At 42.1% G+C, this 144,179-nt stretch overlaps 3 protein-coding genes across 5 annotated transcripts; all 3 read left to right on the top strand.

Annotated features, from left to right (window-relative positions):
• The first annotated feature begins 21,500 nt into the window (after positions 1-21,500).
• Positions 21,501-108,817, top strand: trim62.1 (tripartite motif containing 62, tandem duplicate 1). The gene is made up of 5 exons (XM_088617616.1): positions 21,501-23,058; positions 82,854-82,949; positions 95,128-95,384; positions 97,453-97,568; positions 104,865-108,817. The coding sequence occupies exons 1-5, from the start codon at positions 22,651-22,653 to the stop codon at positions 105,413-105,415; spliced, it is 1,428 nt and encodes a 475-aa protein (XP_088473742.1). The 5' UTR covers positions 21,501-22,650; the 3' UTR covers positions 105,416-108,817.
• Positions 108,818-118,545: 9,728 nt separating this feature from the next.
• LOC148641900 (vimentin-like) lies at positions 118,546-125,769 on the top strand. 3 transcript variants are annotated; one of them, XM_088617619.1, is made up of 9 exons: positions 118,550-119,190; positions 119,782-119,842; positions 121,321-121,416; positions 121,672-121,833; positions 122,230-122,355; positions 122,781-123,001; positions 123,260-123,303; positions 124,745-124,827; positions 125,491-125,769. In XM_088617619.1, exons 1-9 carry the CDS (start codon positions 118,664-118,666, stop codon positions 125,530-125,532), a joined length of 1,362 nt encoding a protein of 453 aa, XP_088473745.1. In that variant the 5' UTR covers positions 118,550-118,663; the 3' UTR covers positions 125,533-125,769. The 3 variants fall into 3 exon arrangements, with proteins under 3 accessions (XP_088473743.1, XP_088473744.1, XP_088473745.1); XM_088617617.1 differs by lacking the exons at positions 124,745-124,827; positions 125,491-125,769 and adding an exon at positions 124,104-124,270 and having other exon boundaries at positions 118,546-119,190; XM_088617618.1 differs by lacking the exons at positions 124,745-124,827; positions 125,491-125,769 and adding an exon at positions 124,107-124,270 and having other exon boundaries at positions 118,546-119,190.
• An 8,105-nt stretch (positions 125,770-133,874) lies between these two features.
• LOC148641901 (vimentin-like) lies at positions 133,875-141,669 on the top strand. The gene is made up of 9 exons (XM_088617075.1): positions 133,875-134,525; positions 135,118-135,178; positions 136,733-136,828; positions 137,084-137,245; positions 137,642-137,767; positions 138,193-138,413; positions 139,136-139,179; positions 140,618-140,700; positions 141,359-141,669. The coding sequence occupies exons 1-9, from the start codon at positions 133,999-134,001 to the stop codon at positions 141,398-141,400; spliced, it is 1,362 nt and encodes a 453-aa protein (XP_088473201.1). The 5' UTR covers positions 133,875-133,998; the 3' UTR covers positions 141,401-141,669.
• Positions 141,670-144,179: the final 2,510 nt, after the last annotated feature.

The following is a 144,179-nucleotide window of genomic DNA, read 5'->3' on the forward strand; positions in this document are numbered from 1 at the left end:
TGAATCTTGTTGTTAGATACAGTCTGACATTTCCTTAAGATGAATTGTACAGGTGCATTTCCTGGCCGAAATATTCGGAGTTTCCCAATAAGAACATAATTAAATTCAAAATGTATTAACCCCAGGGGGCCGTTGGGTTTTATGGCGGGGTCGAACGTAACAAAACAACAAAAAAAGACATCGTCAACAAAGAATTCAACACAATGCTGCTTCATGAAATAAGATTTATTTAACATCGTTTGAGAAGGAGATTGTAGAGGAATAAAATACTTCTTGAGTTTGTTACTGTTACACCTAAGGGCAGAGAGGGAATTTATACCTGAAGGAAGCATAACACCTGAAAGTTTATTTCTTCTTTCTACTTTTTAGAGAGCACTAATCTGTACATCTTTCTTAGAAAATAGTCAATTGCATGCCCTGGGGTCAATCCCTGGGGTGCTGTCTGTTTTGTTCTCTCCATGTTTGCATGGGTTTCCTCCAGGTGCTCCCCCAGTCCAAAAGCATACTGTACATCTATGATAACTTGCCTCAAAACTGGGAAAACTGACCCTGATGTGAGTCTGAGTGCATCTGTCTGCCCGGAGATGGACTAGTGTCTCATCCAGGGTGTGTCCTACCTTGCACTCATTGCTTGCTAAAACAGGCTCTGTCTTCCCCAGGGCACTGTATTGGATAAAGGGGCTAGAAAAGGATGGATGGAGGGATAGTCTCTTCACAGCAGCAGCACCTGCAGAGTGAGGAAAAAAAGATTAAGTTGAGTGTAGGGAATGAAAACCACTGAGAGCAGTCCAGAACCAGGACTGTCCACCCCAGTGCTAGGCCCTCCAGGAAGTGAGCCTGGCACCCTGCTTTAGAGTTTAATTCCTTCTCTTTTATAAAAAACAATTGAAATTGGACAATGAAGAATGGCCAATGGGGTGGAATAAAATACGATTCCTTTCCTTTTCCACTTTCTGAAGTATCACATTTTACTAATTTCAAACAATTGTTCTTTTTTTTAAAGGCAAAGCAGAAAAAATCTCCTATTGGCTGTTGAATCCAGTATTTATCTGTCTGTTTAAGCCTTTGGCAGCAATGTGCTTTCATAAAAAAAACTTACATTTGCAGTGTGTTGTTCTGTTTCTGAACTGCTGACATACTTCAAAACAAAAGGAAAACACACCACTTATAAACTTACTTCTCGACAAGCAAGACTTGAGAAGCAGTGCTTATCTGGCAAATTGTCATTTTCTTTTCCTTATGGCACTGAAGCACCTTCAGAAAGGAACAGCAAGAGAGGTGTGTCTTATAACCTGGAGCTGCAAGCAAAACTGTTCGAACAAAAGACAAAAATCGCAAACAAGAATTTTTCCTCCATTTTCAAACTGCTTTATCCAATCCAGGGTCACAAGGGGAGCCAGAGAATAACCTGGCAAAAAACAGGCAAATGGCAGGATACACTCTGGATGGAACACCAGTCCATCCCAGGACACACACCTAGACACAAGCACATAAGCTCACAGGGCAAATTTTCCCAGAAGCTAATTAACCTACCAGCCTTTGGACTGTGTGTGGAAACAGGAGCACCCAAAGGAAACCCATGTAAACATGAGAACAACATACAAACTCCTCACAGACTGTACCCCAAGTCTGGAATTGATCCCAGGGCCTCCTCTCTCCGAGGCAGCTATGCTAACAACTGTGCCATGGTGCAGCCCCAGTTCTCTCATGTTTCTTTTAACTGACACATTGCATTTTTGTTGACAGTGCAGACCACAACCTGGTAACCCTGAAAAATGCCTTTTGGTGCCTCTCAGTCACACCCCTTTGCTACTCTCATTGCTAGAAGCTCGTGTTGACTGGCCGTCTAGTCTGTCCCCTGTGCACTGTTCAATAAGCACCACCCTCTCTACGGTCCTCCTGCTGTTGTATATTCACTGCTTACCCACATTGTTTCAGTCCATCCTGCGTTTTAAATGGAGAAAAACCTTCTGTTGGACCGGTGACCCATCCAGATGTAGTCCGTCTGCTTGAAGCAAGATGTAATTGCATCTAAATGAGCCAGAAAATAGCTATTTTCTTTTGTTGTCAATATACTTTGCTGAGCTAGACAGCACTGGACCACAAGTAACCATGAAGTGCAGTTAACATCTGTTGTGGGATATAGCAGCACTCTCCCGTTTTCAGGTTCAGTAAAGACCGGTTCCCCAGTCCTGGTCCTGGAGGGCTGGTGTGTCTGTGGGTTGTTAGTTCAGTTTGGCTTTTTAGCAGCTTCAATTAGTTCAACTATTGGTTTAATCTGGCCAGTATAGAAGCTTCTCCCAGCTCTTTAAGTGCTGCTGCTTAACAGAGATCTGGAAAAACTGCCGATCGACCGCCCCCAGGATCAGGAAGGCGTGAAAGAACTATCATAAATTTACCTCGGTAAACTTTCATAAATGAGCCACAATAAATGGCAAAAAGTGAATCCCACAATCTGACAGCACTGGAGTCAGTATCATAACTGAGCAGGCTTCCCAGCCCACAGTTACAGCAGCCCTGTTCAAGCAGTGACTCACTTTACATTCAGCCTGCCTAAACTTCCCTTAAACAAGACAAAATCAACTTTCTGAGCCACCACAGTTTTAAATTATTCTTGAAGTAATTAGATGCTTGAAATGAAGTGCTTTTATACAGAAGTTTTCTACTGTAAAAGAATTGGACAAATTTTACTGGGATAACTTGGACATCAAGGTCACCATAAGAGCTTTTGTGTACTTTTTGTGTACTGCCAGCCTGTCTTTGTCATTTTAGAGACACACGTTCCAGTTATCAGTATTCCCTTTTCAAATATGGAAAACCCTCTGCACAGAGGGGAATTTTTACAATAAAACAGCTATATTTTGTAATTCACAGGAGCTGTGGCATCTAGGATACGTGAATAATAATACGTTTGATTTTTTATAATGCCTTTCAAAGTATTTTTTCTTCGATTAAAGTGCTTTATGGGAAAAGTAAAAAAACAGTCAGATGAAAACAGCAATAAAGATACTGCAGGAGATGAAATTATCACAAAGAAACACAACACCAGGGTTTAGAAACAATTTTTCTTCAGAATGTCTTCAGCAGTGGTTGAGCAGACACAGACGCAAATTAAATGAAAGCTTTTTTAGTCTGAATTTCAATACAATCAGAGTAGATGAATCTGTGATTTTCAGGGGTGAAAGAAAGCGACAAAAACTGAGGCCATGTACCATAAACAGGGGCTTTTTCTGGTCTGGTATATTATGTTTACTGTATATATGATATACAGTAAGCTGATAAATAGACTTATAATCTGAGATACTGTATGTAATTTGAACTCCTGAATAACCCTCCGTAAAGGTCATTGTCCAGACAACAGGTAATTGTACCCTAAAGTCCAGACATTGCTGTTTCAGTGCTGGTTTAGGCCAATAGCTAGATGTGACTGGGACTCGCCAAAGGGCAGTGCTAGTGTTGGAGTCTGTAGTTAGCCTCGGTTCGTTCAGGTACCACCGATTCGTGTGGCCAGACCCACGTGAGTCTGAAGTGTTGACCATGAGTTCTGCAATCATCTGGTGGTTTTTAATGCTGTCAGACTGGCAGTTTCAAATGGGGTGGCAGCACATTTCACAGGATGCATGTTGTCTGTTTCCTGTGCTAACCCAGAGTCTGTAGCTTTCCTTCGTACCTTTTGAAACAAATCTGGTGAATTAAAATGAAGGGGCATTATAATTTTTAAGTTGAAATAAAATTGCAATGCTGCAAAAGCACAATATACTTACTGTATATGCTTTGCGGTTGTTTTTATAATGCCTTAACCTCACCGAAATTAAAAAAGAAAATGCAATTGGAAGCTGAAAATGAGGCCTCTTTGGCAATTTCATTCTAAACAGAAACACAACTGTCAAGTTCCGAGAAGTAGAGATACCTGGGCTAACTCTGCCAAACATAATGTGTGGGAGTTTTGTGCAACTGAATTTGTTTCTGACATTTACTCTTCAGGTACTTAAACATCACTCAGGCCTTGAGCAAAAGCACTGCTGAAAAACCCCGTATCAAAATTAAAAAAGCAGCAGTGTTTTTTTCATAATGTATATTTATGAGCTAAACTCAATCTTTCTTGGATGGAGAGTATTGAAAAAGGACAAGCCCTTTAACATAAATCCTTTGGAATTTCCTTCCAGTACTCAGATAACAGGGAAGAGTGGCAGCTTAGCAATTTCTTTCACATGCCTGTAGCATACCCAATGTGAATTCCCTCCTTTAACTCACGATTTTAAGATCCTGACGCTATTTTTGCCAAAATCAGTTCTTTCAGGGTCTCTCTGTAGTCTAGGGCAAACAGACAACAGCACAAAATGTAGACAACAGGAACAATAAATATGTTGTGGAAAAATAAATAAATATGTTGTAGTGGGACCCCCCAAAAATGGTAGACTATGTAAAAACTGCATAGTGCAGATGTATATTAAGGCACTGCAGTTAGCTGTTGAGAATGAGATAGAAGCTGTTGTTGAGTCTAGTGGTCTTTGTATAGACTTTAATAGAGCGGTACTGCTTGCCAGAGGGTAGGGGGGAGAACAGTTTGTGGCCGGGATGGCTGGGATAGATAGATAATACTTTATTAATCCCGTAGGGAAATTGATGGATCCTGAATGATGGATCGGGCTTTATTGCGACAGCGGATGGTGTGGATCTCACCGATTGATGGTAAATTGTGTCCTATAATCCTCTGTGCTGTTGCCACAACCCTGTGTAGTGCGTCTCTGTCATGTGTGGTAGTACTGCTGTACCACACAGTGATGCCACTAGCGAGGACACTGTCTATGGTGCTGCGGTAAAAGTTCATAAGGAACTGTTTTCCCAAACTGCATTTCTTTACGCACGGCAGAAAGCGCAGGCGCTGTTGTGTCTTTTTCAGATTCGCTACAGTGTTGTGAGTCCAAGCCAGGTCGGTGGAGATGTATAGGCCGAGGAGCCTGAAGCAGCTGACAGTTTCCACTGATGTGCCCTCGATGCCGATTGGTGGTGTGACTCCCTCTGGGTCTCCCGAACTCCACAATGAGTTCTTCTGTCTTGTTGACATTCAAAGCCAGATTGTTGTCAAGGCACTATCTTGTAAGACACTCCACCTCTCTCCTGTATGAGGACTCATCATTGTTGTTAATCAGCCCAACAATAGTGATATCATCTGCAAACTTAATGATGTGGTTGCTGTTGTACAGTCGGAGGTGAACAAGGAATATAGCCTAGGACTGAGACAACAGCCTTATGGAGCTCCAGTGTTTAGGATTCCTGTAGAGGAGATATTTTTGCCAATTTTCACCACCTGAGGTCTGCCCATCAGGAAATCCAGTATCCAGTTACAGATACATGATTCATAAACCCAGATTCCTGAGTTCTGGGCCCACTTGGCAGGAACAATTGTGTTGAAGGCTGAGCTGTAATCAATAAACAGCATCCTAACATAGGTACCCTGTCTGTCTGAATGATCTAGGCCAATGTGAAGTGCTAGAGATATGACATTATCAACTGACCTATTAGGGCGGTAAGCAAACTAAAGTGGGTCAAAGGAGTCTGGGATTTATGTAGGACAGTACTAGTCTTTCCTGGCACTTCATGACCACTGCAGTGAGAGCCACTGGGCGGTAATCATTCAAGCAAGTTACCTTGGTCTTCTTGGGCACAGTTGGGGTTTTTTTAAGCACTGTGGTACAACCGACAGGGACAGAGAGAGGTTAACAATGTCTGTATACATGGGAGATAGCCGGTTTGCACAGGTTTTAAGGACACGAGGGGAGACACCATCTGGGCTGACTGATTTGCAGGTTTTCACTCTCTTAAAGGCTCCAAGCACCTCATGGTTAGAGAGCTGTAACACAAAGTCCCCCGGTTTACAGCCTTGATAGTGGGCTCGGTTGTCTGAGCCTCAAAATGGGAGTAGAAGGTGCTCATCTGGTACAGATGCTTCATTGGAGGAAGAGTTGTTCAGAGAAGCAATTCCAAATACGCTATTTTGTTTGATAGCATCGCAGATACAACAGTGACCTTGTACAGCACAAACCCCAGTTTCTACATGCAGATCACCTTTATCTCTGCTGCTTGCTTTTGAAGCTCCTGTGGCTCTGGGTGGCTTCAATATGCTGCATTGAGCTGAGGTACAGTAACAATTGTTTTCACATTCTTAAGAAAATCAAGGAACAACTGCTGAGGCTTAATGCCAAAAATGCCTGTTACATTATTTGCCAGTCAAAAAGTTAAAAATAACACGCATAAGCCTTTTTTTTGTTGAAATAATATTTTAATTCAGTGCTTTTAACCTACTGATTTACCGTTGTAGTATTAAATATTTTACATGCTGGTATGTACTGTGTAATTATTTGTTCACTGTATTATTAACTCTTGCTCCCTGCTCTCTGTTTCTGTTGTGCTTTACTGCAAAGCATAAATGTAACGAACGAAGAGCTTTATCCCAGACTCCCGTTTGACTGAATGCAGACAGGCTTCATCCCCCAGGAGGGTTGAGCACTATAGTCCTGACATCTCTGGTTTGACTATGGGCTATGTTACGAAGCAGCTGTTACTGGGCTTCCCCAATAGTATGCTGTTTGTTGCATGCCCCTGGAGCGGTAGGGGTGCAAGTCAACCGAGATGTCTGTGTCTTAAACAGAACCTCCTCTGGCTTTCTGGAAACGGTGTGTAGAATAGTGCTCAAGAGTCACGTCATCCCTCCAGCCAGCTGTCATTCTACCTTGGGGCTCGGTGGGTCTGTCTGAAAGGAAGAAAAACATCTCAACAGTTACAGAAAAAGGTGAAGGCATCTTCATCCTTCTGCTTCAAGGGTTTAATTAAAAGTTAAACTGAAGGCCATCCCATATTGTTGGTTGCAAGTCGATGTATGAGGGGGTCTTCTTTAGACTTTTTGTTACATTCTTGTTATGTGTGGTTGCCTTAAAGGACATGTGTCCTGGAGAGAGTGAAAAGCACAAAGATTGAAGCAATGCATTTGTGCCGTGGAACGGTTCTTGGTTTTGAAATGTACTTCATTACTTTGAACCTATTAAAATGCCTTAATAGCACGTCGAGATTGACTTCGACTAATTTTCTATGGCATGTGCTGGCTGGGAATTGAGTGACGATGAGTCATGGCAACTCTCTGGCTGTGAAAGGTGCCTGTGGGGAGAGAGGCGTAGATTGATCACACAGCACTGCGGCTCAAAGTGTGCCTTGGTTTTAGCAGGAGCTAGGGGGTAAAAGAAAGTCTGCAGAGGCCTGAAATTAAGAGAAGAGCTCCATCTGTTTAGTTCTCTTCCATTGTAGTTGACAGACCCCCTGGCAATGGAGCTGGGAAAGCTCCTTTAAATGTGAGGGAAGAGACCAATATCTTTGAGGCAACACATGTTTTACAATATTCAGCTCCTTTTGGAAGATTTTGGTTTCCAGTGGGCCAAGAAACCTAAACCAATCCATCACTGGGAAAGCAGGGCTGATCAGGTATGGCCTGTGATCCAACTCCACTCCTGGAAAGCACATGGAGATGAGCACATCCGGACACTTAAACCAAATTATGTTGGAGATGCCATTGTGGTGTAAATACCAAACCTCTGGGTAATGTCTGTGGCCTGTATCTGGCATAGGATCAATGTGTCAGATGTTGCTGTTTTCAGATCTGCACTGTGCTGTCCTTGGTTGCGTTACATATTTTAATTTCTTGCATATGTAGAATTCTTTCCTTCTCAAAGGATCTCAATGTGTTCACCTGTAGGAGGGAAGCACTTCATCCACTACTCACAAGGATGACAGCCTGGCAGTCGTTCTGCACCAACTGCCCAGTACTGTATCTCCGATTGATTAAGTTAGTAATTGCATTATTTGTTAAGTTAAGAGGGGACTTTAAGGAGGCCAGATAGTGTAAGACAAAACTGGAAATCAGCCATAATAATGGGGATAACACCCCTGCTTTTACAGATAGGAACTTTAATGACCAGATATGACCTAATACTCAAGATACAGCTATTGTTTTGGAGGAGGTGACCTTGGACCCCTAGAGGTTTCTTTTCTCCTTACAGAGGAGTTTTTGGTTCCTCTCCTCTGTTGTCTTCTGGCTTTTTCTCTTTCTGTATTGTAACATCATGTACTGTCACACTGCTTTGTTAAGTGCCTTGGGGCAACCTTGTTGTGAAAGGAGCTGTATTAAATAAATTGATTGAATTGAAATTGAAGATCTCAGTTTGATATCCCATCACAGGGGCAGCATCCCCTACAGTGCAGTGCCTCCTGTCACCACACTAGGACATTGCTTTGGAAATGCTGGTCCAGAGGGAAGTGTGCTGCCTACTGGTCCCCCAACACCACTTACTGCAAGAGCGTGCTAGGTTTTCCCCAGAGGCCTCGCGTCTCAGAGCTGAACAGGCCCAGCATTGCCTAAGTGAGGTCTCTCAAGATCAGGCCAGAAAGTGCTAACACTACTGTCAGAATTTGTCTCTGACAAGGCCATCTATTTTAATGTGGCTAAACTCTGAGTAAAAAAGCACATCTTTATGGTGTTTAAACCTCCAGAAAGCCTCTCTTTGAGCTTATTTCTACAAAAGTACAGTACATATACCTGAAACTTTCTGTTGGTGTTGTTGTATTCACATGTAACCATGTAGGTAGAAGAAATGCAGTTAGGGAGCTGTGTCAGCAGTTTATTCCATGCTGAAAAGCCTGTGGAGCCTTCTTCAGGTGTATAATCATGTAATGAAACCTTATAGAGTTTATAAAAGAAGCTAAGAAGAAAGGTTGCATTCTAATCTCACACATTTGTTCTCACCTATGTACTGTATATAAGTCTTGCACCCAGGACTTCCTCCTATGTATGTGTCTCCCATTCTCCCCTCCGACTCAATCTACACCCTCGCAGCAGCTCCCTAGCTCATTCCTCCCAATAGTGCAGTGGAGGGTTTGAGCAGACTCATCCTCAGGGCTGGGCTGTCATTCCCTCAGCTAGGCGAGTCACACCAAACACTTTAACCATACAGTAGGATCTAATTGAACCACTGAAATCAGTGTTGATGAGCACAACAGCTTTGTGGGATTAAGAAAGGAAGAACGGTGGGTTCTGAGCAGCCCAGCCCACAGAGGCTCCGATTCGGAACAGAGGCTGAGCCCTGTGGTCCAGGCACTGCTGGTGCAAATCTGGGCTGTGCCCTGAGCAGGATTCCCAAAGGGCAGTGCGTGGAAACTGTGCAACCATCAATGCTGGGTAGACTCTGTAAGCAAACTAAAGTTAAGTTTGTGCTTTGCAACAGTGAATCCTGGGTTTTGCCAAGTGTGAAGGTGCTTCTCTGTCTTCTCCCTTTCCCCATTATTTGAATTCATTTGAATTATTTTGAAATTTGCCGAGAAACAAGTTATTATCACAAAGAGTGTAAACTGAAGGCAGACTGTAAGTGGCACGTTATAAACTGCCTTGTTTGCTTGTTTCATAATCGGTGTCGAAAAACACAGCAGTAAGACCACGTCTTTGTTTGTTTTCATCTCCACAAAGGACTGAGTTACTGGGTTTGCATGCAATTTTAAAATGCAGGCTCTGAGAACCCAGTTATTACTGGGTGCACGCTGCTCCTCTGAGTCAGAATGAAATTGTTGTCGGGGCATAAATAATTAAATCATGACATCTTCCAAGTGTGTTAGGCATGAAGTGACTTTGAGATCATTACTTTCCAACACACGCACAGCAGCATCCTACTTAAACGTGCCCAGAGACGGTGTCTGTGTCTGGAAAGATGGTGATTACAGTGTCTGTTGGGCAAACCAGTCTCTTAACATCTAATTTCAACATGCATTTAACCCTCCCTCTCCCAGTTTTGCTGTGTCTCCAGCTGAACATTGCACTTTCAGTCTGTCTGAGACATGCAGGATTACTCCTAGCTAATGCAAATGTCAGAAATTAAGAGACATTAAAAACTAAAGGAAATGTAAGGAGTTTAAAACGTGCATGTGTTATTAATATATTATAATTGAATATAGTATATACTTAAAATGTTTTGCACATTAATCAAAACATTCCCATTCCTTGTTTTTCAGTCCTCAATTCACTGGGGCATAATTTCCATTGTTCTCTTGGTTTCTTAGCTTAATTGATGAATTTGCTGTCCTTCAGGCTGGTTTTGGAAATAATGTTGTTATTCCCATATAAAGTTCAGCAATATTTGCCGAAGGTCTGCTGTCCTGAACAAAAAATAGTCCCCTCCCACTGAAGACCTTTTCTGCTGGTCTCTGAGTTTGTGGCACTGTTTGTAGTAAGACTTACAAGAGTTAATCTTGTTCATGTTATATTCAGTATTAAACTGTTTTCTTTCTTCCAATTTTCTTGTAATGGCAGGTGAGCCTTGGAAGACTGTACTTGCAGCCGACCTGCCACTAGAGGCAGTCAAAGGCCCCTTTATCTTTTGTAAATAGACACACTGGGTGGTAATTAGTTAATCAGTTATTTTATTGGTGGTGTTTAATGTTATTCCACACGCATTGTTTGGGTATATCATGGGCTTTCACAGGATTAGTGGTGGTTTGGCTTTGATTTCAGTTAGGGAAGGCTGTTATAGAGTCTGTTTGTTAAGACGTATGGCCAGAGCTCTGCAGTAAAGTCACCTGCACTGTCCAGTATTGCCATTGTGAATTTTTGTTCAGATCTTTGGAGCCACCTTGTAGAACTCTGTCACAATTGTTTTCTTGAAGTCCTAATGAGAAAGGAAGCACAGTCGTTTTTTACCCTGGCTTTGATTCCTGTGGACCTGGGTCCTGGGTCCTGGAGTGCCTTCTTTGTCAGATGTTCTGGTTTCCTCTACCTCCCAGACACATACTGGCTATTTCCATTGTTGTGCTGAAATTCCAGTTTTTATGACCCATGAGCTGTGGTTCAGCAGGGTGGTTCAGTTCCCAAGCCACCCAAATATGTTAGGATCATATATTTTTCCCGTCAATTTGTAGTTTTTTTGTAGTATGTTGACTTCACTGTATGCAGCTTAATTGCCTTGATAGGACTTGTGTTTGTCTATGAGAAATGTCTGGAGGTTATTTATCAGTGATTACTTAATACATTTGAATAAATGAACTGTTTAAAAATAGACTGATACTTGATAAAGATGAATTAAAAACAGTTACAGTAATGATGATGCCGAAATGGAAAAGGAATGTTAAGTATTTATATAGTTCTGACAGATCCTCGCCACAAAAGAAAATCAGTACTTTTGAATGCAAAGCATGTTTGTGAATGGACTGCTTTGAAACCTCAACACTTTAATCTCCTTTAAAATGCTGCTTTGTGAGAGATTAGAAAACCTATTTTTAAAAACGTATATGCTTGGTGGCTGAACAATTGTCCTATCATAAATATTTTAGCAACATGCAATTATTGTACCATGTGCAATTGATTTAAAAAGCAGGCTAAAGGAAAAGATCAATGTTTCTTTAGATTACCAGATTCTCATAGAACCATACTGTATAACATCTTGCCTTTTCTGTTGGTTTGCAAACATTGATGAATTATACACAGTACATTCAATCTTTACAGTGTTTTTCATTTTAATTTAAGGTCATTATCCAAACTTGTAGAATTTTCACATTTCCAGTATACTACTTTTAGAGTAGACATTCAAGTCTACCTAAAAATGTTTGCTGGATCTATTATTCAATATACACAAGTTCTTCCATGTGTTTAATCTACTTGAGCTGTCCTTTCCCTGGAAGCACTTTAGGACTAGGGGGGTTAACATCCCTAAATTTTCCTCCAATTCTTCCTTCAGGAATCCCACAAGAAAGATCCTCATAGAGGAATTCTACAGGACACTTTCAAGAATCCACAATTCTGCAGGATGTATGTATTTTATAGGATTTTTGTAGGGATTATACTGGAAGGCTTTATAATAAATATAATTATGATATAGTAGTTTGTTGCATTTGTATAAAACCTATCCTTCACAGATCCTAAACTGCTTTGCATATAAGAGGGTATTCGCTTCATTCACCAGTGAAGTGTAGCACCGTCTGGGCGATGTACAGCACTCGTTCCATCCTGTCAGGAAGACCTCAAGAAAAATACTGCATTACCAGTGCTTTGAAAGAGACACTTGGATGTTATACCAGGAAACGTATGACACAGCGGGAAAATGGAAAGAGCCACATTTGTTGGACAGTCTAAGCAATCCTTCTTTGTTTTTGAAGAGTGACTAGAGCTGGCAGAGGTAGCCGAACAGGACAGGGACTTCAAAGCCAGTTGGAGATTGCCAAGGAGGATTCTTGAGCAAGGGCTGATGAACTTTGCTGAACAGGATAAGCACCAGCAGACCAGCTGATCTGAGGCTGAAGGCTGAGCACAGATAACAGGGCAGAGAGGCTTCGCAGCCAAGCCCAGCTGGTCAGCAGGAGGTTCGGCACAACACCCCTGGTCCAGTGTTCAGCTGGGCTGAAGTGGCAGTGGGTGACAGTGTGGTGCCAGCTGGCAGCATTGATTGAGAACCAGACTGATATTCTGAGTGAGTTCAGGCAGGTTGTCCTTCTCTAAAGTGGGCTTGTTGTGCTGCAAGTACTACCCTAAGCAGAAGGAGACTCAATGACAGAGCACTGGATCATAGGCAGATCGAGGTTTAAATATCCGTGACTTACCTGTTAAGAGAAGGCAGGTAGCTGGGACAAGTGGCCCGAATGAATCCTCATGCCACCTGATGGTTACTGTGGAGACTGAGGGCTGCAAACTAAGGCTCACCTGGCTGTATCAGAAACACAAGGCAATTGCACCAGAGGTGGACAGAAGAAACATTCCAAAAATATGAGAAAGGCAAGCAAGAAGAAATGCAGCAATATCAATCCCTAGAAGTTGTACAGAGACTCAGAGGGAGGAAGATTGTCTTCTCTAATTTCACCACTTTGAGTTAAGTTAGCAAAGTTAGAGTGTCAAAATGAAATCAAACCACTGCAAATCTGGAGACAGGTAAAAATACACCAATTATTATTTTCTTTGATAACTGTTTTGTTTAATATGTTGTACAAGCCATTCATTTAACAAAGTAAGAGAAAATGATCTCAAATGTAAATGATTTGAATCACAAAACAAATGCACTGCTGGATTACTGTAAATGCCAGATTCATTTACTCTAGTGCCCAGGAGATTGTTCAATGTTTCAGGTTAAGGATGTCAAACATCTTTACAAGAACTGCCAACTCTGAGTTTCTGATATGAACTACTTTCCTCTAAACCTCAAAAATGAGTTGCTGACACAAGGTTTGAGGTTAAACAAATCAGTTTTATATGGCACTTTCAAAGAGAAAATACTTGTACTTGCTGTACACAATGGAAAAGCACTCCCCTAAACTTAACTTAATTCACCTTGTCCAATTTTTAAGGCTGATGAGGTGGACGTTCGTTCTTGATTTTTTTGGTTTGTAATACTTTATCTGAGGGGCTTGTGTGAATGTAGTGTTGTCTCAATTTACTGTATCAGGTGATGTCTTACAGGGATTGAAATTTCAACTCATATTGTACTTTACTCCCCCCTTATTATTTGTTTTGCTTTTCTCACATGTCAGTGTTTTACCATTTCATTTGGGTATTTTCATAATTAGTGAAACTCAAGGGACTACGTGATTAGGGATCAGAATGAGCTTGGCTTTTTGTTGGTATTGAAATTCCCTCCTGCCTGTTTCCATATCGCCCTGTTTATGTCTGTGGGTGTGTGAGCTCTCAGGGTCTGCTTTCAGCACAGCTACACTCTTGATTTCTGTGCGTAGGAGTGTGTGTTATTTCTGGTCCAATTCATCAGGGCTTATGCCATCACTGAAGCAATCATAATGTATCCCAACACATTTGTCAGTATGTCATTTTGAGGTGGTTGTCTTATACTTGGGTTTTCTCTTGATGGTATGGTTGATATGCGTGGATTTTCATTATTCCATATCTTTCTTTCTCAGTGGTACAGTGACTTGCTGTACTATGATGACTCAATCTCAGATGAGACGTAAGATGAGACAAATGCTTGTATTTAAGGAAGTCTGTAATTCTTTTGCTTATGCTGTCTATCCACACTCATGATAGCTGATTGTATTTTGAAGCCTTTGGGGTTCTGGGGGAGAATACACAGTAGGGACTTTTGGTTACAAATGCACACAAAAACATCTTGGTATCATTATATATATTTGAATTGATTTTTCCATTCTCACTATGAATTAAACTGATTTAAAGTTCCTGGCTTGCTGTACAAGCATCTATGCACTTTACCACAGAAAGAGTGAGCTCCAGAGCTAATTATCATGACAATACCAGAAGAAATCTGACTAGAATGCTCCAATTACCAAACAATATCATTGATTAATTACGGTACATGTGCAAAGTACTGAGATCAGTAATTCTAGAAAGGCTGAAGTCCCTAAAAAAAGCATTCCTCTGGGAACATCAAGCTTTATTCAGAAATGACCCCAGCAACACACAACACCTCCTGCTCTTGAGGTAAGAGCAACAAGACAGGAAGGATGGGAAGAATATTCAACTTTTAGTATTTCAATGACTTTCAGAAGGCATTTGATACGAGAAAGCATGTCATATTTGCAGCATTGAAATCATATAGCGTACAGGCAAAGTGGATCAGTATTCTATAAATCAAAAACAGATGCAAACAAAAAAGCAGCAGAGTTTGTCCTTTCTATTCTACATCGTGTTTTCCCTGTTGCCCTGTTGCCCTTCTCCAGTCTCTTCCTGGATTATACTGTCTGCATAGGGTCCTAAACTATGCACTGCACTGGAGTCAGGACCGGCTCCCATTACAACCTGTACTTATTCGCTTGTACATCACATTACATTCCATTATTATGGAGACTAGTGAGCGGGAAGGGCCACATCACATCGCAATTTGTGGGAACTCTTCCGTGAGCCCATGGAAGAAACCAAGGGTTTGTGACAACATAGCAACGTACAATACTTTTACGAAGTATTTCGCAGTTAATTTGACATTTGTCAATATTTTCTATACCGTCAATGAATTTGTTTTGTTACTGAGATTTAATAACTGGTCAGAGAAACTGGGACTGCAGTTCCCCTTTCAATGTGTCCTCAGTGATGAAGTGCAGTGCTGCGTCTGGTGTTCAAGGAGGTAAAGCCCCCTTGGTGGAACAGCATGACATCCGCCTGCAGTGCACTGGGAGAGACACTTAACTGAACACAGGAATCTTCTCTATAGTTTACTGTGGTCAGCTCAATGAGCTTTGTGCTCATCTTGCGGCTGTGTTACAGAGTCCCTGATATCCCTCCTCCACTCGTGTTACTCTGTCTCCATTGTTGTGCCGGCATACAGGAGCTGCTGCTTCCCCTGTGTATCATCGGCCTCACCCTCCCATGACACCATTAACTCTATCAAGAGGACAAAGAGGGCTGAAATGGACCACAGCTTAATATCAGGATGTAGGGTAGCTGTACAAAGCTTGGGTGGGAAAATAAGGTCTCCCTGCATCTTCCAATCTCTAGCTACTTTAAATTGTCCCAAACGCCACGTCTGTCAGCTTTTCTTGATGCTTGATACCTTGCCACCTGTAAGATTAACCTCAGTGTAGCTGGACAGTAACATGAAGATACAGTATGGTTACAGTATGTAAGATACAGTATGTGGTTCTCCTCTTCCCAGGTGTTCAGATTCTGCCATGATAGAAAAATATCTTATGTGGACCTGATGAGGATGCTGATCCTTCTTCGTTCCATTAACCACAGGTCCTGCCAACACATCTCACCCTGTTCCACCCTTTCCCATCTTGGCCATTCTCCGTGGTTTGCCTGAGACACCAACATGTCATGCTTCTCCTGTTTTTGCCCTCCTCTGACTGTGATCTTTTGCCCTCTGACCCCTTATAGCTGTCAGACTGGAAATCACTCTACCATAGACATCTTACCTTACAATCACTCTGCTGTAGAGACCTTGCCCTACATTTGCTCTACTGTAGAGGTCTTACCTTACAATCACTCTACTGTAGAGGGCTGCCTTCACATCTTCCAGCTCTTCCTTTGTCATCTAGTTTGTTCCAGTTCTCAGCACTGAGTCTTCCTGACACGTTCAGAATAATACTCCTGCATTGTCAATATCCATTTAAATTTTGGAGCACTTAATTTCCTGTGTTTAGAGATGAGTCTGGCAGTTACAATATTCAGTTTCCATCAGTAAGCACTCGACTAAAGAAACTTGGAGCTCCCAGACACTTTCAGATGTATGCACTGACAAGTGCTTTCATTTTCTCTGCTGCTGATAGAACAACTTCATACAGTCAGGAGCCAGACTGAAAGCACTAGACCTTAGGTTAACCGAGCAAGATACTCTTCTGTACGACATATTTCCTCTCCTGCTCTTGGAGTGGACCTTTTGTCTTCTGATTTTCATTACAGCTGAACTTAGTTCGGCTCATCAAGCTCTTATTTTCTCTTGTATTTTAAAGACTGTTTCAGTTCTTAAATAGTAGAATACGATTTGAAATTCGCATCAAACATGTGGTAAATGCTGGGTTTCAGCTTACCTCTCACTTACTTTTCTGTTTCTGTGATTTGCTGTATGGACCCGAAGGGTAAATTCAATCACTAACAATGCTTAATGTCATTTCCACCTGGGTCTGCACATCGGTAACTGATTGATAAACGAGGCGCTTAGAAAGCTGTAGGGGAGCAACAATTTTAAATAGAATTCTTCTCACTATGTTTCTGGGAAATTATGCAACTGAAAGTGATTATTTCTGAGACTAAATCCTGGGTGCAGAAAATAAAGATCAATCGGGTGGTTTAATTAAGGGCTGAATAAGCTAAATTATGAAGGAAAGGTGGAAGGAAGACACTGAAATAGCCACCGCGGGCTTAGGAAACCTAATTGGATTAAATGTTCTACCTGTTGTCTGATGCCTCCCACATGGACTGTGTCTTACCATGTCTTATACCATCTTAAAAGACAGGTAGCACTGACATGTTGGGAATAGTTTCGCCATCAATTTAAACCTTGTAACTGTTTTTCCTTTGAGGACAGAAATTTGTCTGGATTTAGAAGAATTTGCATTTCATTCTTGCCCATTTAATGTTATCTGCTAGATAGCTAGCAGTCTGTGCACTCTGTTGTGGGTGTGGAGGTTATGTAATCCATGAACTGTAAGTGGAAGAAGTTGTGTGCCAGGAATTGGGCATTCACTTCCCACTACTCATTTTGGTGTGCTAATTATATCTTTCAATGCCATGGTGAAAGCCAGTGGAGAAATAGCACATCCTGCCATTATTATCAGGACTATTTAGTAACCTCTTGGTTATGTCAGTGCCTGGTCAGTACCTGGATGTGAGACCTCCTGGGAAAAACTAAGGTTGCTGCTGGAAGAGGTGTTAGTGGGGCCAGTAGGGGGCGCTCACCCTGCAGTCTGTGTGGGTCCCAATGTCCCTGTATAGTGATGGGGACACTATACCGTAAAAAGGCGCCTTCCTTCAGATGAGACATAAACTGAAGTCCTGACTCTCTGTGCTGTCTTTTAAAATCCCAGGGTGTTTCTTGAAAAGACTACCCCAGCATCCTGGCCAAATTTCCCCCCTGGCCTTTACTAATCGTGGCCTCCTAATAATCCCAATTTCTGAACTGGCTTCATCATTCTGTTCTCCTCTCCACTGATAGCAGGTGTGTGGTGAACGTACTGGCACAATTTGGCTGCTGTCGCATCATCCAGGTGGGGCTGCACACTGGTGGTGGATGGGGGGATCCCCATTACCTGTAAAGCGCTTTGAGAGGAGTGTCCAGATAAGCACTATATAAGTGTAAGCAATTATTTTTATTATGTGTTCCATACCTTTCAAGCTTGTTATCACTCTGGTCTCTACAGGAGCTGTTTCTAGAACAATGGTTTCCCATCCTCGGTCCTTCAGGTTTTGTAGATGTATTAAAACAGTCACTAAAGATTGTTAACAAAAAGAGATCAGAATAACACATAAATGACCTTGTGTCATACAGGACCAAGACTGTAGAGGTCCCTTTCATCGTAACAAGTACTGCAGACCATTGGATTGTTATTCTAGTTATACTCTTCAGTCTTTTATACAAATTCAATTAAAATTACTGAGCTCTACCTGAGGAGCACAACTTTATTTATTAAGGTACATAACTATACCTGGCGTTCTGAGCGAGGGTAGTATTGTGCAGCTGTTCTCTCAGGAAGAGCTGGGCCAAGCTGCACCACTTCCGAAAGAGGATTCAATGACTTTCACTCAGAAACGTGTTTTTGACTCTTTAAAGTAAAAGAGCGATGAAGCAAAAACACCAGATCTGCTGCACTGTAATGTACACACAAGTCTGCACTGATCTGCGGATCTAGCTGTTGAAAATATTTTGACCAAGCTCGATTTAGAAACGTACAGTTCTTTACATGCAGAAGCAGAGCAGTTTTTTTTTCTGCAGTGAGAGCCCACAGGTGGTTAGTGTGTCATTTCCATTCAAGCTGAACCTGTTTAAACAGTTCTGACTGCACACAATGGCTCTGCACAAAACGAGCAGAAACAAACAGGAATATCTTGTGGGTGTGCCACTTTCCAGACAAGAGATTGCTGGAGCCTGCAGGAGTGAGATTCAAATACAGTTTAATCCACTGGCAATCAGCCTTGTTGCTACTTTTTCTGACGCTGCTGTTTTATGAAAAAGGAACCTGAAAGATGCAAGACTCCTGTTTGCACGCTTCTGCCTCATGATTAATATACATCCAAAAATCTAAGAATGAAAAAAAAAATGATTTTAACAACACCTAAGACATGCAGTGCCGCTGAAAAATCTCAGCTGGAAACCAGATTTCAGAGAATGGTGTGAACAGACTGTGTCACAGAAAATAAAAGGATTTGTATTCCTGCATAGACGGTGCATAAACATATCCGAAATAAAACATTATAATGAAGTAGAAATGTAACAAATGGCATTACAGTTCCTCAGCATGGTCCCTTTCAAAAGATGTCCCATTTTGTGGAAATCACAAAATATACCAGCTTTAAAATTAGCATCTCAAAGTGCTTTACAGTATGTGTTAAAAAGAAAAAAGCAGCCTAAACAAAGGAAAAAAAGTTATAAGGCTAGTAAAGTACAGTAAAAAAATAAGATCATATAAGAAACACAAGCTGTAAGAAGTGCAGCAGAAGATGCACGATCATTAGAGATTGGATACAGTCATTAAACAAAAGCCTTTGTGAAAAGAAAGTTTTGGAGTCTAGATTTAAATACATTCAGGGTAGGTAACTCTATGATTTCCTTGGAAATAGAATTCCAGAGCTTTGGGGGTGCAACAAGAGATGTCCCTGTCACCCACAGAATGTAGACAAGTTTGGGGGACAAATAGGAGACCCAGAGTCAGACAAGGTCTTTGTCTTTATACAACTCTGTGCCGGTATTGTTTTAAAAGTTCCTTGATCTTCATAAGAAAATCTTTGCCTAAAATTAACTACAGTACCTGAAAGAGGAACCTTACTGAAATAAGCATATTTAATCTTATGAACGTCTTGTATTGCATACAGAGGCCACTCATTACTATGTGGCTTGTTAAAGTAATTTTGTGTACCTAAATTACTTTTGCCACAGCAAAGGGTTTCTGTAATTATAATTTTTCATTTTTCTTTCACATTAATTATCTGTTTACTCGTTTTGCTTTAAACATGAAAAGTATGCTGTTAATATAACAAATATTATTTCGTACTTCAAAATATCATGACTGCAGGCTTTAAAGCAACAAAATGTGAAAACTGTACAAGGATCTGAATACTTTTTCAAGATATTATATACTACATTTAAAATAAAAAAGGTATTTAATTTTTTACAGATAACAAACATGAATAAATATACTGCATTCACACAATTGTACAGCCTATCTCTATGATCAATAGTTAAAATGTCAGCAAATCAATAACACAGATCACTAATTCCTCAAACTGTCAGATGCCTAAGCAGTGATCCAACTTATTTTCATTCCAAAGACACTACAAAGTACAGGCTAATGATGTCAAAGAAGATATAAGATCTACAGAAGATGGCTGTAACATTTGATTTTGCTATTCAGGCAAGACCAATTACACAAGAGAAGACATACAACTGCAAAATGCCAGAGAGGAAAAATATTTCTAAAAGCTCAAATTTTGGCTCTTATAGAAGGAATATAAACACCCAGATGAGACACTAAGCACTGGCATAATTCTTTCTGCAGAAGTGGGAGTGCCAGTTCATTAGAGAACTGATCAACTGTGCCAGAGCAAACGTGGCACCAAGATTTGTGATTTTTGTGAGCTCGGAGAAAAGACATTTCATTGCCACCAACTACTGCTGCACGCTGTATTGTTGTGCATTTGATAAATAAACTTTGATTTGATTTGATGGGTGCTACCAAGACGCAAGTCTCTTCGTCAGACACTGCACAGGTCTTGGCAGTACAGTGAGCAGGGATGGGGAGCTTGCCTGATGAGGTCCAGACAGCAGGGTCTGATGAATCTGAGGGTTTGAGCTACAGTACAGCCATGTGGAGTAATACCACAGTCCAGGAGGCAGGAGTGGCTCAAAGGCAGCAGGTGTGTGTACTGGGGAGGTGTGAAAGGGTTGGACATTGTAGGTTTTTCTACACGCTGAGCTCACTCAGGTTCAGTCCAGTGCTACAGTGCTAACACAAAGCCTCCAACCTTACAGCAGAAAACAATCAAGTCCCAGGACCTGAATGGAGAATGCAGCATGAACCCTCTTGATAAGGCTGCACAGTAAAATATCTTATCTCTCAAAAGAGGAATTTCTGCCAGTTTCTGACATAGTGCGCAAACCATTAGTGTGCCTCAAGTTTATAACCAGCCCGTACGCATTTACTGGATAAATGAACCACAGGCTTCTCTTGCGTGGCGATCTTTTCACGCAGCTCTAAAAACCCTACAAGTGTTTCACACTTCCTAGTGCCATAGCTATGTAAACATTTAAAAACTCAACATTTGTTCTTTTTTCATTTTAATGCAAAATACATACTTATAACCGTACAGGTTAGGCTTGCTAACCAGGAGAAAAATGTGCAAGCCGAGAGAGCTGTTCCATGAAAAGCAACACTCACACAGGCAAGCTCGAAAAACTAGACTTCGTGTATCATTAGGAAATCGGCAAAAACTACCAACGTGCTCTGTGCTGCGATAACATTACAGCCGAGACTAATTACTGCCGTCACCTTTACCAATCAGCTGTTCTTCACAGGGATAAGCTGAAGCACCGACCCTCTCCACACAGAACAATGAGGAAGTCTGCGCGCATCCACCGCCGTGCGGCGGGGGGACACCGCCACACGACTTCGCTCCTATCGGCGACTGGGGCGCTGGAAACATAAACCAATCCGGACAAATGAATAAAATGGCCTAACCAAGCGCCCATGTGTAAAAGTAGCCGCGACACTCGGTTGTTTTTCGGAGGCAACCCCACAGATCCCCCCCCCCACCCCCCATGGTGCGCGCAGGTGACGGATTGGTTTGTCCCAGCGCTCCGCTCCTGCTCCTTCCTGGATTGAGGGAGACACTGGGAACTGGGCTTCGGAGGTGGAGGGACACCGGGGAAGACGGAGAGAGGAGGGGGGAAATATTGCGGATCCAGAGTTCACAAAAAGCGGAAAAACTAAGGCAGCGACGCCGTGTCCGGCTCGGTAATCCCGCGAGTTTGGGCGAAGACGAGCTGAAGTCGTTCAGCGGCGCACGAAGCCCAAGGTTTAGCAGAGGGACGGTTGCGGGGTCTGTGTAGGAAGACGGGTTAGCTCGCCAGATAGCTCCCGGAGGTGGGTGTTCAGGAGAGCCGAGCAGGAGCCCATCTGCATCTAGCGATTTGAATTGGGGATCTGGAGGAAAAGACGCCGGTTTTAAGGTGAAGTAACGGACACATAAGAGTTTCTGAGAAGCCCGAGCTTGTGTCTGCAGAGACGTACGGGCACGGCGAGGATTAAAAAAAAAACAGCGAAGCGAGTGAGAAAGCACCTCTGTGGGAGTCGGTAATTAGGTGCTTCCGCTGGATAAGTTAAAGAAAATTACTGTAATTCTGAACGGGGATGCTGCTGATCTTACACAGCCGAGCGACCCCGCGTCATTATTAAAGCAGATCATAAAGTTTCCGTACTGACACCGAGCGCCGTGGGGTTTTTTTGTAATCCGAGGAAAGGGCATTGTTTTATTGTTAGGCGAAGATAAAAGGAAGGGTTGTTAAACAGCTCTGATAAAAAAAAAACGTGACAGCTTTGGTGCCGTTTTATAGATGGGCTTTCAGAAGAAGTCTAAATAGCAGGCTTTGCCTGGAGTTCCGCTTTGTGTTTAAAGGTAGTGCAACTGCTATCTGTTGTCTAAACAAGATTGCAGATTGTCGTCTGTTCACAGTGCCAGGTTGGGCGATACCGTGTGCGCCGCGGAGTGCTGTGTTTCACGTTTTCTTAGGATTTATTAATTAACCCTTGTGAAGTATTTATTTATTTACTTACTTACTTCACCTGCGACGGCAAGTGCCCGCAAAAAACATTCACGTCGCGTTTGTGTCGTCTCTGTTGCCCTAGTCGACACTCCCCGGGGGGTTTAGGGGCTCCGCACCGTGCACCTCGGACCCAGTGCCCAGCCGTACAGTGGAGTGATTTCGTTTAAATGCCTCAGCTTTAAAAGTGTGCTTGCAAATGGCTTGCAGTCTGAAGGACGAGCTTCTGTGCTCCATCTGCCTGAGTATTTACCAAGACCCCGTCAGCTTCGGGTGCGAGCACTACTTCTGCAGGAAGTGCATCACGGAGCATTGGAGCAGACAGGAGCCCCACGGAGCCCGGGACTGTCCGGAGTGCCGCCGCACCTTCGCCGACCCGCTCCTGTCCCCCAGCCTCAAGCTCTCCAACATCGTGGAGAGGTACTCCGCCTTCCCGCTCGACGCCATCCTCAATGCCCAGAGAAACTCGTACCCCTGCAACGACCACGAGAAGGTCAAGCTCTTCTGCCTCAGTGACAAGACGCTGGTCTGCTTCTTCTGCGACGAGCCGGCTGTCCACGAGCAGCACCAGGTCACCACCATCGACGAGGCGTTCGAAGAAATCCAGGTACGTGCCCTCTTCTGCTGTCACCTGCGATGTCAAACTCGCCCATGGGCGCGAAACAAGACCTGATAGCTTCACTGAGGTGACTGTTGAGGTCAGGGGTTTGTTTTACGTTTTGAAAGCCTGCCCTTTTAGAACGTGGTATGCTTTTTAAAACGACTGTTTCTGGTTTTCTATAACTGTTGAGAACCCCCTGTTACAAGAGGAGCTGAGTTGTTCTCAAAGCGTTCTGTCAGGAGACACCAAAAGAGAGATGAAAAGGTTGGTGTATATGTCCCTCATTCACAAATTTGTTCTCCCGGATTTGGCAGACCTTGATAGCCGCACAGCTGCGCGAGACCTAGTTTGGGGTTTCCCAGCTGTGCTGTCATGTGGCAAAGTTGTATTACATCTCTCACAGCCCCACAAGTGCCTCAGCCAAGTGCTGATTAGGAGGGCAAGGGAAGGAACGCCATCTCCACTTGTGCTTGTCAGCAGCGTTCTCCCTTGTGTGAGGGGCCAGCGACTCTGGGCTGCGGTGCAGTGTTGCTGGCTGTGGTTTAGGCTGAGGTGTGCAGGGTTTTTGGGGCGACAAGGGAAAATACCATCTAGAGAAGACAAGGCAGTCCACTGTGTGCCACAAAGGTGACGGACTCAGTTCCTCAGAGCACTGCTGGTCCTCCTCGTTTTCAGTACCAGCTGGAGACCTGCTGATTTTAATTATTGGCTAAGCAGCACAGTGTTTGAAAGCAGACAGTTGAAAGACGGGCTTTATTGAGTGTAGATCACCTATGAAACATTTTTGTGACTTTTCTGTCGTGAAGTTATTTTTCCAGTTAATCAAACACGTCATTTAAGGAAGAGAGTGTTTACCTGGGACAGCAGCCAGGAGATCCTAGAACTCTAGTAGAACTAGTATCTGTCGCACCTAGTGAATCAGATTCCTTTTTCAGACGTCAGTATTTCTCAAGAGGTGTAAGAAAGATTAAAAATAGCAGCCACTGGGCCAGTGTAGGTTGGTAACAGCTAATTTATCCAAGAATCTCTTTCCTTTTCTTGAAGGAAGCCAGGGTATCAGTTCCAAAAACACGGCTGGGCATCTTGTTCCACGCTCCCGCCACCTATTGTGTAAAGGATTTGCCTTCTGTTCTCGGTTATAAATGCACCTCTGATTCCAGCTTTTGGGTTCCAGTTGGCCAAAACTGTACACGGTATTCTTCACGGGGGTCTTACCATGCACTGCACAACTTCAAATATGACATTCCATGATATCAATGCCATTTTCATACTGATCCGTGAGCTGAAAGAGAAGTGCCTCTCCCTGTCTCTGCCCCGGGGATCAGGGCAGCAGGTGGATTGCAGAGAGAGTGAACTGCCCAGTTGGCACAGCTCTCCAGTTGTGGTGAGGTCTGCTTCTCTGGAACCTTAGATTCTGTGCTTTGTGCCTTTAGCTCATCGTTTCCCCCTCCCCATATTTGAAATTACTTTTTGTTTGGAAATTTACGAAATGTACTCATTTTGTAAATCTGCTCCATTTATACCAGCTTCAGCTCTTGCAACCTCTAAACTAGAGACGGGGGCAAATGAGAGGAGAACGCCTCTGCTCAGACATGCCCACGATCTCAACCCGTCGCGATCTGAAATGCACAGCCAATGCCACAGTGCCCCAACGGGAACAGCAGTCTTTAGTGGAACAGAGATTCTGGGGGCTACTGTTATATAGCAAGCTGGCAATATCCTACCCATCTCCAGTCCTAACGCTGGAGGCTCTTGCCTGCACAACTCTGGGAAATTGTGACAACAGCCCAGCCCAGGCTAGAGCTGCTGTCCTCTGCATGACAGGGCTTTATGAAGGAGAGCCACCCCAAGACTTCATAGGTCTGTTTTGCTCACAGATGTGAGAAAGTTAAAACTGAATTCATATCAGTTGAATTTGGGGGGCGGTCCGGTGGCTCTGTGGCTAAGGATCTGTGCCTGTGGCTGGAAGGTTGCCAGTTCGTATCCCGCGGCCGGCAGAGGAATCCTACTCCGGTGGGCCCCTGAGCAAGGCCCTTAACCCCAACTGCTCCAGGGGCGCCGTATAAATGGCTGACCCTGTGCTTTGACCCCAAGCTTCTCTCCCTGTCTGTGTGTCTCATGGAGAGCAAGTTGGGGTATGCGAAATCCCTAATGCAAGAAATTGTATATGGCCAATAAAGTGATCTCATCTCATATCAGGATTCATGTAAGTCGAGGCTGAAACTAAGTTTGCAGGATGCCAAGTGTTCATTTGCCACTTGTTGTGAAAAGGCCAGGAGCAAGCTCTCACTTGGATTTGCATGCATGTTAGGATCTGGGTAGGACAAAAAAAAGCGAGGCAGGTCCTAGAAACTGCTCGCTGAACAGCAGTCTGCGGTGATTGAACAGCTGTATGCAACTTGAAAGAGACCGCAAACTTTTTCCCAAAAACATCTATCTGAAAATAGCTTAAGGAAAACCATCCTTTGGTATCCCTATTAACAACTAAACACCTGTTTGTAGTATCTAGGTCAGAGGTGAAAAGAAGAAAAAAATGTTGAATTTCAGGTAAATTGTTTCTAAAGAAGTGTGTGTGGGTAATATGAAGTTTTGTACTTGGTTTCCTACTTAGAACTTAATCTTACAGCAGGTAACTGTGAATGAAAGGCTTTCAGATATGCTCTTCTATAATACTGCTGACAAGAAAGCCGCTTATATTTTTTGTTAAAGATCTCAGCTGGTCTAAGTGCCAGGGCTCATTGTGTTGGTGGAGATGCGTCCGATACTTCATCACCCAGTTCTTGCTCTGACTCAGGAGAAAAGGGAGATCAGGAGTGTCTCTCTGGGTCTCCAGGGTGTCTCTGTATTTCCAACGGTGGCACTTTGACAAGTGTTGTGTGTGCAGACCTCGGGTCACCCTGTCAGGGGTTCCTAATCTGCTCATGGGGACCCCCACCCTAACTGCTCTTTGTTCTATCTGACCATGCGATTAAATAGTTGAACCCTTGACACGCCTCATTATCGGTTTAATTTTAGTTCGGGAAGTTTCTTAATGTGGGAGCATGCCTTCTAACTGCTGTGTTTCATAAGTAACTTGAAATCTCCGACCTTTGAGTAGAAAACGAAAGCTTCCAAGGCTCCGACCAAGCAAATTGTTGGTCCATTTGAGGATTTGTGGCCGTGAAGAGTTCAGCTTCGACGATGACCAGCATGTCTGTGGGTCTCCAGGGCCAGGAGGGGGGAAACCTGTTGGGCTCTCCCCCAGGATTTTGTAAGTTTAAATTCCTGTGCCGAGACACTGTCCTTTGTTTGCTGCTGGTTTGATTCTGTGGCTTGTGTTTGAAGGCGTTCTAGTGACAGTGACACATCTCTGGGGCTCCGCTCTCCTGCGCTACTCTATTAGTGTGTCTGTCTGAGGACTGATTGACATTTCCGCTGTGCACTCTCGCGGATTTGTCTCCGAGAGGGATTTTGCCACGACACGCATGCGAGAGTTGCTTTTAGTAGAGACGTTGTGCATCAGAGCTGTTGGGTGTGAAAGGGAGGCGCTTTGTCTCTGCAGATCCAGTGCAGGAGATTATTGCTTTGACTTTTTTTTGTAGCTCCCCCTGCCGCCTGGCCGTCCTGCCCTCGCCTCGGAACGCCGGGATACTCGGCCATGCGCGCGCGCCCTTTTCCCGAATCGCTTGAAAAATGCCGTGCTTGAAAACTTCAAACTTCCCTTTCGCCGGCGGAGCTGGGTGTGAAGGTCTGGGCTTCTCGTTCTGATCGCTGTTCAGAGCGCGGGAGCCTCGGCGCCGTGCACGAGCACGTCTCTCGCTAAAATGCGAGGCCTAAAAGCACGCCAATTACCGTGCGTGCTGGAGCCTCTGTGATCTCGCCGTAGGCTTAATTAGTACAAGATGCTGCATTTGTGCCGAGCAGTTTGCATTTTATTTCATCGTGAGATCCTCACGGGCTCGACGCCGGCTTGCTCCTGACTTCCCAAACGCTGGATTTCTTCAGGCAGCCTCGAGTTCTACCTGGCTTGTCAATTCAGACCCGCGCCGGCTGGCGGGGTGTCTGAATAAGATGAGGGGCGCTCATCGTGGCGACGCAGGGTGTCCAGAGTGCTTGTGCTCAATTGGCAAGGCTCTCCAGCACGGAAGCCACTTTCTAAAGGAACCCCCCCCTGAGGAGACTGTGAATGCAGCAGTGTTTATCTTCAGAAAGCCCCTTTAGCAGAACGGAAAGCACACAGTATACTGTGTCTCCGGAGAGCACCAGCACATCATTATTCAGCAGTGGGTACAGATTCCTGACTGGAACTGGCAGGGAGGGAGTGGAATCTGACAACAGGAGTTTCATTAAGGATGTATTAACTTTCTTTCCTGGCCTCCAAAACTGGTCTCGCAAGTGAGATCCTTCCCTAAACGTCGCCAGCCTCTTTGGTTTGGTTTTTTGTTTGATTTCTGTCAAAGAATGGAAAAGGAGCTGTTACCCTGGGGGCAGTGGTGGCGATTTCTCTGCTTTCTTTCCAGTGTAGAATTCCTAATTGCTGAAGATGATTGGAAAAGGTTGACCAGATGCAAAATAAACTTGCCTGAGTTGACATTTAAATGTTAGATGCAGGGGTTTTGAAATGGTTTTTATTGGGAAGAGAAAAAGTTTTGTAAATCTGGAGATCATTGGCACAGATCACGCTTGCCGGGTATAACGTCATGCCTCACTGCTGTCTTTCTTACTATTCAAAGCTGGGCAAGGTAATGGGGGTTGGCTTGCATTTAAAGTCAAATAAATGTATTCAGATGAATGAATTGGGAGTTTCAAATTTGTTTCCAGTCAAACCTTCAAAGATCGATAAGAGCTTTCGTTTTGCCCCAAAACCTTTTCCAAATCAATCAATGACACTCTGTATCGGTCCCTTTTTTCATCTGGCAAGTGTAGAAACTGGCTGGTTCTTCTGTGCTTGTTTGTATTTGGTACCATCTCGCTGCAAATACACCTGCGGAGGCTGATTCAAGTACTTCATTCATGGCATAAATAATTGCTCCTCTTTTTTTTTTAATTAAAATTTGATAGGTCAAATTTCACAGTTTTTAAGATGCTCTCACTCGGGTTTGCCTTGGCACGATTAATACATTCCATCTGCTGTACAGAGAAGGATAAGATGCCTGATGCGAAGCAGTTTTTGATCTGTTTCTGATCTTACCTGCTGCTGGCTCTGCACATAAACCAACACCTTTTTGTTACTGCATTTTCACAAAGACATGCAGGCATAAAATAGTTTCAGTCTGTCTTTACCAGCGCAGTCCCTAAAGGAGCATGCAATGAGTAAAACTATGACATGGATCAAATATCTGCTTCCCTGATGTGTGAGCCTGTCAGTTTTGAATCACCAGTAAACCAAAGGGAGATGTGATAAGCTGCAGCAATTATAGAAACTCATGGTAAAGTGTTCTGGGAGAGAGCATTTTCTTGTTAACGGAAGTGCTTCACTCCATGAGACAAAATGATCTGGAAAGCGTTTTGTAAGTGAGACGCTAGACAGCGTGATGTGTGAACCTCCGTAATCACAAACATCTCCATTTCGGAGATGGTTTTGCTGAGCACGTTTGACGGCAGGCCTGCTCCTCCCTGAGGCTCAGAGAGCACGGGTAAAGCATTCCTCAAACTGCTGTGATCGATTTAAAGCCTTGTAGTTTGTGAGAGCCGCCATCTCTCACAAACATTATTGTTCTGTTTGATTTTGTAAAAAAAAAAAAAAGACACCAAAATGCCTGTGTAGCTCTTAAGAGTGCACAGAGGAGAATTATGGCTTGCGTTGGCCATGAGCAATAATGTCTCCTGACCTTTTTCAGTGCCTCCCGAGCCTTGTTTCAAACACTAATGTTCTCTCTGCATTTTGGGTCGTCACTAAGGCCCGAGGAGGCTTATACCCTTTATCTGGGAAATGTTCTGCTCTTAGTAACTCTTAACCTCGTCTGACATTAGCCTTCCTTTCCGCCCTTTCCTTGGAATTGAGCTGCAGGACCTGTTCAAGACGCAAATACTAAGTTCTCATGAAACTCCCCCGGAGCTGTTGGCAGCGCCGGAGCTTATCCTACTGCGCCTCCTGAGACACCAAGACTGAAAACACCGACCGTCTCTGTCGGGGTTTTTTCCCCTGTGCCATCTGAATTTTGTGGTTAGAAATTTGTTCGTCGGTGTTCTTTTCCCAAAAAAATGAAGCAAAAGGCTGCTTAGTTTTTTTACTTGTAACGTATCTTTGAACAGCTGGTGAATGCGGCTGTCTATAATAATTCTTCACACTTCTGGACAGTCCACTCAAGCGCTTTACAGGTAATGGAGACTCCCTTCCAACACCACCAGTGTGCAGCCCCACTTGGATGATGTGATGGCAGCCAGAGTGCACCAGTACACTCACCACACACCAGCTATCAGTGGGGAGTGAGAGCAGAGTGATGAAGCCAGTTCAGAGATGGGGATTATTAGGAGTCCATGACTGGTAAAGGCCGGAGGGAAGTTGTCCAGGACACCAGGTGTAACAACCCTACTTTTTTTCAAGATTGGTTTTCGGTTTTATAGGTCCCAATCAGTTGTGCTGTCTGTTTGTGCTCAGTAAATCCCCCCTCCTATATTCTTATTTCCAGACATTTCACTTTTTGGACATAGAATTACCAGTTATTTTTAATCATGTGCCCGCTCAATTTGGAGTCGTGATTGCTGCCTGTAGGTACCCATGCAGTCAAAGGGGGCGCTGTTTCACCCAGAAGCCAGTAAAACCCTGGTCCTCTTGTCCCAACCCTCCTACTGACAGCAGTGAGAGCCACTCCTGGAGTCCTCGTCTCAGTCCGCTCGCTACACAACCCGGGCTTGAACGCACATTAACTGGACCGTGGAGCTCATCAACATCGCCTTTGCATTTAATCCCCAATCAAACTGCTCAATGCAGCTTTGTCATTTAATCCTTTGTGGGCCATTAGTCTAAAGATTTCTGCTCTGGCTCTCCACTGCCGCCCGGTCCTGCAGGTGAGCCATGAAAAAATGTGCAGCAATGAGGACTCGATCTTGAACATGTTACTGGACTATTACAACGTGATCAGATCCATGCCTGTAGAAGACTGAACAACTTCTCACTCGAGTACGTCGACATTTTATAGACCGGTTCCACTCCTCCAGGGTCCTACTGTCTTCTCTGTGTTATTCTGTGCTCATTATTGTGTAATTGAGCTCATTGTCAAACCTGCTGTGTTGTGGTCCTGCAGGGGCACTGGCTTTGTGTCCTTTCGGTAACATGGTGTGATATTGTCTAAATTGTGATAGTTGTCAGTTTCCGTTTAATTGCGTCTTGGATGATGGGATTTGGCACCGTTGACCTCTTTCTTCTTCACAGAAGTGGAGTTTTAAAATTGGTTTTACAGACATGTTGTACTTTTCCCACCACAAAGTTTCCTCCCCCCCACAAGATCACAAGTGTGAATTGATGTTAAATGCTGAAGCCCACACGAAGCTTTTATTTTGTATGAGAGCACGCTTTATAAAATAAAGCAGGATTTGAGTGTCTGTGGTTATTACTGTTACACCTATAAGGGAGAACTGCTGAGAATTCCTGCTCCCTGAATGCAAATAGGGCTCTCTGAAGTGGATCCAGCAGGAAATGATTATAAGGAATGCTGCCTATAAAAAAAAAATAGAGACTGCCTAATCAATTGTGAGCGAACATTTTAATAGACATTGGCTTTCCTGCCCTAGTCTGTGAGACCTCTATCGAGTGTTTTACAAGCTTGGCTCTTAATTCTGTGACTGATTCAGCTGAAGTCAACTAGTTATTTACAACATTTCAATCTTCCATTTCATTGTGCTTCAGAAACTTTTGGGAGGTGTTCTAGCATTGTTACCTTAAAACCTCTTTTCACTTTGTAGTCTGAGCTTATCGGTTTTCAGAAGCTCAGAAAAGCTGGTCCTGCTCAGTACTGGGACGGGAGACCTCCTGTGTGTGTTACTGGTGGACCAATAACTTTTTTGCTGTGTTTGGTTATGAAAGATCGTATGAGGGCCAGCATTGGTGGCGCAAGGGGTAGTGTTGCTGTTTCGCATGTTCTGTGTCTGTGCCCTGCGATGGACTGGCATCTCACCCAGGGTGTACCCTGCCTTGTGCCTGTTGCTTGCCAGATTAAGGTTTAATTCTTCAGCAACCCTGAATTGGATAAAACAATTAGAAAATGGATGGATAGAAGACCCTGGTCTTCCTGAAGGTCCCTGTAAATCATAAATCTCAACCCCACCTGATCTGTGGTGTAGTGGGGGTCGCTGGTACAGAATGAAACACCACAGGGCTACACAGCATTGAATTTGAGGATGTAGAACCGAGAAGTTTGCTAATTAATGTTGCTTGAAAAAGTCACACTGTAGATTGTTAAAAAAATGTCATGAAATCTCATCTTGCTGTTACGAAGGTTTAAAGATGTTGCTTTTCATTTTGTTTGACTTATCTTGTAATAGTGCAAACAAGTTCAATCTGAGCCAAACCTGTTCTATACTAGTTTCATTCAAGGGGTAGCTGTGGACTCACTGGGAGAGTTTCTGGAGAGTAACCTCCATGTGAATCATTAAATATGGCAAATGAGGTCCTGATTATCGGAAAGAAGTAACTACATGAGGGTTAATTCAATTCAGTTTATTTTTATGTAGCGCCGTTCACAACAAGGTTGCCCCAAAGTGCTTAACAATGCAAGTGATCGTATATGTTAGGAATACAGAAAAGACTAGAAGACAATGGAGGAGAGGAACCAAAAACTCCTTAGTAAGGAGAAAAAACTCAAGGTCATCCGGCTGCCCAACCCCTTTGGGCATGCTAAGATTGTACAATTAAAAAAGAAGAGTTTATGGCAAATAAGTGTTTTATTTTGGGAAAATCTCCACCTATTCAACCGTGATGCTTGACGTCATTGGAAATGCTGGTTCTGGAGAACCTGCAGTCAGCAGTTTGCAACTGTTGCAGAAGGAGGTAAAGAACCAGATTGTGACAATAATCCTGAATCCTGCTGCTTCCCAGAGTCCAATATGCCAACACAAGACTTTGGCAATAACTTTTATGTATGCAGTCATGTAGTGTTTTTGTTTTTATTTTTATTTTTTTGCATTTAGTATGACTTTCCTTCTACCCAGGACATAACTTTGTGAATCCAGTGTTTGTGTAAATTGCATTGATAATAACCAATAGAAAATACAAATGCAATTAAGACAAATTAAAGAAACAGCAATACTGGGCTTGAGTCTAATAGAAACATCTTTGAACAAGTGTGCCAGTAGCACCTCCAGTAATTTAGAAGAATTGTGTTTGCAGATCAAAACTGTGCAAAATCCGCCAACAGAGAAAAGAATACAACAGGACAAAAACTGCAAGGTAATTTGGGGGGGGAAAACAGTGCAAAAATAGACCGGTGATTAATAAATATTACAACTAATAGTTTTACTGAGCTATCGAAGGGACAGTACAATTTCGGTTTACATTCAGCATGTTTCTAGCAAGACATGCTGCTGCAGAATAATTCCATTTGCTTTGCTTTACTCTGCAGTGAAGGCAATGGCATCAGTCTGTAATTTAAGCTCCAATCACCAGAAAACTGCAAAAAGCGTTTCATTTTTTTCCACTGCAAACACTTGCTACCTTATACTAGGGTACTATACTGTAGGCTTTGCATTGTCCTCACTCTTCCAGAGGTGAAAAGAGGTATTGGTACACAATCCAACTTTTTATCTTCCTTCAGATGTTTGCTTTACTTTAACTTTGAAAGCTAAATGCAAATAAATCCCAATGAGATTTAACAATAATTTACAGGGCAATTAAGCTGATAACTCTGGCTTCTTTTGAAGAAAAGACTGAATGAGGTCCTGACCAAACATCGACCTAGGTTCTTATAGATTATTTTTTCACTATGCATACAGTACTTTTTCCAAATCCATTTTTTTACTACTCTATAAAAAGACGACTCCTAAAGAGTTAGAAACTGTTCAATCAGTGATTCTCAAGTTCATTGGACAAATTAAGGGATTAAGAGACTGAGCCTAATTTCCTTCTGGGAAAAACTGCACATGCAGTGAATTTCACTGTACAGTGGGCAATTCTCCCACTATTTTTACAGAGGGAAAAGAAGAATCATATTAAAACTAAATTAAATATTGTATAGATTGTTGCTAGAGCTTGTCTGTTTTCTATCTCTCTATAAACTTCAGCCAACAGCTAAAAGGAACAGTGCATTCTTAATACAGGTCTGTTTTCCTTCACAAAATCTTGGCGGGTTGCAGGGAGAAAATACTTCCTTTCTTTGTCCAAAACGGGGTTTGCTTTGCAGGCAGGTAAAGAGACACACAATACAAAGTACATTTAAGTGAACATCAATCCATTAACAAATGAAAAACCATGCCCGCATAAGATTAAAAAAATAAGCCAGAAGCTTTAAATCCTCACAGTCCAAAATGGATAAAAAAGCTGGGTCATCAGCGAGTGAAAACAGCACCTTCGGCTTTTATTTCAGACACCCACACATTCCTCACTGGACACAGTGCATCTGCTTCGTGTCCTGCAGCAGAGTCAGCACTGATTGGAGGAGTAGTGTCCGCCCAGCCTGTCTCGGCCCTCACTCTTCTGTAGAAAGTTCAGGAAGCTCTTACTGAATCTACCCAGCCTGAACCAGTAGTGCTCAATTAAAAGTTCACCACTGGATGAAAACCAGGTCAGAGTCCGTTACTAATGCAGTCTAGCCTTGAATTAGCTATATCTGAGCAGCCTGTGTCCCCAGTTCTTACTTTTATTAGCTGAGCTAAGCTATTCATAGCCCTCCTCAGAACTTGGAGATGTTAGGCTTTGTAAGTTGCCGTTTTGTATTGAAAAGAACAATGTCCAGAGAGGCCATTTAAGCTATCGGGGGGGAAGAAATGATAGGAACACAGTGATAAATATCCCAGGGGAGGCTCAGTTCAGTAATGAATGAAAGGTGAGACGTAGCTGAGCAGATGATAAATGGTGAAACGCCATTGATCTGCTGTGTGGAAATCAGAAACGCAGTGAAACGGCATTCCAGATTTAGTCAAGATAAGAAGAAGCAGTAAAAACAATTGATTTTGGATTTCTTTTAATTGAATGTGTGAATATGTGAGCCAGAGTTAATTGTTTGCCATTTCTTGAGTATTGACAGGTGTTTTTTTTCCTGTTTTTCTCTATCTGTGAAGTGTGGTGTTTACTGCAAGCATTTTACAATCACCTTGGATGAAGGTGGGACAGCCACAGGAAGAAGTGGTAGTAGCAATAATGGTCTGTAAGAAGTGAGATTTTAGGCAACTTTCTGAATCGGACTGGGTGCACCCTTCCCTGTCTCCTTCTCTGAGTGAAGTCTCCACCACACCAGCGCAGTGCTCAGCTGGAGTTTCTTGCATTTATTACAACGCATCATCACCACGTCACTTCCAATAATAATAATTGCTTACACTTATATAGCACTTTTTCTGGACACTCCACTCAAAGCGCTTTAGAGGTCATGGGGATCCCCTCCACCACCACCAGTGTGCAGCCCCACCTGGATGATGCGATGGCAGCCATAGTGCACCAGAACACACCCCACACACCAGCTACCAGTGGGGAGGAGAGCAGAGTAATAATAAAGCCAAATCATAGATGGGGATTATTAGATTACAATAACCCACACTTCCTCCACAACAGCCTCAGCCCAGCCCCACAGCTTGCTTTCTTTTACTCAATCAATCAATCCTCATTCCAGTCAGGGTCATGCTGGCCTGGAGCCTGTCCCAGGAAGCACTGGGTACACTGGGGGTGACGTGCCTCTCTTTCTGAAAGCTCGGCAGAGCTCACGGGGGTCCTGCCTGTGTCAGAGAGTCCAGTTCACCAGCACTTCGGACCACACCTCAGGTCCACACGGAGCACTGGCAGGCAGAGTGATTAGATTCTCCGCTCCTCAAAGGCTAGACCCCGGCTCTCCATCTAGCCCACAGAATTAAAACCACCAGCATTTTTTTGTGTTTATTGCAAAGCGATCAATATTCAGACATCTGGATGGTTGTGAGGCCGTGTTTGTCCCAGTTGCAGCTCACTTGTTGAGGGAGAGCTCATCGCAGATCTGCAGGTGAAGCTGGTCATCAATACAGGAGAGGGCTTGCGAGTGCTGCTCTTTCACTGATGAGACTGTCACTGCCGCACTGCGCTCAGTGCTCCTCTGCGAAGAGAGTGACAGACAGCCTCCTCTCCTCATTGCTCAGTACAGCACTCTCGGGCGACGGCGTGGTGGTGCTTCATTTTTCACTCTCTGCATTTGTTTTCATTGTTTCTCTTCCCTCTGCGCATTTGTTATCCTGCAGAATCTGTAAACTGGGCTCGTCTCCACCTCTCAGGGTGTCATTACGGAGAGAGCAGAGAGCGCTGGTCTCTCTCTGTTCCGCCATCAGTCTTGTAGACTGCGCCCAAGAGGCTCATTTTTCCTTTAGTCTTTAGAAACTATCAGGCATGCTCGACATATCATATACATACCTGTATCTGGATTCACCATCAGTCCTTTGCTGCTGTGATTATGCGTTAGAGCATCTAGTTAAAGCTTGTTACTGCAAACGCGCAAATTGTGTGCCTTATTTGCTTTCTGAGTTATGCATTATGAACAACAAGGTTTTATTTTTAAACCCTTTAACTCATTTTGACCCATTTTCCTTCCTACGTACAATATTTCTTGTTACTTTTCTGTGGAAAAACTGCAGTAGCACTATCATTTTACAAAACCCATGCGACTGTGCAGAATCGCCAATGTCCTTCAGAGTTTAGCCTCGCTGTAATAAATGTGGGCAACATGGCAGAACAGTGGTTGCTGTCTGGGAGTGCTGGGGCCTTGGGTTCAGTTCTTGGGGTGCTGTCTGTGTTGAGTCTGCATGTAGGTTAATTGGCTTCTGGGAAGCTAGCCCTGGTGGGAGCGTCCGTGTGCCCTGTGATTGTAGTACTGTCCAGTGTTCCCCCTGCTTTGCGCCCAGTGCTGTCCAGGGCAGGCTCTGGCTGACTTGGATAGTGTCAAGCTGAGGTTGTTTTAATAATGAATAATTGCTTACACTTATATAGCGCTTTTCTGGATACTCCGCTCAAAGGGCTTTACAGGTAATGAGGATCCCCTCCACCACCACCAGTGTGCAGCCCCACCTGGATGATGCGCTGGCAGCCATAGTGCGCCAGAACACTCCCCACAGCTATCCGTGGGGAGGAGAGCAAAGTAATGAAGCTAGTTCAGAGATGGGGATTATTGGGATTGGTAAAGGCCAGAGGGAAATTTACCCAGGACGCCGGGGTTACACCCCTACTCTTTTCGAGAAACATCCTGGGATTTTAAATGACCACAGAGACTCAGGAATGAGTAGGCGTTAGTGATGTGCAGGTCTGCTTTTATTGACCCGCACTCGCCGGACCTGATCTAAATTTTTTTTTTTTAATCCACACCCCACCGCGGGTGTGTGGGATAGGCTTCGGCACCCCTGTGACTCTGCACTGGACAAAGCAATTGGGAACTGCAGAACCCTCACAATGAAATACATTTGCTCTCTTGACACCGTCATTTGTTTCTTTTTACTTCTGAACTCTTTCAGATACTAGTTTCAACAGTGTTCCTTTTTTAATCTGTCAGACTTATTTTCTGTATTGGTCAGTTCAGTCTTTGAGTTAGATCATAGGTGGCGTTGAAGAACTTGTGTGTTTCTGGAAGCTGTGTATGCTTGGTTTTGTGCAAGTAAAGAAACTTGCATCTTGGCATAAATTCACTGGCTCCCTTTTTACTTGAGTATCAGATTCATCCATCGAATAATGTTCCACATTCTGCCAAAGGATTCGTTAGAAGGCTGGTTGTTACTGTTAGGCAAAGGTAGTTGGCTTTGGCCCCTCCCTTCCATTGCTTTGCAAATCTGTTTGAACTAATTATAAATTAGTGGTGATCCACATCTGGGTTATTTAAGGATCAATACTGCAAAGTTCAAAGTCAATGTTGACTTCCCCAGCTGTAGGGCAGTGGTGTCCAGTCCCAGTCTGTCTCTTCCAGGTTTTTTGCCTCAGCTGAGATCAACACAGGCAGATTGAATTCAGTTGTCCACTTAGGACATATTTTTAGCTGTAGCCTTCAGCTCTTAAAATGTTGAATGGCATTTGAAATTAGTATGACCCTGGTTCCGGTTTCTGAATTTCAGAAAATCACTTATTCAGTTGTTGCCTGAAACATTACTAGATGGACTTCTGTTCGTTGTGGGAGTGGATGATAGCAGACAGCAGCCACAGGGGTGTTAGGTGATTATCGGTTTTCTGCACTCTGGACGTAATGCCACAGACAGCTGCCTGTTTTGTATCATTTGAAAGAAATGTAGCAAAGTGAACTCTGCTGTAATTGGGTGTTAAATTGTTTGTCCCCTATAACATTTTAAACAGCTCTAATTGTAGATGTGCAGGTGGGAGTGATGCTGTCCAACACTGCTGTAAAAGGCATTCACAGTGCCAGACTGGCCCAAAACAAGTTCAAGTTTATTGTCATTATACTCATATACAGGTATATGGTATAACGAAGTGCTATTTAGCTAGCTCTCAGACGATAAGTAGTACAAAAAAACAACAATACAATTGTATAATAAAAGAAAGACCGAGACAACAGGCAGTGTGCAAAACAACAAAAAGGTAACAGGTAATGTGCAAAACAACACCAGATGTGCAAAAATATGCATCAACAGAATGAAATCAAAGGATAGAAATTATGGGGAGTGAGCTTTTTGACATGTAGGGTAGAGGTAGATTTCAATGTGTGTGGACCTCACACATTTCAGTGGACCTCAGTGAGAGGAGAGGTGAAAACCAACAGCTGGCACAGGCTGCATGCAACCCTCTAGCCTGGTCCTGCTATTTAAGAACTGAAACCGTTGTGAAATCAGAAGCACACAGTTTGGTTTAAGGGTCTGATGAGCCAGTTCAGCTGGATTGAGAACTGGAAGATGCAGCTGTAAGGTGTTAACATGCCTCTCCAAGAGTAGTACATGTAAAAGCAAGATGATCCATCTGATCAGTTGTACAGGACAGCAAGTCTGATTATTTAAGTTGTATTCTTTTATTGCTAAGGAGGTATCTGTCTGTACAGTACTGCACATTTCTTAACCTCCACTGATGCGCTGTGAAAGAGCAAATCAAACTGTTCAGTGCAGAGAACTCCAACCAGATGCTCTATGTTTGTGCATTGTCACAAGGGATTTTCCACATTTTGCGGGGAAACCGTTTACTGCTTAACTGATTAAACAAATTGATTGACACTTAACAGAAGCACACATTGTGGAATGCAAAATCGGGAAATCTTCACAGCCTTTTAACAACAGCAGGAGCTGTGTGAATACACAAGTACATTGTACATGGTTTTTAGATTTTAAGGCCTCATGAAGGATTTAAATGTAGAGGAGCTCAGCAGAGCTGATAACTCTGAACTTGAGAGATTTGATATGAGGATAGGGAGGGATCACAGCAATCGACTCACTCCTGTAGTCATACGGACAGTTCTAGGAGCAAGCAGGGATCGCAGGAAGTCTCTTCCGATCCCTTTTTCAGAACCTGATTCCAATTCCGGTTCTCAGTTAGCCCTATACAATTTAGGAATTCGTCTTTTCGCATACCCCAGCTTGCTCTCCATGAGAGACACAGACACAAAGAGAGAGAGAAGCAGAGCGCAGGGTCAGCCATTGTACAGCGCCCCTGGAGCAGTTGGGGTTAAGGGCCTTGCTCAGGAGCCCAACGGAGTAGGATTCCTCTGCCGGCCATGGGATTTGAACCGGCAACCTTCCAGCCACAGGCGCAGATCCTTAGTCACAGAGCCACCGCTCTCCTTCGGATTGACAGCGCACGTGTCAAGTAACCAGTTTAGTTACTGCACTTAATATTAAAACAATGCTTAAAATGCTTAAAATTGACAAGTACAGAACTGTCACATTTATGTTTTGGAAGACAACACAAATCCAAAATGAAATTGCTTAATTCTCTTCATGCTTGTTCAGCCTTTAAAATTGCAGTTTTGCCATTCACAGTTAAGTACAGTGACTGCGGTGGAATTGACCTTCTCTGTCACTTTCATATTTGACATCAGCACTCTATATTGATCGGGTTCAAACTGCTGTGATTAGAGCTTAGAGTATGCATTAAATAGTGAAAAATGCCAGGAAGGCCAAAGATCTTCATGGATGAGTTAACTGGGTGTTGAACACTTGAAAGAGAAAGTAACAGGCTTGTAATAAACACAGCTTTAGACTTAACCTCCTTGGACTCCAGTCATCTTGAACGCCCTGAACAATCCTGACCTCACAACGTGGACTAGTCTCCCTGCTGCGGAAGATGTCCTTGAGGCTACTGGCTGCCTGCTGCCTCCAAGCACAGGTGCTGCTCTTGTGTCTAGCGCCTCATTTCGGGGCTTTTGACCACAGTCCCCCAGGGGACACCCCTGCAGCGCTGTTGCAGGTACCCTGGGCTTCATTAATTAATAACCGTCAGGACGTGTTCAGTGCAAAGAAACAGAGAGTCAGGAGTGACCTGTGGTGCACGTTTCCTGTACTTGATTTCCTGGCTCTTTAAGCAAGGACAGCCGCTGGGTGTGGAGCATTAGCCTTTGCTCCTGATATCCGGCAGTAGTTGTGGCAATATTCCCTGACGTGCTTTGGGGAAAACGTGAAGAGAAGAAACAACAGATGTGAAGCTCCTGTGCCAAGCAGGTTCAGTACCTTAATAAGGGATCAACAGACTTTGCCACAGACACAACAGTTTGCTTTGTTTGTATATATAGTCATTGGATTGAGCTCCTGTCATCTGTAGCTTTAAAGATACAATCATTCAAATGGCTGGAGCTCCGTTCGGTTTTCCAGAACTTTCCAGCCAATCTTCTCTTTCCATTGTTGCAGTAGTAAATTAGGCCCTTCTTCTCTAGCCAGTTTTTTTTCCTTGTCTGGATCACTGGGAGATAGCCTGTGCAGTGTCTCCATTCTAAGCCCTGCAGCAGTGTGCCAGACCTCCGGAGCTGTGGTTCTGATGATTGTGGCATTTCATTGGAGCTGAATTACAGTACATATTCGGAGAAACAGTAACACGCTTGCTTTTCAGAGATTCCACTGAAGGCATTTCAGGGCCATATTTGTACACAATGTGAATGGCGAGTGGCGAATGACTTCCTGGCATCAGTGACCATTTTCGGCGTGTACAATATTTTCCTGAAAGAACAATTGTTTTTTCAGTAGCTGTGCCGTTTTTTTTTATTCCCAAAAGGCTTATGCATTCCAGTCTCCCATGAGTCTTTAACGGAGGGAATTTGAGATTATGCAAAACTGGATGATATGTAGTTGTGGCCGACTGGGGAATATAATTTCATGCATAAATCAAAATGATTTTGTCGGTGCGGCTGTGGTCAGTGTTGCCCATATCTCAAGACTGCAAGGGATTGTGATCCTTCTGGATGCAGCGGCAGTCTGGTCATACTAGAGCTGTGATACTGTAAAACGTATTTTTGCGTTATGAACGAGAGCGGGTTTAAAATGCAGCGATGCGTCCAACACCAAAGGAAAAGTTGTAACCTGAAAAGTAACCATGGGTAGCTCCTGTCCATCTGGCCTGGGGGATGCTGTACCTCCTGAGTGGCTTTGCTCTTATTCTGCGGCTACAGAACACAGAAGGTTCTTTTCTCTCTCTCGGGAGCATGTGAATACACTCTTGACGTGAACTGCCTAACTGATTGCAGGGTTTTTGTGAAGAGTTTGAGTGCAAATAAAAAAACATCCAATATAACCTCTTATAATGCCTTTTGTGCTCGTTCTATAATCTGTCATTTTTCGTAATCTGTTGTGTCCCTGTGCACGCGCTCGCTGCCGAAATGAAGGCAGCAGTTTCTTTCAGTCGCGTTTTCAGAATTCGCCACAGGAGCTCACGGTGCAGGGATTAGCTCAGAGTTGGCAATTGCAGGCTGCTTGTGCTGCGCCCCAGCAAAGAATTCAATTTAAATTAAAGAGCTGGACAGCATTAACCTTTTAGTTGGCTCTGGCACCTTCCTTCAGTTCTTGAGCAATAGTGTTTGTGTTTTAAAAGCAAAATAACCTGGAATCTCGTTGCTTGCTTTTTGTTTTTTCTGTGACGACTGCATGCCATTTAAATAATCCCCATCAGTGCAACTGCAGTTACACACACTGACTGGAATGGGGGGGTTTCCAACATTAAATCTTTTAATTGCTCTTAAACTGACCCGTTATTAGAATGTTGCTCTTTTGTTTACATGCAAGTTTGAAAAGTCTGATTTAATTTAAAAAGGTTTTGATGGCAAATAAAACGAATCGATTTTCACCACAAATGGTTCATTTATTGTGATTGTTTACACTAATGATTTTTTTGCAATTTTCAATTAGTTTTTTGATTGTTCATGAAAATAAATAGAAATATAGCTTTAGTATGTACTAAGGACTTTAACACCCTGGCTAAAGTCTTAACGGCTGGTTTGGGAGGGGGGCGCAGCATCCGAAGAGCTGGGCGAAGCTGATCAATAGGTCCAGTTCAGCCACTAAGCTGCTGGTTAATCGTATGATGTACGTTGGATTGAAAACCCGCAGACACACTGGGGTTGGACACCCCTGGGCTAGCTGAAAGATCGAGGTGAAAAGAAATCCGAAGTGTCGGATAAAAATATGAGGGATCCCTCATCCCTTCTCCTCCGCCTTCCATGAGATTGCTCAGATGCCCCCCACTTGCCCGCGGGCAGTACCGTGCATGGGAGTCACACCAGTAGGTGCCAGCTAGGAGCCTGGCACTGGTGACAGTAGGCTGGGTTACAGGCAGACCAGTGGTCCGTGACTTCGAAAGACAGTGCGGGCTGACAGGAACTGGGGGAGAGGGCAGCCCCTCTGGGTTATTCGCCACCGTTTCACACAGAACCTTCCCGAGAAGCGAAGCAGGGAGAGACGGCTGCAGGACAGGACGAGAGGCAGCTGGGCTCTGGGTAGTGTCTCCGGATATCGGTACTGGTCTCTCGGTATGAGCGCGAGCCGCAGCCAGGGAAACCTCAAAAAGACTATCTGCTTATTTAGGAGCAAGTAAAGGACAGTTCAACGCTGAAAAGCAGAAGGAAGAAACAATATTTTGGCTGTTAAGCCCACTGCAGGTGTGAGCGATCAACTGCCAGAGCAGTTTCTTCTTAACAGTTTTCAGTGCGGAATTAACCTTTACTTGTTCCTTCACGGCTGACGCCGGTCCCCACTCAAAATTCCTCATGATTTATCCAGTCTGTGTGCCGTCTTCCGTTCCCCAAAGGTAAGGTGTGTAGCATTAGGAAAAACAGCGGCAGGGTTTTGAAAGTATTGCAACAGAACCAGGGTGCCAAACTCACATGGCGGGTGAATAGTCTTGCATGAAAGTATTTTTCAGATCCCAAAGGGAACAGTTTGCACATTTCATAAAGAGTATTTGCAAGAAGAGCTAAGAGTCTAGTTGAAAAATGCAAATCTGGGGTATCACGACCTGAGCTAGTGAACTTTTTTTCTCACTGGTCTGTATGGTAGGTCATGGGCTGGGACAGCTGCCTTCGTTGTGCTACAGTGGGGACCAATTCAGTTTTTCCCCACTAAATATATACCCCACTAAAACAGTGAGCTTTTTTCACCCTCATTTACAGCTGATGTGTTTTTCAAGCTTCACAAATCCGTGTGAAGAGGAAGTTTCACTTGCAGCTTGTGTACTGCAGTGGAAGATTAATCGTTTGGCAGTCTAATGGCTCCCAGACAACATGAAATTCTTCAGACCAAGTTAACCGTCTTTCCAAAGTACAACAAACAGACACCATGAATGCCAGAGATGTTGACTTTTGATTTTAAATAAAGATGACAACTGAGAGCACATTTCTTTATTTTAAAGTTATTTGTGGTTTTGGGAAGAATTCCAAGAAATTTAATTTTGGCCAAGAAGACTGAGCTGCTTTTCCTCACCAGTCACTTTTTAACTTGTACATCAGTGACTATAATATATTTCAGAAAGTTTGCAGTTCAAAAAGAAATTCTGTGTGATCGTAATAATTGTGATGTCAGTAAGCTGGGACTTTGGCTCATAAAAGTAACACCAAACGAGTTGTTCGGGTTGGATACAGAGGCAATACTGAGAATTGGTGACGCCTGTACAAGATATTTTGCATAGTAGTTTTAATCAACTGATCAGTCTTGCAGTTGTAATTTATGTTCGGATTACAATTCATTTTATTATGGATTTGTATATAAACTAATTCCCAAAACTTGTTTTTAAAGTAGTTTGTTGAATCCAAAATAGAAATTAAGTACATGAAAATCTATTAAAAGTGTTGTGCCTAGAAGCCAGAAACTAGTGCTTCTCTTATTCTTTAACCTTTACTTTAAGAAAGGGTGCTGCTGCTAATTGAACTGCAGAAAGTGTAGCTGGGCAGTAACGTGGTGATTGACGCTGTGAGATGAATATTTTTCTGTCAACACGCTTCGTGCACAAGACAAAGCGTGAAAATTAAAATTCTCATTGCACACTTCTTTGCTCAGAGTGCTGAATGTGAGGTCAGTTATGGTGGAATTACCTAACTTCGATCTGTTGATGATCGAAGGGGAACATTTTACTGAGAGCTCATCAGGGGCTGGGCTTTCCAGCCTGATCTTTGTGATTCCAGTCTGTTTCCGTTTTTTTTTCCCCAGTCGTGCAATAAATCTTCGCGTTTCCGCAGTCCTCTCCCACCACGCCGCTCAAGCCTCGCAGTGCGAATGACATTTGCTCGAGCTACCTGCTGCTCGGCTCAGCTGTCGCAGCGCATTAGTGCTGCTTAAGGGACTTGTCCAGCCTTTCCAGCTCTCTAAGCGTGGTGCTGGTGAAAAAGATGCACTTGTGATTTACTGTGGAGAGTGACCTCGGAGCCCAGGCAATGAGGCCAGGACTTGATTGTTATTTGCACTGTCATATAGCTGCCAGAAATAGGGTCGTTTGAGGTAGGCAATCGACTAGCCGCCCCCTGCAGTCTGTCTTAAGGTCAGGTTGTGTAGCTGTTTGAAAAGACAGTAGGACAAACTGACAGGACATTTCCCAGTGGAAACCCCAATTTGCAGTAGAAGCAGGTCAGGCTTGACCTCAGATCTCCGCCATGGTTTGTCTGTTTAGTGTGCGTCTCTCAGAGTTGGCTTTTTTTGCCTGAAAAGTCTTTGTGGATGAAGATAGTCGTCTCCAAAAGGAACATATTCCGAAGGGGTTTTAAGAGCCTTTGCTACCATCAGAAGTCACGATGAATGGTTCTTGATTGACTGAAATATCAAGAAAAAAAAAAGCCTAAGGATTTTATCTTCCTAAAAGCTTTCTCTTTGTTTTACGATCATCTCCTGGTCTGTAGCTCCAGCTGCAGTGTTTTGTTGCTCTGAGGCAGTTCTGTGTTTTTCCTAAACGCTACAATCAAGAGGATTGTAATCTCAGATGTGTGATACCTTCCAGAGGTCCTGTGTGAACAGATAAACCAGTTAGAGCTCTGATCGCAAGTCAGCACCAACGATATAACCAAATAGCTTTGGGCTCACCCAGGGCTAGCTGTTCTTTTCCTTCCTCTTTTCTCTCTCCTGCTATTTTTTACTTGCTTTCTTTTGTTTGGCTCTTTTTGTCATCCCTGCTTTTTCACTCTCTCGTTTTTCTTTTCTCTTTCCCCGTCTCTCAAATTGTCGTCACTGTATTCCAGATAACACACTTTTTCTCTGTGTACTTTTCCAAACTTGACACCGAAACTGTATGTCTCACAGGCTCGTCCAGCTTGTTCCAGCACAGCCTCCGGAGCTCAGGGGTGGGGTTGTGCATACAGCTGAGGAGCACTTGCAGAGCTAGAGTCATCCACTTGCTGCCATTTTCACTTCGGAAGAATTCTGTATTGTTCGGATATTACATTGCAAAAAAATCCAGAGAAGTAGAAGATATTACACGAAAGAGAGTTATCTGTTTCTACTTCACCATGGTGTTACTGTGCTGCAAGATCTGTTTTATGGATGCTCAGGAATTCTTTTTCATGCCTGCTGAGAATATGCCTCACACAGAGTACAGAGGGATCAATCCGAGGCACGCACACTCCAGTGCTCAACTGCTGTGCCGGGCGCTTCCATTTCAAAGTCCATTTCCACTTTGGCTGGTTGTGCTTGAAGGCTTTTTAAGTAGTCTTCTGTAAGAATGCTTCTGGCAAAACTAGAACATACCTTCATAAAACCTCTGGATCTTACAGTATGCAACAGCATGCACTGAAGATGCAGCTGCTCATATTATCTCTGTGTTAAGAAATGATGGCAGTTATTATCCAAAAAATCTCGTGTTAAGAAGGCGTTAAACAGATCTTTAATTTGCCTTGACTTCATCTGTTCATCTATCCATTTCCTAATCACTTAATCCGATTCAGAGTATTGGGGAAGCCGGCGCCTATCCCAGCAAGCCGATTTCATCCAGTGGCACGCAGTCATCAATATGGCGTCATTTATTTCATCTGTGTACATCCCATTTCTTTCCGCAGATCCACATATTCCGAACCTTGATTTGACACATCTTACGAGAGATGAACTCCAGACTGCCGTTCAGTTTCGTATTGCACTGGTGAATGAAGGGTTCAGTGCAGTAAGTCCACACGCATGCTTACAGGTTATTGCAGACAGAATTACAAGTCTTGCAGGATGAAACTGGTGAGACTTTTGGAACAAAACTGTTCCTGAAACAGCTGGCCGTCACTTTAATAGGTTTATTGCCAGATGGGAGATGCTGGATAAGACTGAGGAGCTGCCGGAGACTCGGCCTTCCTGGTGGTCGATTCAGTCACCAGTGTAGCGAGAGACAGTAGATCACTGCTTAAGCATGGTCTAGTGAAGGCTTGGTAGTACTTACCAAGCAACCAGACAATCATTTCCTTTTGTTTTCCCCATATGGATCTCCAAGCTGTAGATCTAATTTAATAAAGAAAATCACAGTGTTTCCCAGTTTACAGATGGAAAACAATGACGTGTAGCCAGGGGGTGCATCGGAGGAGGGGTGGAGATTAGCACAGAAAATCTTCTAGACAGTTTTTCAGCTAGTCATTTTCTCAAATTGTAATTTTTGACATATTAGAGCTCAGTTCTCTATCCATTGTTTTGCATTGCTGAGAATGTCAAGGTCTGAATTAATATTCTAAGTGTATGTTTTGATTTATATTGGGGGAGGTTTTGTCTGCTTAGCCCCCTCTCTAAGCTTAGCTGATGGGATGTTGTGCTCTTCTCCCAGGGGGTGTTCCGAGAGTCTCCAGGGTTACAAACGGGGAATCCAGTTTACTTTCTTTGATGCAGATGGGCCATTTGCTTTGCAAGCAGGTACAATATGTAGCACAATACTTTATACATTAAGCACAACATGAATCTGTTAACAAATTAAAAAATACACATGCATATGATTAAAAAACAACTCAGGATCTTTAAATCTTCGCAATAGATAAAGGAAGTCTGATCATCAGTAAGTGAAATATGTGTGTAAGATACATGATGAAAATAAATGTAATAGTCACTTGCCTGTCCAGTTTGAGCAGGTTAATAGCCACGTGAATAAATGATAACCTACTTCTACTGAATCTTTAATCAATGACCTGATGGAAGGAGCTCAGATTTACTCTGAAAGGTGTGGTCGTGACAGTGAGTATATTGGGTTTCCGCTGTGCTTGTTTGGTATAGATGTTTGCCCACTGTAGCTGTTGTGCACTCGGGGGAAACTGCTTGGCCAGAGCAGAGGTGCTGGACTGAACAGAACTTGATACTTCCTGTCTTTCCAAGTGACTGCTGCTGTTAGTCACTTATTAAAAGCGCAGTCTTAGAGTACACTCTGTGCGGTTGGAGCATTATTGATGTCCTCTGGAATTCTTTGTGAGCTTTGTTACATCAGAGAAGGACAGGAACCTTCACCTTTACTTTAACATGAACGTCTGTTTCTAAACTGCTTCCAGTAAAATACGTCAACAGTATTTGAAAGCAAAAATGTTTGAAAAGGTAAATCCATTTAAAGATTTAAGAGGCCTTTGTCTATAAGAATACAGGGCCTGTTTATAAGCATTGCATACTGGTGTACTGCAGATTCAGCTTTTTGAATTTTATATATTGCACTTGTGACGGGGACACTATACTGTAAACAGGCGCCGTCCTTCGGATGAGACGTAAAACCGAGGTCCTGACTCTCTGTGGTCATTAAAAATCCCAGGGCGCTTCTCGAAAAGAGTAGGGGTGTAACCCCGGTGTCCTGGCCAAATTTCCAATTGGCCCTTACTAATCATGGCCTCCTAATAATCCCCCTCTATGAATTGGCTACATTACTCTGCTCTCCTCCCCACTGATAGCTGATGTGTGGTGAGCGTTCTGGCGCACTATGGCTGCCGTCGCATCATCCAGGTGGATGCTGCACATTGGTGGTGGTGGAGGGGAGTCCCCATTACCTGTAAAGCGCTTTGAGTGGAGTGTCCAGAAAAGCGCTATATAAGTGTAAGCAATTATTATAATTATTATTATAATTACCACATCTTATTTCAAAATCAGTTCCTGTTACCTGAAAAGACACAAACACAAACTCTGTAGGTCTATCGTTATGTTTGTTTATTTGTGCTTAGATGTGTGAGAGAGCGCTCTGTCCGTTTGTTTGTCTCTTCCATGTTGCTGTCTGACTATGACATGAGATGGCCTCATTGGTCCAAACCTGATGCCCGTTTTTGGCTTAGTCTTGCTAAAGCTGCAGTGGGGAGCAGATAGGACCTAAGCGTGGTAGGACTCCTGGTCTCTATTTCTTAGATAAAGGGTTTGTTTTTTTGTGTGTGTACTAGTTCCATTTTGTTGGGTTTTTTTGCTATATATAATTGTTTGTGGGGAGCACTGTCCTAATAAACATCACTTTTGCACCTAAGTGCAATTGTGGCTGAGCCATCATTCTGTTTTAAAAGGACTCACGGGCACCCCTCCTGCCATCCCTGTGACATGTGGTGGCAGCAGTGGGATCTGAACCCACACCCCCGAAATGACTGGAGATCACCGGCAACGGATACAGTGGAGCTCTATCAGATCTCCGGACAGAACTTGTCTTTTGACAAACTGCACAAGAAGTACAGTATTTTGGGACATACAAAGAACTTTTAGAGCTATATTTTCCCCTTTTTGTTTCTCTAATTATTGTCAAACTGTAAATCTGGTACTCCAAAAAACGTGCAAAAACTTTAACTAAAGATTAACCATTCTATATATTTTCCTTTAAGCAGTTGTAGAAATCTGACTCTGGCCGGGGGATCATCACTCCTGACCTGGCTTGAGTGTGTTTTGAACAGGCTCCTGCTGTATGTGACAAGTCAGGAATAACGGCTGTACGTGACACCAGAGGAGTAACTGCGAGGAAGGGATAAGTTTGTCAGGAGGAGCCACTTTGCCATAAGTTGAAGTGTTTTCTATGATTCCAATCTGGTTGGTAATGGTCACTCATAAACACCCATTCATGGTAATAGCATAGAGTGACCACAGCTGGACTCTCTATAACACTGCTGGAGCTCAGATACACCTTGTGTGTCTCTTCTCCCAGGGCTGTCCAGAAATGGCTGTTTTTCATCACAAATTAAAATTCATCTCAATCCTTCAAGGAGCTGCGCTGCGACTCCTTGCATCCCTACACATTAAAGGTTGAAAAATGTCTACTTGTATTTTTGCTTTTACCTCCAACAACTGTAAAGGTAACATTTGAACAGATGTTTTGATGTGATACTTTTATGCCAGTGAACAAAATTCAGATTTACCAGCACCAGTAATTTTTCTTCTAAAAGGATTTAGCAAGATTTGGGGAAAAATGCTTTTTTTTTAAGGGGTGCTATGCTATTAACATCTTGGGTGGATTTTATTCTTATTAGTAGAGAACCTTTTTTCATCTGCTCTAATGACTTGAGGCCATGGCACAGAGAACCTGAGCACTTTGAAGTTATTGCCCGAGCCAAGGGAAAGGGTCTCAGTTTAATAGTGATGTTTTCTTGGGCTAACATCCTTAGGAGCCCAGGGTTATTATTATTCATTAGTCACTTTTAAGAACTGGAAACTGCTCAATATCTTCTGCAAGTCCGCAACTTAACTATCTGCTTCACTTTGTGCTGTTTTATTTGACAAGAGGTGCGATGTGACAAAAATACCTTTAAACGAGTGAGTAATTATCTGGTCAAACTTTTCAAATTCAAATGAGATAATCACAGAAGAGTGTACAGAACCTGGCTAGTCAGTTTTTCACTTGATTGATTTTTTTGTAAAGGAATGAGTACCCAATACGTCTGAAGCCATAATGAACCATTGATAGTTTTAGCTATTCTTCAAGTACTGGTGCCACACACAGCTGTACAGATTTCCCTGTTCTGTGAGGACATGAACTTTACATTCTTGAAATGAAATGCGCTGTCAATATAACTTCCAGCTCTTTCAACCCCAGATGACTATCTGCCTCATTATTGATTTACTGATGCTGATCCAATAAATGCCGGCTGTAAAAAGTGACTAAATGTTAAAAGACCTGCTGCATCTGTGACCAAAGCATCTGGGTCTGAGTATGTTCAAACAACATGCCTTGTTAATGATTATCTGAATTCTTCAGAATTCTGAACTGGATTAAATTATAAACCGACATCAGAGATCAAGGAACAGTGTAGAGTGATTAATGGCTTATTTTGACTCAGTGCGGTCAGGAACAGCCTTCTAGCGAAAACTGTGTTGTGCAGTTTAAATGTTTCATTATACTATGATATTTCATTCTGTCCCTCTTGGGAATTGCCTGTTCTTTCTCACTCCTAGGCTCACTCCTAGTGAGCAAGGCTGGGCAGACATGCTGTGAAGAGCTCAGCGGTCTGTTCCTTATGATGCGCTGCCAGCCTCACACTGCCCTACAGGAGAGTGTCTCTGTGACACTGCTGGCAGCCTGACAGATGCTGCAGGTGTCACCCTTTTCTCAAGAGAACCCCGCCCCCCTAATCCCATCCCTATCCCTGGCAGTGCTAGTCTGAGTGTGCGCCCCCTGTTGGGCAGCCCTGGTCACAGACAGATGACAGACAGAAGTGGGTAGCTGCGTCAGCATCCATAGCCTGCAAAGGAACAAGTTTATTCCATGCTGAGAAGAGAAGAAAGAAACTCCTGAAAAGGGCTCCACAGCAGAAAATTCTGTTTCATTTGTTCCTTCGTACTCTGTATTAAGCCATGTAAAAGGCCCTCAAATTTTCGCCAATTAATTAATCAATTTATACAATTTTATGTGAACCAAATCACAAACAGTCGAGGCCCTAACCTCTAGTGGCAGGTCTGCTGAAATTGCTACCCTAAATACTGCTGGCCTGCCACAACCACTTTCACATCTGATCATTCAGAGTGCTTGAGACGTGTTGCCCAGACTGTAGAATTGGGGTCAATCTGACCTACATTAAATGTGTTTTGTTCCAATTCTAATTTTACCCATAAGAAATAAATCCCAGTTCTGCAACTGAATTGGAATTAACCAGTCAATCCCAATTCCATTGGGAATTCACCCCAACTCTGTTAGATGGAGCTGTAATTCACTGGGGAGTGAAGAGAACAGAGTCCTGCTTTGCGATCTGTCAGAATGAAAAACTAGATAAATGCTGGATAATGATGCCGTCCTACATTGCTTTCCTGTTCTATATCAGATCATTTAGGAGTTAGTCATTCTTTATTCCTCTTGACTGCTTGATCTTGGCTCTTGACTGGGGGGATTTCAGGCAGTCTACTACTTCTGCAACTTTGGCTTTGTAGTGAATGAAACCTTATCTGACATCGCGGTCAAGGGCGTGCACTCTTTGATTGTACTTGCATGCTTTTTGGAGTGCCTCTGTTGAAGCTGTAGTGTAAATGTAAGTGCCCTGCTTACTACCAAGCTAGTAAGTTTTGGCATCAAATACATTTTTTGTTTGTTTGAGAGAGATGCTTTCTGAATGTGCTCCCTCTTTCCCAGTTGTTTTCTTAAGGGCAAATAGAAGCAATACTGAAGTGCTGTAAAACCAGAAGCATGTTCTGATGGCAGCTTCTAAGTTTCCTACCAAGGTCCTGCTGTTCTTTATGAATTCAGGTGGGTGTTTTTTACCCAGACAGGCTTTTGTTTGTCTGGGTTGCAACTCAGAAAAGTGTTGAATGCAAAATATTACTTGATCACTTATTTCTACCCTCAGATCTCTTGACTGGATAGCAATAGGGCAAGATTCTCCTAGCACAGTAATTAAAACCCCCATCTCCTCCTTATGTCCTGTCAGCATTACAGTGATATTTGTTATTTCATCTAAGAGGTTGTAAATAAAAGGGTTCAGTTGTAAAAGTGAGGATTCATTTAATGGTATTTGTGTTGAGTGGGGAAAATACAAAAAAAGTTGTCATTTTGTAGGCCATGCTACTAAACCATCCGTTTAAGCGGAGGAAGAGAAAATGAGCAGGGCAATCTTTGCACTACTTCTTTTTACTTCAAAACCTGTCTCTGCTCTATAATTATTTCCTTTTGCAAGTTTCTTCTCCTTCTACTGTGACAACATGTTTCGGCAGCCTCTGGCATCTCTTTCAGAAGGATCGAGGGCTTGGGAGGCCTGTTATCACTGGCTGTGAAGACGTTTTAATGGAAGACAAAGTACGTCTCTGGCTGGAGCCTTACAGGCCAGGAGGAGTCAATAAATATTCCATAGATGGAGAAAAGAGCTCTAGTGCTGCAGACACAGGGATCACTGCTTTTAGCATGAAGGGTCCCAGCTCTGAGGCCCCCACCCATGAAGGGTTAGAGGACGTCTGCATGTCGAAGAGTGCGAGATGGGAGCCAAATACTGGAAAAAACCTTGAAATAATCTTCCTGTCCCACATCCTGAGGGATGAAGTGGGTGCGCTGGGTTTGTTTTAAGGTGCCAGGCAGGGAATGAGCCCTGACGCAATGGAAGAGTGAAGAATACAGGAGCAAGCTGAGGATGGCATCCATTAGTGCAAGAAAGGAGTGAATTCATTAACCGCTAAAAGCACAATGTTAGGAACTTTGCACGAGTAGCACAAGAACACGAGCACTTCAACAGGTTGTAGACTACTACTGCAAATCATTCTTAAATGTGGTTCACACGTTGTTCTTGATTTTCTTGAATCCATCTTAAAAATAATAGAAAAATGAGAAAACGCAGCCTTAGCCTGAATCACGGGATTGTAAAAGATACTGGCCAGGAGTCGCCTCCACGTCCATCTTGACGAACCTGCGGAGAAGCAGTGTCGTTTAGTTTGTAGACCTAATGGTAAGAGCAGTTTCTTGTTACGCATTCAAACATGTAGATGTCAAATGCATCAAATTGAATTATTCTCTAATGTTTATGCAACTGAGAATCTTCTCAGATTAGTCATTTGAGAATCTTATTTACTTGAGAATCAGATTATGTAAGCATTCAAGTTTCTTGCTTCAGTAGTAATCTCATCTTTTCCTGGGGGGGATTTTCTAATGTGAGGCTCTGGTTTAACATCTGCAGATAGAGGTTCAGAAGATTCTTCAGTTAAAGCAAGTTTAAACATTTTGCATCTGTCTTAGGCATCATTATTTATTGTGAGGCCTCATTCTGATTAAGGATATATGAGCTGGAAAGGCCAGAGGCAAAATGCTGCTTGCTCGTTGGTCCAGAACGCCACGGTGATTGATTGGAATGAACTATTAATAAAACCGTATTTCTTCACCAGACATTGAGCGTTCATGCCGTTCAATGCGTCTTCCTAGCTACACTCCCAGCATTGCAACCTGTGAAAGGATTTAAAAGGACCTACGTAATGTAGTTGTAGCTCGTAAAGTGTTTCCATCTCTTGCAGACCTGAAGAGAAGTGGAGATGAGTGAGATCTAAGGGATGGTAACCTGTATTTGGTTCTTTGAGCCATGGGGTGTTTTGGGTACAGTACATCGCCTACAGCTCATCGATTAGGTGTCCTTCTTTTTTACATTAAATAACTGGTCTACTATATAAAGTATGAAATCTATTCAGAACCAGTTCTTGGACTTATTTCCTCACACATTTGAAAATAGAGCTCATACTTAGTCTGTCTGTGGCGTTGGTCCTAAATGTGATTCTACACTACCATTCCTGCAAAACTGCTGTACTTGAATGTGTTTTTCATTTGACAGACCCTGAGTTTGACCACAGAGAAAACAATTTTATTACTTTTTTAAATTGTATTACCCTTTAAAATGACTGGCAGTACTACCAGAAGCCTTTTAAGAGTTGTAGCATTTATCTTCAATACAAAAAGCAGAGACCTCAGATTCTCTCTTGTGAAATTTCATATACACCGAACAAGAATGTATACATGGCAGGCCTTTTACTTTCTCCAGTGAAACTGCAGTAGTGTTTGCTGATTGGTGACACGTTTTATTTTGCATGATGGAGAATATTTTTTTTTTTCTGTAAGCCTATCTTTATCTTGGTATTAAAAACCTGTTGTGGAAAATGAACTCAGTCTTGAAGAATGTTGCCACGGGCAGTTTCTATGTCTAAACTGCACAGGGAGAATCTGTGCCCTTTAAAGAGGCAGTATCCTTTTAAAGCTCCACCATGGGCTAACGGTCCTGGAAGAGCGCCACCTACATCACTTGGTACACCATCTAGACTAGAATTTCCAAGTCAATTCCAGTATGAGTAGGGTAACTGAGGACTGTACTGTAGGAGAGGCCGTTTTTTAGGTGAGGAGCTAAATCAAAGTCCTGATTACTTGGTTGGTTATTAAAAATACCAATTAATAAATAGCAAGGGTGCTAACCCCCGTGGGCTGGCTGAATTCCGCTCTGGGCTTTCAAAATCTAGTCTCCCTCAAGTTATTTTTCTTTTCCCCTCCTGATCTGCTGTGTGATTTAAATAATAATAATTGCTTACACTTATAGAGCGCTTCTCTGGACACTCCACTCAAAGCGCTTTACAGGTAATAGGGATCCCATCCACCACCACCAGTGTGCAGCCCCACTTGGATGATGCGACGGCAGCCATAGTGCGCCAGAACGCTCACCACACATCAGCGATCAGTGGGGAGGAGAGCAGAGTAATGAAGCCAATTCATAGATGGGGATTATTAGGAGGCCATGATTGGTAAGGGCCAATGGGAAATTTGGCCAGGATGCTGGGGTTACACCCCTACTCTTTTTCGAGAAACGCCCTGGGATTTTTAATGACCACAGAGAGTCAGGACCTCGGTTTTACGTCTCATCCAAAGGACGGTGCCTGTTCACAGTATAGTGTCCCGATCACTATATTGGGGCATTACGACCCACACAGACTGCAGGGTGAGCGCCCCCTGCTGGTCCCACTGAAACCTCTTCCAGCAGCAACCTTAGTTTTTCCCAGGAGGTCTCCCATCCAGGTACTGACCAGGCTCACACCTGCTGAGCTTCAGTGGGCTGCCAGTTGTGAGTTACAGGGTGATATGGCTGCTGGCAGTGATGGGGTTGCTGGAGCTAAATGGCCCCGGTGCATCATCTCCCAGGTGAGTCCTGCAGCTCGAGGGTGGAGTGGGTCTCCTGCTGTGTGCAGATGGAAAGTGCCACACAAATGCGGTGCATCCTAAACGGCAGTTCCCCATCAGCCCACCTCGCTGAGAAATCCACATTTTGTGCCGATGAGCTGATTACACAAGCCGCTGGACCTAGTAGGAGCCAGCAAGGTGATCATTTCTCACCTCCTCACGCTATCGAGCAGAAGCTCAAGCAGTCGGGTACCTTGTGTCTCCAGTACAGAAGAGCTGTTACAGGAGAACCTGGGGGTTTGGGTGAGTTGTTTAGCTGTGGATTAACTCTCTCTCCTCTTCCCAAGTAGATACAAAACCCTCTGTTCTTCCAACATTTTCTTGCACTAATAACATTGTGTGTTTAAGTGGTTTGGGAGGTATTGATAAAGGACTGCATTTTGTGCAATCTGTTATGATGTTTAAAGAATATACTACAGCTGCAAGGGCACGGGTCACTGTTTAATCCTGAGACTTCAGCCTAATCAGTCACTCCTGATTACAGGGGAATTATTGCAGATTACCAAACATTTTTTGAATCGAAGGCTAGACTGCTCCATAATCGCTTATAATTCCTACTGCGCAGCAGCATGTAAGTCTGTAATTAGTTGTGATCTTTCCATTAAATATGCCTCTTTTATTAATCTTCTTTTGTCTTGTCTTTCTGAAAAAAATCTTGACTATCTCAATAGATCTTTGCTGTTCCTTGTAATCTTTAAAATTAAATTTCCTTTACAATACCGTGTGCATTTTTCCGAATGCTTTGATTCGACACATACTTAAACTTAGCAGAAAAGGGCAATTTACTAGTGATTAGTCATTAACATTTATTACAAAGGCACCCTGCATTAAATTCAAAGCTATAAAAGAAGCTTCATGTGCTTTAGTGCTAATATTTGGTAGGTTCATATCTTGGCATCTTTCTGTATTGAATCTGTATGTACTTAATTTCTGGTGTCTTTGCTATTTCTTGAGAAGTATGAAGTTTAGTATTTTATGTAGTGCCTGAATCTTCAATTGACCTAATTTTACATTATCTTCTGATTGTTTTTATGTGAATTGCTAATGTAATATTTAAATCACCAGTATTATTTTCATCTGCAGAATTTTCGTTTCATAAGCACAACAAAGAAAACCCACAGAGACAGTAGGGGGTTGTTAGAAATGTGCTCTAACACTGTAGCACAGTGTGATACAAAGTTACTCTGATGTGCTTTTGATTAGGGAAATATGTGCAAACCTCTTTGTTTATTTGTGCTCAACGGCAGTGTGGAAGGATTGTTAGGGGCTCTGGACTGAACAGGAAAGTTGTGGTTCCAATCCCTGGTGGGCCGCTGCTGTTGCACCAGTAAACAAGACTCAGGTTCACTAGTAGAATGGCTACATGCACACTTGAGTCACTGGGTTAAATTCCTGAAGTGCTATCTGTATGGAGTTTGCATGTTCTCTTCGTATTTACATGGGATTCCTCCGGGTGCTCTGGTTTGCTCCTACATTTCACGTGCATAATGGGAGGTTAGGGAAAACTGGTCCAGGTGCGAGTGTGAATCTGTGTCTAGTCTGTGCCCTGCAATGGACTAGTGCTCTGGCCAGGGTGGTTCCTGCCTTGCTCCTGTTGCTTGCTGGTATAGGCTCCAGCTCCCCTCTAAACCTGTATTGGATAAAGCAGTTAGAAAATGTATGGGTGGATAAATGGATGACTAAAAGCATCTTCATTTTTTTTTCTTCGGTTAGGTATGTTCTCAACCTCTCTCTGCTGTAGACATGTTTAACAGATTGTCGAGAATACATGGCGTCTCTAATTCTTCTGCACAAAGCATGCCGTCTGGTTATCTCTATTATGCAGCGTGAACTGCAATTCTAAGAGAAGAGTCCACTGCTCTTAGTGCAGTGCAGTGCAGTGCTCTCTTCTTGCAACTCTTTCCTAGTTAGAAAAATGAAGATTATAAAATCATCCAAAACCAAAATCTAGTTTGTGTAATTTGAGGTATTCAGTCCTCAAATGCATGGTCAAAGTAGACTTCTTCAGACCAGTGAAACATAAGCAAGACAGCGCAGGCAGAAACTCCTGTACATGGAAGTGCATTTTAAACCTAGAATAGGAGGCACTCTTTACACTAAGGGCTGCAGGACCTGGAACTAACCTCAGGACTAGATGGAGAAAATGAAGTTTAATTCAGTAACACTGAGCTTCTGCTTCGGAAAATCCACAATTGAGCTAAAAACAGGCCTTTAAGCAAGCGCTTTTTTTCCAGTATCTCCTTGAAGGATTTCTTTTTTCATATGAATAATAAGAATATTAAGTTTCTTTTTGCAGTCTTTACAGAAGGAGTATTTTTTTCCTAACACAAGCCTCTTTGTACTGACAGTAATTGCACATAAAAGACACAGCATGGTGATGCAGTAGCCTCCCATGAGACAAAGCAGGTGCAATGCCACAGAGTGTTACATTCTGAAACGCAGGTTCCAGGTTCCAGGTCTGAGTCCTGTGTGAGTCTGTGCCTTTGTTTTCGCAGCAGGGTGTGATTGTAGTTTCAGGGACTGGTAGTGTTGAGCAAGTTCTCTCTCACACGAATGAATGTAATTTGCAACAGTAATTAGGTTCCACTCCATATGACAAGCTACTGTGTGTAAATTTAAAACGCCTCAAGATTTATCATTAATGGAGTTTGCACACAAATTATGCATTTCCAATTGAGTTTACTTTCTTTCCAGTTGATGCTGACTCATTGGCCTAGTTTAGGGGTTCCCAATCCTACTCCTGGGGATCCCCAGATCTCCTGGTTTTCATTGCAGCTGAGCTCTTAAATTAATCTTTAATTAGTACTTAAATTATTCCTTGAACCTCTGTTTTTTTTAAAGATTGGAGATTTCAAGTTGCTTAGGCAATGCAATACTTAATAAAAGGTCACGTCATACATGTGAAGGAACTGAAAGCAGAGCTCGGATTAAACCAGTCATGAGGGCTGTTAAATGTTATTTGATTGACAGCTCGGGTTGAACAGAAACCAGTAGGTGTGAGGATTGGGAATCCCTAGCCTTGATTAAATCTAAACACTGCAGGTCTCGTGCTGGTCTGACTCCATCTGTCATTCACATCATATCATCATCGTGTTGAAGGTATATTAAAGCTGCGATAATCAATGCAGTTACTCAGGTCCTTGTCATTATTTGAATAAATCTCCACCCATGTTGGTGTTCGGTCACTTGTGTTATTAGATGATTTTCTGTATTCTGTGCCCTCTTACAGATGTTTCATGTCATGTTGCTTGCGTCTGCTGTTTTATGAACCATGTCAATTCAAATTATTCAACATCAGCACCCTGATTCTATTTTTTTGCAATCATTTGTTAGTCATCGAGTCTTTTTAAATTTTATTCTAAGTTTTACAGTAAACTGTACTTGGTCTGATGAACACTGTTGTAAAAATAATGTTTTTATTAAATCTATGGGCTACTCATGGTATTAAAATGGTTGTTAAAATGTGTTCTGAAGCTCTTTGTCAGAAAGACTTATGTCTAGTTAATAGAAGGCAGTCTTTTAACAATTGTTTTTCTGTTAGATATAAGTCTATTAGATGCATTATTATTAGATATTTGCTGAGGTCTACAAAGGTTTAATGCTTTCACTCCATGTGTTAGAGTTTAATAAGTCCTTTTCAGTTGACACTCACTGACAGATGACCTCGAAATGTGTATTTTCAGACTCTTTAGGTTGATGTTAATTTATATAAATGTGGGTTCTTTATAGTTGTACTTAAAACATGTTAATACCTATTTTTATTTATACAGAACTACATATATAAATAGGTGGGCTGTAAAATATTGCAGCGACAGTACGGGGTGTAGAGAGCATGTGGATTGCTGCCATCAATAAACATGAAATAAATCTAGATATAAAAAGAGTAAACCATTATTGAATTGGATACAAATCTAAGACTTGATGTTTTGCAATTGCTTTTCACAAAATTAGGAGCAAATTATGCAGTTATACGTGCATGTTATCAGACATATGGCTGATGTAGATTAGAGGTGAGGAACTGAATTATATGAACAGAAGAGGTACTAATTAGTCTGCATGTACCATGAAGTACTCTGTGACAAAAACAAACTACTCACTACTAACTAGAAACAAGTTGTAGTCAGAAGTTAGCTAAACACTGGTGCATATACTAAATTCTAGCCACCTTATGAAGAAGTATTTTTTGCATGATTTAAAATTGGCCCAAATGCTGACATAAACCATATTGTTATTTTTTAACATTGCAAACCATCTCTGAGAAAGTGATTTCTGAACAGGTCACAAAATGCCCATTGTCATGTGGTGTTGACTGAGCTACTACCTGCTGTCTGGATACTGACCATGAACAGAAAAGATAGCTAAAACAGTACTGGACAGGTAATATTAAAGAAAATGCCATCTAATGTACTGTATAGCGGGAGTGTCTTTTAGTTATTAGTGGTGTTATTCAAAACAATATGGGAGAATGAACAGATTATTCTGAAGTCGGAAACTGGTTTTCTGTTTTATTCAAATCTTCACTGGTGTTTACCACTAGTGTATGATCCTTTAGTGTCATGTGTTGAATATTAATGACCAGTAAAGCCTCTTTTGACAGTTTTCCAGGATTGTCACTGACAGTGGTTTGATTTCATATGCACAACAAATTGAACCTCCGGAAACAATGGGGTATTATAATGCATTTCTCACTGCTGTTTAGCTCTTGAAAGATGCATTAAAGGCTGCCTTTCACCCAGCAGTAGGGCTTCCAAATCTATTACCTCACGGATTTAATTAACTTATACAGTACGTGAGACAACTGATTAAAGAGGCTTTTTCTCGAACAGTGATCGCTTGCATCATTTGAAGAGTATGTTAGGAACCTTGCAAGAATATCTGTTTTTCCACTTTCTTGATGTTGTTAGGTTAAGACACTTGCACTGCTTATCTGATGCTGGAATATTGATGCGTGCGTTTATTCAATCAAGAATAGACTCCCATGATGCCTTGTTTACTGGAGTATCTACAGAGGTATCAAATAGGCTTCAGTGTGTCCAGAAACCTGCAGCTTGTGTGCTCACTAAAAACTGCTCTGTTTCAATATGACAATTCATCAAATTTCAATTTAAATTGCTTTGAGTCCCTGACAAATGTATAAGTTTATAAGGCTTTTTTTGCAAAATTAACAGGTATTGAATGACTTACCTCCTGGTTATTTTAAGGATTTATTGCATGAGCACATTCCATCTCTTAATTCTGCGATCAGAGAGACCTTTTCACTCTCACAGACTATGCACCACACAGTGTGAACATACCTGCTCATGGCTGTGTTTTAAACCATGCTTAGGACTTGCCTTTTCCCATCTTCTGTTCATATATAGTTGTTGTTGTTTTTTTTGTTAAATTCATTTTTACTTCTCTGGACCTCTTGTATGCAATAAGGAATGTAAAGATATTTGGCCATCTAGCCGGTTTGGTATTTTGTAGCTAATTAATCCAAGGATCTGAACCCATCACTTCTTGAAGGAAGCCAATCTGTCAACCTCAACAACATGGCTAGGTAGTTTGTTCCAGACTACCATTTGAAGCTACAACGTTTGAATGACTCCTAAAATCTGGCATTTTACTAAACGTCCAGTGTGCTCTATCCATTACACCACAGAGCGCATTAATCTCTTGATCCGGCTTGGAACCATGGAATTTAAGTGCTATCATTATAATCCTCTGCTCGATCAACTTGGCTATCGCTTTGTTTTTTTTGTTGTCGAGAGTGCTCATTAATAAAATTGCTTTATGTTAATGTCTTCATCAGTCTGGTGCACTGAAATCATCCATCTATCATGGGCTGTTCATACATGTGAACCTGCTTTCACACAGCAGATCAGCTATACTGTACATACATGATGAAGGACAATTTAGTCCTTAAAGCTATTTTTTCTTAGCAGCTAATTAATCCAATGATCTCATCTACACATTTCTTTAATGGCCCTATAGTATCATATTCAGATGCTAACATGGTAGATTAGCTTGTTCCAAACTCCCACAGCCATCTGTGGAAAAAATGTAAGTGCACATCCCCATAGGTTTGTGTCCTCTGGGTGAAAAGAAGTTAACACAACCCCTCTGGAGGGTCCAAACTTAACATGACATATGTGTGTACATTTTAATGCATGATTACCATTTATTCGCTGAATTTAACAGAAAATAACATTGTTGATGGCATGTGAAAAAAGTTTGGTTCTTTTTTTTTTTCGGCTGTGGAAAAGGAATTCTTAGTCAGGTTCACTATGAGAGAGGTGTAGTGAGTTTATTCCGTATGCATACAGGAATTGATCAGCCACAGCAGCCCTAGTCAGTTCAAAGTGCAAGCTGGGACATTTATATAGTCAAGCCGTTACACAAAAACAAACACATAGGAGGAAGCGTTTCCTGAGAAGTGATACCATTCCAAGGAAGTAGTTAATATATTTGTGCAATAAGGCATTAAGCAAAGATATTGTAGAACAAAGAACACTTATTTACAGCTCCAGATATCCACTCCCCACTAGTCCATGAAACTATTTTTACGTCCGGCGCAATTTCAGCTCCGCAAATCTTATCCGACAGCTTCTCTTACTCCTCAGGCAGTTTCTCTGCCCAAAACAAGCTAAGAGCTTCAATATGCTCTTATCCCTTTCCTTCAAGGTCTCGAACCTTGATGGACTCATTGCTTAGGCCTTAAATCAAGTCAGGTGAAGACAATTCCAGAGTCGAATCAATAACCGTTTTCTTTGATGTGTGTCAGTGATCATGCACTGGCAACCCTGCTGCACCTCAGATGAGCTAGTGAAGAAATTTTCACCATTAGGCCAATAGGCCAGTGGCATCTAGTCACTGGGAGTAACATAAGAATAGTGCCCTTGGATCTTTTATGATCAAGTAGTCGGGACCTTGGTTTAATGGCTTATTTAAAGGACTACACCTCCTGCAGCACAGTGTCCCCTATCGCCATAGTGGGCCTTTGATTTGGAAATTCTGGTCCAGAGAAGGGTGCCACCTAGAGCAGCAACCTGGATTTTCTTCTGTCAAAGCCCAACCATGTTTAGCTTCCAAGATCTGGTGAGATCAGACTACACAAAGTTCATATCTTCACTTCTGCTGGGGGAAAAACGTTTAATTTTCAGAGAGCTCATTCAGTTTCCTTTGGCTCTGCACAGGCCCCAAGGTTAAATCTGACTCTGAACTGCAGTTGATACTGTGGGGCCTGGTTAATACCAGTGACGCAGTCAGCTCTTTCAGTATGGCCTTGTTGCTTCAGTCATTTATAGAACCTAAAGGAGGCCTTGGAAAATGTTATTGTTTTCCTCTGTGGCATCCAAGATCCTGACCCATTGACCACAACCACACAAGATAAGCTATGCATTAACAGCCAATATGAGGTATTGTTGTAGCTAATCCATCCCAGTAGTTGCACGGCGAGCTGTCCCTCACCATTAACATCATTCCTTCCTTTCTACACATCCACAAAGCTGAATGCAGCGTTCTGTGCAACAGAATGAAGATCTTCGAAGATTAACTGTCATGTCCTTATACAAAACGGGCAGAATTTCAGTAGAAGAGCACCACAGAATTGTTTGCCTAAAGAACAACAGTATAATGTGGTTGAAAGAACTGCACTATGACAAAGCTGTGAAAGCAGTAGCAGTGATTTGTCTCTTCTGGCTGCAGCTGTAGACACTGCGGAGTTCAGTCCTTTACAGCACGGACACAGCAAGTGTCCCTTGTGTGCTGCAGGGGGCGAATACTTCCTCAATTCGAAGCCTTTACTGCTGCACACCTTTCATTTTCACCCCTCGGCCTGCGGAGTAATAGGGGGAGTTCCAGCCCCTCAGCGAGTGGCAGAGAGCCGCTGTAAGAGCACAGGGGCACTCATTGAGTTGTAAACGCCGTTTGTTACGCTGATGGTAGCAAAAGTCTTAATAACAATCTGGTGTGTAGGTGGGAGAGGGGGACTCAATTTAGTGATGACTCTTGTGTTTTATTTTGTTGTTGTTTTTTTTAAACTCTCTGCTGGAATCTTACTGGGAAGTAGTGTTGTGCCTGGCATGTGGAGTGTATTGCGTGGCAGAAGGTACAGACCCCACTGTGCTGCATGGGGACAGGGGGACACTCCACAGAGCACAGAACCGAGCAGATACTGCAGGCTCGGGCAGAGTGGTCTTGTGCGTCCTGCAGGGCCTGATGAAGGTGCTCATGCAGAATGCTGATATCATACAGTCTAATTCCAGAGCATGAAAGTCTCGTAGGAGGCCAGATAATCCTTCTGGGTTTGTGGTTGTGTTCTTTGTGCGCTTCCTGGCCAAAGCACCCGAGATTCTCTTCCCTCAACAGTGTCGTGCCGGGTCTCACAAGAGCAGGTTGCAGAGGCAGGTGTTCTGTAAGGCTTCACTTGTCAGTGGAGAAGGGGATTGGTGTGGGTCTGAACTGCGTGTCCTACCTGTTCTATCCCATTCCGTTGTGACGGAGATCTGGGGAAAGTTCTGGCCAGTGAAGGTGATGAGGAGCAAGAGACAACTTCTGAGTCAATTGCGTGTTGTCTGCTATTGATAAGATCAGGTAATATCACTTTATTGGCCCAATTTCTTGTATAAGGAATTTGTCTTTTTTGAGAGAGTCTGTTCTTTTATAGTCTTTTATTGAGACAGTTTGTTCCAGCCACTTAATATTAATATTTTAGCAAATGTTTGCATACAATGATGAGATTCTGTATCAAATGCAAAACTATGTAAGTAATTGGAGTCTTAATGAGATTAATGATTAAAGGTTAATCTGAGGAACGCCTGGTTAACCACACAACAAGCAAAACCTCAGCACTACTGTATTTCTTGGCTGGGCTGCAGTGTTTGCTCGAGGATTTCCTGAAGAAGATTCTTGTCCTTTCATTCGCTTCTGTAACCTTTCCAAATGCAACTTTCTGCTTGATAAATTACTTTGCAGGATTTATTATTAAAATTTCACACTGAATCACCCACAGTGACCCCCGGGGGTACGCGTGCTGTCGAAAACCAGGCGCTACAGCCAGTGCGCAGACGCGCATGGACCACACGTGAAGTGAATCTGCCACAGACACCTTGAATCACCATCTTCCCCATGTTGCTAGAATTAATCAGGTCTCACTCTTGTATATTATTTTTCAATCCTTAGTTTAGGACTCTTAATAGAACACTTCTTAAATTCAGTGGCTGAAAAAGAGCGGTTGTTATCTTAAGAGCCAGTGATTTTCAGTGTCCTGAGAAGGAGGGGAATGCAGTCAGAAATTGTATTAAGAATACAAAATGCAATGGTAAGGCCTTATTTAGAACATTTTGTACGCTTTTCGGTCACAGTTTTAGCACAAGTGTGATGTTCTGGAATTATCTCACAGAAGAGTAAGAAAGTTTATTGTAAGGAGGTTTCAAGAGCTGTCTAAGTATAATGTCTCGCAGAAACCAGGTCTCAGATAAGTAATGAGGACATGAGTAGAGATATAATTTTGCTCAAAAGTGGGGCATCAGGATGTGATGTTGCTTTGTTGCTGAATCTGTCCCAAAGTGCATTCTTCTGTATGTGGATCATCATTCTGACAGATTAGGCCACCTGATACACTGCAATGTCTCAGATTGTTAAAGTCCTATCCACTGTTTTTATTTCTTTTAAGCTTTTGTAGAAAGAAATAATTTAAAACTACAGTTTGAGAGATCCAGAGGTATATATTGTCAAGTTTGGGCTCTGAGCAGACCCCCAGATTTGGAGATACTGCGATTTCGATGGCAGTGGCTTTTTTTGCAAGCTCAACCCTTGGTCTCACAGATTAACAAGAGTTATGTTTAATCAAAAATAGCATAGTTTAGTAGATCATTAGTGTTAAATGTGGCCTGGTAATCCATAATAATTCCTGAACCCATGTCTCTGAGAATCAGCAGTTAAAAATCTACAATGATTAATAGATTCAGGCTGTGTTGTGGAGCCAATAACAGACAAGATGTACTGTTGGACAGTGTAACGAGACGTTGGGAGGAACGTTGGAGCCTCATGGAATGATGGGATTGAAACCGAGTCATGCCAGTGACCTATACCTGCACCACGCACCGTGACATGATCTTCAAGGCAGGCGTCAGAATTCTGAAAGGGCTCCGTTTGCACATGGCTTTGTGTTCAGGTCCAGTGTGGCCTGTGACTCCCTCGAAACCGTGGGAGCAGTGAATGTGAGGCAGCAGGGTTTAATTCAGAGCACTAGCGAGTTAAACCTCCCTGCAGAGGTGCCTGTTTTCATTTTGAACAACTGCAGTGCGCACACTGCCATCTGTGGTCTGTTCTAGCTAATCCTCCATTAGTAAGGTTTTTCAGTTCGTTGGAGCACTTAAAAAGGACTATGAATCAAATCCTTTCTTGTTGCCATTGCTTCACAGGAAGGTGAAATCCCAAAGTGTGTACTCTTCTAATTATTTGTGTGAAAAAAATTGTGAAAATGAATGCAGATGAAACATGAAAGAACTCGGACGAGAAGCTATTCTCTCTGTTCTTGTGTTTTTCTCAATCACTTAGGGTCCTCCAGGTACATAGATTAATCGAATTGAAAAAAGCCCATCTTCTCAAAAAAGTTTTTTTTCTGTTCTTCATTATTTTCCCGGGAACCTTGTAAGTGTGAGATGCTCTCGGAGTTCAAAGTCTCTTAAAGCAATAGATCTATGACTGTTAGTAGAACAGCAACCAACTTTGTCGAGGTGCACTTGCATACAAAACGAAAATGTGCCTGTCCTTAGAAACGCAACGAACACTGACCTGTCATTGTGACTCGGTAACTTTGAAGTAGCACAGTACCCTGTCAAGCTGTAGCTGAAGATTTGCAGCTTCTCTGTGGAGAAGAAACCAGAAAAAGTGTCATTAAAAACTGAAGGGTCTGCTTAGGTTTGTTCTCTACTGTCATAGAATACTTCACATGTTAATTGTTTATAAAATAGATGATACTGGGGCAGCAAGGTGGCAGAGTGGTTATTATTGCTACCTCACACTGCTGGGGCCCGGGGTTCAATTCCTGACCTGGGGTGCTGTCTGTGTGGAGTTTGCATGTTCTCCTCTAGTTCACATCGGTTTCCTCCAGGAGCTCCGGTTTCCTCCCACAGTAAAAAAAACTTGCTGGAAGGTTAATTGGGTTCTGGGAAAACTGTTCCTGGTGGGAGAGTGTGTGTGTGTGTCTGTCTGTCTGCGAGTGCTCAGAAATGGATTGGTGTCCAGCTCCCCTGTGGCCCTGAAATGGATAAAGCACTGAGAAAATGGGTGGGAGGATAAAGAATACTAGTTCTGATGTCAGCAACAAATGTGAGGCCTTCATCTAGACCTGGAAATTGGAAATATCACTGTTCCGTGTAATAAATGTAGAATCTGAGAAGTGAATCTCTGATAATTGCAGTTGGAGTTCTTTCACTGTTTCACGACATGATATATGAACAAAAAGAAAAGGTAACTTGCATGAGCTGTCATAAGGAGTATAAAAGGACATCAGTTTTGAAGGAAAGAAAGCCATGTGGCTACTGATCTTGCTCTTAGCTTATTGATCTGAAAGCTTATTATAGGCCTGTTCTTAAGGATGAAGCTGGTGAATCAGTCTTGCGGTGGGCTGTTTGATCTCTGCACACCTACAGGAACAGCTGGCAAACATCAAGTACTGCCATCTCTTTTCAAAAGCAGAGCCACAGGAGTATGAACTATACAGATAATATTTCTGAAAAACACATTAGACCAGTACCATAGGTATTGCTTATAGTAGATGTATTTATTGATTTTTTATTTATCGCATGTTAATATCCCCTTTACATAATATAATGTTGGGTGGCTTGTGGAATACAAATTAAATATGCGATGAAATGGCTATCACCAGCACTATCTAAGCTGCTCAGTTTAAATCAAGACATACAGTATTAGGTGCCTAAGAGATACCAGATGGCTATTCACTCCATCATGCCTCTTTTTCAGAGAATCTTAATTTCCCCTGCAGTAAGTATGAGTGTTTGCTAACCTTCTCTAATTTCGTATTCTCTGCATGTTTGCCAGGATTGTTTATAATGCCAGAGTCTAGGTCAATTCAATTAAAAAGAGCAGCTATCCAAACACCGATCCCTGAGGAACTTGCCTGATTACCTCACTCCACTCCCCGATCTCTGCCAGCGCAGGTGTTCCCTGCTTGCTATTTGTTAACATGTTCTTTATCCGTACAGATCTCTTCCTTCTCGTCCCCATTGCTCTTGAGTACTGATAGCAGATGTTGATGTGGTACTTTGTCAAAAGCTGTCTGCAAAACCTAAAAATATCATGTCCGGCGCTCTGCTTTAGAGATGTCAAACAGCTTGATTAAACATTACCCCAGGCCATCTCCTGTTATAGTGTCACTACGTAGCTAATATCTCAGTTGAATATCAGCACCTCTAACACTTTCTGTATAACTGGAGTGTTCTGTTCAGCCCTTGTTTTACTAGTGGCTCCATATCTTTTAGTGTTCAATTACAAATTGGTTTTCAAAGGGGCTTGTTAATAATATTTTTCATTTCCTTATGTTTTATTGAATATATCCCATGTGGGTTATTTACTTTTAAGAGCTCATAGTCTGCAATTCTAATATGGCAAAAAAAAAATATTCCAGGGCATCTGTCTTCCTTATTATGTGCATGTAAAGTGTTCATTAACTACAAGAAAAATCCTATTTTCTTTACATGCGGTTCAGTTATTTGATTCTCATCTAGTAGTTTATTCTTCCTTAAGGAATTCCTTGCCTGTTTTGGTCCCGGTAGAAATATATAATGTTATTTACACCCCCATACTGAATTTTTTTTCAGCATTTCTATATCCCACAGCAGCTACATTGACTAATGCAATTCATTATGTGACTTTTTGTTCTAGCTGGTCTTTGTCACTTTTGCATGTCTGATAAAGTGCTCTCTCTTGCCTGACATTGGTGGTAATTGATCTGTTAAACCGTAGGGAACAGTGCTTTTCAGACTCGCCTACATTCGGAATTCATCTTCCTTTATTATAGCCCATACTGCGCGCCTATCACCGGATTCATCCACCTGATGAATTCCTTCCAAAGTATCTTAAAGTAGCTCGTTAGCCACACTCCCAGTTCATCCCATGCATTTTCAATCAGTGTGCACTGAGCATCAAAAGAAACCCATCACACAATGAATGTTTCACAAAGTTATAAGGCGAATTGTGTCAGACGCTTTGGCATTTTTGGAACATGTAAATTCATTATGCTGACTAGTCGTCAGTAGTCATCATCACTGAGGATGACAAACGGGGGTCCACTGCGAATGTCAAATAGCCTACATGACCTTCATTGAGGTGTGCTTTGTACAAGGTTGCAGGGATGTTGAGGGATTTTCTCCCTTTTCTGTTCTAATGCCTGGAAAGTATGTGCCTGTTTACTGGTCTCTGAGACTGGTTATCCATTGGCTCCCAGCCTAAAAAGCAGGATATCCACAGCATAACTGACATGGTCTCTTCTGGAGGGGAAGGAGTTGTAGTGCAGCCAGCCTGAGGACATGCGCTGTCCTGGTGGTTTGTTCTTGCATCTGGATGAGCCTGCAGGACAGGCAGCAAGGACATGATCGATGAAGCGCCCTGCAGTCAGGCTGTCTCAGTCCCTGCAGGTGGAGCTCTGTAGCGACTAGACCCTCCTACCCAGAGAATCACGCAGGGGACTTCTCATTTGGTCAGTTTTATGCAATGTCGAGGACAAGTGATGTCCATCAGGGTGGTCAAGACAAAACCTTGACAAGGGTTTGGCCCCACTTCTGAGGGCTGGATCCACTTGTGTTTTTCTGTTTGGATTTGAATTTAACAGGTGAAATTGACCATTAGCGATCTCCTGATCTCTCACTAATCAGGGGATTTAGTTGTGTAAAACCAAAGAGCGACACGCTTCTTTCTATAGTCAGTATACTTTGCTTTCACAGTTTTCTTTCACAAAATCAGACCACGGTTAGGTTCATTAGGATGTGTTAAGATTAAGCACTTTTAGGACATTTAGAATGTGTTGACACTAGCACTCATATTTAGGAACAGTTAGAATATGAGAATGTATTTGTAGGGGAGCCTGTGCGTTTCCCAGAAAGCAACGGGCACAAGGCAGGATCCACTCTGGACAGGACACCAGTCCATCTCTTCGGACTGTAGTAGGAGACTGGAGCACCCGGGGAAAGCCCACATGAGCACAGCAAGAACATACAAACTCCAGACAGATAGAACCCCAGAGCCCCATCTCCGCAAAGAAGTAGTGCTACCCACTGTGCCAATGTGCTGCCCATTTTCATACATTTGTCGTGTAAATGTTACCAAATGTGTCCTATGGTGTTCGGTCATGAACATGCTAAAGGGGTGTTTAGTGCTTTAAAAGCTGGATTATTTGCTACTGTAAATTTCCTGAGGTTATCCTGGGGAAAAATTGAGAAAATTCCGGTTGGCACCATCAACCAACCAGTCATGTCATCTCTTTGTAATTCATTCCGGCATTTATATTTGAAGAATCGACACAATAAAACTGTTTCAGACAGTCGGGCCATCAAAATATATTAAGCAAGACTCATTGTTATAGCTGTGCTGCTAGAAGATGACATTAGCACATCTAGATTGAGTCCACACTTTTAGGATATTCTCCAAGGAATAATATTCCTTCAAATGTGACATTGTATCACTGCACTGACGCACACCGCAATGTATTGGAATTCCCGCACAAGTTAGAATTATGTAAAATTGTTTATCTCTTGTGAAACCACATAGTGACTATTGACAAACTTGTTGGGGAAACTTTTTACTAGATTTTCACCCTTTTACGTGCACGAGTGGTGCTCTCAAAACACCCCCTCATCGTGGTCACTATTGACATGCTGCGTTTTCTCAGGTTCACTTCGTTCAAGCTTGTTTACTCTTAAAGGGCCTTAGTCCTGCTCTCAGGACGCATCACCCTTGCTGTCATCACATTTTATTCACACACACACCTAAGGCCTTCTATGGCCTCCTCCGAGGTCATGTTCCTCCAGGTGAACTCATAAACGCAAACGTTTACAAATATTTACAAATGGCTAATTCCCAATTCCCTCCGGAATTACTGCTGTAACGCAGCCCCTTCTGAGGTAACAGAACATCGTTTGACAGTCACGCTTGTTCTCGGTTCCCTCTGGAATCGTTGTTCCTAACAGTCCCCTTGTGGGGAAACACACATGTAACACCTCACCACAGAAGGGCACAGTCTGCCTCGCCTGCCATCTTTCACACACCAAGCCACCACAGCAGCCGCAGGTCTGCCTGACTTGTCATTAGTGTTCGCTGGCTCGGGCATATAGATCAGCATGTTTATAGCACAGAGTCTGCTCTTTCACTGTGCAGACACTGGCAGCTCCACAGGCGCTGATGCTGCTGCACTCCCTCATCTTCAGAGCGTCCACGCTCGCTGCAGTGCATCATCTGAGCTCGGCAGACCGAACACTCGCACCAGCACCCTGCTCGCTCTGCTCGGCCAGTTCTTCTGTCTTGGCTGCATGTGCCAGGTGGACTACATACAAGCCCTACACATAACACAGGGGCTACTTATTCTTTCTCCGGTCTGAACCAAGCTACAGCTGCCTCCCTAGCTATTTGTGGCAGTTTGTAATCTAACAAGATACAGCTGTGGGCGCTCTTATAATTACCGATTTCCTACAGATGTGGTCGCTTAGCACATGCTTGACAGATGATAAGACCGGACGTTGACAGTGTTATTGCGTCTTTTGTCAAACCTTCCAGGCAGTTGAGGTTTTTTTGGCTTTGGACCTCTCACCATCTTGACATTCATGGTTCCAGTCATTATAGGAAAATCTTCTGAAGGTCACAGCAGGCTGGAGCCTATCCCAGTTAGAACACGAGGCTGGAGGCTGAAGGCACAGACAGGTGTTGCATGACAAGCTGCCAGTCTGTCAGTTTAGAAAAGCTAATCAAACCTAGCCACTGCTTTGGATGGTAGGAGAAAACTGGGGCACCTGGAAAGACACAGGCAACCTAGAGATGAACATGCAAGCTCCACACAGAAGGGTTCCATTCTAGAAATTAACTTGAGATCCAGGAGGTGTGGGGCTATGGTGCCAACTCTCGTCCATCATGGTGCCCTCATATTGACTTTCAGAGCTCAAACATTGACAGCCAGCACTTTTTCTCAGGAGTGAATCTGAACTCATCCCAGTGCCAGCTATTGAATTTTAATTGTAATGATCTGACCGCCTATGCCCTCCTTAAAGCTCCAGGATATATCCTTGGTGCCTGATATAGCATGCAGCTCAGGATCTTGATTTCCTCCTAATGCTTCCATTTGAGCCTTCCAGCTGAACAGCAGTTGGAAGCTTCATCACATTGAGTTGTTGACTGTGAGTAATGTCAGTCACTGCTGATTTGCCCCAGATCTGACCAAGACGATCGAATCTTGCAATGCTTATCTCCAAAGCCCTCGGAAAATAAACACAGCCTTTCTGTTGTCAGCATTCGCTTTGTGTCAAAAACAATAGGAACTTTAAAGAATTGTTTATACCTGCAGGCAGCAAGCAGCCATTTAAGGTAAGCTGCAAGGTTTTTGAAATCTAATACTATCTGATATACAGTATAACTATAAAACCTTTCAGATTTTTCTGCAATAGAAGAGGTTTACCTGAATTACTTTTTTTTGCTGTGTGTGCTTGCTGTTGAGGTGAATGGGGGCCTGTCTTGTCCTTCATCTGCTTGGATAGCCATTACTGGCTTCATCCCAGTATCCCTCTGCGTCACTTCCTTTTAATAGCAAATTAAGAACATCCGAATCAGTGCTTCACGTGTGGGAATCGTTCCTTCTGTGCGTGGCACAGGTCTGGATCACTTTCTGGTGAGTCTGTAATTGAATCTCTTGTTGAGCTGGCGCAATCAGATGGAGTGTGTCAGAAATACAGCCTGCTCCATTCTCTTCCACAGTGTGCTGGCCTGTATAACGTGAACTGTAAAATTCCAAACCAGTCAGAAAATACCTGAAGGAGTAGCGTGCTTGCCCCAGGGAGTCTTGTTCAATGTGAAGGCACAACTTTAAAAAGCCAAATTGTTCAGTTTCAGATTACATGATCTGCATGATATTCATCTCAGTCATTTTTCTGAATCATCATTTATCAGACTCTTGTAATCCACAGCTATGTTAAACCTTCTCAAGTTTTATGTATCAGAAAGTACCTTGGTTTTAGGTTTTGCACAGGGAATCTTGAAGATCACCCTAATCTAGGCGCAGATCCTCTAAAAAGTACGTGAGATTGGTTTGCAAAAGAATAGCTTAATTTAAAAACTAAATTCTGAGTTTGCTGATAAAGTCATTGTGCCCTGAAGAAATGACACCTGTCCCTTTCCTACAATATTTTACCTAGATCCACTGGGTTCAAAATGACTGTGCTGTGCCCGAGCCGACAGGACTGGTATATAGTGATTCTTGGCTGAATTTCCTAGAGAAATAGACCCAACACTGTGTGAGGAACCTGGTCTCTCAAGACAAGATGTGGTGACTGGCTGTTGCTAAACGCGTTCATTCTGAAATACATAAACTGCATTTAAAGAGCGGGAGTTGCACTAAATGTAATGAAGAACGAGATTGAACGCATTTCATCCTTAACGGTTTTGCATGTATTAAAATGACAATCTCCAAATCTAACTAGCAAATTCACACTTGAATTCTTATTGCATAATGTATTTGACCGGCTGTGTTACTGCAATTTCCAATGTAAACTCAAGGATGTGAAATGCTGACTTGCTTAATGACTAATTGAGACTAAAGAGGAATTATTTCTTTTGACAGATCATGTTATTATTAATGCCGTGCACAGAATGTTAAGCTAATTATGTTGACAGCCTTTTCCCTCTGGCTTGGAGCATAAAGCATTTTGTTTAATAAAAGGAAATTACATCAGCCCTGCAATGCTTTTTCCCCCTCTAAATGGCTAAGTAGCTGAAGCCAGCTATCCTTGCAAGGAGTGCAAGGAGCACTTTGTAGACTGAAGCCTGAAAGTACTTTGTGAACTCGGGACATCGTCTATAAAGAGACTATTTAAATAGTCTTCCTTTGTGTTCACTTGTGTCATATACCAGATGCTGTGTATCTGTCTTTGTCAGTAGACTAGGCTGATGCTTCTTTGCAGGTTTTCTCATAGGCTACAGCATATACTGATCTCAGGTGTTCATGTTCAAAAGATATTGACGCATGTGACTCATGTCATGGCATTTTTGCATTGTTTGCTTGTTAAAGGGGAACTACAACGCTGTTGTTGTTTTTTTTTGCATTGATGAGTGCATTTCAAAACACATTGAAAGTAAAATGTACAAAGTAATTTGTAAAACCTCCAATTTACATCACAATATAGACAACATTTACGGGTACAGTATGCGCAGTGCCGTGTTCTGCGATTCAGAACGAGGCCTCAAAACCTCCAGTGATGTGAACTGGTGCTGTTACACTGTAAACAAGCAGGCTAGTGAATACATCTCTTTTAATCTGATGGAAATATTGCTCTGGGCTTTAGGATGGTTTTGCCAACAAATACTACTTGTTAACTCTGCGTGCAGGTTGGAACATTTCTGCGGTGAAATGTCTGCTGCCCAACCTGTATTTATTCGCTCATACATCACATTAGATCAGTCATCACAGTGACTAGTGAGCAGGAAGGGCTGTTTCATGTTACAGTTCGTGGGAATTCTCACACTCGCCCGTGGCAGGGCAGTGGGTTTGTGACAACATGGCGACTTACAGTATTTTCACAAAGTTCACAATTATGTACCTAATTTGAAATTTGTGAAAGTTTTCTCTACTATAAATTTATTTTGTTACAACTGGTCTAAGAAATAAGCACTGCAGTTCCCCTTTAAAGACAGCATTGGTTTTACAACTTTGCTGTTAATTTGGCTCCATCCTTTCCAAGATCTCCTTAATAGCTACAGCCCTACGTTTGTAACAGAATCTGTCTTCCTATCCAGAACCACATGGCATTCAGTAGGGGATGGGTCACTGTGCTGCCATGTTCCAGGGTAATGCAAAAACAAGATAAGATAATATCACTTTATTAGCCATATACAGTTTTTTGTCATAGGAATTTCTTTTTGCATACCCCAACTTGCTCTCCATGAGACACACAGACAGGGAGAGAAGCTTGGGGTCAGAGCGCAGGGTCAGCCATTGTACAGCGCCCCTGGAGCAGTTGGGGTGAAGGGCCTTGCTCAGGGGCCCAACAGAGTAGGATTCCTCTGCCAGCCGCAGGATACGAACTGACAATCTTCCAGCCACAGGTGCAGATCCTTAGCCTCACCGCCCCAAATATTTAGGGATATCCATCCATCCAGGCTGGAACAGCTTGATCCAGTATATGGTTGTAGGGAGAGAGAGAGAGTTGATCCCAGCCAGCAATGGGTACAAGACAGGGTACACCCTGGATTGAGATGCCAGCCCATAGCGGGGCAGACACACAGACACACAAACACGCACACTCACACAAAGGCCATTTTTCCCAGAAGCTACATAAGCTAAACTGGAGCACCTGAAGGAAAATCCCGTGAACATTTGGAGAACATACAGACTCCACACAGAAGGCAACGATGGAACTGAACCCAAGGCTTCAGCACTGTGAATGGTCAGAAGGACCTCATGCAAACCACAGTGCCACTCTTATTTAGGGATATATGTGTTAATTTGCATCTTTGTCTGATTGTGTTTTTAAAGTCTCTATCCACTTATATTGCATTTTCAGCATTACTAGTTAGAAATTAATCCTACCTTATGTATTGGTTTTTAATGAGTAGGACTTTGACTATAGGTTGGATTCCTCCTGTAATCTTTAAATCCAGCTTGTATGACGGAATCCTTTTCTACTTTTATAAGGGGAGTTATTAGTTACTATTCCGCATGCGTTCTGTGGAATTTCTGAATCGTATGGTAATGATCAGTAACTCATGCAAGGTTTCATTTCTTGTCATTGTTGGATTGAATTTTCTCGAACACTAAAAACTTGCCTTTCAGATGCGACAATAGGCTGAAGCAAGTTTTGGCTGATAGAGGATGAGTTGCAGGAGAATCGCATTTTTAAACATGACTTCTATTAAAACCATTGTTATTCCACAATGGGGCAAGACCATGGTCAGGAATCGATTTTGATGCTTGAAGGAAAACATGTCCTGGGAACAATGTCAGGCTGCTGTAGAGGCTTCTGTGTGATGAATAGACTCAGAAACTGTCTGTGTAAATTAAGTTTAGTTTGTCACAGAGGTATTTTTGGATTAAGAGAATAAACTGCTCCTCTGACCACCTTTGTTTTGCATGTTCCAGTGTGAGCTGCAGGCTGGACTGTGAACACCAAACCAAGGCGTTGAAGGGTTGGTAGCAGAGACAGCAGCTGGGATCTGTTATGTCCGGAAAATCCTGTTAAGAGACAGATAATCCAGGCTGCAAGGGGTGAGCTTCCTAGAGCCTCTGATCTACAGTTCTTTTACATCAGCCCGTCCCTGTAATCTGGTCAGACTTCTCACAGACCACTAAATATTAATTTAATTAGGAAGACATGCATATCAGCTGTTACCCATTTAAGCCTTTTTTCCTGTTATACAGCATCAGGTGTGTGGTGAATAATGCCCCAATTGCCACAGCATTTACCAAACTTGATGTTTTTCTGACTGCAGCAGCTGATCCTTGTTAGTTGGTGTAAGAAATTAAGATATCCCCTGGCATAAACCATCTGACACAAGTTAAATAAATGCTATATTTTTTTCCTTAGTGTATTAGTTGCAGATGGATAACCATAGACTCAAATACACTGAGTTACAGTTAAGGTGATTTCTATTCCCTGACCGAATGATAGACTAGGCCTCACAGTCTCTGGGAACTTTCATCTAACACCATCATAACCATTCTAACAATAAATAGAATGAAAGCACAGGTGTGGGGTTTAGAACAAAAACCTTCTTTATAAACGCAGGTCTGGGAGAATTTTCATCTCTGGATTTGCTTCACTCAGTTTTCAATATAAATCCCCTCAGAAAAACCACCTCTCTTTTTGTTTGGAAGGTGTTAATTACTTCACTCAAGTCATTTTCTAACCAAATCATTTACTCCTAGCAAACTTAGTCACACAATCCTTTTCTGAATAAAACCATTTGCAAGCTAATGAGCCTTTTTTTTTGGAATGCAAGAAGCCACTTGTGGAAGTAATGCTGAGTATTGTTTCCCCTTCAGTCCCCCCCAGCAGTCCTTTGCTCAGAGTAAGATATCGGCCTTTGCTGGTTTCTGGCTCGATGATAGTCCTAGATTCTCCAGTAAATCCTGAAGGGTGACACTACAGTGATGGACTGAAGACTGAGGGCACACAGGGCTCAAAGAACAAGAGGTCGTGAGTGGTCCTGGTGCCTCCTGCCTCCGTCCCTCAGATCATCTGCTCCAGTTGGTCACGTTGTCAGCTTCCTCTGGCAGAGCTGGAGAAAGAGCACAGACGGTGACCCCTCCGCCAGGAAAGTGCAAGGCTTGCAAATGCAGGAGGGGTTAGGAATTGGAGCATAGTGAGAACATGCAGGACATTTTTTTTTAGAAGGGTATGTATTTTCAAGTTCTCTTTGCAATATCTTTTTTGAACTGGGGGAAAAAAATCACTCACTGTGCTGAGTGCTGATCCCACTAATGGATTACTTAGGGAGTTTAAGTACTGTGGTTCCACTCTTCACCCCTGCAGTCGTTCTTCAGCTCTGTCGGCTGAGAGTTTTGTCATTGGCTTGGCAAGTCATGGTACTGTAACAGCATGATGGTTTTGTGATCAGATCTAAACTATGGAAATGGCTCACTTCAATACCAGGAGAACACTACATGCCACCCCCTCCAAACTAAATCTGCTTCTAAGGATGCAAAAAAAACCTGAAGAGTGATCTTAATCTCTCAGTTTCTCTGGTTATTGGAATGTGAACAGATCAATATAAGACTGTTGGCCAAGATGAGCCATCTGAGAAGTGAGTCTTTCGTGGGAATAGTTTCTGTAGTGAACCAGTTCAAGTAGGTAGCTGCGTCAGGATGTGTAGGATACAAAGGAACAAGTAGGGGTTTATTCCGTGCTGAAAAGAAACGCACCGTTTCGGCTGTGGAGCCTTCTTCAGGTGTCATACCCTTCTTCACACCAGAACAAGGCTCCACAGCCGAAACATTGTTTCTTTTCCTCTTTTCAGCATAAAATAAACCTTTACTTGTTCCTGTAGAGTGCTTACTACATGTACATGTACATATCAGGGTTTCCTGCAGGAAAAAGCTCAGGCCAGCTGGTAACCTCTATCCCTCCCATCACCAGCTTCCTAACTGCTAGATTACTGTACTGTACTACAGTGCTGCTTGACAGCTAACTAGTTACCTTATTCTTGCAACTAAACAATATTAAACTGAATGAGAGTTTATTTGACCACAAGAACTAGTTTGATTGTATAGAATTCATCAAAGATGGAGCTACGTGTTGAGAAACGTGTTGCTGTTTGCTATTATCTGTGTGGCATCAAACCATCATTGTGTGCTTTTTGCTTTTGAGGAGCTATTTTGCGCTTATTGAGGCTATAAGTTTTTTTTAAATGCCAATTAATGCAGGGACATAGTATTTGTCTGGGACCCAATGATTCAGCTGCGAGGAAGCCCTGTTGTTTTCTTATTAACAAAGCTCTGAAGGGTCCTAAACCCTATGGCTGAGACTTGAAGTCCACAATCAAGAATGCATACTGTTTCTATTGACAGTTGCTGTTATTCACATACAAAAAGCACATTGGTTAATTAAAGGAATCGTGAGTTTCAACTGCACTTTCAGAAGTTTCTTTTCATTACTTAATTTTTTTTTAATCACCCTAAACTTGATGCAAATAAGGTGAGATTTCCAGACCAAGGGGTGAGGCTCTGAGATTCCGTCCCGCCTTGTGCCCAAGGCTTCCCAGGATAGGCTCTGGCTTCCCCTGTGATGCTGGGGAAGTGGTTATTTAAAGTAATGTACTGATGTGAAGCATATTATTCTAGATCTCTATCTCCTTTGAAATAGCTGTTTTTCGTTTGTTAGAATCGGTTGTGGGAGGATAGACACCTCTTCTTGATAAGACTTGCAGGATTCACTGGAGAGACTCGGTCACGTCCGGGGACAGACAATACTGAAAAGAACAGTAGTGATTTAACAGGAGTGGGAGGCCTCTGAAAATAATCAACTAATTCGAGGACCACACTGTTTTGATCTCTGGTCCATCTGAGGACTTCATGAGACAGGCCAGGGATTTGAAGTCCTAGAATCCGTTTACGTATTAAGAAACATAGCAGAGCTTGAACTGGATGCTACTTGCAGGCTTTACAGTGTTCTGGGGGCAAGGTTGTCCCTTCAGGACTGATTTTTCTCCTCTCTTCAGTGTGAGCTGTCACTTCCTCACTCAGTAAATATGTGAATGACTGTAAAAGTTTCTTACCCTAGAGAGGAGATGCTTGCCACAGAGAACGGTGGGAAATTGCCTCCAGGCAAAAGGACCTCCATCAATCACAGGAAAGACAACAGCTAAATTTTTTGCAGAACTGTCTAAAGCTGGCCTGTCTAGATGTTTTTCTTCCTTTAGCTGTTATGTATTCAGAGACTGAAATTCTTTTTGCTGTTTTATTATACAACAGATGTTTGCTTTGAATCTCACTGGAGCTGCCAGGATGTGCAACAACAACACAGTACACAGAAGGGAACACAGTGCTTTGGAAAACATTCTAGTGATGAGCTGGTCTTGACTGAGGAAGTCACTGCTCCCCCTGGATTAGCAAGGCCTTTAATTGAGCTCAGGTTAAGAAACAGTTTTTTGTGATACATCCAGGATAAGCTCCGGCATACGAGCCAGGGATTCGGTCTTCCGACTGTATCTTTGTCTCCTCTTTATGCAGCGCACAAGTGTACAGTGGGGAAATTAAGAAAGCCTGCCTCTGGGCATTGCTCCGTAGTAAATCATTACAGCAGCGTCTCACTGAGCTGAACCGCATCATTCCATTTAAGTGAATCATCGACTAACTCTGAATAATCAAAGCATGGCTTTTGACAAGAAGGTTGTCACAGGGGTTAAAATACCTGGCTGGTAATGTAAATTGGGTGGTGCATTGGCTCTGTGGCTTAAGGATCTGCGCCTGTGGCTGGAAGGTTGCTGGTTTGTATCCCGTGGCCGGCAGAGTAATCCTACTCTGTTAGGCTCCTGAGCAAGGCCCTTAACCCTAACTGCTCCAGGGGCGCCGTATAAATGGCTGACATCTTTAGAAACCATCCAGTGGGAGAAGTCTGTAATCTAATGATACTATAGTTCTTAGCATGAATTAGCTGTATACTGAGTATAGCACAGTCACTGAGTCTCATAGAGTGAAAATCATTTCTCATGCAAAGGCTGTTTCACTCTCTGGTGATACTGGTATAACGTTTGTTGCTTAACAGTAAGTTACTCCAATACATTACTATTAAACAGGTCAGATTTCTGACAGCTGATTAATGGTGCCCTTTTTTAACACCTGGAAATTTTTTCTGTGGTCACATGCAAGAAAGTAAATATAGTTTCTCAATTTCTGCAATTAGTGACATGCAGTAGAGGACAGAAATTGAGACTGTCCAGCAAGGAGTTTAGGAGCAGCTCTCTGAGGAATGTATGATTCTCATACTGTGATGAATCATACAGTAGGTCTTCCTACTTTTCTGAGTCATCTCTCTGCATTGAGTTTTATCTCTGTCTTGCAGGGGTAGAAAGGATGTAAGTACATATTGCTCATATTCCTGGCACCTTAGCATTCGATATATGGTCCATCCATAAACATTAGAGCTACAGAACTCAGCAGTGCAGTAGCTTGTAGATTTTCATTAGTGCAGTAGGAAGATATCACAAAGTTGCCTGGGACAAGCTGAAGCTATGTGTGAGGCTTTTACCCCTGTTCAAGTTCATATAGTTAGAATCCATGCAAGTGCACAAATTTAGTTAATTCAGTACTAACAAATTGTGTTTTGTGGTTTACTCTGGTGTTGTAACTTAACATGGGAGTGCATCATTTACATATGTTGTGTTCAGACAGAAGATAGTATTACCTTTGCTTTCATCTAAATAAATGGTAAATGAAGAATTGGGGGTTTTGTTATATTGATATGTTAGTCAAAAATTAATCACATTAATAAAAAACTCAATAGTTAATTGAGTGCTTTTTCCATTAGGCTCATTGTGATTTAATAAAAGCAGGTCAAACAGTTTGAGCAAAGCCTGCGTTATTAGCTAACTTTGATTAACTTTCCCCAGTAGCTACAAAAACAATTCTGGGATGTAAATGTTGGGACTTTTCACTTATCCATTAGGTACTAACTGTCCAGTCAGGTAATGAATGGTTTTATTGTGACCAAGATTCCCCAAGTGGTGGTGCACCATCTGGGAAAGGGATGGGATCAGCCAGGTAGGGTCTTCTCAGCTTTCTGGCAAACAGAGCCTGCTGTGATTTGTCAGGCCCCTACATAGTCGCAGTAATAATAATAATAATTGCTTACACTTATATAGCTCTTTTCTGGACACTCCACTCAAAGAGCTTTACAGGTAATGGGGATCCCCTCCACCACCACCAATGTGCAGCATCCACCTGGATGATGCGACGGCAGCCATAGTGCGCCAGAACGCTCACCACACACCAGCTATCAGTGGGGAGGAGAGCAGAGTAATGTAACTAATTCATAGAGGAGGATTATTAGGAGGCCATGACTGGTAAGGACCAATGGGAAATTTGGCCAGGACGGCGGGGTTACACCCATACTCTTTTCGAGAAACGCCCTGGGATTTTTAATGACCACAGAGAGTCAGGACCTCGGTTTTACGTCTCATCTGAAGGACGGCACCTGTTTACAGTATAGTGTCCCCGTCACTATACTGGGGCATTAGGACCCACATGGACCTCAGGGTGAGTGCCCCCTGCTGGCCCCACTAACACCTCTTCCAGCAGCAACCTTAGTTTTTCCCAGGAGGTCTCCCATCCAAGTACTAACCAGGCTCACACCCACATAGCTTCAGTGGGTTGCCAGTTGTGAGTTGCAGGGTGATATGGCTGCTGGCAGTGACATCAGCAAGAGATTGCCACTCCTCCAATGGGCACCAACTCACCTGTAAGGCTCAGCAGAGCTTGCTTGTAAGAAAATGGAAGTTTGTGTTGGAGGAGCACGTCTGACCGGACTTTCCAATTCGGATAGTGTAGTTCTTTCTCCATTCTGGGTAGCGTGGTTTAGAGGACTTACTGTATGTACATATATCTTTATTTTTTGTAACAGTGTAAATCGTCTAGTGTTTAAACCATTCAACCCTTGTTTGGTCCTTAACCATAATCATTCTAGATTATATTCCTTTATCTACTGGTGGATCCTGTTTGGCCAGAGACCCATGTCAAACACATGATTTCACATGTTACTGACAAAGCAACTATCAGTAATTTTTGTTTAAATTCTAACTGTATCAACTTAGTCTTAAGTGTAACTTCATCTGTCTCACCTGAGGCATCACCATTCTACTCTGTACATTATCTTGTCTGTAGCCCTTTTATGGATGAAAACCAGGTGATGCTGAATCCTCAGACAGCCTTGCGTAAAATGCACTGTAATTTATTTTGTTGTCTGGAGAGTTTATATGATGCCCACAGCTGTCTGACCCAAGATCAACACCTAGAATCCTTCTGCTGCTTTGCGGATGGGCATGTGAAAATATGACACATGACACTCAAGGGTGGGCTTGCAAGAGCAGTGTGCCAGGAGAAACCTAGGATTTTTATTAAAAAAGAAAAGGGAAAGCTTTTAGTATGTTGCAGGCTTAAATATTTGACTGCTTCACTTAGGGAAATGCTTTTAAACAAAATTGAACTTCGATATTTCCTTGGGAGTTATCGATGGAATCTTGAGAAAAAACATGATTTATTCACATGGACCTGAATACCAATCTATAAGTTTAGGTAGCACACAGGATTGTTAATTTAAAAGTACCTACTGTTTTATCGAGGTATTGATGAAGTTAGCCAAGTAGTTTAATCCAGGTTCATAATGGATTAATAACTATGAGTTGCTTTTATCAATAAGCTACTAATGACCAGCTAGAAGGGCCAAGTGATCTTTTATTTGCAAGCTTTGCTCTTACATTAAAGGACTTATTATTTCTTGCAAGTCTCCAACTTCTATTGCTTCATGTGCACAGTGTTCTTTTTTTATTGCAATAAGTTGCATGATACAGTACATATCAGAAAGTAGTAGATCTGTCATTTTTCCTTGTTAAATGTATGTTTCTCTGTGAGAAATGTAAGCATGGAAATAAATTAGTCTATTTTTAATCCATTGGGAGATGATATTTTTATATCAGCTCCAGATTCTCCACAAATATCCACAGCCCTCATTCCTTTTCATGGCCGCCAGTAATGATCTTTGGTCACATTTGGAATGCAGCATAGTGTGGTTTCTGCTGACCTGGTCTTTTGTTTTGGCCAATCAGAGACCCTTATCACTAAACAAGAGAGAGATGAAATAAGATCACTTTATTAGCCATATACAATTTCTTGTAGTAGGAATTCATCTCTTCGCATACCCCAACTTGCTCTCCATGAGACACACAGACAGGAAGAGAAGCTTGGGGTCAGAGCGTAGGGTCAGCCATTGTACAGCGCCCCTGGAGCAGTGGGGGTTAAGGGCCTTGCTCAGGGGCCCAACGGAGTAGGATTCCTCTGCCGGCCGTGGGATACGAACCAGCCCCAGGCGCAGATCCTTAGCCACAGAGCCACTGCTCTGACTCCTGCCTTTGTTTTGGGTTGGGAGCTCAAACGTTGCCTGGACAGTGATCTCTGTGCTTATTTCATCTTCGTTAATGCAGATGTCCTCTGAAGGAAAGGATAAACCTTTTTGGATCCATTTCAACTATTATTAGCAGCAGGCTGTTATGCAAGCCATTTAGAGGGCACAAGTAGAGAATAGAGGGGAACCAATGTACAACTGAGGAAACAAGGTCCATTTTTAAACATACGGCTGTAGAATTTATGGGATCAACCACATCCTGTTTGTCACAGCCAACAGCATCTCTTCCAAGAAACAGCTGAATTATTGGATTGCTTAGCTACCAAAGGCATTAAATAGGTCGCGTGGCATCTTCTTGTATCCTTGTGTTCAGAGCTTGAGAAAGGTTATTAACAACATGAAGGGTGTAAATGAACAAGTGCTGGTTGTTTTCTTTGCAGAGGGAGATGAAGGAGCAGCTGGTCGCTCTTCAGGACAGTGAGGTTGGACACACAGAGGCCCTGAAGCTTCTCCAGAGACAGCTCACCGAGACCAAGGTAAGGAACCCCTGTCCTGTCACTTCACTAGCTCATAGAAGGGGGCGCCAGTGCGTGAGGATTCGAGGTGCAGGGTTTAAAGTGGTGAAGAAAAAAAAACAGGCATTTTTAATTCTTGTCCAAAATACAATTAGTGAAGCTTAAGATTAGACATTGAAGGAAAACCAAAATATCATAAACCACGTAAGGACTGGACCTTCTCTTCTTTTGATTTTATATTCACCACAAATTTAAAGAAGCACATGAGTATCAATTTAAATATAAACCAAAAACTGTTATTCTATAAAATTTACATTTTGTGTTTCATGATTTTGGAACCAACGTTTACTCAAACTGTGACCATGACTGCACATTGCACAAGTCTTTCGTACACTTGTATCATCAATGCTTCAGGTATTTAAGTTTATACCCATGACGTGGACCACACACATTTTGACATCTTCAGGTGCAGAGCTGAACTTATTGTGTGTTGGGAGTCTGTAACAAGCTGTGCGGCCATGCTCTTGAAGCTGGTCCCCTGGGCTCTTTCAAGATAAGGCTGAATGAGGTCTTTGGAAGGAGGCATGGTGGTGCAGTGGTTGGCATATCTGCCCGCAGTGCTGGGGCCCTGGGTTCACTTCCGGACTGGGGTGCTGTCTGTGTGGAGTTGGTATGTTCCCCCTGTGATCACATGGGTTTTCTCCTCCAGTCCAAAGATAGTGCTGATACATTAATTGGCTTCTGGGAAAATTGGTCCTGGTGTGAGTGTTTGCGCCTGTGTCTGCTTTGTGATGGACTGGCATCCTGGCCAGGGTGTACCCCGCCTTGCACCAGTTGCTTGTCGGGTTTGGCTGCAGCCACCCCGTGACCCTGAATTGGACAAAGTACATGGATAAAGATCCATGGATGAATTAGCTGTCTAAAAAACTCAGTCAACTGAATTTGATGATTAAGGAGCCAAGCAACAAATCCTAATGACATCCAAAGCCCAGGGGCAAAAATTAAGAAATTTGGCAATTAGGCTAGGCTACCATCTTGGATTTTACACAAAAACACTTGAATGGTTTCTATGAAATCATGTGGCCATAGCAAAATCTGGTATACTTAAAACAGGTTGTTTGTCGGTCAACATTATAATGAGTTTCTACCTTTAAATATTATGGTTGCCATGAATCAAGTGAAATTGAAGGTGTGGATAATTTACATCTAACTGAAAATTTGGCTTGATCTTCATGTAGTTCCAGAGTTGGATCTGCAGTAACTGGAAATGAAGCTGATCGGCTGTATAATCAGGTCATGCAGTGTGACTCTCCTAAGAGAGGAGTCGGTAGTGTCTCAGTTTTCAGATATCTTTCGCTTTGAAACTAGTCAAAGTTCAGAAGTGAGCATTTATAGACTCTTGTGTTGTTAGGTGTCCTGTCATAGACTTGCTCAAAATTAGTCTACTGGTCACATGTTTATTTTCCATGTTGGATTTGGAAAAACATTCAGATGTTTTTTTTAATGTACTTGTTGTACTTGGCAGATTGCCATGTAGTTTGGTATACGTAGCCTAAAACAGATTTCCTCTCAAGATTTATATGAATTACTTGTTAAGGAAAATAGCAGGGCTCCAATGACTCAAATTTCAGGTTTGCTTAATGTGTGTATGGTACTATGTATATGTACACAGGGGCCCTGGGTTCATGTGTAGTTGGTCAATGTAGCCTGTGGGGATTATAGTACACAAATGAATAAAATGATCATCCTTATTATGTGCTTTAGCTCAAACTGGCTTTGCCTAGATCTTTCATTAGGGTCACATAAGAAGTCTTAAAACTCCTTGAACAGTTCAGAGATGGTCGTGGTTATAATTAAACACACAGGAAAGCATGATGTGCTCTGTCATAAACAATTCTAATTCACAACCTTTGATCTCTCTCAAAGGTCAAAGTCAAATCTGTTTTAAGAAAAGGAAGGTCAGATTAGACCCCTTATTCTCACTGCCAGTATAATGTTGCTGCAACTGCAGATATAAACAAGTTAACAAAACTTGAGGAGTTAATCACTGGAAGTGGGAAAGGCAGAATAAACAAGGCTTCTCTGGTCATGGTGGGATTTCCCTGATCTACAACAGTTCCTGCCAACAAATTGGTTTATTGAACAGCTCTTTAATCTTGACACCTTGTTTTAATCAGGGGAAAACAGGGGAGTGAGCCAATACAACAGCCTCTGCAGTTTTCTTCCCCCTTCGCTGACTTTGAAAGATTAAGAAACACGTATTTTCCAACACCGTGGGCGTCTGCAAAAGGTGTCATTTATCATTTGAAAGGACCGCCTGCCAGCTCACTAGATTAACCATTTATCCCACTATAGGGCCCTCCTGCACACCAGTTTAACCATTTATCCCACGTTGTGTGTGTGCTGAGGCGTTTTTCCTTGCTTCTTCCCTGCAGCATGAGCTTTCAGACTTCGATGTCAAGTATTAATAAAACTCAAATAGCTTTACCGCTGGCCTAGAACAAGATCACAGGACCAAGGTTTCTTCTTTTAGTTTCTAATGGTTGTTTCTACAGGCACTTTCTTACTTCCCTGAGGCCAAACCTATTGTTTTTGACTCAGCTTAAACCCATAATACAGAGTCCCCCTCACATTGCAGTCCCTTAAAATATGTGTATATATATATATTTGCAGACCATCATATTACTTATAAGTGCAACAATTTTAATAAAGTTATCAACAGAAGAATGAGCCTTTTTTGGTAACTGTTACATTGACATTTTATTAAGCAGGTGTGACATAAATAAATTCATTGTTCCGATTAGTGTTTCTCATGATTTGCAGGATTGTACTGTTGGTGGCCACTGTTGGAAGCAGTAGAGGTTTTACACCTGTGATGCTTGATTTGCACCAGGATTCAGGGTACTGTTTTATTCCCCTCACAGGAGGTGCTTGGACAAGCCATGTGCCTGTGCACTGGTCTCGGAGCCCTAGATGCCACACGATATTCCAGCTCTTCCAATGCAGTTTTATGCAAACATTTGGGCACCCCTGGGCAAATTACACATTTTGTTGATTTTCTACGTGTAAAGAAGTTAACACAACCTTTACAGTGAATAAAATTAAACTTAATTGACTCATTAGGCCTTAATCTAAGTCAAATTATGACAATTCCAGAGCTTAATAAATTATCTGACTCTTGGAACCTCTCAGGGTGTTGTGCTTACACTCAACAACCATGGGCTCCTCTAAGCAGCTGACTGAGGATCGGAAAATAAAGATAATTGACTCTTAGAAATCAGGGGAAGGCTATAAACTAAATGCTTCCTGCTTGCAATTTCCACTGTCCGAAACGTCATTAAGAAATGGAAGTTAAGGGGAACTGTTGAGGTCAAGACAAGATCTGGAAGACCAAGAAAGATCTCTGATAGAATTGCTCGTAGACTGGTCAGGAAAGCAAAGCAAAACCCCCATATCACTGCAAAGGACCTGCAGGAAGGTCCATGGTGCAGCATTACGTGCACAAACATGATCTGCATGGAAGAGTCATCAGATAGAAACCTATCCTGTGATCTCATCACACAAGTCAACTTCTGAAGTATGCAACACAACACTTAGATACGCCAGAGGCGTTTTGGAACCAAGTGCTATGGTCTGATGAAGCAAAATATGAACTCTTTGGCTACAGTCACCAAAGATACATTTGGAGAAAAAAAGGGGAAGCATTTGGAAGAAAAGAACACCTTGCCAACTGTAAAGCATGGGGGTGGATCTATTATGCTTTGGGGTTGTGTGGCAGCCAGTGGCACAGGAAATATTGTGCAGGTAGAGGGAGGAATGAATTCTACTAAGCATCAACAAATCGTGGAAGCTAAATGTCCCAGAATCAGTGAAGAAACTGAAGCTGAAAAGAGGTCAGATATTACAACAAGACAATGTTCCAAAACATACCTCAAAATCAACCATGAACTACTTCAAGAAACGGAAGATTAGGGTTTGGATTGACCTTCACAGTCCACAGACTTGAATATTATTGAAAATCTGTGGATAGATCTCAAACATGCAATGCATGCAAGATGGCCTAAGAATATTTCTGAACTAGGAGAAAAAATTCCTAAAGCAAGAATAGAAAGACTGTCTACAAGAAACATTTGGAGGCTGTGATTTCTGCCAAAGGGGGTAATACTACTTTAAGTACTGACTGATAGGGTGCCCAAACGTTTGCACATGCCACATTTACGGTTTAGTTTTTTTAAATCTGTTAAATTCAACAAATTAATAGTAACTGCAATTATTAAAATGAATAGCTAAATAATTAATAATTAAATTAAAGTTTGCCAAAATATGCCAGGTTTGTTTGTTCACTACAGAGGTTGTGTTAACTTCTTTTCACTTAGAAAATCAACAAAACGTAATTTGGCCAGGGGTGCCCAAACTTTTGCATACAACTGTATATATTGAGAGGGGCTCAAGCCTGGAGAGTTGGGGATTCCCAGCCCTCCCTGTCGCACTCCCATCTTGCTAGAAAGGTGGTGTTCTGTGAGCAGCATGAGGACATCCACTGTCCTGCTGCAATCATCACCAGGATGAGTCTGGAGGAAGGGCAGCCAGTCAAGTCCTTATCAGCAGTTAATCACTACAAGTACAGTTGTGTCTCATCTAGGCACTTCCGTCCAGAACTTCATGTTAGGTTTTTCCCATCAGCTGGTCTTGTGGAGGCACTCATTAGTATGTTGTGCTGCACTTGCTGGGACACAGATCCTCGATTTGTTGCTAGAAGACTTAGCCTCACCGCTGGCAGGTCCACCTGAGGTGATCGTCTGACAGGCCCATGGTATCCATTTTAGTGGTTCCCTTCCACAAGCACTGCGATTCAGTGGCTTAAATCACTTGACTACCTTAGTGACCACTCAGCTTTCGCTAAAGAGATAGTTTAACGCCTGTGTAACAAAGTCACTTCAGTGTATTAATCTGTCGTTTCGAAACTTAAAAAAAGACTGTCATTCTGTCAATATATACACCAATTTGAAAGAAATGTAAATATGGCTTAGTTCATTGTCTCTAATTTTGCTGTATTTTTTAATGGCCAAAAAGCAAGCAGCATTTCCAGCTGTTAACATTTACCACCAAGAGTTCTATTTTCATATTTTTGCTTTAAATTATTTTGTGTTCATTGGGAATTTGCACCCATTTGTTCAGATATTTAATAATAAGTAGTTATGGCCACCAAGGAACAAAATCTACCAGGATCTCTGGTGGGGAAGACAGCTTCATTTAAACACTCAAATGAAGTGTTTAAAATGTCTCTCAGTCTCTCTAATAAACCTCCTCCACCCTTTTAATGCCAACCCAGCACATTTTTCATAGTAGCCTCCTGGTTCTGTGCACTGTTGAAAGCAGTGAAGACAGATGCCATTAGTCTCATTTTTTAAAACATGCAGAGCTGGGAGGCAATAGTTTGTACAAAGTCCATATCTTTATTACAGCAGAAATTAGATTAGGGATTTCAAACATTAATAGATAACCTCCGTTTTATGATTAAGAAAAATAGAATGCATGGTGCATACCATAGGGATTTTCTGGCAGAGGAAGCTGATGGCAATGATGTGAAATATTGTAAACAATTTATTTCCTGAAGCAATTACATTTCCAATGTTATTATTAGAGCTAATTGATTTAATTCTTACATATTTATTTAAAACTCCCATTGGCAAGAGTAAGCATGTGATTGGACATTAAATCTCTTTATTGCATTATCTGTTGCCAAGGCTACGGATTTTTTTTTAGTCTTGCAAATGTCAAGTGCCTTTGCCTTGTTGGTGTCTAAGCCTGCCCACAGCTGTGTAAGTTTTGGATAGTGATAATAAAGGGGTGTGTAAATTGAAATACAAGCAATCCTTAAGTTGTAGAAAATAATATGTGGTTTTACAGTGATGCTTACCTACAAGTAGTGGACAAGAAATGGAAGCACCAGTGTAAAAGGACTTAATAGATCGTTGGGCAACAACATTGGTTGCACTGTATGTTTGTGGAATAGAGTCAACCAGGGTCTGGAATCTGCAGAAAGGTGAAAGGTACAGCACCATTCTTTAATGAGAAAGTCAATCATCTCATGCCTGGTTAATAGAGATGGAAATCTCATTTCAAGATATTCTGTGAATTCTGAATTGGGTTGAGATCTGGTGATGGAGAAGGCCATGACATATGGATCACTGTCATGCTCAGGCACTGCCATCCTGGAAGATGACACCCTTCCCAACAGGAATGAAATGCTGCAACATGGGGTGAAGACGACCACACAGAACCATAAAGCAGCAATTAGCATTGACCTTGTTTCGAAAGAGAATGAGTGTACCCAACCCATGTCAGGAAAGGGCGCCCCACAACATTACACACCACAGAACCCCTCGCTACTAGAACCAAACCCTCAGAGGTAGTTTCTAGTCCTTCTGGTTGTAGAATGATGACGACTCTCTGCCCTGTGCTGACATCTGCTCAGGCACCATTGCTCATGAAACATCAGCAGGTTGAGTTGATACACTCACTGAAGCTTCCACCAAACCCGTCCTGTCAAATCCCCTTCTTTCCGACTCACTGGGGTCTCCTCTGGCAGCCATGTGCTAGACGCCCATGTCTGTCCAGCATCGCTGTAGCTGTCCCTAAGCAAGCTGCGATGTTATTTGCTGAATTAATGCATGGACCACACCTGTGTGGAAACCCTTTGCTTCCCATGTCCTTACACTTGATATCCCTCATTTTCCTGTCCACTGCCTGTACATTTTTAATGAATTACAATAATTTTTCTAGGAATGCATTCTGGAACTGTGGAATACACATCGATAACTTTCAAGCATACAGGTTGTGCATCATTCTGTGAACTCTGAAACACAACTGGGGTTTGATGACTTTTTTAGAAAGTTATCATTAGCTTTAGAATATCGTGGAAGGTGGGAATCAAAACTTTTCACGTTCGCCTCAGCAACTTAATTGGTAGAGACTCATTTGGGGGAATTTCTCTGAAGCAGCTATTTTTTGTAGTGGGGCTAAAAGGTTTCTGAGCTCAAGAAATCTCACCAGATATTGGCCGTGACTTACTGTTGGATTAGACCCGTCACTAATCCAATTGCTCTGGCCACACAGCTCGTGTTTACATTGCTTCCTGGGGCTCTTCCTCGCAATCTGCAGCTCAGATGTCACCGAGAGACCACTTCCAGACAGTACTGACACCTCATTTCAACATTTGACATGTTGGACAGCATTTCGCACCGAAGATGAGTCAGGGCTGGTACTGGCTGTGCTGCCGTTATGTGAAGATGCCTTTCATGAAATAAAGGAGGCATCTTGATTAAAGGGGCCCACACAGCTGTGTTAAATCAAGCAAGCAGATTAGCACGCCTGCCATCTGCTGCTGGAACAAGCTATTTCTCAACCCTGTGGAGAGGAGTGGAGTTCTTAGTCTCATCACACCACCTTAAGGGGAGACATTACTGGGCCGTAGAGTGTTAATACGCACAAGAACCCTGACATACAGTATACAGAAGTCAGCAGCAAACTGCTTTGTAGCCTATTTACTTTCTCCGAAACGCCTGTTTTGCAAAATGATGTACCAAACTCTTGTGATCACTTAGCTCCTTTTCCTACTAGTGAGTAACTGGCAGCGATCAAGCCAAGACACAGAATACAGGATTAATTACTGTACGTTTCTGCTGCTTGGTATTACAAGTGTGATTAGACTTTAAATTTCTGAAGCTTGACATTAGAGTAGGCCGCTCTGAAGGAAGATATGTGCCTTTGGTAAAAAGAACTGCAGTTCCCTTTTGGGTATTTGCTGCACAGTATTAATCTAGTCATCCCTTCTGTCTAGCATAAATGTTAATTCAATTTATGCAGGTTGGCGTGCAGATAGGTCTCTGGTTTGTATTTTTCAGCAGCACAAAGAAACTGAATCACCTTAGGACAGCTGGAAAATGAGATGTCATTCTGAATCATTTAGAGGTGACCAGTATTTACACACTGCCTTTGGAGAAGCACATTCACGGCCTCTCCATACAAAATGAACCTTAAACAGATTTACAGAAACAGGAGATCTTAAGGAAAGTGCTTTGCAAATCTTTACCTATTCAGGCTGTTTTGATACCAGTGTTATACGTATACTGAGAGAAACATAATTCTCTTCACTTTCAGCTATTTGGCCTGTGTTATTCTGTTATATAGAAGGCACATGGCATAGGATTTAACCTTTTTCATACTTTAAAGTGCAAGTACCAAAGTATCTGATTAACTGAAAGGGCTAGCTAAATCCTTTTATCATGTCAGTGCTTGTCAGCCCTGAAATGAATATCGCTGCACTGAATGTCTTTGTAACAGTAAACTCGGGTTTCTCAGTGGTATCAAGTTCTCTGTGGTCGTCTAGACTTCATAGCTTAAGGACAAATGACGACAATACCACTTCCTTGCCTCCATGTTACTGCCTGATCAGTAATGAAAATGCTGAGGTGACCAGATCTTTTTCTCTGCTCATCCTAATCCCATTCAACCTGCGTCTTGCATTTGCTGTGGATTTGAAATTTGCGGTACTTTTTTATATATACTGTTACAAATAGGGGGTTTTGAAAAGGGTAAAAAATCAGGAATTGACCGAACAGTTTAGTCAATAAGCAAAATAAATTTTACTAACCCCCAACTTGTAAGTGATTTCTCCAGAATATACTCGAGTGAATGGTATCATTAGTGGCACATTAAATCTTTGCTCTAATAATGCAGGCACACTTTATGTAAACAAATGTTAATGACAAGACAAACACTACACTGCATACAACAAAACATACAACACACAATTTACTTTATGTACAGTATTTACAAATGAGGCTTAACATCCTAATCACCCTGAAAACCCTCAGGCTTTAACTAAGAAACAGAGGCCACATCAGAGACATGTTGCCTTTCTAACTCAATACAGTGCGACCTGCAGTTAAATCTCTCTCTCTCTGCACCCCGGATGCCACAAAATAAATGGGTTTCCTTGAGAAAAAAATATCTTGGCTAGAGGAGTCTTTTCTGCTTGTAGGTTCATTTTTATGGATAGGGAGATAGGCTCCCAAGTTCCCTAAAAACACAGAATTGCATGCTCTCTCTAACAAGGTTCAGATACTTAGCTTCAGTTAGGATTTGTTCCGATGATCATGAAGCTGGGGCTCTCATCTGGCGCAAGCTTCAAGTCCCAACTCCTCCAGGCTCTGGTGGTCTCTCCTCTGTCTTAATGTGATCTCTGCTGCTCAATGACACTCATTAACCCACATCTTACTTACCTAGAAATACCAAGGTAAACATTGCAATTGCTTTTGATCACACCTCAACAAACATCCCCTCTGCTTTGAAGCTAGAAGTGTAACCAGATGTCACAAGCCTGATCTAAACTCCAAGAGACACTTCCTGGTCACCTAAAGCTGTAAGATAGATAATACTTTATTAATCCCGTAGGGAAATTGATGTAAGAATACATTTACATTTATTGATTGCTAATATTTATTGATGTATTAGCACCATTTTTTTCAATGCGTTAGTTTATTTTTAACCCCCCAGTCTGCAGATCTACCTTTGTCATTGCCTCATTGGTATTGTCATGGCCTCCACCTAACTTCTGTGCCCAATGCCCAATGCCATCGCTGGAGCAGTGAAGATCATGCATGCTCCCACACACTGCGAAACCCCCACTGTCCACAGGTCCAGGGCAGGCCTGCTGCTCTTCTAGCTAAGAGAACTACAACCTTTCTGGTGCCCAAAGGGCCACCAGAGTCACTGCTGAGAGATGAGTCATTTATACCTGGCTCCAATGAATCCCACCTAGCCCATGCTGCAATCAGCCAACCATCAATCAATCAATTGTATTCATACATAGCGCCTTTCAAGCAAAGGATCTGAGGCTTGAGGCTGCTGCTGGACATATCCTGGTCAGCAAATGTTATATCTGGGGTTCAGAACAACTATGTGAAGGCTCTGAGAGGGTGGTTGGCACTCTGTAGTTTCGAATGGCTCATGCAACAGCTTTTGTTCCAGCTAACTTATACCACTGCCTCTGTTCTTCCAAGAAGATTTTAACAATTTGCAATGCCGGATTTTGCAGTTGCTTGGCTGCTTGGGCTTCATTCCTGTCTGTCCCTCTCTTAATCATCTTCTTATGCGACCCAAAAAAGTTCAGAGAAGAGTAGGCATCCCTGTCTGGACAGAGCTTTTAATCAGTACCTGGATATCGCAAGTCGAAGTGCAGCTTCTTGATCCTAGGACAGAATTTGTAGTGGTTTTAACACTTCTGCATTTTGCACAAGATGCACGTCCTCATTTGTCCATGCCTTGTCCAAATTAAAAGCTTTTTCAAAGTCAGAGATCTTTTCAAGTTTGTTGTGTGAGCTTTTCCCTTCCCTTCTGCAGACCTACATTTTCCTGCAGTTTTTACTCTAAATCTTTTATCTTTTATCTCATCATGGAATGCTCTTAGCAGAATTAGGTGACTTATTTTCCATATTTGCTTTAGTCAGCTGTGGCTGGTTTCTTGGGGAAAGGAATGAAGATTTCCATTCATTTCTTTGACATTTTCATAAATGCAGCTACATTATCTGTGAATTTTTTCTGTTCCATAATTGAGTTCTTTTATGTCGGCTGCGTTTCGTCACGTCTGCACCTGGAACTGTTCCCAAGCAGTATTTTCTTTCTCTGTTCCTTCCATTAAACCTTCTGCTTTTGCTCCCATTTTCTCTGGTTTTCACCCAACATCTTCTGAATGCACATTTTCCCTCTGTTCATAGCCCCCCTTTAATTTGACATCCGCTGTCTCCGTGTTTAAGGCAGCCACACCGACGGACTTTGATTTTTTTTCCAAGTTCTTTCTCTTCTCCGTTTCCTCCATCACCTTAAGCGTTAAGTCTCTTCCTCTCATCATTGTCAGATTGTTTGGATCTCTTTTTTGAAGTGTTTTCCTTTTAGCTACTCTTTTTTTTTTGCTTAAAACCTTAAATCTCCTGTTTCATCTGCTTTTGTTGTCCTTTTCTCCAATGTACAAAAGAGGAGATTCTACCATACTCTTCAGTGACACCTGCAGCATTCTTCTCACACTCACCTGACATCACCCGGCTCTCGGTTTTCTTATTTTCTGGCTTGTATTTCTTTACAAGGCTCTTTGACTCAATTTCTGGAGGGCCTTCAGTATCTTCTGTTTTTTGTTAACCTGAGCTGTCAGTTAAACAACCAAATGATTTTCCTAGTTGGACATATGGTACATAAAATCCCTCTTAAGTTATTTCATGTTGGATTACTCACAATTCACCTACCCTGAGGTGCAGCTATCTATGTTACCCTGAGGTGCAGCTATCTCTATCGGACTTTGTTAGGCGTATTTGTATGCAGTAAATTATTTAGACCAATCGTTGAACTGCAAGTTCAGTTGTAATAAAAACTGGAAGATGCCGAGGCCTTCGGAAGCTGACATTGAGGCCTTTTCCCTGCTTTAGACTTTTGTGAGGCCTTTTATATGAACACTGATGAAAACATTGCCTTATCTACAGATTCCAAAGGCACGTGTTCTCCAGCCAGGCTGTCGGTTTTCGGTTTATGATGGTGAAGATGGAGATCATTCTCATGGTAGTGCTCCATCCACACGTGAAAGCTGATTACATGGGAGAAAGAGAAGCCAAAGAAGCTGTGGAAGTGCAACCAAGTCGACCACAGCAGATAGGAAGTAGGATTAGAGCCCAGTGCAGTGAAAACATGAGTCTGCGGGCCTACAGGCAAACTGCAGTAGGAGCACTGACAGGTGCTTGTAGTTCTCCAGTCTCAGTATTGTAAGGTAGTACAGGCCAGGTGAGAACAGTTCACAGGCAGAGGACTGTGATTAGCAGGTGCCATCTGAATCTGGGAGTTTTAGGAGGTGGTCAGAGGCAGTCCTGATGTTCCTAGGGGTGCTTACCAATAAAGTCTTACCTATCTCTATCTCACAAGACCCTCTGCGAAGAAATCTAAAATTCTTATCTGATGAGGAATGTCTTTGTTCTGCGTTGCTTAGCTCGCTTCCTCACGCACAGGGATGTGGGCGATGTGCATGTCCTCTGAAAACGGCCCTTGGATCATTTGCCCACCCTGCGGTGACGAGGGCGGTTGTTACAGTATACTGCTCCCCGTGCACCTCCAGCTCACAGCAGCTCTGTTTTCGATGTGTGTGCCCATGCAGTCGTCGGCGAAGGGTCTGCGAGCGACGATCGGCGAGGCCTTCGAGCGGCTGCACCGCTTCCTGAGGGAGCGGCAGAAGGCCATGCTGGAGGAGCTGGAGCAGGACACCGCCCGCACGCTGTCCGACATCGAGCAGAAGATCCAGCGCTACAGCCAGCAGCTGCGCGATGTCAAGGAGGGGATCCAGATCCTGCAGGAGCGGCTGAGCGAAACTGACCGCCACGGCTTCTTGGAGGGCGTCGCGCTGACCTCTGAAAGGTAAGGGATCCCTGAGGGCCTCTGGGCCGCTGCAGGTCCCTGAGGGCTCTGTATATCTGGTGTCAGCCATGGATCTGGATGGGAGACTTGGCATCCTTGGAAAAACTAAGGTTGCTGCTGGAAGAGGTGTTAGTGGGGCCAGCAGGGGGCGCTCACCCTGTGGTCCAGGTGGGTCCTAATGCCCCAGTATAGTGACGGGCACACTATACTGTAAACAAGCACTGTCCTTCGGATGAGACGTAAAACCGAAGTCCTCTGTGGTCATTAAGAATCCCAGGGCGTTTCTCGAAAAGAGTAGGGGTGTCCTGGCAAAATTTCCCATTGGCCCTTACCAATCATGGCCTCCTAATAATCCCCCTCTATGAATTGGCTTCATTACTCTGCTCTCCTCCCCACTGAGAGCTGGTGTGTGGTGAGCGTTCTGGCGCACTATGGCTGCCGTCGCATCATCCAGGTGGGGCTGCACATTGGTGGTGGTGGAGGGGATCCCCATTACCTGTAAAGCGCTTTGAGTGGAGTGTCCAGAAAAGCGCTATATAAGTGTAAGCAATTATTAATTATTATTATATTCTCTCTATATTTAGAATTACTTACATGCCATCTCAAACCAATCCGTAAAACTGGCTTAGGGAAGATCCAGGCAGTCAAAACAGATGTCACAGAGGGACCAATCAGGACACCATTCAACTTTCTCAAATTAGGTTAAACAAGCAGAGGTACCCTCGGGCCCAAACACCAGGACCTGGGTGGACATCAGATGACTGATCCCACAGATATAGAGAAGAGGACCACCTGAGTCTTGCAAATAGACAGTTATAGCCCAGTAAAACTGGGCTATAACTCGATAGCCCAGTAAAACTGTATCAAGCATAATAATATTTAATATTTATTAATTAACCATACTATTTTTAACCATACTATTTTTGCACTGTTCCAAGAATTACCTTGCACTGTTTTTGTCCTGTTATATTTTCTCTGTTTGCGGAATTTTGCACAGTTTTGATTACTTGATTACATGTTATTTATGTTATGTTATTACATGTTACTGTTATTGCTATTGTGTAACTGTCTATTGTCTTATCTTCTGTCCTATTTATATACTGCACCTGAGGGACTAATGAGAAACACTTTTCATTATACTATGCATCTGTGTAAGTTTAATGACAATAAAGTTGAATTGAATTAAAAATAACCTTCCTTATGCCAACGGAAGAAAACGTAAATATGTGTTTAATTAGTTATGCATTATGTTCATTTTGCTAGTGAACCAATATGCAAATTAAAATAGAAATTATTTTTGATTAAACTGCTAAAATTTTGTTCATTTGTTTCAATGAGGATTTTCCTGTTATCTACACACCATACTCCACACTTTTAATGGACAAAAATGTTTTTTGAAAATATCTATTAATGTATTAAAAATGCTAAACTGAAATTACATGCGTGAGTCTGTTGGGATAGCCTCTTTATCATCCAGTTTTAATGGATGGCCTGATCTTGGAGGTACCATACACCTTTCACTTCTTAAAAACACCCTTGACCCTGCTGCGAGATCTCATACTCATAGGTTGGTCTGTGCTTTACCATAGCTCTGTCCCTTGAGGTCTTTCGAAAGCTCTTGGGTTGCTCTTAGTTGAGTCTGTGCTTTGAAATGCACTACCCAGTAGAAGGAACACACAAGAGCAATCATGTGAATCACCACAGTTTAACATGGGTGGAGGCCAGTTTGCGTAGTGTTATTTTCAAATGCCGACTGGTTTCCTTGCTGTTAAGAAGGGAAGTGAATGTTTATCCAACCAAGTTAATTCAGTTTTTGCTATAAATTCATTTGAATTGTCTGTAATATTTTTTTTTTCCACATAGAAGATGTGGGGTAGGATATGTAGATAGTTAAAACTATTTTAATGCATTTTGATTCCAGGCTGTAAGGCACCAAAATATGAAAATTTTGAGAGGGGGTGTAGACTTTCTGTAGGCACTATAGAAAGAAAGTGAGCACTTCCGAAGTATAGTCAAGAGTTTGCATATTGGCCACAAACTAATTCCCAATTTTGTTTGTTTTAACCAGAATTAAAGGGAAGATCCATGAAACCAACCTTTCCTATGAAGATTTCCCAACATCCAAGTACATGGGACCCCTGCAGTACACCATCTGGAAATCTCTCTACCAGGACGTTTCACCAGGTATTCTCCTGTCCGGTTTGAGATAGCCCTCCCTGGAGTTGAGTTTGGCTCAGCCACCAACGGAGATCATTCAGGTTTAGGGTTGTGACCTGGGCTCCCAGCATCAGATGCTGCACAATTAACAAGGCCATCTGTGTTGGTAACCATTAGTGTGCCTGGGTATCTCAGTTGGCTGTCACTCCAGTGACTGGCTAGGGGCTTACAAGCTTGTGGTGACGGCAGTAATTGCTCCTGGAGTCAGGTCTTGCTCTCCTGTGGGCCACTGAGGAGCTTGTGGTGTGTCGGGTGGCCAGTGTCTTCAGCCGTGTTCTCCCTGTGACAGTGGATACTGCCGCACAATGATTAAGTAATGTCTGAGAGCCCAAGAACTGGCAAATCTCCTTCTCAGAAGGAATGGTATTTCTCATTGCCCAAGTGCGGAAACCTGAACAGCAACAAACAAATGGCAGGAAACTGTTCTCTCCCGGTATTCTGTCAAATTCTGTCAGATGGGTCCATATCAGCACTTACAGCAAGACTATGGTTGAAAGCCTGCCTGTGGGAAATGGAAAAATCTGTTTCTGCTTATTTCATTCAGATTCACAATTGGAAATGCTGATTTTATTTTTTTAGTGATATTACTGATATGTCCCCTGGCAATTTTTACTAAACTGCAGACAAGGCACTCATATGGGAAGACGATGGCATCCATTTTTACAACAGATGTATGCCAAAGTCGCAGTTCTCATTCAGTGCTCTTTAAAACTTAAATGACGTTGCTCACTTTAAAATCACTCTATTTGTATTACGAGTGTGTTTTAAAAATCAGCAAAGCAAACTCTCCTGGTCTCCAAGAACTACCACTGAGCAAAATATTCTCAGGCTTGTTTTGTTATCCTGTCAGCTTTGCTCCTTTCAAACTTCAGGGCAAACTTCTACTTTATTACATTCATGTAAGGACTGTGTGGTTGCCTGTTTGTTGGGATGGTTCAGCAGTATATGTAGGTTTTTTCTGCAGACCTGTTTCCAGAGAGCTCGTGACAACACCTGCACCTGGGCTCCCTGATCCAGCAAGCTGTTCCAAAACCCTTAAATCTTTCTGCTCACGTTATAAAGCATAAAACAGGAACAGTAGCATACTGTTACTACTTTTATTGTAATATGTGGCGCGTAGTTTATATGTGAAGACATGAGGGCCTGTATCAATACAGTTGTGTGCAAATTTGGAAAAACATCCAATTGTATTTAAAATACAGATTTACTGTGCATATAGAAGCAAACCAGTGTCACCGAGTGTTAGATTTGTTTAAAGGAGTGTTGCAGTCCCAATTTCTCAGACCCGTTATGAAATCTCCGTAACAAAATAAATTAATTGATGTTGTAGAAAAAGTTTACGAATTTCAAATTAAGCACAAAATCGTGAACGCTGTGAGAGTGCTTTAAGTTGCCATGTTCTCGCAAACTCACATTCGAGTTCCCACAGATTGTGACACGATGCAGCCCTTTATGCTCACTAGTTACTGTAATGACAAATGTAATGTATGAGCGAATAAGTGCAGGTTGTGCAGCAGACACACTTCACTGTAGAAATGCTCCAAGGTGATCTGAATGCAGAGTTAAAAGTAGTATTTGTCAACAGAACCATATATAAATTGAGAGCAATATTTCTATTGGATTAAAAGAGATGCATTCACAAGACTGCTTGTTTACAATGTCATAGGCCTGCATATGTCACCAGTAGTTTTGTTGCCTCATTCTGAATGGCAGAACATGGAGCTGCGCATACCTGGAAATTTAGTCTATTTTGTGATGTAATTTGAAGATTTTCCAAGTTGATGTGTACATTTTACTTTTATTAGGGTTTGAAATGCACTCATCAATGCTGACTCTTTCTAGCCCTAAAATATAAAAATAGTGTTGCAGTTTCCCTTTAATTACCTCAGAAGTTTTAATAATAAACTTTATTTTACACGGTGCCTTTAAAGGTGGCTTCTCAAAGCACTTTACAGAATGGCAACAACAACAACAAAAATACACAAGATATGCACAGTGAGAATACACAACGAGAGGAGACAATGCATGGGTATATTGAATGCAGTAGGAGCACAAGGGTAAAGAACAGAACCAGTTAAGTAAAGAAGTACATTTTTCTTCTAAAGAAAAAGGTTTTGAGTCTGGATTTGAAGGAGTTAAGAGAAGGTGACTCTCTGATATCCTTGGGGATAGAGTTTCAGAGCTTTGGGTCATAACAGAAGGCCCTGTCACCCCTAGAGTGTAGATGGGCTTGGGGGACAGATAGGAGACCAGAATTAGGAGAGCGAAGTTTGCGAGGTGGGGAGTAGGACGATAGTAGCTCAGACAGGTACTGAGGTGCCGAGCCATGCAGAGCCTTGTAGGTGAGCATGAGAATTTTGAAGTTGACATGAAACCTTAGCCAGTGCAAGTACTCCAAGACAGGAGTAATGTGATCACTTGCACTGCCCCTGGTCAGGATTCTGGCTGCTGAATTTTGGACATACAGGAGTTTGTTCAATGCAGATTAAGAAACCCCAGCAAGTAGAGAATTACAGTAGTAAATTTTCAGCAACAGTTAGAAATAACATCGAATTTAGTCTAGTGAAATTTCTGAGGTGAAAGATAGATGTTTTGAAAATATGTTGCACATGTGGGTCGAATGTCAAGCCTGCATCGAATATCACCCCCAAGTTTTCCAATTTAGACTGAAGTTCAGTTAAAGATTCCTCTAGCAATAGAGGACTGTCAGCCAGTATGCCCTCGACCAGTGACTCCAGAGCCCTGCTGCGGGCTTATAGTGCTTGGGGGTAAAGTCATAGTGGAGCTTGAGGCCGGTTCACTCTTCCTGGTTTGAGTCGTAGAGCTAAGGTGACCAAACAACTGGCAGTTGCAGAGTAGGCAAACCTGCGCAACAGGAAATAAGATGGCTTGATGCTTTGGACTTTCAAAAATGGTTCCAGTCATCCTGACAGAACAGGTGGAATCGAAAATCACCAATGGTGCCACTGTTTTAGTCCACAATATTTTTTGATTTGGTAAGAGCTTGAGAGGCTGAAATGACACGTTTTGAGACTGTAATGATCCCACAGAATGTTAGACTGTAGTTTGGAATTAGTTTCATGTAAGATGAGTGTGCAGAAATGACTCATTCACGTGATAAATGTTTGGGCCTATATTTGCGTCTTAATACATTTTTATACGCCACAGTGGTCCTAATTTGAAGTCATTTGATGTTAAGGCTTGCATGAGTGACATACTGCAGACTCTGGGAAAGTGACTAATCTCCCACAGTAATTTCCTGTGAGAGGTGATGATTAAAAATAATGCTGCAAAAAGACACTTCACTAATCCAATCAATTCACAATTTGCGTTATTCCAATAAAAATAACAGAAAGTTGCTTAGTCTCCTTTGACTTCATTCCAAATGTCCAGATCAATACAAATCCATCTCTACATTCTGTCATGTCGGCAATTGAAAAAAGTTTTAAAGTTTCTTCTCTTTTTTAAAGCTTGTCATTCTGCTTTCTGTTTAAGTAATGTTTCTGTATTACCTGAGCACCTGATAGATCCTTCACAGTTACTTTCAAAGCGTAGTTCTAGAAATGCTGTACACAACAATTTTTTAGATTTAAATATTTTTGACTTAGCTTAAGCAAGCAGTCTGTTCTCATTGTATTTCTCATTTTCCATGGACTTGCTATACAAATCTGGTCTTTATCAAACCACAGGAATGGAATCCAGTGAGCCAGTGAAAGTATATTGCAGTGGAGACCAGAGTATAAAGGCCACCATTGAATTTTACATTTCGAAGCACCTGGAACGGGTCCATTTAATTAACTAAAGTGATCAAATATCATGAGCCTTTGCAAATGGCTGATTTGAGGTATCGTTTAAGATCCTTTGGACAGTGGCTCTCACCAGAACCAGGACTGGCCAACCCCTGGTATATTGTTGAGAGTCTGTAGCCTAGAAGTCCTTTTACACTCCTTTTAACAAGCCTTTATAGTCTATTTAAAATTAAAATAAGGCTTGACTGGTAAAAAAATAAATGCTTTAATAAATCTTCTTTTATTTTGGTTCTGGTGATGTATTCTTCTTGGGCGCTACTGTGGTGTAGTGGTAAGCATTGCTGCCACATCGCTGGGGCCCTGGGTTTTATTCCAGACCTGGGGTGCTGTCTGCTTGCGCTTTGTTTGTTCTCCCTGTGCTGTGATGGGTTTCCTCTGGGCGCTCTGGTGTCCTCCCACAGTCTGAAGCCATGCTGGTACGTTAGTTGGCTTCTGAGAAATCTGGCCTTGGTGTGAGTGTGTGTGTCTGTGAGTCCGTCTGCCTTGTGATGTACTGGGGTTCTGTCCAGGGCATACCTTGCCTTGCTCCCTGGTCCCCCACAAAGCTGAATAGTATGCAGTGGGTAGAAAATGGATAGATTTTTTTCTTTTGACAAAGGACTGACACTGACACTGACTGACCCTCATTTGTGTTGCCTCCCTTTCATAAGGTTTAGGCTTATGCAAATCAGAGAGTCCAGGTGGGCACATTTTTACTATTGATGCCTCTCTGGCATCCTTAAAACTCTACTGTTCTAGTGTGTCCAGGCTTCTTTAAAAATGTACTTTGCTATTAATTATCCACCTCATTTGGATTTGGCAGCTCTTAATCAGCTGACTGTTAAATCCCCATGTGCTACACAGTACAAACAAGGACCTGTGCAGGCAGTTCTCTCAACACACCTTCCTGCCAGATCCATTAGTAGTCTGAAGCCCTGCAGTTCCCACAGTGCCTCATGAGTGAGCAGCAAGTGAAGAAAATGTACTTCTCACTGACAGCGCTGGAAGCTTGAAGGTTTCTGGAGATTGCAGGTGCAATTCAAGTCAAGGATGCTGCCTGGAGTCCATCTAACTACAGACGTGTTTGTCTAAGCCTGGAACTAGCAATATCTGGACTGTGGAGATCAGAGCAGGTTAATGGTCTTGGGAAACTCAGCAATGTGATTTTTAATTCACAACTGTTCTCTGTCCCAGCTCATTGCAACTCCCCCCTATCCCCACAAAGGGGGAATAAGGAAGCACAGACAAGCTACGCTCCTGTAACCCACGCACTCGGGCCATGTGGCACTTTTGACACATTTCAAGCTTCACAACGAGGCTGGTTCAGTGGTTCAGTGCTGACTGGAGGGCAGGTGTATCTGTCACTGATGTCATCACAGGCTTGTGGACATGTCAGAAGTCGCTGGGGAGCTGAGGCAATTGTGCTTTTAAAGCTTCTGTAATAACAGCCTTTCAAACCTATAATCAAGAGCTGTGAGACCTATAATTTTGAAGCCTGTAACCCCAGCTCAGGTTTTGAGCTTCATATTTCAGCCATGAATCCTGATGTATTTTGCTGAGAAACTGATCCTTTGATCTTGAATTTAAAGACACTGGTAGACTTTGATCCTTTGACTTGTTCGTTTTTTTTACTTCGCTGAGTCTTGGGATTGTTTTGGAAAGATTTCAAGAGAGGGCCAGGGCTGTACAGCCCGGTTCCTGAGAGCTTGTCATTCAGCTCCGCTCCCGTCAGCCCTGCCAGGTCCTAACCGCCCGGCATGTCTCTCGTCTTCACTGATGTTTCTGTCGAATCAGCTGCCACAGAACCTCTCGTGCTCTTGAAGGCCTGTAACAAGCACTTCGGCTGCGCGGTTCAGCGAGTGAGTGGGTCCCTCTGTTCTGTCAGACCGGGTGGTTTCTGACGGATTAGGGATTTGTGCTTTCCTGGCATTTGGCAAAAGCACGTTGTCAGCAACTTCAGCAACAGTGGCTTGTGCATTGACAGGCACACCTGACAGCCACAGTCCAGCACATTTATATTTTCTAATTCGGTTCCTTTATTTTTGCTTATTGTTGCTGTTTTTATGACAGGCCCTCTCCGAGTATTAGTAGCGTTTTGCTTCTAGAGCGAGCCTTCATAAATGTCCTCCAGACATGGCCATAATATTAAACTAATGGCTGGATGTTGTCTTGATATTGCACTAATCTTTCTCAATGCTGTCTGGAAGTGGTCCGAATATTGCAGCCTGGACATTGTCAGAATCTTGCACGAGCATATCTCGGTACAGTACTGCGTTTCAGTTTTATTGTGAAGGGAACAGTGTGAGCTCTGGATTCACCGAGCATATTGGCATTTGGCTTAATTGGTCAAAAAAAGAGCTTTAGGGCCAAGAGACGTAAGAGTATTCAAAGGTTTTTTGTTATTGATTTATGTAAATAAGGGCAAGAGAGTATTGTAGGGACAGGCATGAGCTCATCACAGGATAACTAGAGAAAGCCTGTCCACATGTCAGTAGTGGCTTATGGATTTCTGAACAGACCATTGTTTCTCTTCAGACTTGAGCACAAAAAATGCACAGACTACACCGTAAGTGAAGTGTAAATTATTTGGCATAGCACAACAAGCTAACCATTGTGCTTCAACAAGGTCTGTCCAGAGACAAGTGTCCACTTATGCAGTCAGGAACTCCATACCTGCATGTTCATTGAGCTCAAAGATTCTCTCCCCATTGCGGTTCTCCTCAGCTTAAAGATCAAGGACTGTCTTACGAGAGAAACAAGAGACTTGTTTTGCCCTGAGTCTTCATAGATTTGCAAGAGTATTTTAATATGATTTCTTAAATTAAATCCCTATTAATTAATATAGTGATTTATCTATAAAGGGACAGTGGAAACACAATCAGGATATTTGGTGGTGGTGGTGGAACATTGAAAGGATTTACTTCTGGCATCTAGACAGGAGGTATATCAACCTGCAGTTCACAGCTGGCAGCCCACTGAAGCTCAGCAGGTGTGAGCCTGGTCAGTACCTGGATAGGAGACTCCTGGGAAAACTAAGGTTGCTGCTGGAAGAGGTATAAGTGGGACCAGGAGGGGGCGCTCACTGTGTGTGTGGGTCCTAATGCCCCAGTTTAACGATGGGGGCACCACACTATAAAAAAGACAGCATCTTTCAGATGAGACTGGCCTTCACCAATCATGACCTCCTAATAATCCCCATCTCTGAACTGGCTTCATCACTTTCTCCTCCCCACTGAGAGCTGGTGTGTGATGAGTGTATTGGCGCACTCTGGCTGCGTCACATCATCCAGGTGGGGCTGCACATTACCTTTTAAACACTTTTGAGTGGATTGTCCAGAAAAGCACTCCATAAGTGTAAGGGTTATTTATTTAATCTGAAAAATGGCAGTGCTAAAACATCCTGTAACGTTCAATACAGCCAGACCAGTCAAGTCAGTTTGCTTCTTCTCTCTCCCCCCCCCCCCCCCCCCACCAGTGCCTGCGGCCCTGACCCTCGACCCCATCACCGCCCACCAGCGCCTCATCCTGTCCGACGACTGCACCATCGTGGCGTACGGCAACCTGCACCCCCAGCCCCTGCAGGACTCGCCGCGGCGCTTCGACGTGGAGGTGTCCGTGCTGGGGGCGGAGGGCTTCGGCGCCGGCGTGCACTACTGGGAGGTGATGGTGTCGGAGAAGACGCAGTGGATGATCGGCGTGGCCCACGAGGCTGTCAGCCGCAAGGGCAGCATCCAGATCCAGCCCAGCCGCGGCTTCTACTGCATCGTCATGCACGATGGCAACCAGTACAGCGCCTGCACCGAGCCCTGGACCCGCCTCAACGTCAAGAGCAAGCTGGAGAAGGTGGGCGTCTACCTGGACTATCCCAAGGGCCTCCTGGTCTTCTACAACGCCGATGACATGTCCTGGCTCTACACCTTCCGGGAGAAATTCCCCGGCAAGCTCTATCCCTACTTCAGTCCCGGGCAGAGCCACGCAAATGGCAAAAACGTCCAGCCCCTGCGAATCAACACGGTTCGCTTGTAGAGGAGCCCCGTGGGATCAGCGGTTCCTTAAAATCGCAGAAACGGGAGTCTGAGGGACCTTCCTTGAAGAAACAGCCCAGTATCTTGTTTTTATCCATCATGTCTGGTGTTACGGTTCTTTTGTCGTGAGTGTGAGCTCTGCAGAGCGGGATGGCTGTAAATAAGGGACTTTGCGGTCACTTGATTTTATTTATTTTATTTAAGAGGTGGAATTGGGGTTCCAGCTATATTGTAGGTAGGTCCTGCGTTTGTTTTTGATTGAAGGGGTGGAAAGAAAATCCAAAGTTAATTCCGAAACGGGAGATGACATCTTGTTAAACAGGCTCCAGACTCTTTCCTGGGTTCATCTTTTATCCCAGCTCCCTGTTGAACACGGCGGCGTCTGTCGTTCCTGCAGTGCCCCGAATCTCCAGCTCTTCTGATCGAGTTAGCTGGGCTCATGAGTTTCAAGAATTCCAGTTTCTGCAGGTAATCGTGAGCAGCACGGCTGGGGAAGACATTCTCAGATCCACCACCTCAACTTCACCTTCCTTGCAGGGTAAAGGTGTTTCACTAGCAGAGCGCTCTGCTCTGAGGTGGAGGCCATCTCTTATCAAACCGTGTTAGGAGAGCGCTTTCGAGACAATAGCAAAAAGAATGCATTTCTGAAAAGATCGAGCAGTTGTGAGCATCAGCTGACATTTTAAAATATTCAGATGGGTGGGGATAAGTGAGACCAGGGCTGTCAGAAGTCTCAGACGTGACTCGTATTGTGTTTGGAAATGGGGAAGCTGAGTCATCTGACTGTCACTCCTCGCCCCCGATGAAGTCTTGGTGCATTACAGAAAGCTACATAGAGCTCTGCTTGTTGGGTTTACAACTGGGCCAAGAGGTCTAACAGCCTCTGCTCCGTTCTGATGAGGAGTCCTTGTGTGTGATGGTCTTCAATGAAAACGAATCCCGATTTAAAATGAGCAGATTCTGGTAAAAACACTGCGGAAGAACATGTCAGAACAGAGGTGCCCAGTCCTGGTCCTCAGCTCTTAATTGCTCAGGCTAATTGGAATCTGACCTTGTCCCTGACGAATTTGCATGATCAAGTCTCTACACGCATCATCTCAGAAACAGTCATGATTCTCCTAGCTCCAGTTCTCCACTTGGCTGGACTTGCATTTCCTCACTGGTAGCACTAATTGTAACTTGAGCATTTAAATTGTTTTCTGGCCCTGCGAAGATGCCACTTTCAACTTACAGTACAACCTATTTTTGTAGGAACAATCCAGAATTGAAACAAGATCTAGTTAGTAAATCACTAGTTAGATCAGGGGATCGTTAAAACAAACAATGCTTTTATTAAGCAAGCTGAGAATGGAAGGACTGAGCATTTTTTTCTGGATGCCTTGCTGTTTCTAAAGGACAGAGAACAAACCCTAGTTAAAGAATGTTAAATTAGGACAGCTAAGGATTCATTTGCCAAAGCAGTTGAGCTGAATTGCAAGGAAGAAATAAAGACACGAGGCCCCCTGGTGGTGTGGGAGTGTTAGTGCTGCCGGCCACACTCACCCTCCTGTCGTTTCTGACTGGGGAGAAGTGCCGAGATGAGACATTAGTTTGTGATGCTATGGGTCAGGGAGCTGCATTTTTTAACTGACATGTACTATATGTTTTGTTTTTGTTTGTTTTGGGTGGGGTCTGGCTTGGGTTTCCAGAGTGATGTATTTGTACATTTTAAGTCATTATTTTCTCTAAATACTGTAACTTGAATTATTTATTAATCTTCATGTTTAACTCTGGTGGTTTGTTAGGTCTCCGTTCAGATTTGTTTCCGATTTCTTTCTCTTCCGTTGGCGCAAAACTGGTCTGACACTTCAATCAAGTCACTTGGTGTAGTGAACTTAAGGTGCTTTGCAATTACTTGAACCTGGTAATTTGAAAAATGAGTTTATTTTTTCCCAGTGTTTTTCAATGAAATAACAAAAAAAGCAGAAGCCCACAATATTCCCTCAGGAGGATCTCCAGTCACTGCAGATGCCTCAGAGACATGCCTTCACAGTACACGATGACCAGGCTATATAACAGTATTCGAGCTGATTCACTGGGACTGATGAAACGCAACATTAAGGGCATGCAATTTGGAGGGTTCTGCTCCATACAGAATTTTCTCTGGGTAGGTTGCATGCTTAAAGTTAAGTGGTGATTCCAAAGAACCTCCACTGAGAAAAGCAATGTGGACATTTCAGACTTTCATTTCATTTCCCAGCAGCAGTTTCTCAAACGCGGTAGCTCCCTGGTAGCTGATGCTGTATCCAATAACACACACCAGTGCAGTCTATTGGATAGGTATTGGATGAATTGTAATAAAACATTTTCTTCTACTGGTGAATTTCTGAAAGTAACCCATTTTACTTTTACAGCTGTCTGAGACTCCTTTGCCTGGGGTGGGTGACCATGTGCAACTTCAGTCACAGTGGAATTGCCCAAAGCTTTTTTCAGCCATTTTGTCTCAGCTGTTTCTCAGTCCCTCTGCTCCCTTCTCATTTTAATCGCTACAGAACTGTTTCCGTGTTTAAATGCCACCTGGACCTTTACACGTCTCAGTTCTCTTCTGTGTCAAATTCATATTTGGGTTAAAATTTTACAAAGGGAGTTAAAGATCAACTTGGCATACATGGTTTTAGATGTAATCAATTTCGAGCCACTGTGATTCACTTTGGTCACTTCATTTTCCTGCTTTATATGCCTACAATATACAGTTTCTTACCTGAACCCACTGTATCATCCTGTGCTGCAGAACACAATGTAGACATCATTTCAGGAGTTTGTTTCATGAAAGGCCAGCAGGCATTTCAATTTTAAAACTACATGACCTTCAGTTACACTAGAATGTAAATGTGCATCAAAGGTGTTGTTACTTTAAGTGATTGATTGTGGTTACTTTTCAGCAGCATTTGGGTCCAATAACTGACCTGCTCGCAAGCCACCATCCTGCAGGTGTTATGTGGAGCTCAAAGCCCAGTAAGTGAGCATACAGGTTGGTCACCACTAATAGCTAAATTGCTTTATATCGAACTTAAATGACACAAGAACCTGAAAACCCTGTGGTTTTCCAGTGCCAGGATAGGCAACCCTCTCCCGGGGACCCTTGACAAGTAATAACAGACATGGCTCATTACCCGAGGAAGCAGTCCTGCCATCAGTTCATTGTGTCTTTGCAGTCTACTGCATCAGTTTCAGAGCAATATGCTTCAGGTGACACTCGCGGTTGCTTATCAGGTGTCTGTGATCTGCTGCAGATAAGTGCGATCTGCTTCTCTGAGCAGTGGCTGCTGTCGAATTATCACTGTGTAAATACACTCTGGCTTGTGCCGCAATGAGAGATTCACAAGAAGTGTTTTGATGTAAAATAAAGGCATTGTAAATCTCATTGTGTGAATGTTTTTTTTTCCTCTCGCACACTGGGACAAAAGCAGGGACTCTTTTTGTGGATTTTGCCCCCTGACCTGCGAAAAGAGAAGATGTGCTGCTGACAGAAAGTAATCCACAGAGGTTTTGTCCATCATTGTTCTTTTTTCTGGCAAGAAAGGCCTCGATCGCAGATGGTTTGTGAAGTGAGGATGGTGAACGGCCAGGTCTCCTTCATGATGATTTTAGGGGGGGACAGATGCTAACTTAGTCATTTCTCCAGTGACATTGCACACATGTGGAACAGCTGATTCACAGGATAGCGTGCAGGATTAGTACAGAGCAGCACTTAAGTAAATATAACGTTCTTGTTCTGGCTATTGAGGACTTTCAGGGGATTGCCGTGATCGCAGGAAGAGCATTGTTGTTGTTTAAAGAACAGTTGATTAAAGAATCGCATGCAATTCTTTTTCGTGATCTTAGGATACTGGTTTGAATAACATGACTTGGTGGTTTATGTAATTAACTCATTTTCAGTCTTCAGCACTGTTTCCACTTGTCTTCTGAATTTCGTTTATATTCTTGAAGTAATCCATTTGCGTGTCATTACATTGAAACTCCTGTTCAAAACCGAAGAGACATAGTTTCTTGAAATTCTATGGAATTCTTTCAGACGGACTTGTTCTCCTCTTTAAACCATCTCCAGAGCCGCTAAATGCTTTCCAATATCACAGTGCCCAAAATCAATAGTTTGTTTTGAAGCATTTGTTGAAACTACATGTAAAGTCCAAAACTAAGATACTGTATAATTTCAAGAAAGCACACTATGAAGGAATGAGAGTGTTTAAAAGTAGTAAAATTGTAGGAATCAAGACATTAAAGACATTGTTAAATTCCTTATATTTTAGTGCATTGCAAGAAAGAATTGATTTCAAATGGCTTATAAAATCCATTGAGAAAAATGCAAGGACAAGAGAAACATTGTAAAAAGATTCAGGCCATGTTAATATTTTATTTTTAAAACTTCTTTCCAAACACAAGGATGGTGTAGTAGTAAAGTTTAAAAAAAGTACAGTACAATAAAAAATAAAGAGCAGGATATGGATTTATGCGGATAGAATGTAGGGCAATCGGCTATGGGCCTCAGTAAAAAGGTGAGTTTGGAGTTTGGATTTCAAGAGAGTTAAAGAATTTGTCTTGTTAGGTCTGAAGAAGGTCCTCATACGTTACTAGTAAAACTTCAAGTTACTCAAGACTGATTGTCAGCCCTTAGGAAAACTTGCTTTTGCAAAACCCATGCATTAAAAGGACAACAAAGCAAATCCCAAGTTATTCAACTCCAATAAGTCCTGCTTTTATTACATTATGATTAAAATTATTGCGATTATGGGAAGAATAATTAACTAGATTCATACCGTTGACATCACTTCTGCTGGCATCCATACTGTGCATTTAACCTTCGGAGGGAATGACAATGAACAATTTCCTTGGGTGATGCACTACATGCAATACTACTTTTCACTTCTGTGTCACCATTTAGCTTGACCTCCCTGTCCTGAGAAACCATCTGTTTGTCTGTCTTACCACAATCAGCCCCAAAAATGAGATAATCCAGTGCTGTTTGAGCACCAATGCTGACATGTAAGACATCAATTTTACTTATAGATGACTTATGATGTATTATACTGCTGGTCCTTCACATTTGTTCATAAAACTGAACCCAGTCTTTAATGCCATGACTTTAACATCACATTTTTCTGAGCAACATAAATAGATAGATACTTTATTGATCCCGTGAGGGAAATTGCAGTGCAGCAGCAGCTTTACACAGACAACACAGCCACAGTGTAACGAATGAATACAATCAGTACAGTGAGGGGTGCACTAAAAGAGTTACTCACAGTCCAGGACACACAAAGAACAAACTAGAACAGAACAGTACGCAGAAAAATCGTATCACACATAAGAATATAAATATAGATGTAAATATAGATATAGATATAAATATAATTGTATTGCACGGGTCCCTGGCATATTTTGCACAAAAAACGGTTGTAAACGGGTAAAGAAAAGAAAGAGAACAGATGTAGCAGTAGATGCTTTCAGTCCAGAAACAGGTCACTGTCAATGTTGCCTCTGCCCAGATGCAAGGTGGATGCGTTGTACAGTCTTATGGCAGAAGGCAAGAATGACCTCCTGTAGCGCTCCCGTCGCACCGTGGATGAATCAGTCTGTTGCTGAACATGCTCTTCATTTCTACAAGCCTATCATAGAGGGGATGGGAGATGTTGTCCATGATGGCCTCTAGTTTGGACACCATTCTCCTCTCAGCCACTACCTCCAGGGGGTCCAGGTCAGACCCAATGACAGAGCTTGCTCTCCTGATGAGCTTGTTCAGAATCCACTGCTCTAATCCCAGGGCCCCAGCATACCACTGCATAGAAAATGGCGCTCGCTACCACCGACTGATAGAACATATGTAGCATCTTACTACATACATTGAAGGACCTGAGCCTCCTTTAAGAAGTAAAGTCGGCTCTGTCCCTTCTTATAGATGGCCTCGATGTTCTTAGACCATTCCAGTCTATCGTCGATGTGTACTCCCAGGTACACTTCAGATTCAATATCTGTGTCATTCTGTGTAATACTTTTCAGAACATTGCCAGTCATCCACTCTGTGCCAAATAATTTTTTTTTTATTGTACGGTTACTCCATGTCACAGCTATGGTTTTGGTCGCAATACTATGATCTTCAGTGTCAGCATTAGTTTGGTTGGGATCACGGTTGTTGTTTTAACTTTTTCCATCAGTCCCAGGCTAGGAACAGGAAGTGTTCCTATAAACCCCAGCAACATTGGCAAAGACATTTATCTGAGAAAACCATTGGAATTTTCTATTAGCTGAGAGTCTGTGGAATACATCTGAGCTACTACTGAGCTACTGAGCACAACAACAATTTGTGCATCCTCAAAACTGGGTGGAATGTGATAAAGACCCACAGCTAATAGGAAATTGCCATTCTTCATTCATTTTTTTGCTTTCTTGTAATATTTTTATTGTATTTATATCACTTCCTAGTTGCAAATTGACACAGTGCCGTGCACTGCTGGACATAAAATAAGTCTCATTCCTGACCAAGCAAAAATTTTGTGCCTCTCCAAAAGCAGCTCAGATCTATTCTACAGAACCTCACTTTATAGTACATAACCATGGTTTTGTCAGATAAGTGTCCTTGCCACTGTTGCTGGGGTTTATAGGAACACTTCCTTTTGGCAGCTCATACTCGATTATTCTCTAAGGGGACGTTTTCGCAGTGTGGGAATTGTTAATACTTCACTGGTGGATCATCCTTACTGGTTTGCAGTAAAGTGTCAATTTCACACATTTCTCCTTGCTGTTTATGGGATAACTGTTTGTGATGTAAAAGTAAGACATGTCATCAAAAGAGGTATTCTCCTTAATTACATTTGATAGACTATATTGAGCCACATAAATGAATATACCTTCAAACCTGGTAATGTGGAAACGATGGCTCACATGTTGCCCAAGTACCAGTTGATAATTGATTCCCCCCAAGCTGTTCCGATAGACTGGGAAGTACAGATGTCTTGCAGGTGTTCTGTATCAAACACAACAGACAACACCATTTTCTCTGAAATCAGATCAGCTTCTATTATTTCGACTGTAGAACTACTCAGACAGTATTCAACTGCTGCTTTAGCTAGCTGGCCTGTTATCCTTTGGAGACATCACAAATGCTGCACAGCAAAAGGTGGAGGAAAAACCTCATTTAACTGCAAGAAAACATCTGGGAATCCACGGCTGGCAGCTAACCCCTCCTTAAGGGTTACCTAATATTGACATGTCTTGTTCATCTCTGATTCCTAGGAGAGCCAAAGACAATGTTTAGATGAGGCAATTTTCTGGAAATGCATATAGAGAACATGAAATGTGTGGCATACAATTTAAAGGAACACATAGGGGAACACTAAGAGCACAAACAAGATCTAAATATTCAGAGCAACACTGGTGGCCAGCTCATAGGTCAAAATCTGTCGCATGGTCAATGAATCACACACAAGGTGTTTTACCCAAAATAAAATATTCTTTGCATATAGGAAGACATACTGTACAGTCCACAGATACTGCTGTCAGTCTGTCTGGGGAAATGCCTGCATTCGTCATCATGTTGTATACAGAAACTGATTTCAGGTTTTTTTTATGAACTATTAAATACATGTGTACTCATTTAATTAATTTGTCTAAACGGTGGTCAATACTTGCAACTCCATTGCAACTGCAGAATCCATTATCCTAATATTTACTGCAGTGCTTGATACTTTTACATTTCTTTGTGGGGTTTTTTTCTAGAACTACACAAATCCATTGTGAGGAATTTACGTTCACACAATTAGTACTCTCTCAAATTTCCACCAGTTTTTTTTTGGAACTTAGGAAGATGTGGTAACAATCACATTCTGGAAAGATATAATTTCCTAAGGACTGACTAGCAGAGACAGAGTGCAGTACTAAAGTTCTTCTGCATCAATGATTCTGACACTTAGTCAAATGCCTGGGCCCTGGAAAGTGCACTCGGATTTTAGTGCCGTGAGTTTCACATCACATTTTATACTATACTATGATCTTCAGTATCAGCATTAGTTTGGTTAGGATGACGGCTGTTGTTTTCACTTTTGCCTGTCTATGACTGCACAGTTCCAGTCTGGGAACAGGGAGTGGTCTATAAACCCTAGCAACATTAGGAAGACACTTATCTGACAAAACCATGGTGATTTACTATTAGCTGTGGGTCTGTAGAATAGATCTGAACTACTTTTGGAGAGGCACAAATTTTTGTTTGGGCGGGACAGGAGTGACAGCATTCCCTGTCCATCACTGCACAGTCCCAGTCTGGGAACAGGAGGTGCTTTATAAACCCCAGCAGCTTTGACAAAGACACTTATCTGCCAAAAACAAGGTGATTTTCTATTAGCTGTCGGTCTGAGCGCTATATTCTATCCACCTTTGGAGAGGCACAAAGTTTTCCCATCCAATTCTGCACTGCAGACTAACAATATTAATAAAGACTTAAAACTGAATGAAGAAGGCTGATTTGCTATTGGTTGAGCACGTTAACATTGTATGTTTCACCACTTATGATGGGGCAAAAAATATGTTTTTGTCCCTGGTTATAGTCTAAAAAAATGATTGTATTAAAATGTAATAAAAGATTTGATTTAATTACAAATATCAGATAAGGCTCCTTTAATCTCATCTCAAAAGCTTTCTCACTGAATAGAAAAAAAACATCTCCATTAAAAAGAGTATAAATGGAAGAAACATGATGCAAAATTAATAAAACCTTGTAATAATCTTAGATTTGTCAAACTTGGGGATCAGTGGAAGCGATTTACAATTCAAAAAGTATGCTAAAAAAATTCAGCAGAATGTTCAAGGAATTTCAAGTAACCACAAACAAATAACAAAGCAGGTGTTTCAGCTGCTTGGCACTTTGCTTAAAGTTGCTATGCTCCTCCTAAGCTACTGTGGCAGTTGAAGGACTTTTATTTTGATTGAAATTTGGCTATTTATATACAGTACACTTCTGGATCACTCACGTCGCTTAATGTCGCTAGCTTCATGCTACTGTAGAAATAATAATGGGGAAATGGGGCAACCTTACCTAACTCCCCGATCGATGAGGAAGCATGGTGATGCTCCATTAGTAAGAGATACCGAATTGTTAATGTTATTATATAGTAGCGTAATTATTGTAATGAATTTAGAGCCCAAACCAACATTTTGTAAGGTTTGAGCAATGAATGAATGTTCCAGTCTGTCACAAAGCCTTGTAGAAGTCTAAAAATAATATTAAGCCATCATCAGATATTAAATTTCGATAATCTAACACTAAACGTATTTTATTGTGGCTATTCCTTCCTTTTATATATCCGGACTGTGTCTCACTAATTACTTGTGATAAGCCATTTTTTAATCTGTTAGCATAAACGTGAGAAAATCTTGAAATCTATATTTAATAAGATCACTTTATTAGCCATATACAATTTATTACATTAGGAATTTGTCTTTTTTGCATACCCCATACAGACAGGGAGAGAAGCTTGGGGTCAGAGCACAGGGTCAGCTGTTGTACAGCACCCCTGGAGCAGTTGGGGTTAAGGGCCTTGCTCAGGGGCCCAACAGAGTAGGATTCCTCTGCCAGCTGGGGGATTTGAACTGGCAACCTTCCAGCCACAGGCACAGATCATTAGGCACAGAGCCACCACTCTTTTTACCTGTTTTAGGGATTAATGTAATGACTCCTTGACTCATAGAAGTAAACAGCGTATTGGATAAGCACTCCATAAAGGTTTGATATAAAAAGTCTTTCCAAACGAATTGATAAAATTCTACAGCGTTGCCTTTAGCTGGCTTCTTAAATGCCAGATCAACTTCTGCAATTGTTAATTCTGAATTACACCTAGCTCTGAATTCTGAGGTTATTTTTGGTTCTTTTGTCTCAATTTTGTTAAAAAAAGAGCGCAGATCATTTTTTGTAGAATTCTGATTTTTATAATTCTGAAGAGAATTTAATATTCTTCCATAGCAATTTGTCTGCGGTCAGATACAGTTTCTCCATCTTTGATCAATTCTTTTAGACTGTTTTTACTCTGTCAGTCGCTTTCTAATTTGAAGAAATGGTTTGTGTTTTTCTCCCCTTTCTCAATCCAATTCGCTCTATAGTCTATAGCTCTGGTGTTTTCTATAGTCCACAATCATCTCCTTAGTCTTACTGATGTTCAGAAAGAGGTTGTTCTCCTGGCACCATGCTGCCAGGGTTTCAACCTCCTCCCTGTACACAGACTCTTCACCATCTGTGATCAGGCTGATGACTGTTGTATCGTCCACAAACTTAATGATGGAGTTTGAGTTATGCCTGGCGACACAATCATGGGTAAATAAGGAGTAGAGGACAGGGCTAAGCACACAGCCTTGGGGGGCTCCAGTGTTTAGAGTCAGGATAGAGGATATGTTGGTGTCCACCCTCACCACCTGCCGACGTTCTGTCAAGAAGTCCAGGACCCAGTTAAAGAGGGAGGTGTTCAGTCCCAGGTCCTGGAGCTTGATGACAAGCTTTGAGGGCACTATGGTATTGAGCTGTAATCAACAAACAGCATTCTCACATATGTTCCTTTCTTATCCAGGTGTGAGAGGGCAGTATGGAGGGCAGTGGCAATAGCATCTTCTGTTGACCTGTTCTGGTGATACGCAAATTGCAGTGGGTCTAGGGTGACAGGCAGTGAGGAGGTGATGTATGCTTTGACCAACCGCTCAAAGCACTTCACGATAACTGATGTGAGTGCAACAGGGCGGTAGTCATTTAGGTAGCTGACTCTGGGTTTCTTAGGAACAGGGACAACGTTGGTTTTCTTAATGCAGGAAGGAACTATAGACTGAGGTAGAGAGAGACTGAATATGTCCGAGAAGACCAATATACCAATATTTGGTATATTTTATGGAGAATTCCCTTATTTTACATTTTAGATATTCCCATTTTCCTATAAGTGTATCTATCTCTGTAGTATTATAAACATTGTCAATTAACTAAGCAGGTGTGAGGCTGGTCAGTACCTGGATGGGATACCTCCTGGGAAAAACTAAGATTGCTGCTGGAAGAGATGTTAATGGGGCCACCAGGGGGCGCTCACCCTGAGGTCCATGTGGGTCCTAATGCCCCAGTATAGTGATGGGGAAACTATACTGTAAACAGGCGCCGTCCTTTGGTTGAGATGTAAAACCGAGGTCCTGACTCTCTGTGGTCATTAAAAATCCCAGGGCGTTTCTCCAAAAAAGTAGGGGTGTAATCCCGGTGTCCTGGCCAAAATTCCCAATGGCCCTTACCGATCATGGCCTCCTAATAATCCCCATCTATGAATTGGCTACATTACTCTGCTCTCCTCTCCACTGAGAGCTGATGTGTGGTGAGAGTTCTGGTGCACTATGGGTGCCGTCGCATCATCCAGGTGGGGCTGCACAGTGGTGGTGGTGGAGGGGAGTCCCCATTACCTGTAAAGCACTTTGAGTGGAGTGTCCAGAAAAGCGCTATATAAGTGTAAGCAATTATTATTATTATTATTATTATTATTATTATTATTATTATTATTATACTGATAATAATAATAATAATAATAATTAGTGATTGAAACCTATTTGTTTTCCTCAGCAGCAAAACGCTGATACATTTGAAACAGCGCCACACCCTTCACAGGGCTCCGTTGAGCAAATCATGCTGTGCAGAAGTGAACTGTCGTGCTTAAAACACTTACTGTTAGGTGCTTTTCCCTACCACGGTTTTAACCAGAAACTAAATAACTTTAAGGTATTGTTCTCATAGACGAACTGGGGCGGGAACGGCGAGGGCACAAGCCCTAGAACCCGAATCCGTTACAATAATAATAAAAATTCCACCTTAAAGCACTTACGAGTAATTACTAAAACGAGCGATACATACTATATTTAATCTTTGTTAGATGACTATACTGTCACATATACTTAGCAATTTAAGTCGTCATGCTATTCAAATACAGCAGGAAAGTACCTAAACAACTTCTTTGTGTCCTGTTACGAGCACTTCGGACTTTTTATCTGTACTTGGGCAGCAAATCTCCAGGGAATTTAGTGTTGGTATCGCAGGTTCTCGCCTTCAACCAGAAATGTTGGACCCAGTTCTGCTCGTACAGCGAAGGATGAGTGTATAAGGAATTAAGTAGTCTGTACTCTGTACATATTTACTGTATATCTATTTGAAGGATAAACATTTTTAACTGTTTTAAACGTTTTTATTATCTTGCTATAAAGTATTACGGTTTTTGTTTAAACAGACCTTCATATTTTCTTTATCATACAGTATTGGTATATGCTTGCCTTCCTGTTCATATTCTAGCTAGAAACGGTATAACCATCCCAAGGTTTGATTATGATGGTTTATAGTTTGTATTATTGTGCTTTTATTACTTATATTAATCATGCAGGTTATTAATAAATGAAGTTTTCCTTCCAATTCTCGTAAATCCTTTTGTGCACTTTCTCAGTTCTGTTTCAGGAAAGAGGCCGATGTGCATACAGAGGGCTTGTAAAATACATCGCCCAAAAACTAAATCAAGTTGAAAATGGATTCAACAAATGTGACTTACAGTATAAGTAAGGGAAAGGAAGCCACTGATGTGTTTCGATCTGCGATTAAAAGGTTCATAAGGTTATTTCTCGTTTTTATGTGAATGTCCAAAATGACATTCACCCTAGACCTCAGTTTGGAGAAAATCAACAGCTTTGAAAGGGTTCGACAGGGAAGTAAAAGCCAATAACCCATTTACGCTATTCGTTCTCCCTTTACTAAACTCGTTGTATTTTCCACCCAGAAAACTCCACGACGTATTTCTGAAGTGGGTTAACACTCTCAGAGCGACGAGCACTGCTCGTATACATTAACAGTAAAGTTACCAGTAATAGGTTAATTCCATGCTGAAAAGAGAAAAAAAACACAACGTTTCCTCTCTTCTCTTTTCAGCAGGAATAAATCTATCGCTTGTTCCTTTGCAGAAAACGCATGCTGACGAAGCTACACACCTGAACTATATTAGTAGTATCTCTGGTCTCCTCTTTCAGCTCTTTAACTGGTTCCCCGGGACGTCAATCAACCCCAGGTGCCGTTATCCGATTTGCATAATGAACGGACTATAAAAACAGGAGGGCAGGGCTATCGGACGTCACTGGACCTGATCTGCTGGAGTGTGGTGTGCTTGAACGGCTTGGTAAACTTGCCGACGTCCCAAAAGAAAAAAAGGCATAAAACAACAACGATCACAAAATGTCCAGTGTAAATACAAGGCAATCTTCCTACAAAAGGATGTTTGGTGGGGAGAGATCTATCGCTCCTAGTACTTCTTACTCAAGCCGCCGGTATTCCAGTCCGATTCGATCCAGGGTATCCTACAGCATGTCTGCTCCCCCGGCCATCTATGCGACCAACACTAGTAGGCTCCGGTGCAGCGCTACGATGCCCAGGCTGTCCACGGAAACCTCAGACTTTTCCTTGTCCGATGCCGTTATAACCGATTTTAAAGCTAGTAAGTCCAACGAGATGGCGGAGATGCAGCACCTTAACGACAGGTTCGTCAGTTATATCGAGAAGGTGTGCTTTCTGGAGCAGCAGAACAAGATCCTGCTAGCGGAGCTGGAGCAGTTGCAAGGCAAGGGCATCTCTCGCGTTGGAGACCTCTATAAAGAGGAGATGAGAGAGCTTCGTGGACAAGTGGACCAGCTCACCACCGACAAAGCCAGGGTGGAGGTCATGCGTGATAACCTAGATGATGATCTCCAGAGGCTCAGGGAGAAGTAAGTAACCCTGATTGACGCCACAGTGAGGACTGAAGTGATCTGATCAAACTGTTTAAAACTAGCAATAAACCTGCAGTATATGATATTTGGCGATATCTCTACACTATCCTATCATTCCACACAGTTTCTATTGCGAAGATAACTAAGGTATTGGGTATTTAAGTGAAATTTTAAACTAAGCGGTTTTCAGTATTTCCGACCTGTTAAATTACGTTAATCACTGGAGTTAATTGCATACTAAATCAGCATTTAATCCCGGAACTTTAAAATGGCGAGTCTCAAAGCAGAGGAGCTCATAGTCGCTCACTTCTGTGTTTTGCAGCGTACGATGCATAAACCGGGAGGCAAGTGCTGTCTTGACTTTCGCTGCAGTAACTCCTGATGCATCAAATGCCCATAAGATGCAGGAGTTCCAAAAGGGGTTTTTATAGTTGCATCCGTTTTCGCCGGAAGAAAGCGACTGAAACTCCTCAGTAACCCAGGTTGCTATTTGCTCGTGGGTTCTTGCGGTCTTTCCTTTTCAAACGAAGGCGCCAGCGAGTTTGAATTCTCCTACTTCCCTGACGTAAGAGCTTTCCTCTCTTTCAGAATCCAGGATGAAATGCGTCTTCGAGAGGAAGCCGAGAACAACCTGCAGAGTTTCAGACAAGTATGCGATCTTCGCCAGCAGTAGTGCAGTGGGGTTCAATAACTTGCTGCACGTCTGCTGTAGCCAAAAAGAGCGTCTTATCGGCGATCCACCAACTTTAAATCGCCGCCGCCACAGCTCTCGTTTGTCGTGTCCGTGATTGCAAAGCGATTCCGTCTTCAAAGATGGAACTTGCATCTTTTGAAAACGGTAACGCTTTAATCTACAGCTGTAGCTCCCCGTTTCTTTTAGTAGTTGCATTTTGAAATGGTTGCTGGGTGCCTTATTTTTAAGCTTTTTTTAAATAGTGGGTACTTTTAATATCAAATGCATCTGCAGGACATCATACTTCAAACATAGACTTGTAGAAATGATTTTGCAGTCTGCATGGGAACTATTGTCGCAACAGTGTATTCCAGCTACTAGTACTATCTGATCAACTGGTCAGTTCAGATGTTAACACCAGAGAATCTAAACTGCCAGGTAAAAGGGCACATTTTGGGCAACTGCAGTTGTCCTGTGTAAGATTTAGCCATATGGTACTAATACTTTTTCATAACAATCCATGTTAATGTCTGCTATTAGGTTTTGCAGAGTGTCTTAGTCCCTTGGCACTGTCCCTACATTTCTGCAGGTTACATGACTTCATGCACTAGATTACTTATGGTGTTGTGCCAGGGAGACGGTTAACTGGTACTTTCCAGTTTGACCCTTCTCATGATTAGGGTTGAAACAACTAGTCATGAAGTGCTGTCTGCACCTTAAGATGGGCAAGTTCCTGGTTTCATGCTGGCGTCCAGTACTTCTGTTTGTAGTAAAGCAAGTTCCTCTAGGTTACTTAACTGGAATAGTTCAATAGATCTGCACAACAAGTCATGGATTTTAAGGGACTTTGGGAAAAGGTCTTTGAACCAAGCTCTTCTGTGCAACGCAAGAAGGCTAAAGACCCTAATCTGTCATAAGGGTAAATCCCTCTGGTTCAGGACTGAAGCAGTTCTGGGTTTAGAGTCCCATCAAGTCCAGTTGCATCACATATCAGGGTTGTAGATGTAGCTGACATGCAGTTCCTTAGACAGCCTACCTGTTGAGAGCAGGACTGCTGGCATGGGCAGGGAGCCATGTGTTGTGCACATTTGGCTAGCAAAATGGTTAAATCCTATAAATGACAAACCTACTGGGTACATTAACTACACCTCGCATGCTTACGCTAATGTTGCACTAGCCATCTTAAATCTGAGATCCATCTAGTCATTAACTAATCATTAACACTACAGGGCAGTATTACTAGTTTTAGACTGCTTTAAGATTTTAAAATGGTACCACTCCTGTTTGGTAGTGTTTTGTGAAGAAATATAAGTACTGATGGTTTGTGCTTGTAATGCTGCATGCTCATCATTGGATTAACAGAAATCTGAGGCTTTTAGTGCAGTTACGCCACATTATAGGCACAAGCCTTTCAATGGTGGTATGTAAATCCTTATGAAATCTCCTTTGATAAGGATGTTGACCATGCGTCTCTGGCCCGTCTGGATCTGGAGCGCAAGGTGGAGTCCCTGCAGGAGGAAATTGCCTTTTTGAAGAAACTCCATGATGAAGTGAGTTCCTATCAACTTGATTTTAAGGTGTTGGGAGAGGGAAACAATAGTTATGTATCCAGTTAATAAATCCTTAATAAGCACTACAGCTACTCTTCAGTTGTTCCCAGTAAACAAAGCTAGTTTTTACCCTCCTCCTAATGACGTGATCTGTGCATTGACTGTGAATTGCATACCTGGGTTTGGAAATGATCTGAATCTTGCTTGCAGAGTAGCCTTCTGGTGAGTGTAGCTGAATTATAATGCTTTTCACAGGAAGTAGCTGAGCTGCAAGCCCAGATTCGGCATCAGCATGTCCAGATTGACATGGATGTGGTCAAACCAGACCTCACAGTAGCTCTCCGTGATGTACGCACACAGTATGAATCTCTAGCATCGAAGAACATTGCTGAAGTTGAAGAATGGTACAAGTCCAAGGTTAGTCTCCCTTCCCTGCACATGAGGATTCTTGGACTGTAGGTAGCTAGCCACCTGGTGGCTTAAAGCTGAGAAGTGAGCTTATCCCAGGACTTGGGATTTCAACTATATCGCAGTCATCTATAGCATACTTGTTACCTTATGTGGATAAACTCGTTTTCTATTGCTTAATGTTATGAGGCACCTCTTTAGTTCTACATAATGCACTTGAACCAGTTAAATCCTCATTTGTAGCATGTTTTTCCCCTCTTAAAAGTATGACTTTAGGTCATTTATGAATGCAAAGAATGATGAAATAGATTGCCAAATGTCTCTTGGGTCTTGGCTCATGATCCAATACCACATTGTTCAGTTTTTTTGGTCAACAGTCTCATTCAACTAATGAATTTCTTGCAGTTTGCAGACCTTACGGAGGCCGCTGCCCGTAATAATGAAGCCCTTCTCCAGGCCAAACAGGAGTCCACTGAGTATCGCCGACAGGTGCAAGCTCTCACCTGTGAAGTGCATGCACTCAAGGGAACTGTAAGCAACTTCCATGGCTCCAGTACTAGTGGGATGCTTGCAAATGTTGCCTTTTTTACAAGGGCCTCTGAAACTACCCTTTGGGGTAATTTTTATCCAGAAAAGTTCTCGAACCCTTTCACCCATTGTCATTTTCTATTTGGCAACCATACTATTGCTCCACTGCTCTGAATACTGGACTTGAAAATATTCCACTTTACCAGGTGTAGGTCCCTATTCATGTAAATCCTTTCTTTTGTGCTTTCCTGCAGTATCTGCTTGTAGGCCAAACAAGGGGATTAAGATCTTGTACATACTGTATTCCTTCATTTTTCAGTGTGGGGAAAGTCTCTTAAATTGGAAGTACATGTAGTTTAGTGAACAGATTATGAAAATGCTGCAAGGTTTCTGGCATGTAGTAAAAATTCTCTGAAATTCATTTCCAGAATGAGTCTCTGGAACACCAGATGCATGAGGTGGAGGAAAACTTTGCCCTGGAATCCTCCAGATCCCAGGACACCATTGCCCACTTGGAGGTTGACATCCGCAACATGAAAGATGAGATGGCCCGTCACCTGCGCGACTACCAGGACCTGCTTAATGTAAAGATGGCTCTTGACATGGAGATAGCTACCTACAGAAAGCTTCTGGAGGGAGAGGAGAGCCGGTGAGTACAGCCCTCTCCCTTTTTAGTCCTTTTCATGAAGTCTTGAGGGATTTTTGTAGAAATCCATTTTTGTCCAATACTGTAAACTAGTGCTGAGTATGGTGGAGCAAAACTACAATATGTTCAAATTTAACATCCAGTAAAATTTCATAGTTTTTAGTTGTGAACCCCCTGTTGCTGGAATGGGTAACTGTCATGTTGTGTGGCTATGCCAAACCCACCCTTCTTGCAATTAATCATGAAACTTTCTCCTTGTAGGATTGCCACCCCAGGTCCCATGTTTTCCTCACTAAATCTAAGAGGTCAGGCATTTATTTTTGTAATATAAATGTTTGTGGGGGGGGTGAGTTCACTGGTGATGTAAAAGTGGGGAATGCACTATTTTAATGAAAACAATCTTCCGAACTCTGAGGAAGATCACTACATGAATGAAGTCATTCTGGTAGTATCTGCCGTCAATCAGATGCTCAACAACCCTTAATGATTTGTTTTCCTGAAGTGTGCCATTAACCACCTACATTTCCATTGTGCTCCCCAATTACGGTGACAATCAACCCAGTTTTGCAAGGTGCTGATAGTTTTAAAAAACTGAATGGTCTCTTAATCATGGGACTAAAATCATAAATTCAGTGTTTTTTCCATGCAAAACAAACCTTAATTTCCCTCACTCGGGGTTCTCGCCGTCATGGAAATCCTGGAAAAAATTATGGGAAAATGATAAAATATCCATTAGTTTTGGACAAGTTGCTCAATTTTAATTTTTATTGACCCAAAATGATCATGGCTGCATCATATAGTTTTGTTCATAAGTTGGCAAGCTTTTAAAAAGAGGCTGTGGTATTGTCATTGCTAAAGTCACGCATCATAGTGTCACCATCTTGTGGAGATTTTTATAGTGAGCTGTAGCTAGCCTAGTGCCCATGTGAAAATACTGGGTAAATGTTTTCAGTGACCTCTGGTTAGCAGATGGGCTGGGGGGGGAATACAAGCTGTGACTCCAAATAGATGACCCAGGATGTGTATAAATTAGGAGAAAGTTTTGGAATTTTGTTGGTAAACAAAAAGTGGGACTCCTGCTCACTGTCACTAGGTTCACCTCAAGCAGCAGAAGCAGATCTGAGATGTAAGAAACCCACACTGGAGGAGGAGGCAAAACAGGACAGCTGCTGTTTCAAGTGTGCCAGCAGATATGGGGGGGGTTGCCGTAGCAGGCTAGGAGATTGGGGACACAAAACAGTCAAGTCTGAGAAATGAGTGAGGGTCGAGTGGGGAGGATGGAAGCCAAGGTCCAAGTGGAGATGTGATAAGTGAGCTTACTGTGTCTCCTGCCATTGCAGAGAGCAAGTAACATGGGGGGGAAATTGCAAACTTAGCGCGGACATGATCACAAACCTTGTATAAGAACCTTATCTCCTTGTATAAGAGCTCTTATCTGAGCACACAAAGTCTAAAATGCCTGGTGTAGGGATAAAAACTGGCATCTTCCAGCTTTTTTATGGTCCCCTAGTTTCCATGGTAACCAGCATGGCATGATGGGTGTGGTTGGCTGCTATGGCCAATATTGGCTTGCTCTCTCAGGATGGACCATGCCTGCAAAGAAGCAAGTAGAGGTTAAAGCCACACCGACCACTGTCGAGAATCACTTGAAGCCACACGTGGAATGGACCAAGCAGAGTTTTGGATTCTAGCCAACAAAAGTTAAGGATAAGTGAAGTTGACTAACTTCTCCATTTTCTTTCCTAGAAACTAGCCATGAATCCAGGTCCAAGACCGATTCCCTTCCCAAGGAGACTGTGATAGAGACCATTAAAACCAAAGATGTCCGTGTATGTATGAATAATTTAAATGAGCAATTTGTTTTAAGAATCCGTTGATATACTGTAGCTGTATGCTTTTTATTCTTCTTGAAGGGCAAGCCATGTTCTGGTTTTGGCTCAATCCAATAAAATGAGTTTTTTTTTAATCCTTTCTAAACTCCTTGAGACCACATGCAATAGTGTGTAATTCTAGACATGCCTTCCAATGAATCCAGAATGATCTGAAAGATGCAAAACTCCCTAATGTTGACTTTTATACACTTGAGACACTCCACAATTTGAGAAGGCACCATCTAATTTCCCATCTGGACAATTCCAACCTCGCATTCCGTGACTACCTTTTTCTTAACTTTAATTGTATTTAGGTTTCTTTGTAATATTAGTCCATAATTCCAGTGTCTAGATGATGGCTGTTATATCCTTAATCTCTGGCCAAGACTCTAGTTTGGGACAAAAGTGGGCAATCCTGGCCAACAGATTAATAAACGTCCTAGACTTCTATTCCCTCCACAGGCAATTTAGTATTTGGCTGAAACGCAGTGTCTCTTCCTTGGATTCACTTTGGTTCAATGTGAATTGAGGACCATTACAGCTCAGCCTATATCTTGTGTGCCTGCTCCCCAACCTCTTTCTGCTATTTGGTTCTTCTCAAATGGGTTTTCTTTTTGGCAGGTGATTAAGGAAGCTACCCAACACCATGATGAACTGGAGTGAATTAGCATGTCCCTGCAAAAAAAAAAAACTGCTATGATGGAAGAATTTTGCAAAATTTTAATGACCTGAGCTTTTTTTTTTTTAAACGGGGGAGAGACTGCTTTAAAAGTGCCTGTATTGTTAGATTTCCTTACCCTTCACTGTCTCTAGTTCACATTCAGTCAAGTGCCTTTTCCCATTTAAATTAATGCACTAAGTTATGGGTTTTGTATGTCAATAAACCTTGTGGGCAAAGTTCTTCTTGTGTGTTGATTTGAACACATGGCATCCCAGTAAGCCATTTGAAAGAAATTATAAATGTTGCACAATTTTCACATTCCTAGAACACTGAATGTTATGATGTTGAGCTTTGAGAAATTAAATCTAAAAAGGAAAGGTGCAATCTCAAGCCCTTTCCTCTTCCAAATCTAGTTTCACTATGGTGCAGTTGCCTTAAGTAGCCATCTATTTAGAAAGTGACTTGCAATATTCTGTCAGGGTGTTTCAGGCCTCATTTAACCATGATGTGCACATGTGTCTAACCATTTTAAAGAGCTTTAACCATTAATACTGTAGGTTGGAAAGCACCCTGTTACAGTTTAGGTTATGCTCTTGAAAAATGGTTAAATTGGTTAAGATGAGGATCTCTGATGTGGTCAAAGGACCAACTTGAAGCCTTTAAAGGCAGGGTTACAAATCCAGCATTAGTTAACGGCATTCCTGTAGTCATGCAGGGTAGTGGCAGCTTTGTGATAATAGTTCTGCTTTTCAGCAGGGACTGGGGAACGTTTCAAGAATGAAAGGAATGAATCGAAGTAATCCCAACTGTGAGAATCTTCTGATTTAAATGAAGGACAAAAATTCCCCTTTTGACATCACAACAATCTGAAGCACAAGGTCAAAGCTGCTATGGGGTGATGGTGAAACCAACAACCTGCCCTATTTAAAGTCCTGACATGAATCCTGTTTAAACTCTGTGGAAGGATAACTTGACTACTGTGCATAAGTGATCCCCAAGCCACATGAGAGCACTTCCTTTCCTTAAAGGAAAATGTGCTGTTAAGATGGTAAACTTACTTGCATAGTTCCAGCAAATTATTTTTATTTTTTTGTGGGTCTGAATAGTTATGTAATCAAGGTTTGAGTTTGTTCAGTTTCCGCATGGATTATATGTGGTTTCCTAACCTTGGGATCTTCAGTCTGAGCATTCAGGTTTTGAACAAGATTAAAAGATGATGGGCAATGGTTTGCACTTTCACAAACCGGGACGGCACAAGAAGGGTCTGAATAATTTTGCAAGTACACATGATCTCAAATGTCCTCCTCAGTGTGTTCCTAAGTTTATTGCTTCTATACCTTTTCAGCAGTTTGTACAACATGGAAAACAAATGCTTGCCTTGGTAAAGCCTTGCTAAGGAAGAGAAACAGGGCTAACCTGCCAAGATTGGTTATCACATTAAATTCCTAAAGCATTTTCTCTCTGGTCCATCATAAACCTTCTCTTTAGAACGAAATCCTGTGTATGCAACTGAGACATCTTTTCATCCAATCTAATATTTTCTATTACTGTGACAAATTATAAACCCAGATACTGCTTTGGGTATCCCACTAATGTGGTTAAAACTAAAAGTTCATTTGCTGTGTTGCAAACTGACATTTTTCCTGAGAGAAGGATTATATGACCATGACAGGAAGTTGACCGATGCCCCTAAGATCTGGTTCCAGTAAGTAATTTGTAATTAGTTGAAGGTGGGAGAGATCTTAGGAAGCCTTTCCTGCCAATGGATCTGTCAACTAAATACAGCTTTACGAATTAACAGGAGTGTAGACGATCATGTTGTTTTTGGGACCACCAACTTTAAAAATAAGCAGCAAATTAGTGGCTTAACTGTTAGTGGCGTGGCTGAGAAAAAAAAATGGATTGGTCCTTATCCTAGATGGCATGCTGACCATTCTCATGAAGGTTCTGTCAAAAACTGTTGAGTATTAAAACTGAGAGGATTTAAGATGAAGGTACAGAATCTACTATAAGTAGATAGTTTATACAGTCCTGAAAAATACTTTAACAGTTGAGCAAATTCAACTACATGGAGGATGAATCACTCATAGAGCTGTTATTCTTCATGTACTAGTCCATCCCATCAATAACTCTTTTTCTGACCACTCTTTAATTACTTTTGAGATTCGACTGCCCTTGATAGCTGCCAAGGAGAAGACTATTACAACAGGACACATCAACGGGGGTACATCATTAAATTTCATGAACACGATGAACAATGCTAGCTTCATCTCCAGTAATAATGTTCACAAAATCACACATAATTATAATACAGTGGTCAGACAGGCCCTTGATGAAATTTGAAGACTAAGGTAGTCAAAACCACTAAACACTCTCCATGGTATAATGATCACACACGATCCCTTAAACATGAGTGCCGCAAACTGGAGCATAAATGGAGGTTTACTGGTTTGCAAGTATTCAAGTCGGCATGGACTGATAGCCTTCAGCAATATAAGAAAGCCCTATATAGAGCTCATTCAGCTTACTACTCTGAACTTATAGATAGCAATAAAAATAACCCTCGCTACCTTATTAATAAGACCAATTCTATAGCACCATCTAACTTTAGTAGTGACGATTTCATGAACTTTTTTAATGATAAAATTAACACCATCACATGTCAAACACAAACAAATAAGCCGCAAAGAAGTCTGGTACAGAAACAATATGAGCACCTCTTTAGTGTTTTTCAATTAGTTAATGAACAAGAACTCAAGAAATTAATTAAGACAAAGTCACGTCCGCTAGATCCCATCCCCACTCGGCTCATCACAGATTCCCTACTAGCAGGACCTATAATTGGTAAGATGAATATGTCCCTTGCATCAGGCTTTGTACCTGATCAATTTAAGGTAGCGAGTGTTATACTGCTCCATAAAAAGCCAAATTTGGATGCACAAGGCCTGTCTCAAATGTCCCATTTCTAACTAAAATTCTTGAGAGAATAGTTGTGGCCCAACTTCAATCGTATCTGGACTCAAATAATATACTTGAGAAACTCAGGGAATGCAACAATAATTGTGCTTCTAGATCATAGTGCTGCCTTTGACACGGTTGACCACTCTGTTTTGTTACACAGGCTTGAGTTTGAGGCTGGCTTATCTGGAACCGTCCTTCAGTGGTTTACTTCATATATAACTAATTGTTTTCATTATGTTCAAATATCTAATAATTGTACTGCTTCGTCAATGTCATCAGTTCAATTTGGGGTACCACAGGGATCAGTGCTGGGACCAATATTGTTCTCTATCTACATGCTGCTGCTAGGTAGGATAATACAAAAATATAATATTAACTTTCATTCCAATGCTATTGACACTTAAATATACGTTAGTTGTCGTTAGTTTACACCTAACGACAACTCTTCTATCATCTTCAGTTGACTTAAGTTTAACTTTAGTTAACTGTATTAATGAAGTAAATACTTGGATGTGTGAAAATGTTTTGTTACTCAGCTCTGATAAAACTGAGGTTCCGTTGTTTGGAGGCAACAATACTGATAGGACTACTATAACTTCAGTACCTAACTCAGGGGATTTAAAAATTTGCCTCAATGACTCAGCTTGTAACCTAGGCATCATATTAGACACCAGGCTCTCATTTAACTCTCGTGTTAAAACAGTATCGAAAACATGCTTCCTACAGTTAAGAGATATTGCAAAACTAAGGCAGTTTCTCTCCATTCAAGACACAGATAAATTAATACATGCTCTTGTATACAGCAGGTTAGACTACTGCAATGCCCTACTATCAGGGAGCACCCACCTCTCTTTCACCACCAACACCTTACAGCGAATTCAGAATGCAGCAGCTAGAATTGTTACTAGGAGCATACACTACGACCATATAACCCCCATACATAGCTCTCTTCATTGGCTTCCTGTCAGGTACAGGGCAGATTTCAAAATCCTTCTACTTACTTACAAGGCTCTCAGAGATCAGGCACCTATCTATCTAATGCAGTGGTTCTCAAACTTTTTGGACCAAGTACCACCCCTGATCAAAACAAAGCATCCAAGTACCACCTATAAGTCATCTTCTCGTAGGAATCCCAGAAAATCTCAATGACCAATGCGAGCATGCGTATGCGCACACACTCACATACAATCGGCTTGTCATTGCTCTAGCACCGTCTGTACAAACCCCGACGCATTTTATCCAGTCGATGCCATTCTCTTTGATAAATTCATTCAGAAGCTGAAATATGTGCTCTCCTGTAGTTCCTGTTGGTAGTGGCTTACAGAACAGAACGTCCTCATGGGACGTTCCCTCAAACTCGTATCGAACGGAAACATACAAATTGGCCAAATCAACGACATTTATAGACTCATCTAATTGCAGTGAAAAGTATCTACTCATCTTAACGGGCTCTATCAGCGTACTTTTGACATCATCCGCCATATCAATAATTCTATGAGTGACTGTGTCTTTCGGAGGGGGCAGCAGGTCGAGCTTTTAGCAACTTTTTGTCCACACATAATACGTGTCAGCTCTTTTGCCAATGGTAAACACAATAGTTTCACAAATAGTGTGAGTCTTACCTGCTTTAGCAATCCACAAGCTTGCATTTTTCCCCGTTTATAACAAACATAACATACCTTTATCAGCCCTATACAATTTCTTGCATTAGGAATTTGTCTATTCACATACCCCAGCTTGCTCTCCATGAGACACACAGACAGGGAGAGAAGCTTGGGGTCAGAGGGCAGGGTCAGTCATTGGACAGCACCCCAGGAGCAGTTGGGATTAAGGGCCTTGCTCAAGAGCCCAACGGAATAGGATTCCTCTGCTGACCGCAGGATTTGAACCAGCAACCTTCCAGCCACAGGCACAGATCCTTAGCCACAGAGCCACCACTCCATTTCTGTTTCAGGAGTTTGTCTCAAAAGTTAAAAGAAGTTTTTATTTAATGCGCATGGGAGCAAAACATAGAGACGCTCTGTGTATTTTTCTCAAATTAACCTAGAACAGTTTTTAATTTTTTTTCAATCTATCACACTTTCCTGTGCTCACAAGATTGCCAGAGTTCATAGCACACATAGCTATACTTTCCTTTGCTTACAACATTGGCATTGTTCCAAAATCATACACATTCTCCTAACTCCCTATTTGCTGGAGAACAAATTGGTCACTTATATTCGTAGCACATATTCCTATAAAGTGGTATAGAATTACATTGTAGCTCTTGTGTCCACTCAAGTATTAGCGCGAGCTGTATCGTAGTACGTAGGCTGCGTATTTGACACAAACTAATTTTATTCAAATAGAAAATATGAAAACTCGTCCCAATTATTCAGTGCACACAACAAAGTTCCAGGGTCATATGGCGTACCACCTGGCGGCACTGCGTACCATAGTTTGAGATCCACTGATCTAATTGAACTTATTAATGTTTACCATCCAAGTCGCCTGCTTAAATCACAGGATGCAGGTCTTCTTCATATTCTACGCATTAAATAAAAAAAACTGTTGGTGGTAAAGCCTTTAGTTACAGGGCCCCTAGCTTAGGGAACAGTCTCCCACCCCATATTCAGAATGCAATCTCAGTATTCAAATCTAGACTGAAAACCTATTACTTCAGCCTAGCCTACTCACACCTTACAGTATAGCCTGCTGCAACCATGGCTGCTGGTGCTGCTGTACATGCCATTGTGTGTCTCTATGTTAGCCCACCAGGTAGATACATTTGTTCTGACCAAACTATCCTATTCTCCTCCCCACATGTCCGGATGGCACCCTGGCTGGGCACCATCTGAGTTGGATGCTGCATCACTGCCATGGATCCTAGAGGGGCATTGTGGATATAGCTATCGTTTAGGAGGATTTTGCTGGTTTACAGAGATCTGCATGGAGTACAGACATACAGAAGACATGATGGATGGATTTATACCTTCATTCATTTATTTCCTTTTTTAATTGTATAATGTTAGCATACCCAAAGAGGTTGGGCAGCCAGTTGACCTTGGACCCCTAGAGGGATTTTTTCTCCTTACTAAGGAGTTTTTGGTTCCTCTCCTCCATTGTCTCCTTGTCTTTTCTGTTCTGTATTCACAACATGTATGGTTACTTGCATTGTTAAGCACTTTGGGGCAACCCTGTTGTGAAAGGTGCTATATAAAAATAAATTGCATTGAAAAGAGTAGGGGTGTAACCCTGGCATTGGATTTCCTCTTGGCCTTTACCAATTGTGAGCTCCTAGTAATCCTCATCTATGAACTGGCTCCTTCACTCTGTTCTCCTCCCCACTGAGAGCTGATGTGCAGTGAGCATTCTGGTGCACTATGGCTGCCATCGCATCATCCAGGTGGGGCTGCATACTGGTGGTAATGGAGGGGAGTCCCCATTACCTACAAAGCACTTTGAGTGGAGTGTCCAGAAAAGAGCTATATAAGTGTAAGCAATTATTAATATTATTAAATCATGTAACATAAAATATGTTATCATATATTTTAAGGATAAATATATTAAAATATCCTAAAGTATACCAAGATATATTTTAAAATATGTAAATTATTGCTATTTTAGTATACAGTATTGCAATCTATTTTCCAAAATATATTTGAAAATACAACGTATAATATATTGTAAGATATATTTTAGAATATATATTACAATATATTTAAAATATACTGTAACATATTTTAGAATACATACTACAATATGAGGAAATATATTTTAAAATATGTGTATCATCATCATTTTTGTATATTGCAGTATATTTTAAAATATACATTATATTAACGTCTCATTGAAAATAAAATTCAAAAGATATTTCATAGATGTAGCCATATATTTTCCCCGTCTTATTTTAGCTAATTATTTGGTATAGTTTATGGAGAATTATCTTATTTTACATGTGAGATATTCTCATTTTCCTATAAGTGTATCTAGCTCCGTGGTATTATAAACATTGTCAATTACACATTGACACCTATTTGTTTTCCTCAGCAGCAAAACGCTGATACATTTGAAACAGCGCCGCACGCTGTTTTTAGTGGGCACTTTAAATATGAAATGCCTCTGCAGTACATTGAACTGCAAACCAAGCTGTGCAGAAGCTAACTGTTCTGCTTAGAGGCGCTTTTGCGTAGCACAGTATTAACCAGAAACTAAAGAACTTCATGGTATTGTTCCCGTAGACGAACTGGGGCGGGAGTGGCGAGGGCACAAGCCCTAGAACCCGAATCCGTTACAATAATAATACAAATTCTACGTTAAAGCACTTAACGAGTAATCACTAAAACGAGCGATACATACTATATTTAATCTTTGTTAGATGACTATACTGTCACATATACTTAGCAATTTAAGTCGCCGTGCTATTCAAATACAGCAGGAAAGTACCTAAACACAACTTCTTTGTGTCCTGTTGGGAGCACTTCGGACTTTTTATCTGTACTTGGGCAGCAAATCTCCAGGGAATTTAGTGTTGGTATCGCAGGTTCTCGCCTTCAACCAGAAATGTTGGACCCAGTTCTGCTCGTATAGCGAAGGATGAGTGTATAAGGAATTAAGTAGTCTGTACTCTGTACATATTTACTGTATATCTATTTGAAGAATAAACATTTTAATCTTCTTTATTATCTTGCTGTAAAGTATTGCGGTTTTGCAGACATCATATCCTTTCTTTAGCATATCTACTGATGACGGCCTAACTAAAATTATAATATGCGCTATGAATGTACAGTATCGGTATATATCTTAATCAAGTTGAAAATGGATTCAACAAATGTGACTTATAAGTAAGGGAAAGGAAACCACTGATAATGTTTCGTTCTGCGACTAAATGGTTCATGAGGTTATATCTCGTTTTTATGTGAGTGAGAAAATAAAAAAACTTTGAAAGGGTTCGACAGGGAAGTAAAAGTCAATAACCCATTTACGCTATTCGTTCTCCCTTTACTAAGCTAGTTGTATTTTCCACCCAGAAAACTCCACGACGTATTTCTGAAGTGGGTTAACACTCAGAGCGACGAGATGTGCTCGTATACATTAACAGTAAAAGAACAAGCGATAGGTTTATTCCATGCTGAAAAGAGAAGAGAGAATATACAAGCTGCTCACACAGCCGAAACGTTGTGTTTCCTCTCTTCTCTTTTCAGCATGGAATAAACCTATCGCTTGTTCCTTTGCAGACTACGCATGCTGACTCAACTACCCACCTGAACTACATTAGTAGTAGTATGTGTCCAAACCGCCGGTCTCCTCTTTCAGCTTTTTAACTGGTTCCCCGGGACGTCAATCAACCCCAGGTGCCGTTATCCGATTTGTATAATGAACGGACTATAAAAACAGGAGGGCAGGGCTACTGGACTTCACTGGACCTGATCTGCTGGAGTAGGGGGTGTTTGAGCGGCTCTGTAAACTTGCCGACGTCCTAAAAGAAAAGCGCATAAAGCAACAGCAACAAGGGGGAGGATCACAAAATGTCCAGTGTAACTACAAGGCAATCTTCCTACAAAAGGATGTTTGGTGGGGAGAGATCTATCGCTCCTAGTACTTCTTACTCAAGCCGCCGGTATTCCAGTCCGATTCGATCCAGGGTATCCTACAGCATGTCTGCTACCCCCGCCATCTATGCGACCAACACCAGTAGGCTCCGGTGCAGCGCTACGATGCCCAGGCATCTGACGGAAACTTCAGACTTCGTCTTATCCGATGCCGTTATAACCGATTTTAAAGCCAATAAATCCAACGAGAAGGCGGAGATGCAGCACCTCAACGACAGGTTCGTCAGTTATATCGAGAAGGTGTGCTTTCTGGAGCAGCAGAACAAGATCCTGCTAGCGGAGCTGGAGCAGTTGCAAGGCAAGGGCATCTCCTGCGTTGGAGACCTCTATAAAGAGGAGATGAGAGAGCTTCGTGGACAAGTGGACCAGCTCACCACCGACAAAGCCAGGGTGGAGGTCGTGCGTGATAACCTAGATGATGATCTCCAGAGGCTCAGGGAGAAGTAAGTAACCCTGATTGACGCCACAGTGAGGACTGAAGTGATCTGATCAAACTGTTTAAAACTAGCAATAAGCCTGCAGTATATGATATTTGGCGATATCTCTACACTATCCTATCATTCCATCCAGTTTCTATTGCGAGGATAACTAAGGTATTGGGTATTTAAGTGACATTTTAAACTAAGCGGTTTTCAGTATTTCCGACCTGTTAAATTACGTTAATCACTGGAGTTAATTGCATACTAAATCAGCACTTAATCCCGGAACTTTAAAATCGCGAGTCTCAAAGCAGAGGAGCTCATAGTCGCTCACTTCTGTGTTTTGCAGCGTACGATGCATAAACCGGGAGGCGAGTGCTGTATTGACTTTCGCTGCAGTTAACTCCTGATGCATCAAATGCCCATAAGATGCAGGAGTTCCAAAAGGGGTTTTTATAGTTGCATCCGTTTTCGCCGGAAGAAAGCGACTGAAACTCCTCAGTAACCCAGGTTGCTATTTGCTCGTGGGTTCTTGCGGTCTTTCCTTTTCAAACGAAGGCGCCAGCGAGTTTGAATTCTCCTACTTCCCTGACGTAAGAGCTTTCCTCTCTTTCAGAATCCAGGATGAAATGCGTCTTCGAGAGGAAGCCGAGAACAACCTGCAGAGTTTCAGACAAGTATGCGATCTTCGCCAGCAGTAGTGCAGTGGGGTTCAATAACTTGCTGCACGTCTGCTGTAGCCAAAAAGAGCGTCTTATCGGCGATCCACCAACTTTAAATCGCCGCCGCCACAGCTCTCGTTTGTCGTGTCCGTGATTGCAAAGCGATTCCGTCTTCAAAGATGGAACTTGCATCTTTTGAAAACGGTAACGCTTTAATCTACAGCTGTAGCTCCCAGTTTCTTTTAGTAGTTGCATTTTGAAGTGCTTTCTTTCTTATTTCTGATCTTTTTTTTTTTTAAATATGAAATTCCTCTGCAGTACATTGAACTTCAATCATGGACTTGTAGAACTGATTTTGTAGTCTGCATGAGATCTATTGTTGCAACAGTATATCCCAGATACTAGTGTCCATTTAACAGTTAGTTAAGTGTAGATCTAGACCAAGTCCATAGAATCTAAACTGCCAGGTAAAAGGGCACATTCTTGACAACTGCAGTGGTCCTATGGAATTTAGCCATATGGTATAAGGTCAAACAAATTGCCTCTGGTATTAATGCTTTCATAAAAAAACATGTTAATCTGTCAAAATGTTAGGGTTTTGAGTGTCTTAATGTCCCCTGTAACCTGCAGAAATGTAGGGGCAGTGCCATGTGATCTAGTGCATGAAGTCTTGTTCATATTATGACATTGTGCCAGTGAGGTTAACTGGTAACTTCCACTTTGAATCCTCTCATGATTGGAGTTGAAATGACTAGTCATGAAGTGCTGTCTTCATCTTCATCCTGTCTGCACCTCAAGATGGGCAAGTTCCTGGTTTCATGCTGGTGTCCAGTGCTTCTGTTTGTAGCAAGTTCCTAGTCTAGATCACTTAACTGGAATAGTTCAATAGATCTGCACAGCAATCCATGGATGTTAATGGACTTTGGGAAAGGGTCTTTGAACCAAGCTCTTCTATGCAAAGCAAGAAGGCTAAAGAGACTAATCTGTCATAAGGGTAAATCCCTCTGGTTCAGGACTGAAGCAGTTCTGGGTTTAGAGTCCCATCAAGTCCAGTTGCATCATGTATCAGGGTTGTAGATGTAGCTGACATGCAGTTCCTAAGACAGCCTACCTGTTGAGAGCAGGACTGCTGGCATGGGCAGGGAGCCATGTGTTGTGCACATTCAACTAGCAAAACGGTTAAATCCTATAAATGACAAACCTACTGGGTACATTAACTACACCTCGCATGCCTACACCAATGCCAATAAATGTGTTTTAGGTCTGAACAAGACTCTTAAATACAACTTCAATGTAATGTGGCACTAGCCATCTTAAAGCTGAGATTCATCTAGTGATTAAAACTACAGGGCAGTATTAGCAGTTTAGACTGCTTTAAGATTTTTTTTTAAAAAATGCCACTACTCCTGTTTGGTGGCGTTTTGTGAAGAAATAAATACTGATGGTTTGTAATGCTGCATGCTCATTGGATTAACAGAAATCTGAGGCTTTTAGTGCAGTTACGCCACATTATAGGCACAAGCCTTTCAATGGTGGTATGTAAATCCTTATGAAATCTCCTTTGATAAGGATGTTGACCATGCGTCTCTGGCCCGTCTGGATCTGGAGCGCAAGGTGGAGTCCCTGCAGGAGGAAATTGCCTTTTTGAAGAAACTCCATGATGAAGTGAGTTCCTATCAACTTGATTTTAAGGTGTTGGGAGAGGGAAACAATAGTTATGTATCCAGTTAATAAATCCTTAATAAGCACTACAGCTACTCTTCAGTTGTTCCCAGTAAACAAAGCTAGTTTTTACCCTCCTCCTAATGACGTGATCTGTGCATTGACTGTGAATTGCATACCTGGGTTTGGAAATGATCTGAATCTTGCTTGCAGAGTAGCCTTCTGGTGAGTGTAGCTGAATTATAATGCTTTTCACAGGAAGTAGCTGAGCTGCAAGCCCAGATTCGGCATCAGCATGTCCAGATTGACATGGATGTGGTCAAACCAGACCTCACAGTAGCTCTCCGTGATGTACGCACACAGTATGAATCTCTAGCATCGAAGAACATTGCTGAAGTTGAAGAATGGTACAAGTCCAAGGTTAGTCTCCCTTCCCTGCACATGAGGATTCTTGGACTGTAGGTAGCTAGCCACCTGGTGGCTTAAAGCTGAGAAGTGAGCTTATCCCAGGACTTGGGATTTCAACTATATCGCAGTCATCTATAGCATACTTGTTACCTTATGTGGATAAACTCGTTTTCTATTGCTTAATGTTATGAGGCACCTCTTTAGTTCTACATAATGCACTTGAACCAGTTAAATCCTCATTTGTAGCATGTTTTTCCCCTCTTAAAAGTATGACTTTAGGTCATTTATGAATGCAAAGAATGATGAAATAGATTGCCAAATGTCTCTTGGGTCTTGGCTCATGATCCAATACCACATTGTTCAGTTTTTTTGGTCAACAGTCTCATTCAACTAATGAATTTCTTGCAGTTTGCAGACCTTACGGAGGCCGCTGCCCGTAATAATGAAGCCCTTCTCCAGGCCAAACAGGAGTCCACTGAGTATCGCCGACAGGTGCAAGCTCTCACCTGTGAAGTGCATGCACTCAAGGGAACTGTAAGCAACTTCCATGGCTCCAGTACTAGTGGGATGCTTGCAAATGTTGCCTTTTTTACAAGGGCCTCTGAAACTACCCTTTGGGGTAATTTTTATCCAGAAAAGTTCTCGAACCCTTTCACCCATTGTCATTTTCTATTTGGCAACCATACTATTGCTCCACTGCTCTGAATACTGGACTTGAAAATATTCCACTTTACCAGGTGTAGGTCCCTATTCATGTAAATCCTTTCTTTTGTGCTTTCCTGCAGTATCTGCTTGTAGGCCAAACAAGGGGATTAAGATCTTGTACATACTGTATTCCTTCATTTTTCAGTGTGGGGAAAGTCTCTTAAATTGGAAGTACATGTAGTTTAGTGAACAGATTATGAAAATGCTGCAAGGTTTCTGGCATGTAGTAAAAATTCTCTGAAATTCATTTCCAGAATGAGTCTCTGGAACACCAGATGCATGAGGTGGAGGAAAACTTTGCCCTGGAATCCTCCAGATCCCAGGACACCATTGCCCACTTGGAGGTTGACATCCGCAACATGAAAGATGAGATGGCCCGTCACCTGCGCGACTACCAGGACCTGCTTAATGTAAAGATGGCTCTTGACATGGAGATAGCTACCTACAGAAAGCTTCTGGAGGGAGAGGAAAGCCGGTGAGCACAGCCCTCTCCCTTTTTAGTCCTTTTCATGAGGTCTTGTGGGATGCTTTTTGTACAATCAGTTTTTGTCATGCTTTTTTTAACACTGAATGGTAATATAGTAAAAACTTGTTTTGATTATGGTAAAGCAAAACTACAATGTGTTAATTTAAAGTTGTGTAAAGTTTCATAAAGGCACAAGTAGTTACTGGTCTGTGGCCAACACTTGAGTTTCTAGGATTTTTGGACAAAAGGGGGGACTGTATAGCGGTTGTATACTCCAGGGTGCTGCTCTGGTTGTTTGACCTCAAATGAGGTACCCAAAAGGGAAACTTATTAGGTCATAGTACCTCTCAACATGCTTATTATGGTTAAGTCTCTAAACTAGCAATGCAATATCCTGGCATGCCATCTAGGATGTACAGTAGCTCAGCCTTGGTCCCTATGATTCACCACAAGTAATCCTTTGTCAGAGGGTCTGGATAAGCAGCTTGAACAAATTGGTTCACATGTGGAACAATAAGGAAAGATTTCAGCCCCTTTTGAAAGCTTTACCCAGTTTACATCCTGGAACCAAGGCCTAGACTACTTGGAAGAAAATTGGTAAAATTTGCTCTTTTAAAATGTTTTCATTTAGTTGTGAACCCCTGTTGCTGGATTGGGTAACTGGGTTTGGCATAGCCACACAACATGACAACCTTCTTGCATTTAATCGTGAAACTATGTCCTCCTTGTAGAATCGCAACCCCAGGTCCTATGTTTTCGTCTCTAAATCTAAGAGGTAAGGCATTAATTTTTGTAATAAATGTTGGGGGGGTCAAGTGTTCAAAGATGTACATCAATGAACTCGCCTCCTCCTCTCCCCCCCCTTACAAGTGGGGAATGCACTATTTTCGTGAATATGAAAGTTAAACAAAGATGCATTTGAACTTGGCAGAAGACCAAAACATAAATGCAGTCATCCTGGTAGTATCTGCTATCAATCGGATCCTGTGTTTTTAGAGGTGTCATTGTCCATCAAATTGGTATGTTGGTGGTTCTTTCATTGTGCTCCACAACTCCGGTGACCATCAAGCTTGTTTTGCAAGGTGCTGATAGTTTAAACAACTTGGATCTCTTTATCATGGGGGGAGGAGAAGCACTGAATTAATGATTTTATTCCCATGTGAAACAAACCTTCATTTCCCTCTCAGGGTTCCTACAGTCATGGATATTTAGTTTTCCATTTAATTGTAGTTCAATTTAATTAATTGACCCAAAATTATCATGGCTGTATCATTTGGTTCAGAAGTGGTGAGCTTTTTAAAAGAGGCTGTTGGGTTGCAGTTAACATTACATGGTCATGTCGGACTGTTTTGCGGGAATTTTATAGTGAGCCGTAGGCTAGCCTAGTGTCCATGTTAGAATGCCAGGTAATTGGTTTTTCAGTGACCTCTGGTTGGCTGATGGGGGGAAAAATACAAGCTATAGCTCCAAGAACATGAAGACCCTGGACTTGTGAGATGTAAATTATGCAGGAAAAGTTCTGCAATTTTGTTGGTAAAAATGAGTGGGACTCCTGCTCACTGTCTTTTGGTTCACCTCAAGCAGCAGAAGCAGATCTGAGATGTAAGAAACCCACACTGGAGGAGGAGGCAAAACAGGACAGCTGCTGTTTCAAGTGTGCCAGCAAATGGGGTGCTGTAGCAAGCTAGGGAATTGGGAACCCAAAACCGTCCAAAGTCTGTGAGAAAGGAGTGAGGGTCGAGCAGGGAGGATGGAAGCCAAGGTCCAAGTGGAGATGTGGTAATTGAGCTTGCTGGGGTTCCCATCATTGCAGAGAACAAGACAAACATGAATTGCAATCTTGAGGAGGTTCCATGCAACACTTAAAGCAGACTTGATTACCACTTTGTACAAGAGCCTTGAGTATTGTCTGTGTTCAGACCAAGTCTAAAATGCTTGGATGTAAAAAGCTGGTAGATGCCAGTTTCCATAGTAACAGTGTAGCATGATGGGTGTGGTTGGCTGCCATGGCCAATATTGGCTTGCTCTCTCCCACTGGAATCCTCAATGAGACTGGACCATGCCTGCAAAGAAGCAAGTAGAGGTTAAAGCCACGCTGAACAGTGTCAAGAATCACTTGACGCCGCAAGTGGAATGGACCAAGCAGCATTTTAGATTCTAGCCAACACTTATCCTTGACTTCTGTTAACTAGCTTCTTGAATTTCTTTCCTAGAAACCAGCCAAGAATCCAAGTCAAAGACTGATTCCTTTACCAAGAAGGCTGTGATAAAGACCATTGAAACCAAAGATGCTCATGTATGTATAAATGATGATAAAATGAGCAACTTGTTTAAGAATCCATTAATGATATGGCTGTATATTATGCTTTTTATCCTTCTCAAAGAGCAAGCAATGTTCTGCTTGTGGCTTAATTGTACAAAATGAGGTTTGTAATCCTCTAAACTCCTTGAGACCACATGCAATGGTGTGGAATTCTAGGCATGACTTCAAATGAATCAAGAATGATCTGAAAGATCCAGAACTCCCTAATGTGGGGTCTCAAGTGTATAAAAGTCAACTTGAAAAGGCACCATAGAACTTCCTGGCTGGACAATTCCAACCTCGGATTCCAAGACTACCTTTGAGTAGTTTTTACAAACTTTAATTGTATTTAGGTTTCTTCTTTGTAATTAGATATTCCAATATCTGGATGACTGTATTTTTAATCTCTGGTCAAGACTCTCTAGTTTGGGACCGACGTGGACAATCTTGGCCAACAGATTAATAAACCTGTTCTAGACTTCTTCCTCCACAGGCCATTAGTAATGGGCTGAAACAGCAGTGTCCCTTCCTTGGATTCACTTTGGTTCCATGCGAATTGAGGACCATTACAGCTCAGCCTATATCTTGTGTGCCTGCTCCCCAACCTCTTTCTGCTGTTTGGTTCTTCTCAAATGGGTTTTCTTTTTGGCAGGTGATTAAGGAAGCTACCCAACACCATGATGAACTGGAGTGAATTAGCATCTCCCTGCAAAAAAAGCTGCTATGATGGAAGAGTTTTGCAAGGCAAAATTGAATGACCTGAGCTTTTTTTTTTAAATAGGGGAGAGACTGCTTTAAAAGTGCCTGTATTGTAAACTGGAGTGCCAGCTAGTAGTTGGAGCAGGTGTTAGATTTCCTTACCCTTCACTGTCTCTAGTTCACATTCAGTCAAGTGCCTTTTCCATTCAAATAAATGCACTAAGCTATGGGTTCTGTATGTCAATAAACCTTGTGGGCAAAGTTCTTCTTGTGTGTTGATTTGAACACATGGCATCCTAGTAAGCTGTTTGGAAGAAATGATAAATGTTGCACAATTTTCATATTCCTAGAACACTATATGTTATGATGTTGAGCTTTGAGAAATCAAATCTAAAAAGAAAGGTACAACACAGGTGAGCATGATAGATAACAGAAAAATATTTAAGATAGGTTAATTAGAGAAAAATACAGAGTCTCTGTTCCACTCCCATGTGCATGAAATAAACTTTAACTTCTGAGACTCCTGAAATGGGGAGAAACTCAAGCTTCTGCATTGCTAAAGCAGGTAAGCCCCCCACTACTTGTGAAGAACTTTGTTTACCATTGGCAAAAGAGCTGGTGTGTATTATGTATGGAGAAAAGGCTGCTGTCTGAAAGACAGTCCCTCATAAAATTATTGATATGGTGGATTATATCAAAAGTACGCTGATGGAACCTGTTAATATGAGCAGATGCTTTTCACTGCAATTAGATGAGTCTTTAAATGTCATTGATTTGGCCAATTTGCATGTTTGTTTGATATGAGTTTGAGGGTATGTACCATGAGGACTTTCTGTTCTGTAAGCTGCTACCCTCAAGAACTACAGGAGAGCCCATATTTCAGCTTCTGAATGAATGGCATCATCTGGATAAAATGTGTTGGAGTTTGCACAGAGGGTGCTAGAGTGATGACAAGCTGACACAGCAGTGTAGCTGCACAAATTGGAGGCGTTGCTCCAGATATGAACTGCAGCATCCACTGGGAGGCCTTGGCCATCAAGAAAATGCCTGAGGATTTAAAATCTCTTAGACTTGGTTATGAATTGTATCAAGGCTCGACCAAACAGGTTCTCCCCTTTCACTGAAATGGTGCTTTATGGTTTATTTTTAATTGTTCCTTTTGTCATTCTGTCAAGTGCTTTGAGAAGCCACCTTTAAAGATGCTATATCAATTAAAGTTTATTATGTGTATGTGAGTGTGTGCATCCACACATGCTCATGTTGGTTATTGAGATTTTCTGGGGTTCCTATGAGAAGATGACTTATACAGTAGGTGGTACTTGGATGCTTTGTTTGATCAGGGGTGGTACTTTGTCCAAAAAATGAGAACTACTGCATTAAGGGTAATCAGGAAAAATATGTGCTGTTAAAGTACAAAGTTAGTAACCTTATTCAAATGCTTCCAGCCAGTGTTGATTTTGTGGGTCTCAGTATTTATGCAATCGGCATTTCAGTTTTTTTCTTCAGGTTTTGCATGGATTTTCTGTGATTTCTTACCCTTAGGGATCTTCAGTCTGAGCATTCGGGTTTTGAACAAGATTTAGAAATGGATGAGTATCGATTTGCACTTTCACAAACTGGGACACCATAAGAAGGGTCTGGATACTTTTGCAAGTACTCATGATCTCAAAAGGCCTCCTCAGTTCCTAAGTATTGCTTCTATGCTAACTTTTTCAGCAGTTTGTACACTATAGAAGCCAAACGCTTACCATTTAACAGTGCTGTTTTGGTAAAACTAAGGAAGAGAAAGTGTCTGAGTATCACCAGACTGATTCATACCTATACAGAGCTGACCTGTCAAGATTGGTTATCACACATTAAATTCCTGATGCATTTTCTCTCTAGTCCATCATAAATCTTCCCTTTAGGAAGAAGTCCTGTGTATACAACTGAGATTGCATTTTATTATAGTATAGTATTTTAAAACACTAGTTATACTGTAAGATATATTTTAGAATTCATATTACAATATGAGTAAAAATATATTTTAAAATGTATATCATTGTCATTTTTTTATATTGCAGTATTTTTTAAAATATAGATTAAATATATATTTAACATGGCATTGAAAATATAATTCAAAAGATATTTAATAGATGTGGTCATATATTGATATGTATCCTGACCAAATCACACTGACACACCACAAATTATAAACCTAGTACTGATGTCAGCTAAGCAACAAGCTTCTAACCTGGAAAGTTCTATCAGTATAGTACTTGGTTTGTAATTTGTGATTAAAAGTGGGTGATTTCAAATCTCTTCCATAGCTTCTCATCAACATTATGACCAATTAGTATTATACTCCATAAGTCTTATTTTATTTAAATAATTTTGTGACAGTAGATTTATTATATCACAAGCATTAGAAATGATATACAGTTAAGCACATAGCATATACAATATGATGTGTCGGTGAACTTTAGAGTATGTTTAAAGATAAGCATGTGTAGACAAAATGAAATTGATTACTGATAAAGTACAAAAAAACAGTAGACCAACATAACTCTTTCCAAATTGTATCTAAAGAGCTTTTTAAATTAATATTTGTGATTTCTGATAAGCTGCATAATCAATTTAATTGTAGTTTGTTGCTTTGTATTATGATATACAACAAGATAATGTCCGACTAATCCACTAATCTAAAATTTGCTTCATTAAGAACAGATGCTCTAATATTCCAGACCTGTTTATAGTTAGATTTTAGCCTGATAGTAAACTTATTCACTTCCAAA

The sequence above is a fragment of the Lepisosteus platostomus genome, chromosome 23, assembly GCF_059453375.1.
Source record: "Lepisosteus platostomus isolate fLepPlt1 chromosome 23, fLepPlt1.hap1, whole genome shotgun sequence".
Taxonomy (NCBI): domain Eukaryota; kingdom Metazoa; phylum Chordata; class Actinopteri; order Semionotiformes; family Lepisosteidae; genus Lepisosteus; species Lepisosteus platostomus.

Excerpts from the sequence above, each read along its gene's own strand:
- trim62.1 (XM_088617616.1), top strand. The coding sequence starts at position 22,651 with ATGGCTTGCAGTCTGAAGGACGAGCTTCTGTGCTCCATCTGCCTGAGT. Across the intron at positions 23,059-82,853 it reads AGGCGTTCGAAGAAATCCAG|AGGGAGATGAAGGAGCAGCT; the intron begins GTACGTGCCCTC and ends TTTTCTTTGCAG. Across the intron at positions 97,569-104,864 it reads CTACCAGGACGTTTCACCAG|TGCCTGCGGCCCTGACCCTC; the intron begins GTATTCTCCTGT and ends CCCCCCCACCAG.
- LOC148641900 (XM_088617617.1), top strand. The coding sequence starts at position 118,664 with ATGTCCAGTGTAAATACAAGGCAATCTTCCTACAAAAGGATGTTTGGT. Across the intron at positions 119,191-119,781 it reads CTCCAGAGGCTCAGGGAGAA|AATCCAGGATGAAATGCGTC; the intron begins GTAAGTAACCCT and ends CCTCTCTTTCAG. Across the intron at positions 121,834-122,229 it reads AAGAATGGTACAAGTCCAAG|TTTGCAGACCTTACGGAGGC; the intron begins GTTAGTCTCCCT and ends AATTTCTTGCAG.
- LOC148641901 (XM_088617075.1), top strand. The coding sequence starts at position 133,999 with ATGTCCAGTGTAACTACAAGGCAATCTTCCTACAAAAGGATGTTTGGT. Across the intron at positions 137,768-138,192 it reads TGCATGCACTCAAGGGAACT|AATGAGTCTCTGGAACACCA; the intron begins GTAAGCAACTTC and ends ATTCATTTCCAG. Across the intron at positions 138,414-139,135 it reads CTGGAGGGAGAGGAAAGCCG|AATCGCAACCCCAGGTCCTA; the intron begins GTGAGCACAGCC and ends TCCTCCTTGTAG.